Genomic DNA, 121,896 nt, shown 5'->3' on the forward strand with positions numbered 1-121,896 from the left:
ACTTAAACCTAACTAACCTAAGGACATCACACACATCCATGCCCGAGGCAGGATTCGAACCTGCGACCGTAGCGGTCGCGCGGTTCCAGACTGAAGCGTCTAGAACCGCTCGGCCACTCCGGCCGGCGCATTTCAATACACAAGCTACAAAGAGAAAAATCCGGTTATGTGCGAGTAGGACTCACGCACCAAGGGTCCCGTGCAAACTTCATTATGTATATGGATAGTTCATCCATTCCGGGAACAGAGAATCTCGACAAATTTTGCCTATTTTCGACTTCGATACTGGCAAGATATTTGTCCCTAGACTTCCAAGATTTTCGAGAATGTTTTAATTTCATGTTTGAAGTCGGATGAAAAATGATAAAAGAAATATTTTTAGTGATATGATCACATATTAACAATTTTGGCATTTTTACTTTATTTTTACTGTGAAACCTTGTTTCTTACCACATTTCATGATTCGAATGACTAATCTACGTTTGAAGTCACTGAGCTCTTCTGACCGAATCATTCTGCTGCTACTCTTTCGGTTCTGACAACAAAATACTCCCAGCCTTCTTTTATACTGATGGCTTCGCCTATCGAGAGATCTAGTGGTCAACTCTGTGTTTCAGATGTCCAGATACTTTTCATCAGACGGTGTATGATATACCAGGGTCGTTCAATAAGTAATGTAACACTTTTTTGGAGGCCAGTTTCGACTGGAAAAAAATCTGGAAATTGTCTGGCACATCCTTGAATATTTTCGCTTCAGCGTGTACAGTTTCATGAAGTCCCAACAGGTGGCGACGCTATACGAAACTCTGTAGAGGAGGTCAGTTCCAAGCAGCGAGCTGTCATTAAGTTTATTTTGACGGAAAACCCGAGCACTGCAGGTATTCGTAGGTGTGTGCAGAATGTGTACGGAGACCTGGCAGTGAACAAAAGCATGCTGAGCCGTTGAGTGAGATGTTTGTCATCATCGCAACAAAGCCGCGCAAACCATCTCCCGCGTGAAGGCCGGGCGCACGCAGCTGTAATACGAGGGCTGTTCGGAAAGTAAGGAACGATAGGTTGCGAAATGGAAACCACAGTGAAAATCAAAACTGTTTTATTTGCAACAGTTAGGTACAGCTTCCAGCTATTTATCTCCATAGTCGCCGATCCGACTTAGACGTTTGTCGTAGTGTTGTACCAACTTTCCAATACCCTCATTATAGAAGGCGGCCGCCAGTGCTTTCCGCCAGTTCTCTACGCTGGCCTACAGCTCGTTGTCTGTGCCAAAATGTCTTTATAGCCAGCGGTTCATGTGAGCAGAGACGAAACTCATAAGGAGACAATTACGGGCTGTATTGTGAGTAATCAAACATTTCCAATTTAAAACGATGCAGGAGCATCTTCATAGCCCCTGCAGAATGCGGCTGCGAATTGTTTTGAAGAAGAAACCACACGACAGTTATTTAATGCTGGCTGCATAGCTTCAGGCGAAATTTCTCACCAGGCCTCATACTTGGCGGGAGAAAATATTGTTCTAGATATCTTTATGTGCTCCCTGTGTGCTCAGAACTAAAAAGAACGACGTAACTCGATCGACGGGCATACTAGAGACAGTGCCCAACACATCTGTGCAAAACTTCATCGAATTTTCACTGTGGTTTCCATTTCGCGACCTATTGTTCCTTACTTTCCGAATAACCCTCATACTTACAAAGTTGTAACGCGCGAGCACTCCTACTCGAAGTAATCGACGGATCACAAACAAACATCTCGGTGAACAACTGGACGATTCTGTTGGTAGTGGTGCCACACTCATTGACCGGTTGAGGTACTCAACGGTGTGGCTGGTGGGTTCATCGTCGCCTAATAGAAGACCACAATAAGCAATGAAGGACCATTTGTCGCAATTTATTGCGCGTTACTAGGCTCATCGTGACAATTTTTTTGTCCAACATCGTCACAGGTGATGAAAAAATATGGGTTTATCACTTCGAACCAACAACTAAAGGACAATCCGCGGAATGGCAGCACACCAAGTCTTCTCCGAGGAAAACGTTCAAAGCCACACCCTCAGCCGGTAAAGTCATCGTGACTATCATCTGGGACTCTGAAGGGTTATTGTGTTTGATATCCTCAATCATGATGCAACGATCAACTTTGCAGTGTAGTGGGCTACCATCAGGTAACTGAAGAAACCACTTCAGCGTGTTCTTCGTCACACACATGCAAACGAAGTTCTCTTTCTCCAAGGTCTCAAACAAATTTGCACAAGCGAGAGGAGCTGACAAAACTTCATTACACTTTCCTTCCTCATTCACACAACAGTGGGGATCTCGAAACTTCCAACTTCCATCTGTTTGGCGCAATGAAGGATGTACCTCGCAGGAAGAAGTACATGCGTGACGGGGAGGTTATTGATGCAGCAAGACGTGGGCTCCAAGACGTGCTACCATGCGGGCATACAGGCCTTCCCAGAACGGATATTATGTTGAAAAATATGGATTTTTAGCCAAAAGAGTGGGGAATAATATGGTGTATTCGAATCCCGAAGAAAACCAACGCGTTTTCAGAAAAAAAATTGTGTTGCATTACTTATTGAAGGCCCCTCGTATATACGCTATCAGAGTTGGTGGTCTAGTGATAAAGTCCGAGCGTGATAACCGCAAGGTCGAGATATCGAATCTTTATTGGACACCGGAATTTTTGAGCTGGGCTTCACATCTCAATGATGTGAAGAGATGCCAAGAATTATAGGTGGGCCGGCCGCGGTGGTCTAGCGGTTCTAGGCGCTCAGTCCGGAACCGCGCGACTGCTACGGTCGCAGGTTCAAATCCTGCCTCGGGCATGGATGTGTGTGATGTCCTTAGGTTAGTTAGGCTTAAGTAGTTCTAAGTTCTAGGGGACTGATGACCACAGATGTTAAGTCCCATAGTGCTCAGAGCCAATTATAGGTGGTTCGGATTCCACATTAAACTGTAAGTTTTCTTTTCTCGGTAGGATTGTTGGGGTACGTTAAGGCCCCGAACATCGCGTAAGTTGAATGAAACATCATTGTAGCTTTCTCAAGTCGCATTCTGAACTTCTATACTACCAGGAATTCCCCTGTAAGGGGAGAAAAGACTCTCGATCTTCGGAGCCTGAGCCGGAGCAACGTAACTGGACAAAAGCAGAGACCATCAGAATGTAGACCGCAGGCATGAGGTTTAAGACTTGATGTATACTGTAGAGTTACAACCTTCTCAAGCGGCTACGAGGGGCCTATCCATGCCTCCTCCTGTTCTCTATTCCCTTTTCCTTTTTCTTCATTAGAATGATGAATTCTACCAGCGAAAGTTCTTGGCAGATGAAAATTGTGTACTGGACCAAGACTCGAAACCGAAAACTTCTGTTTCATATGCGATGCTCGTAGTGACTTTTTGTAGTTCACCTTATACACGCCAAATTTCGTCTCCGTCGGCGTTTACATTGGACATAAATATGTTCTTTTCTCGAAGTGTGTCCTTCGTGGCAGACAATTTCTTCTTGAAACAGTTAGATAAAAAACAAAAGGTAACAAGATTAACGTAATGGAGAAAAGGAGATTTATTTAATAGGGAAGAAATTTCCTGATTAGCTAATTTTAAGTATTCTACATCGCGTGCGTGCGATGTTCCATCTGGTCCTGAAGTCTTTGTGCGATGTGTTGCTCCTTTCTATGACAATGTGCCAGTGAATTAACGTAGCGGAGTGTGCGCTGATATGAAACTTCCTTGCAGATTAAAACTGTGTGCCGGACCGAGACTCGAACTCGGGAACTTTGCCTTTCGTTTTAATCTGCCAGGAACTTTCATATCAGCGCACATTCCGCTGTAGAGTGAAAATTTCATTCTAGAAACAACCACCAGGCTGTGGCTAAGCCATGTCTCTGCAATATCCTTTCTTCCAGGAGTGCTAGTTCTGCAAGGTTCGCAGGAGAGCTTCTGTGAAGTTTGGAGGGTAGGAGACGAGGTACTGGCGGAATTAAGGCTTTGATGACGGGGCGTGAGTCGTGCTTGGGTAGCTCAGTTGGTAGAGCACTTGCCCGCGAAAGGCAAAGTTCCTGAGTTCGAGTCTCGGTCCGGCACACAGTTTTAATCTGCCAGGAAGTTTCATATCAGCGCACACTCCGCTGTAGAGTGAAAATTTCATACTAGAAACAACCCCCAGGCTGTGGCTAAGCCATGTCTCCGCAATATCCTTTCTTCCAGAAGGGCTAGTTCTGCAAGGTTCGCAGGAGAGCTTCTGTGAAGTTCGGAAGGTAGGAGACGAGGTACTGGCAGAAGTAAAGCTGTGTGGACGGGGCGTGAGTCATGCTTGGGTAGCTCAGTTGGTAAAGCACTTGCCCGCGAAAGGCAAAGTTCCCGAGTTCGAGTCTCAGTCCGGCACACCGTTTTAATCTGCCAGGAAGTTTCAGTGAATTAACGTGTTTGTAAGCCTCTATTGGCTGTACGGCCTTCAGGTCAAGAGCCACAATAAACAAAACATACACCGCCCGAACAGGCCTTGAAGGCCCAACGGTACTGACCTGTCGCCATGTCATCATCGGCCCTCATGCGTCACCGGATGCGGATACGGAGGGACACGTGGTCAGCACACCGCTCTAACGGCAGTCATCAGTTTTCGTGACCGGTGCCGCTACTCCTCCACCAAGTAGCTCCTGAACTGGCCTCAGAAGGGCTGAGTACAACCCGCTTGCCAACAGCACTCGTCACACCCAGACGGTGACTCGTCCAAGCGCTAGCCAAACCCGACAGCGCTGACGGAAACTGGTGGTACCATTGCGGCAAAGCCGTTAATAGCCAAAAGTAAAAAAATAAAAATAAAAATAAGCCCCTTTAAGAACGAGGGTAAGGCTACACTCAAGAACTGTAGAAAATTTGTGGTCTGTCCCTGAGTAAGCTTTTCATCTTTCAGTGCTGGTTGGACAGATAAATTAAGACCTTTTTATTTCAGCGTTTGTGGTTGTGAGTATACAGAGCTCGAAATGACCGGTTATCTAAGCGTAGGTATTTTGTATAGCTGAAGGAAACATTCATCATCATATTTTATAATCCAGAATGAAATTTTCACTCTGCAGCGGAATGTGCGCTGATATGAAAGTTCCTGGCAAATTAAAACTGTTTGCTGGACCTTTGGCTTTCACGGGTAAGTGCTCCATCGACAAAGATACCGAAGCACGACCCACGACACGTCCTCAGAGCTTCACATCCACTCAGTCGATAGAGCACTGCCCAAGGAATGCAAAGGTCCCGAGCTCGAGTCTCGGTTGGGCACACAGTTCTAATCTGCTAGAAATTTTCATACGAACGCACACTCCGCTGCAGAGTGAAAATTTCACTCTGGCACACCCCCCGGGCTGTGGCTACGCTATCTCTCTGCAATATCCTTCTTCCAGGAGTGCAAGTCTTTCAAGTTTCGCAGGAGAGCTTCTGTGAAGTTTGGAAGGTAGGAGAAGAGGCACTGGCGCGTGTAAAGCTGTGCGGAAAGGTTGTGCGTTGTGCTGGGGTAGCTCAGTCGGTAGAGCACTAGTCTGCGAAAGATAAAGGTTCCGAGTTCGAGTCTCGGTCCGGCACTGTTTTAATCTGACAGAAAGCTACAGGATTTATAATGTTGGTGACGTCGACCTTATGCGGTGCAGTTCCTGTTTACGTAACCTAGCGGTTTCCCAGTTCAGTACTATATCTTCATATGATTCTTACTTAAAGATTTGTTAGGTACAGAAGCTACTGCGTGACACTGGTCGCAGTAAGAGCTTAGAGAAATTAATTCTGTGTCGTTTCAGGTACCTAAAATGTTTCGGAAATGGTAGTGTATCAAGCTATCTGGAAGTATGTTGATGGAGCTTCATTTTGTATGTTGGTGCAGATCACTGACCAGTCTTTCTCAGGGTATCTGATATGTATTGGGGGTTGGGGCAGGTTTTGAAGAGCATTTAATAGATCTCTCTCGTTGTCTTTTGCACCGATCGAGCTATCTAGGCGCCAATGACAGCTTCACATCCGCCAGTATTGCTCCAAATCTTTACAGAAACTCTCCGGCACTAGCACTCGTGAAAAGAAAGGATACTGCGGAGAAATGGCTTAGCCATAGCCTAGGGGTTGCGCCCAGAATAAGTCTTTTACTCTGCTTTTGAAACTTTCTGACGAATTAACACCATGAGTTGCTCCTCAATAGCTGTGTAGGTAATTGCGTTGCCAATGAAAGGAAAAGTTCGGATTTCAGTCCCGGTCGATCACCAGGTTCCAGAAGTTGCGCACACTCTACTCCAGACTGATGGATTCATTCTGGAAACTCGAATAATGTTTTGATGTAATAGCGGTCTTAAGATATACATTATACCATGAACTATTTTAATCTTCCGCGTATTTTATATTCTAGTATATGAAATAATAATAATAATAGAGAGAGTATAAAAGGTAGGAGAATAGTCTGGCTTGGACATGTCCTTCGGATAGTTAGTGGAAGAACGGTTAAAAAGGCTTTTGAATAAAGGTCAACTGGAAGATGGTCACGAAGGCCATGAAAGTGGTGGACAGATGATGTGGGAGAAGATAAAAAAATCTCCCAGTCAGAAGAAGGCAGAGTACCACGCTGAAAAAATCAAAACCAAGGAAACTTGTTAAAGAGGCTAAGAACCACGCAGGGTTGTAATGTCGCGGGAAGAAGAAGAGTAATAGGTAGCATAACAAGTACGAGGGGTGTTTAACAGAAAGGTATGAAACAACATTGTAGGTGTAGTTAAAGCTTTTATTCAAAAGTAATTACCAGAGACCTGAGCACAACTATCCCACTGTTCTGTTTCATGAGGGGAAGGATTTCCCGTTCCCAGAATTCCTGTGACTATGACAGGAGCCAGTCTTCCTCCTCTCCTTTTTTTGTGGGTCAAATACATGAAACTAGCAGGGAAACGTGTCCGGGCTGTAGGGAGGATGATGCCCTTGATGACTGCACGACGCAAAGCTTTACGCCTCGCCTGGGCCCGTCAACACCGACATTGGACAGTTGATGACTGGAAACATGTTGCCTGGTCGGATGAGTCTCGTTTCATATCGTATCGAGCGCATGGACGAGTACGGGTATGGAGACAACCTCATGAATTCATCTAGCCTCCATGTCAACAAGGGACTGTTCAAGCTAGTGGCGGCTCTTTAATGGTAGGAGGGTTGCAGTTGGAGTGATCCCTGATACGTCTGATACGACTCTGACAGGTGACACGTACGTAAGCATCCTGTCTAATCACCTGCATCCATTCATGTCCATTATGGACTGCGACGGACTTGGGCTATTCCAGCAAAACAGTGTGACATCACACACGTCCAGAATTGCTACAGAGTGGCTCCAGGAATATTCTGAGCATAAACACTGCCGCTGGCCACCAAACTCCCCAGACATAAACATTATTGAACATATCTGAGGTGCCTTGCAACGTGATGTTCAGAAGAGATTTCCCCCTTGAACTGTTACGGATTTATGGACAGCCCTGCAGGATTCCAGGTGTCAGTTCCCTCCAGCACTAACTCAGACATTAGTCGAGTTCATGCCACATCGTGTTGCGGTACTTCTGCGTGGTGTCGGTGGCCCTACACGATATTAGGCAGGTGTACCAGTTTCTTTGGCTCTGTTGTGTAGTATTTAAACGGTGGACCATAAAGTTCTTGCAGAAAATGAATGAAAAATAAAATAAATTCCAACTAATCGACCGAGGGAAGTGACAGAAGATTTTAAACAAGGACACGATCGATTCCCAAGTGTTCGTTTCGAATTTGTGATTGGTTGTTAATGACCTCGACGTGGACGGGACATCCAACCTCGATCTTTCTTCCTCTGTCCTTCAAATTTCACGGACTCAAGTTCGTCTAAATGTGAGAAATTGTAGCCATCTCTGTATCGATTTTTCTAGGTGCTGCGAAGGCTACTTTAACATCGTACGTATCACCTATTGTACCACACTGCTGTGACATCGAAGAAACATAATTTACAGTCACACATAACACGCACCTAGATTAACTAATTTAAGACAGTATCCACATTTTTATCATTAATAATAGGCAACGATCGTAGTAAAATCAGATGGAAGACTGAGATGAATGAGGATAATCATAATGAAAAAAGTAGCTTCCGAAATACTCGTTCTATCGATATTTTAGTATTGCTTGTTTGTCGGGAATTGTTAATGTATGGGATTATTGAAACAAATAGAGAATACTGAAAGAAGAGCAAAAGGTTTCGTCACAGATTTCTCTAGTAAGTTCGAATGCGTTACGGAGACTCCAGTTGCATCAACATTGCCGTGCTGCATTGTCCATTACTGAGTGGTTCAGTTCTGAAATTCTGAGGGCGAACATGCGTAAAAAAACCAATCAGCATGTTGCTTTCTTCTAGGTATATCTTAGGAAAAGAGCAGGAAGCTAAAATTAGAAAGCATATGAATTCCACACGGAGCCATACGAATAATATTTCTTTCTGGGCGCCATTACCAACTGGAATAAGAAAGGGGCAAATAATAATGCTTCCGCGTGGCGCAATCTTTCAATTGGGCGCCACTTCGATGACATGCGTGTCCCACACACTCCAGCGATCCTACCGGGAAAGAGAACCTATAGTTTAACTTGGAATCTGACTTACGTGGTGTTTCTGACAAATTCTGACATCATGGAGAGATCAAAACTGGACTTCAAACTCTCCTCGGTCCGACCGGTATTCTATTCCACAACCTTCCGGTTTCCATGGAGCGCGATACCACAGACTGACAGTTCATCACAAGACCAGAAGGCGCAAGAGTTACGCACAAAGCGCGGTCTAACACATGCTAAAGTGGCTTGCGGAGTATATTCACTATCTGATCTATACACCCGTATGTAATGCGGAAATGACAATTACATTTCACGAGAGGTGGACCTACCAGTATAACAGGAGGCGGGGAGTATCGTGTTGTCAATAGACAAGCTATAACAGCAGAATGTGGACTAGTCACTGGATGTCAGCTGAGTGACAAACCAATGAGGAACGGTTCAACCCTTCTAAACCTGTCCAAGCCGACTGTTGATGTTGTGACTGTCAAGTGTTAACGCGAAGGAACAGCCACTGCTAAAAAAGGACCAGGCACACCTCATGTGAGTCGGATAGGGGGTCTCAAACACTTCGGATGGTGGCTCTAAAAATCGCATGAAATCAGTGGAAAGAGTCATTCGTGAATTAGAAGGACTACCAGCAGTCTAGTTGGCACAGTAAGCGTGTGCAAGGAATTAAAAACAGTGGGGTGCAAAAGTCGAGCAGTTCCTCACAAACCACACATTTCTATAGCCAGTGCCAAGCTACGCTTGCGGTGGTGTGAAGAGTGAAGCCACCGGACGGTGGGTGATTGGAAATTTTATACTCTATGGCAATCCAATAGAAGGGTTCGGTTTTGGCGAATATCTGGATCTCATTTCGTGCCATCATATGTAGTGCTAACAGTGAAGTGCAGGGGTGGTGGTGCTACAGTAAATCGGCGTTTTTCGTGATTGGTGTGTGGTCTCCGAACTGCGCTTAAGAAAATGCTATATGGATACATTTTATCACTGTGTATCGCTTGCAGTGGAGGAGCAATTCGGAGACAATGTTTGTTTGTATCAGGAATACAATGTATACCGCCATAAAGTAGCATCTGTGAGGGAATGGTCCGTGGACAATAATATTCCTGACATGGACTGATCTGCCCAGAGTCCCGACCTGGACCCAAAGGAACACCTTCGGAATGAGTTATAACGTTGGTTCAAATGTTAAAATGTGTGTGAAATCTTAACTGCTAGGGTCATCAGTCCCTAAACTTACACACTACTTAACCTAAATTATCCTAAGGACAAACACACACACCTATGCCCGAGGGGGGACTCGAACCTCCACCGGGACCAGCCGCACAGTCCATGACTGCAGCGCCTTAGACCGCTCGGTTAATCTCACGCGGCATAACGTTGGTTCAATGGGAAATAAAGCTTTATTCTTGTAGCTCGTACTATCTCCCTTACGGTACACAACTACGCAGCCTGGTCCGAGATGCCTGCTTGGCAGTGTTTGCACCGCAAATGCAGCTTCCGGCCACCCTGCTCTCTCATTCTAGGTCATTTCCCGAATTTTTTACAACAGCTTTCAACGTTAACATTAACAAACGCTATATCACTGTGATTGTCTTCTCACGAACAGTGAATGCAGCTAATAAATGTATACAGTTCTATTTACAAAAAAGTATTTATTTACTTCAGTATCTCCATTGATACCAGCGCTAACAAATATTAACCAAACAAAAAAATCCTTGCCCCTCGACGCTCTAATATTTGTCGACAACTGCGTTTCGATATGTGTAACCGTTCATTAAATAAAACGAGTGCTGGCATGACGTGACTCACAAGTTGTATGTTATTCTCATCGGTGAAACACAGCCACTCTTCTCCAACCACTCTGCTGCTATTATACAGGGTGTCCCATTCATCTTGACCACCCTAAACAACTGCTTGTCCAGATGCAAATTACAAAATGTTTCAAGCAAATGTTCTTTATCCGTCAGGGGGACATCAAACAGCATGATTACCTTCGTTGTAGCTTTTTTTTATTTTTAAAAAGATATAAACAGCGGTATGACTTTTTTAAATGGCACCCTGTATTTTTTATTCGGTAATGTATTTCCTCTCCTAAAGACCTATTCAACAATGTATCGCAGTGTACCATTCACTGAAACACAACGTTATTAATTATATAAAACAACACTGAATTTGAGCCCGGAATCACAAACTCGTCCGCTCGCTGGAGTTGTCAGAAAACAAATGAAAACCAAGTAAAAACATAACACAAAATTGACTTTGACTTCTCCTCGGCCAATCCATCTCGCAGGATACCTTTGCTCCGGAACACGACGTGCATGCAAGGCATTATGTGCTGGACATCCATCGTGTTGACACCACATAAGCATTCTGGTTCTTAGCGGCACCTCATCCAGAAAACGAGGAAGAATTCGTCTGAGGAAGTTGGAAAACGCTGTGCCGTTTAGACTACCATTGATGAAAAAAAATGTTCAAATGTGTGTGAAATCTTATGGGACTTAACTGCTAAGGTCATCAGTCCCTAAGCTTACACACTACTTAACCTAAATTATCCCAAGGACAAACACATATACCCATGCCCGAGGGAGGACTCGAACCTCCGCCGGGACCAGCCGCACAGTCCATGACCGCAGCGCCATAGACCGCTCGGCTAATCCCACGTGGCTACCATTGATGAAATAAGGGCCAATATTGTACTATCAAGCATTCCACACGAGACGTTAACTCTCCATTGACGCTGATGTTCCACCTGTCTAAGCCATCGTGGGTTGTCGCTGCACCAATAATGCATGTGCCTTGTATTTACTTGTCCTTCGTTTGAGAAGGAACATCCATCGGTAAATAGAACATTGGAGAAGAAGTTAGGGTAGGCGAGGATTTGCTGCTGTCCCCACTGACAGAACTGTACACGATTCTGGAAATCATTCCCATGTAATTCTTAATGTAGGTGCACATGGTAAGGATGGAACCAGTGACGTGTAAGAATACGATGTACACTGGTTTTAGCAATGCCAATCTCGAGTTAAAGCTGTCGTGTGCCCACATGTGGATTCATAGCAACGGAAGCGAGAACAGTAACTTCGGCAGCTCGTCTGTGCTAGTGAGACGAGGATTGCCTTGTCGTGGGTTGAAACTTCCCGATTCCTGAAGCGTCGCAACAAGACGAGAAAACATCCGTAGGGAAGGTGATTTCTTGTTAGGATATCGCTCTCTGTGCAGTTCCGCTGCCTGCGTAGCGTTTCGCCTACCTTCAACAACAACAACAATAAAAAAACGTTATGTCGATGCAGTTTGTAGGACTCTACACAATATTATTTAAGAGGACTAAACTACTGTACTAAATGTAGCCACATATAAGAAAACAGTATTGCAATTACTGTTCTGCTAACTTACATTCCCCATAGATGAGAAGCGTTTCTACATTCTCTTCGTTGGTGTACATTCTACTCACACAACTCTTCAACTGACGATGGTTGACGGAATGACGGGTGTGCATTCTTTTTATGTTTACATTTGTCCTCTGCCAACGTCGGCACGCGGATGTATTCCATTACCCCCCGTACCTGCACTAAGCGCTGTGAGTGTCAACGACAATGTTGTGTTATGTAATTAATAACGTTGTGTTTCAGTGAATGGTACACTGCGATACATTTTTGAATAGGTCTTTAGGAGAGGAAATGTTGTTGTTGTTGTTGTTGTTGTTGTGGTCTTCAGTCCTAAGACTGGTTTGATGCAGCTCTCCATGCTACTCTATCCTGTGCAAGCTTCTTCATCTCCCAGTACCTACTGCAACCTACATCCTTCTGAATCTGCCTAGTGTATTCATCTCTTGGTCTCCCCCTATGGTTTTTACCCTCCACACTGCCCTCCAATACTAAATTTGTGATCCCTTGATGCCTCAGAACATGTCCTACCAACCGATCCATTCTTCTGGTCAAGTTGTGCCACAAACTTCTCTTCTCCCCGATCCTATTCAATACTTCCTCATTAGTTATGTGATATACCCATCTAATCTTCAGCATTCTTCTGTAGCACCACATTTCAAAAGCTTCTATTCTCTTCTTGTCCAAACTATTTACCGTCCATGTTTCACTTCCATACATGGCTACACTCCATACGAATACTTTCAGAAATAACTTCCTGGCACTTAAATCTATACTCGATGTTAACAAATTTCTCTTCTTCAGAAACGCTTTCCTTGCCATTGCCAGTCTACATTTTATATCCTCTCTACTTCGTCCATCATCAGTTATTTTGCTCCCCAAATAGCAAAACTCCTTTACTACTTTAAGTGTCTCATTTCCTAATCTAATACCCTCAGCATCACACGACTTAACTCGACTACATTCCATTATCCTCGTTTTGCTTTTGTTGATGTTCATTTTATATCCTCCCTTCAAGACACCATCCATTCCGTTCAACTGCTCTTCCAAGTCCTTTGCTGTCTCTGACAGAATTACAATGTCATCGGCAAACCTCAAAGTTTTTATTTCTTCTCCATGGATTTTAATACCTACTCCCAATTTTTCTTTTGTTTCCTTTACTGCTTGCTCAATATAGAGATTGAATAACATCGGGGAGAGGCTACAACCCTGTCTTACTCCCTTCCCAACCACTGCTTCCCTTTCATGTCCCTCAACTCTTATAACTGCCATCTGGTTTCTGTACAAGTTGTAAATAGCCTTTCGCTCCCTGTATTTTACCCCTGCCACCTTTAGAATTTGAAAGAGAGTATTCAAGTTAACATCGTCAAAAGCTTTCTCTAAGTCTACAAATGCTGGAAACGTAGGTTTGCCTTTCCTTAATCTTTCTTCTAAGATAAGTCGTAAGGTCAGTATTGCCTCACGTGTTCCAGTATTTCTACGGAATCCAAACTGATCTTCCCCGAGGTCGGCTTCTACTAGTTTTTCCATTCGTCTGTAAAGAATTCGTGTTAGTACTTTGCAGCTGTGGCTTATTAAACTGATTGTTCGGTAATTTTCACATCTGTCAACACCTGCTTTCTTTGGGATTGGAATTATTATATTCTTCTTGAAGTCTGAGGGTATTTCGCCTGTTTCATACATCTTGCTCACCAGATGGTAGAGTTTTGTCAGGACTGGCTCTCCCAAGGCCGTCAGTAGTTCCAATGGAATGTTGTCTACTCCGGGGGCCTTGTTTCGACTCAGGTCTTTCAGTGCTCTGTCAAACTCTTCACGCGGTATCGTATCTCCCATTTCATCTTCATCTACATCCTCTTCCATTTCCATAATATTGTCCTCAAGTGCATCACCCTTGTATAGACCCTCTATATACTCCTTCCACCTTTCTGCTTTCCCTTCTTTGCTTAGAACTGGGTTTCCATCTGAGCTCTTGATGTTCATACATGTGGTTCTCTTATCTCCAAAGGTCTCTTTAATTTTCCTGTAGGCAGTATCTATCTTACCCCTAGTGATATAAGCCTCTACATCCTTACATTTGTCCTCTAGCCATCCCTGCTTAGCCATTTTGCACTTCCTGTCGATCTCATTTTTGAGACGTTTGTATTCCTTTTTGCCTGCTTCATTTACTGCATTTTTATATTTTCCCCTTTCATCAATTAAATTCAATATTTCTTCTGTTACCCAAGGATTTCTACTAACCCTCTTCTTTTTACCTACTTGATCGTCTGCTGCCTTCACTACTTCATCCCTCAGAGCTACCCATTCTTCTTCTACTGTATTTCTTTCCCCCATTCCTTTCAATTGTTCCCTTATGCTCTCCCTGAAACTCTGTACAACCTCTGGTTCTTTCAGTTTATCCAGGTCCCATCTCCTTAAATTCCCACCTTTTTGCAGTTTCTTCAGTTTTAATCTACAGGTCATAACCAATAGATTGTGGTCAGAGTCCACATCTGCCCCTGGAAATGTCTTACAATTTAAAACCTGGTTCCTAAATCTCTGTCTTACCATTATATAATCTATCTGATACCTTTTAGTATCTCCAGGGTTCTTCCACGTATACAACCTTCTTTCATGATTCTTAAACCAAGTGTTAGCTATGATTAAGTTGTGCTCTGTGCAAAATTCTGTCAGGCGGCTTCCTCTTTCATTTCTTAGCCCCAATCCATATTCACCTACTACGTTTCCTTCTCTCCCTTTTCCTACACTCGAATTCCAGTCACCCATGACTATTAAATTTTCGTCTCCCTTCACAATCTGAATAATTTCTTTTATTTCATCATACATTTCTTCAATTTCTTCGTCATCTGCAGAGCTAGTTGGCATATAAACTTGTACTACTGTAGTAGGTGTGGGCTTCGTATCTATCTTGGCCACAATAATGCGTTCACTATGCTGTTTGTAGTAGCTTACCCGCATTCCTATTTTCCTATTCATTATTAAACCTACTCCTGCATTACCCCTATTTGACTTTGTGTTTATAACCCTGTAGTCACCTGACCAGAAGTCTTGTTCCTCCTGCCACCGAACTTCACTAATTCCCACTATATCTAACTTTAACCTATCCATTTCCTTTTTCATATTTTCTAACCTACCTGCCCGATTAAGGGATCTGACATTCCACGCTCCGATCCGTAGAACGCCAGTTTTCTTTCTCCTGATAACGACATCCTCTTGAGTAGTCCCCGCCCGGAGATCCGAATGGGGGACTATTTTACCTCCGGAATATTTTACCCAAGAGGACGCCATCATCATTTAATCATACAGTAAAGCTGCATGCCCTCGGGAAAAATTACGGCCGTAATTTCCCCTTGCTTTCAGCCGTTCGCAGTACCAGCACAGCAAGGCCGTTTTGGTTGTTGTTACAAGGCCAGATCAGTCAATCATCCAGACTGTTGCCCTTGCAACTACTGAAAAGGCTGCTGCCCCTCTTCAGGAACCACACGTTTGTCTGGCCTCTCAACAGATACCCCTCCGTTGTGGTTGGACCTACGGTACGGCTATCTGTATCGCTGAGGCACGCAAGCCTCCCCACCAACGGCAAGGTCCATGGTTCATGGGGGGGGGGAGAGGAAATAAATTACCCAATAAAAAATATAGTGTGCTATTTAAAAAAGTCATACCGATGTTCATATCTTTGTAAAAGAAAAGCTACAACGAAGGCAATCACGCTGACTAATGTCCCCCTGACAGCTAAAGAACATTTGCTTGAAACATTTTGTAATTTGCGTCTGGACAAACAGTTATTTAGGGTGGTCGAGATAGATTGGACACCATATATATACACACACCGGGATTTATATATATATATATATATATATATATATATATATATATATATATATATATATATAGAGAGAGAGAGAGAGAGAGAGAGAGAGAGAGAGAGAGAGAGTGGGGGGGGGGGGCAGGGAGATAGGTGGGGAGCAGGAGTTGTATACTATTCTCGTCGGTGAAAAACTGATCACTCTTATCGTGATATTAATTTGCTTGGCACGGTGGATACTGGGGCGTTGTAAGGAAGGCGTGAACAACCGAGACTTTAACGTGCGCAAGCGAGAGACAGATCTCGCTGGGGGCGATAACAGATAGCCGGCCACTTTATCGCGGGGTGTCGCCGGAGCGGAACGCGCAATTAAGCTGAAAGGGCCTTCTGGAAACTCGAGCGCTGCGCTACACGCCAGAACAAGTTGTACTCGTACTTGTTACTCGCGGTAACAATTACATGCGAACGTGGCCGACGCACGCGATGGCGTGACGGAAACACTGTGTGGTTCCGGGGCACGCGAGACGCGGCCGTGTCACAGTGAGGGCGCAATTTCTGTTCCGTGCCGTGCAAAGGACCTCCCACCACGGCCGTGACGACAGCCTCCGTCCCGCCGTCTGCCGAGGCCTGTCTCCCCGATGACCCAGTCGCATTCGTTCCGAATGTATTCGCTAACTTCCCAGGGCCGTCGCAGGAAATCCTGTCAAATCACAACGAGTCTCCGGCTGCTTGTTACTGTCGCTCTGAGTCATACAAACACATTATAGCGGAAGTATTGCTCAGAAATCGTGCGCAGTTGAAAGAAAAATTTTCTTATTAGATTTTCAGAAGCAACAGCCAGGTACATAGCAAAAGTTCGGTTCTGAAGCAGATCACCCTTTGTTACTATCTTAACCCCGACACCCCTTCCGCACCACCAACTCCCCAATCATTCAGCTACTGTGACGCCTCACATTGCTGCCTACTGTCACGTCCACGATCTGCGAAAATGTAATATCCTTTTTCTATGGCCAGTCAGTATTCTTCACTCGTTGAGATACGTGAAAGCAAGGCGACATAACCCTATCTGTTAGTTCAGTCAATATTTGATCATTATGGCCGGTATTTGCACTAATTTGAGTCAGACTCTTTCGTTAATAAGTTTAGATTCAAATTATTATCATCGGTTTTCTACGTCGTTTGGCGGTTGCCGCCAAAGATGCTCATTAACGGTTACTAGACCACCGATTTGCATTTCAAAATGAATTGATATCTTTTATTTGCGTATCACAATCATGTACACCTACTTAATTCCTTCAAAACACACAGGATTCATTTAACACAGCACCATGTTTTGTCTGTTGAAAACTTTTCCCTTTTATATCAATGTGTAATAAACTATTAGATATTCTGTTCGAAATCGTAGGACACTATAGATTTTCCTAACACATCTTTACTGTATGGGTAAAATGTTCCGGAGGTAAAATACTCCCCCATTCGGATCTCCGGGCGCGGACTACTCAGGAGGACGACGTCATCAGGAGAAAGAAAACAGGCGTTCTACGGATCGGAGCGTGGAATGTCAGATCGCTTAATCGGACAGGTAGGTTAAAAAACATGAAAAGGGAAATGAATAGGTAAAAGTTAGATACAGTGGGAATTAGTGAATTTCGGTGGCAGGAGGAACAAGCCTTTCGTCAGGTGAATACAGGGTTATAAATACAAAATCAAATGTGGGTAATGCAGGACTAGGTTTAATAATGAATAACAAAAATAGGAGCTCTGATAAGCCACTACGAACAGCATAGTGAACGCATTATTGTAGCCAAGATAGACACGAAGCCCACGCGCACCACAGTAGTACAAGTTTATATGCCAATTAGCTCCACAGATGATGAAGAGATTGAAGAAATGTTTGATGTGATAAAAGAAATTATTCAGATAATTAAGAGAGATGAACATATAACAGTTATGGGAGACTGGAATTCGACAGTAGGAAAAAGAAGAGAAGGAAAAGTAGTAGGCGTATATGGAATGTGGATAAGGAATGAAAAAAGAAGCCGCCTGGTAGAATTTTGCACAGAGCAAAACTTAATCATAGCTAACACTTGGTTTAAGAATCATGAAAGAAGGTTGTATACGCGGAAGAGGCCTGGAGACACTGGAAGGTTTCAGAGAGATTATATCATGGCAAGACCGAGATTTAGGAACCAAGTTTCAAACTGTAAGACATTTCCAGGGGCAGATGTACACTCTGACCACAATTTGTTGGTTACGAACTGTAGACTAAAACTGAAGAAACTGCAAAAAGGTGGGAATTTAAGGAGATGGGACCTAGATGAACTGAAAGAACCAGAGGTTATAAAGACTTTCAGAGAGATCATTAGGGAACATTGACAAGAACGGGGGAAAGAAATACAGTAGAAAAAGAAAGGGTAGCTTTGAGAGATGAAATATTGAAGGTAGCAGAGAGATCCTCTGATGTAAAAAGACAAGGGCTTGCAGAAATCCTTGGGTAACAGAAGAGATATTGAATTTAATCGATGAAAGGAATAAATATAAAAATTCAATAAATGAACAAGTGGAAGAGAACACAAACGTAAAAAAAAAAAATTAGGTTGAGAGGAAGTGCAAAATGGCTAAGCAGGAAAAGCTAGATGGCAGGATGTAGAAGTATATATCACTAGGGGTAAAATAGATTCTAATTACAGGAAGTTAAAGAGACCTTTGAAGAAAAGAGAAACAATTTTATGAATAGCAAGAGCTCAGATGGAAAACCAGTTCTAAGCAAAGAAGGGAAAGCAGAAATATGGAAGGAGTATATAGAGGGTCTACACAAGGGCGAGTTCTTGAAGGCAATATTATGAAAAAGAAAGAGATCGTATATGAATATGAAATGGGAGATATGATATTGCGTGAAGAATTTGACAGAGCACTGAAAGACCTAAGTCGAATCAGGGCCCAAGGAGTAGACAACATTCCATTATAACTACTGATAGCCTTGGGAGAGCCAGCTCTGACAAAACTCTACCATGAGACAGGCGAAATATCCTCAGACTTCAAGAAGAATATAATAATTCCAATCCCAAAGAAAGCAGGTGTTGACAGGTTAAAAAATTATCGAACTATCAGTTTAATAAGTCACAGCTGCAAAATACTAACACGAATTCTTTACAGACGAATGGGAAAACTGATAGAAGCAACCACGGGGAAGATCAGTCTGGATTCCGCAGAAATGTTGGAACATTCGAGGCAATACTGACCCAACGACTTTTTTCAGAAGAGAGATTAAGGTTCGGCAAACCTACGTTTCTAGCATTTGTAGACTTGGAGAAAGCTTTTGACATTGTTGACTGGAATACTCCCTTTCAAATTCTGGAGGTGGCAGGGGTCAAATACAGGAACCTAAAGGTTATTTACAATTTGTACACAAACCAGATGGCAGTTATAAGAGTCGAGGGAAATGAAAGGGAAACAGTGGTTGGCAAGGGAGTGAGACGGGGTTCTAGCCTCTCCCCGATGTTATTCAATCTGTATATTGAGCAAGGAGTGACGGAAACAAAAGAAAAATTCGGAGTAGGTATTAAAATTCAAGGAGAAGAAATAAAAATTTTGAGGTTCACCGATGACATTGTAATTCTGTCAGAGACAGCAAAGGACTTAGAAGAGCAGTTGAACGGAATGGACAACGTCTTGGAAGCGGGATACAGGATGAACCTAAACAAAACGAGAATAATGGAATGCAGCCGATTCAAATCAGGTGATGCTGAGCGATTTCGGTTAGTAAATGAGACACTTGTTGTAGTAAACTAGTTTTGCTATTTTGGGTGCAAAATAATTGATGATATTTGAAGTAGAGGGGATGTAAAGTGTTGACTGGCAATGGCAAGAAAAGCGTTTATGATGAAGAGAAATTTATTAACATCTAGTGTAGATTTAAATGTCAGGAAGTCGTTTCTGAAAGTATTTGTATGGGTGTAGCCATATATGGAAGTGAAACATGGACGATAAATAGTTTAGACAAAAAGAGAATAGATGCATTCGAAATATGGTGCTACAGAAGAATGCTGAAGATTAGATGGGTACATAACGTAAGTAATAAGGAGGTACTGAATAGAATTAGGGAGAAGAGGACTTTGTGGCACAACTTGACTAGAAGAACGGGCAAGTTGGTAGGACACGTTCTGAGTCATCAAGGGATCACTAATTTAGTACTGGAGGGCAGCGTGGAGGGTATCAATCGTAGAGGGAGACCAAGAGATGAATACACTAAGCAGATTCAGAGGCATGTAGGTTGCAGTAGTTACTCGGAGATGAAGAAGCTTCCACATGTTAGAAAGAATGGAGAGGAGCATCAAACCTGTCTCTGAACTGAAGACGACAACAACAAGACAACGGTTTTTACTAACGCAGTTTCTTTTATATGATTCTCTACTATGAATAGTCTCACTTAATCCCGATAATAAATGTCCAAACAGGGTCTATAATCGAAAGTCAAGTTGCGGAGCGATATTTGAATACACTCCTGGAAATTGAAATAAGAACACCGTGAATTCATTGTCCCAGGAAGGGGAAACTTTATTGACACATTCCTGGGGTCAGATACATCACATGATCACACTGACAGAACCACAGGCACATAGACACAGGCAACAGAGCATGCACAATGTCGGCACTAGTACAGTGTATATCCACCTTTCGCAGCAATGCAGGCTGCTATTCTCCCATGGAGACGATCGTAGAGATGCTGGATGTAGTCCTGTGGAACGGCTTGCCATGCCATTTCCACCTGGCGCCTCAGTTGGACCAGCGTTCGTGCTGGACGTGCAGACCGCGTGAGACGACGCTTCATCCAGTCCCAAACATGCTCAATGGGGGACAGATCCGGAGATCTTGCTGGCCAGGGTAGCTGACTTACACCTTCTAGAGCACGTTGGGTGGCACGGGATACATGCGGACGTGCATTGTCCTGTTGGAACAGCAAGTTCCCTTGCCGGTCTAGGAATGGTAGAACGATGGGTTCGATGACGGTTTGGATGTACCGTGCACTATTCAGTGTCCCCTCGACGATCACCAGTGGTGTACGGCCAGTGTAGGAGATCGCTCCCCACACCATGATGCCGGGTGTTGGCCCTGTGTGCCTCGGTCGTATGCAGTCCTGATTGTGGGGCTCACCTGCACGGCGCCAAACACGCATACGACCATCATTGGCACCAAGGCAGAAGCGGCTCTCATAGCTGAAGACGACACGTCTCCATTCGTCCCTCCATTCACGCCTGTCGCGACACCACTGGAGGCGGGCTGCACGATGTTGGGGCGTGAGCAGAAGACGGCCTAACGGTGTGCGGGACCGTAGCCCAGCTTCATGGAGACGGTTGCGAATGGTCCTCGCCGATACCCCAGGAGCAACAGTGTCCCTAATTTGCTGGGAAGTGGCGGTGTGGTCCCCTACGGCACTGCGTAGGATCCTACGGTCTTGGCGTGCATCCGTGCGTCGCTGCGGTCCGGTCCCAGGTCGACGGGCACGTGCACCTTCCGCCGACCACTGGCGACAACATCGATGTACTGTGGAGACCTCACGCCCCACGTGTTGAGCAATTCGGCGGTACGTCCACCCGGCCTCCCGCATGCCCACTATACGCCCTCGCTCAAAGTCCGTCAACTGCACATACGGTTCACGTCCACGCTGTCGCGGCATGCTACCAGTGTTAAAGACTGCGATGGAGCTCCGTATGCCACGGCAAACTGGCTGACACTGACGGCGGCGGTGCACAAATGCTGCGCAGCTAGCGCCATTCGACGGCCAACACCGCAGTTCCTGGTGTGTCCGCTGTGCCGTGCGTGTGATCATTGCTTGTACAGCCCTCTCGCAGTGTCCGGAGCAAGTATGGTGGGTCTGACACACCGGTGTCAATGTGTTCTTTTTTCCATTTCCAGGAGTGTAGTAGCTTTGGCACAACTGAAGTTCTTAAATTGGAATTAATGATACCGATCTTTTACCGATTGAGATGGTCGCTGGATGTTAGCGTTATCCCAGTTCTAGCAGTTTTCACACTTTCGACAATAAATCAAACGAACAGAAATTTTAATTAGCCCAGCTTCCAATGAAATTAACTATTTCACGCTGTGGCACATGAACTTAGAGACGTGAATACTCAGAACTCAAACGCTAAAAGCTCGGGCACTAAAATCTCTAACACAAAGACTCCCAGATACTTAAGACTCCCAAAAGAAAGACGTAAACAATACGTAAGTTGGGTTTATATAGTAGTTGTGAAAAAAGGGACGTTTCTTAAATTCTTTGAAGAAAGTCCTTTGCTACTTTGCATATAACACTCCATTCCATGAATCTCATTATTCTTCTATTTAACTTTCTGTGCTTTAGAACGGTAATTCGTGATTTTATATGAAATGTAGCCATTTGAATAAATTTTAGTTTAATAAAAGATCAGGTATGTAACGAGGGGTTAAAATACACTGCCTGACAAAAAAAAAGTGAAGCATCCAGAAGACATGGTCAGATATCATTATAACTTCGTACCTGAACACATCGTCGGCGAGTACGTACAACAGCCACCAGAGTGCACTATTCGTGTTTAGTACCTGATACCCGAGAAAAAGTAATGAACTTCCTGAAGCATTCTATATCAACTCCCACCATTGGTCTGAGACTAGCAGCAACCAGGCTATGGGATAACTAGCCCACGTCTAGGCCACGGTTAACACAACAAAAACAGCTGCGTTTGCAGTGGTGTCTTGACGGGGAATTTCGTCCTGCTGATGAAAGGTGTCGCGTTGTGTTCAGCGATGAACTGCCATTCTGCACTAACCCGGATGATAGTCACAGGCGAGTACGCAGCATCTGGGAAAGATGTTCCACTGACCCAACATTTTGGAGAGGCACAGTGGTGTTATTCCCTATGTCGTGGTGAGAGGAGTCATTGGGTCATGGCTGGTGTGGATTGAGGGAAACTTGTCGGCGCAACGGTACATCATAGACATCCTGCATGCTCACGTGTTACCTCTAAGGCGATAGTACTGTGTGCTATTTTTCAACAGGACAATGCTCGTCCACACACAACACGTGTCTGTATGAAGTGTCTTCATGCTGTTGAGATACTTCAGTGGTCAGCAGAACTCCTACATCCGATCCCTATAGAGCATGTGTGGGACCTGCTCAGACGTCCAGCACCAGTATGCAGGATGTCATTGACCAGCTTTCTCAGGAGAGAATATGACACCCTTTCCAACCGAATCACTGCACGCTCCCTGGTCATATGGGGCGCAAAGTCATACTGGCAAGTGGGCCCGTACTGTCAAGTTCTTTGTAAATTTGACTCTGTTTTGTAATCACTGAAATAACATCAAATTTTTCGGCACTGAAGTAATCACGATCGTCTGAAAGGAAGTGTGATGGGGCAATGTCTTTTTGCAAAATGAAGTCTCCACAGTCTTGCTGTAATTGTGGAATTGCTGCAACATGCTTAATACAGAAAGACAGCAATAATTACGACAGCTATTGAAGAGGAGCATTGCCCATATAATTCCCCCTGCTCTCACTTACGATGTTGAGGTTTCAGTCAGTGAATCTGAATATTATTTGTAAAAACGTTTTAGCTCCGACCTCTAGTTACGAAAATACAAATAAAACTTATCTACCTGTTTGTCTGGTCCGGCCAAATGAGGGGATGTCTGCTCCGCATCTTTGGAATGTTGTCCCCTCCCCCCACCCCCCCCCCCCCACCCCCTATAACTCAGTGGTCAGCGTCATGACGGATTGCCGTCCTAGGGGTCCGGGTTCAATTCCCGGCTGGGTCGGGGATGTTCTCCGCTCAGGGACTGGGTGTTGTACTGTCTTCATCATCATTTCATCCCCATCCGGCGCGCAGATCGCCCAATGTGGCGTCGAATGTAATAAGACCTGCACCAAGGCGGCCGGACCTGCCCCGTAGGGGGCGCCTCCCGGCCAAAGACACCAAACGCTCATTTCATTTCATCTTTGGAATGCAAGTGCGAGAAGCTCGAGAAAAAGTTCAGCTGTGGCAACCTATTTTTCCTGCCGCTAGCCTGAGAAGTGGAAAAATTCCAGAATATGTTTGGTAACTCTGTGGTCGTGAACTTACTTCTGGAGTCGCTGAAAATGACCTTGCTGCAGAAACTATAACTTATTTTTCTAGTACCTGAGCCGTTGGTATTTGCAATGTAGGAGAATTGAATGTTGTTCTTATTTGTAGCTTAGTTGTAATGTGTTAGAGTCGTAAATTGGAGACAATGTTGGCTGCCAGTTTCAGTTTCGTTGGGAACATGATTTTTACCTCTTCTGTGGCAGTGCTACAAGCAGCCAGATTGACCATGGGTTAAGTATTCTTAAGAAAAATCCTATATAAATAGTTTTTTCGCTACCTTGATTCAGTACCCTGTAGATCTACATCTGAGATAATTTTCAGTTTTTTTGTAATACATAGTTTATTGATGAAATTGAAGAATAATAAATTTCACAGGGTTTCGTCATGTGTCTGCCACATTTCCATACTTTTATGGTAGTCCTGTAACGCTACTTGCATTTGGCACAGGACTGCAGGTGATACAGATCGATTAGAGATCAACTACAAACAATTTCTTACCAATTCATGAAATTTTGCGTGTGCTCATTTAAAGGTTACGTTATGTTTTATTAAAACATATTTTCATCGTAACGTTATCATGATAAAGTATAACTCATTTGTTCTACTACAGTGCACGTCTTATACCGTTTATTCGTTATTTAACTGAACACAACAGACAAACACAAGACAGAAGTTAATCACCAACAATACATTCTCCAACATGGTCTGAAGCAGTCCACCGCTGTTCAGATGGTTTTTCGATTCCGTGCCTGTAGAAACCACTAATTTCTTTTTAAGAAGTTAACACAAAGCAAACACATCTTGTCACTAGTAAAGATATAGCCGTAGGTATGCTCAATCAGGCAGCTGACGATGTTCAATCGGGAGTGTTTACATGGCCACCCATTGATTTTTGGTACTTTTAATTAGCGTGCTGCATCCCTAAACTAGACTACTTGATCGGAAGTAGGACGATTAAAATCCCCCTCTGGGAGTATTAATTTAGGCTTATTGTGGTTTATCTACATAGCCTCAGCAAATACTGGTTTGTGTAGTTGATTAGTTCTATCTTAGTATGCCGGAGGTCTCGTTTCCTATTCGTGTCTGGGGCAAATATTTTAACAAGCACCAAAAGACCTCTTTCACTTCTGGCAATACCAAATAAATAAGCTACCCTCTGCTGATAAACAGAATACATGTTAAACTTGATGTGACCGTACTATCGGCCGGGGAAGAAGTCAGTTTAGGTTAGACTATAACAGATGCAGATGTTGGGTCAAACGAAAACTCTGTTCGTCACCCACAAAATTTTAATTTTTGTGTTATTGTTGAAAAATAAGAAATAAAAATTCAAAATGTGACTGGAAACTACAGGTCGACAGATTCTTTTGGTGCTACAGAATTCTCCGTTGATGTTTTTCTTTTCTACACGTCCAGATATTTTCAAGATTAGCGGCCTTAGTTTTAGCGAAATTACTGAGAAACAGGATAAAGAAAAACTTATTTGGATCTTAGCACAACTACGAGGACAACTTTTAGACCTAACTTGGTCCGAATATAGGCATAGAGTCATGTTAATACTGACAAAAAAATGCTTATAGTTTTATCACATCCTTCCCTAAAGACATTCATAATAAGCAGCTTAGCGACCCATCAAACGTCCGTCTTCTCGACCTGGTGTAATCAAGATGACAGAAACTTGAAGCTCTAGTTAATGCCGATAGTTTGCTTCCCATCATATAATTCACGGAATTCTATGTGATGTAAGACCTGTTTCGTTCTAAAGAATCAGATATGTCTGACTGGTGAGCCCAAACCGAGACATCTCAAGACGTACCGACGTACTATTCACTCAAAATACGATAACAGGGATGTTGAAAACAATGTATCACTCGTGAAGAGCTTAAAATATTGAGAGACAAATGAAACTGCTTAGCAGTCTGAAACTCCATTTACGAGATCCGAATCGTGTCGTACAAAACAGCGCACATCATTAAAAATATTATTAGTACTGGGTGTCATACTGGTAGATAACCATTTCCCTTTCATCTGTTACGCCAGAAGAAAACTGAGCATTTTGTTAAACTTTTCGTAGTCTAAATTCGTATTTTGTTCACTTTTAATATTGGTCCAGTTGCTTTCTCTGTTTTTGTTTTCTATAAAGTTGCTAGTGACACATGTGATGTGGCAGTATGTTGGTAGCACTGTCTCCTCGCCCTTTTTGCTGTGAAAAAGACAGTAAAGCTTTGAGGTTCAGCATAACGACATGGCGAGGGTTCCCGCGAATTCTGCACCTACCTGCGCGTCGTCAGGTCTGAGACAAGCTGTTCCCCTGTCGGCGTCCAGTACTGTTCCCATGTCGACCGCCGAAATTTAATCAATGCATCCCCAAGAAGACTCGCTGCATCAGCCGGTTCGATAAATCACAAGCAGTTCGCAAGTGTTTTCTTTACTTACTATTGTGTTCCAGCATAAAGTTCGGGTAATTTACAGCCATAACTTCAGCAACAATAGGCGATCTTAGAGAGACTCTTACAAACAGATCTAGACCTTAATACATTCCTGATATAAGTTGCACTGATCAGAAATCATTTTGCATCTGGTGTGTAATATATCAATTCCTCTGTATTTTTGGTTGTGGAATCAAAAAGTATCCTTACAATTGTTGGATCACATAAACGTTCGAGAGATATTTAAAATTATGGATAACTTTTTTACATTTTCAGTCGAATGTGTTATTTTATTTTTTCATATAGTCAGAAGAGAAATGACAATAAATTTCCATCAGTGCATTTGGCTCATTCAGTGGATAAGAAGGAAATATATGAAAGCATGGTCCTGCTACTGAAGGCCATCAAATATTAGTATCATGAGAGGATGATCTGCTGGGATTTAAGAGCTGTTGCAATTCTTACACGTTTATAGGATGATTTAACAAAATTCTATTATTTACTGTGTTTTTCGGTCACAGGAGACATAAAAAATACTACATTCTCAAGAATGGTCTATGAGCAAATGTATATTGCAGGAAAGAAAAATATTATGAACAAGCAGTAGTTATGCCAAGTAAAGTCATCACACATCAACTTCATATTAAGTTACAAAAACGCTTGCTATACAAATTGTGGATTTCAATCATTTGAAAGAAGTTTTTGTCGAGATCTGTGTGGTCAATTTGATAGATGGGCCACAAAGCAGAAAATTCTTGAACGATGTGATTTTTGACTCACAAGGGCCGAGTTACATGCTCGAACTTCTTTTGAAGACAATGTTCATGGATTGTTTGGCAACAGAAATATGTTCCTTTGTAGTCTGAATTGTCAGTCGACTACAAAGAAATAGGGTTTAATTTACCAATGAAAATCTTTTTCCCCCAATAGCAACGAACAGGATGAACGTCTCCTTCAAGACGTTCTTATCAAGGAACATCGCTATGAAGGAAGCTGGACCCATTCAGTTATGAGCAATTACTGTTGGCTTTTGCTCAGAGAGACTCATGAGACATACTAGAAAAGAAAAGAATCCTCTTCCGATTTTTCCAAATTAGTCAGCGTACCAAAAGAAGCATTTAGATTTGTTCCTTGATGCCTTTAATGCTTCCTCCTCTAATTTCTCTTTGAACAGATTGGCAAACGACTGAGAGTGGGGACTGCGCTTAGATACTGGAAATTTGAAATTTGTGGTAAGATCTTACGGGACGAAACTGCTTAGGTCATCGGTCCCTAAGCTTACACACTACTTAATCTAATTTAAACTAACTTACGCTAAGGACAACATACACACCCATGCCCGAGGGAGGACTCGAACCTCCGACGGGAGGAGCCACGCGAACCGTGACAGGACTCCTGAGACCGCGCGGCTACTCCGCGCGGCGCTTAGCTACTCCCTTTGTACATAACAACAGCCATCAAGTGAGATGTACGTCCATGAATGGGTCCATCAGAGTATAGTCAAACGTCTCTGCAATCAGTTCCAATGATTCTTTCGGTGGCACCTTGTTGAAGAGGGAGAGCACGTCAAAATTAACCACTGTATCAGGCTTTGACACTCGTATGTAGACCCTTAATTCCACTGATGAAGGATGCAGTGAATGCTCTTCACAAAATTTGAGCTCAGCAGCCTCTCCAAGTACACACCTAGCTGGAAAGTTGCCGTCCCAAGAATTACGTCTACAGTAACTACAGGCAGAAGACGTACCAGAATGTCAATAGGCTGAACAAGCTTCGACAGAGGAAAGGAAGGATACTCGGTTTGCTCACCTTCTGCTGAGATATCGCGGTGTAGAAATAACACCGATTTTCACCAGGGTCAAACATCACATGAACGCCTGAGCGGCGAACTATACCAAACGTTGAGCAAGCATGGCATTCATGAAGGAAAAGATTCGAGATACGAGCCACAGACTAAATTCATTTGCCTAGGAATCTTAATGCCTACATCTGCAAATGACAACTTCGCTGGCAGATCACCAGGCGAGATGGCGCAGTGGTTAGCACACTGAACTGGCATTCGGGAGAACGACGGTTCAAACCCGCGTCCGGCCATTATGATCGCTTCAGGCAAATACCGGGATGGTTCCTTTGAAAGGGCACGGCCGAATTCCTTCCCCATCCTTTTCCAATCCGATGGGACCGATGACCTCGCTGCCTGGTCCCCTCGCCCCATATCAACATACCATCTGGCAGATCAAAACTGAGAGTGGATAGACAGCACCTCCTGGTCTCTAGTAAAACGCACACGGGAAGGATGACACAGCAACGCCAATCTGCTAAGTTTGATAATATGTACAAGAAGTCGCAGCAGGCAGTTAACTTACACACTGTGGTTAATTTAAGAGACAAACATTTTCATAAGCTCCCCCTCAAGATACCCGGCACGGGTCACAACTTTGCACGAACACAGAGAAACGTGCTTATTTCGGTCTTTGTCAATGCAACGAAGCAAGTTGGCAAAACGATTCCACCGTTGTGTCTGGCGAAGTCCGTAGTGAATCCTGCAGAGCAATTGCCAAGACAGAACCACCGTACTGAACATCCCGGGGGCGAGAGATTGGCACCGAAGAAAGCCCGAGGAGACAGAGGGTGTTGTCGACAGACAATGAAAGCTCCACACTCGTTATGCAGCGAACAGATTATAATGAAAACATTCTCCAGCTCCTTGATAACCTGGAACGTGACGCGAGGTCTGGAGTGGATAGGAATACCAGTGCTTTATTGTGGGCTACAGGCATGCTAGAAATATTCATGAAAGAATTGTGGTCAAGAACTCCGGTACCACCAAGGCTGTATGGACTACCTAAGGCAGTGGCCTTAATGAACAGAGCCACATCTCAACAGCACATCAACTGAAATTTCTTTTGAGAGACAATTTTTTAAACTTTTGCCGTGTAAGAGGGTACGTTGTTATTAACGTAATTATGGTAATCCCAAGCTGTCCGTCCCTAAAAACCCCAATATGATTGAGACAGGTTCTATAAGGTGAGCGCTCCCAAATTTCCCATCCACTTTTGTGTACTTGTTTCGTCTATTTCCTTTCTTTCATCCTCTCTGTATCTCCAAACCAACGCAACGGACGCTTTATGAAAACTCGACACTACATTTTCTTTCACTTCAAAACGCACACCAAAATTAACTTAAAAAACTTTACCCGAAGTGTTATATTATAGTCAAACTGTACATTATTGAATAAAACTTTGAGTAACGATATAATTCATTACTCAAATTAAATTGTGAGGTATCCATGACAATGACTGAAAAAGACTAATTGAACAATGGCCTTGCAGTTTCTTGGAAAATTTGGATAAGTAAAATTTGAATGTTGTTGTTATTGTTGTAAATTGTAGACACTATTGCAGGTTCTCATCAATAAGACGACTTCTCAGTTTACTCTTTACAAGGTTCATCCTTGAAAATGATTGTTCGCTCAATATGCAGATCCGAATAAGGAAAGAAAGCAAAGCTAGTTTCGTCAGCTGGATACTATTCCAAAGGTTACAAATATTGTATCTCTCTTCTCCATGTCTAAATTCACCTTTGTTTCTCTCCAATATTTCTATGTCAGTACAAAGACGTTCGGATTCTGAGTTCCAGAAATTTTTGATTTTTAAATCCAGCAATTGCATTTCAGAGTTACCATTGTCAGTATGAAAGGGAGAAAATTTAATTTCTTTACCGTAGCTTCAAGAGGTTTTTTTTTAAAAGAAAGAACAACGTCGCCTTGTTGTTTCTGAATTTCTCAAATCTGTAGAGAAAACCTTCCCTTTCATTTGAAACAGCAAATGTCATGATCAGAATGATTTTCTTATGTTTCCAGAGGCTTCTAAAGTGAATAAATGTTTCTCTTTCAAAATCTTGAGGAAAAAGTGGCAATTTTAACATTGCAAAAAAATAAATGGTTCAAATGGCTCTGAGCACTATGCGACTTAACTTCTGAGGTCATCAGTCGCCTAGAACTTAGAACTACTTAAACCTAAGGACATCACACACATCCATACCCGAGGCAGGATTCGTACCTGCGACCGTAGCGGTCGCTCGGTTCCAGACTGTAGCGCCTAGAACCGCACGGCCACTCCGGCCGGCTAACATTGCAAAAAGTCTGTTTCCTTTCCACTTTAGTTTACGAATAAACTGGTTTGGATAAGACTTAACGTCTACCATGAAATAAAATTTTTGGATCCACTTATCGTTCTTAAGTTCTGGATAGTGGAAAACCTTCTCAAGCAAAAAAGCTTTAATTTCTCTTGATGAGGAAGCGAATCGTTTCAAGATGTTTGCTCTTGATAACCAATATGCCGCGGATGATACCCGTGCTCACTCTCCATTACAACCAAAAATTCTGTAAACAAGCGGGATTTAAAATCTGTAGCATTGTACGTGTACGCCCGCACGTGGTATTTTGTGTAAGAGCCACACTCAGCGGCCCAAAGACCCGCATGTGGCCCGCGAGCCGCGGTTTCGAACACTGACCTAATGTGCGCAAAGTTGGTGCAACAACATTGTCAACTACGTTGGGGCGGCAACATGACAACCGCATAAGCACTTGAAGAGAGTGCTGAGCCCATACGTGTGGGAGAGCATTCACCACGCCCAAAACTCTCTGGACTCTATGAGATGTCTTGAGTGTGTATTCATCTCAGAGTCGAATACATTGGTTAGTTATGATGTGGTCTCCCAGTTTTCCAAGGATCCACGCATTGGAGCTGATTATAGAGAAGCTTGACGATTTCCTTATACGGTGGTGATTGTTACGAATAGTCAGAAGAAGTAAACATGGGCAGTCTCCTCTCTCCGTTCGTGTGAATACTTTGTTTTTTTAACCCCATGGTAGAAAGAGTGTCATTGCGCTTTTACAACACCTAAACTATATCATTCGAACACAACGTTCACCATGCAGCAGGAAAAGGATGGTCAGCTACCACCCGTGAATGCGCTGGTCAAACGGAGAGCACAGAACAAGATTGTGCAGTCTTTAGTACACTGGACTCCGATTCAGGAAGACAACGGTTCAAATACCTGTCTGGTAATCGTGATTTAGGTTTTCCGTTATTTGTTCAAATCGTTTAAGAGTTCACGAAATTAACCGAAAATGTCAATTTTCAATTTATTTTTTATTTATTAGTGGAACTCATGGACAATAAATTCACATAATTTCAATGATAAAAGCGCATCCGAAGTGCCTGAAAAATAGTTGAATACTTGACGCGACCTTCGTGCTAAGCCCACTCTTTTAAGCAGCGCTTCAATATCTACACGCTCAGAGCGATAACACACCCTACATTCCAAAGGAAAGGGTTCCAAATAGTATCCTCGATGTTTTGAAGCCCACTTACTGGTTTCTGTCCAAAAAGTGTGTTCATGGCAAAATCCAATACCCAAATGAGTCTCAAAATTCACTGATACGGAAACGATGCCCAACAACCAGTTTGGTCTGCTAAAGTTGTCAGAATTACAAGATAAGTGGTGTAAAAGGTATAACAGATGTTAGAGGTAAAGTTAGTGAACCGCTTATACATGTTGACTTTGACACTATTTATGTATCAGAGCAGAATTAAACAATGTGACAATTCAGAGGCTTCCTTTACCAGAATATAGACTAGCCGGCTGTTTTTCAGGGAGTTCTTTGCTGAGCGGGGGAGTGGCCAAGTACGTAAAAACAGTATTCAATTTGAGTCCGTAGACGTATAAAAGAACTGCACTGAACAGGTATTTGACTTTTGTGCGGTGGCAGTTGAATATCCTGAACTAAACTTTTAATTATAGTTATTTATTTATAGGTCCACTAACTCTGCCTTCAGAGCATTTCTGCTCAAGCTAGAGAGGCTTCTTGGTTTCCTTTATGGGAAGTACCAAAAATTAGTTGTAAGTGGATTTTAATTTTATATGTGATTGTGCAAAAAAACAGTATGCAGGAAGACCTCCTACATTCATATGATCTGGTCCAGGCTATATTTTTTCCAACCAGGGTGCAGGTAAACTGTAGTACAACCACAGACAATATTTTTATTCATCCTTCATTACTAGAAGGGCATTCTGTGAGTAAAAATACCACAAATTTTAACACTAAAAGGCATTTGTACTAAAACAAATGTTGTATACAATTACAAACCATGCAGAAAAGCTAATCCAATGGCAATAAAGAGTTTTTAAACCTCGTTTAGGAACAAGAGTGGCAGGATGTTTGTAGCTCTGGTTAACATAGATGACAAATATAATGCTTTCCTTAATACATTTCTCATGTTCTTTGAAAGCTGCTTTCCGTTAGAACATTCAAAACAGGGTACTAGCAGTGAAAGACAGCCTGGATGGCTGACTAGAGGAACAAGGATATCATGTAGAACAAAGTGGGAATTATATTAAAGTGTTAGAAGTTGTCACAATCGAGTTACAGTAGTCCATGAGAAACAGTACTGTAAGATGCTTAAAAATGTTATTAGGAAGGCAGGAAAATTATGGTACGCAAATAAAATAGGTAATTCACAGGATAAAACTGGAACCATATGCTCAGTTGTGAAGGAAGTGTCTGGTCAGCAGCATAAAGTGGAGGGTATAAAGTCAGTACGTAGTGAAAACGTTTCAGTTACTGATAAATCAGACATATGCACAGTATTTAACAATCACATTTGAACATAGCTGGTGAATTAAATTAAAATATAGTTTTTGCAGTGAATTATATAACTCTCTTGAAAAATAGCTTTCCCAGACTGATATCTGAAATACTCCTCCGTGATACTGAGAAGGGGAAGATTAAGTCAATAATTAAATCACTGAAGACTAAGGCTCTTATGGATATGGTGGAGTATACAGTAGGATACTAAAGTACTTTGCTGCAAATGTTAGCCCTGTGCTTAGCTACATTTGAAATTTTTCCTTTAGAAACGATCAGTTTCCTGATCGATTAAAGTACTCAGTAGTAAAGCCGATTTGTAAATAGGAGAAATGGATAATGTAGACTATTTCAGACCTATTTCTATGCCATCAGTGTTTGCTCAAGTTATCGAAAAGACTATGTATGTAAGGGTAATTGATCATTTCATTTCACATAATTTGCTGTCGAATGAACGGTTTGGTTTTAGAGGTAGTTTAAAAATTGAAAATGCTACGTTCTCCTTTCTCTGTGAACTACTGGATGGATTAAACTAAAGGTTTCGAACGCTAGGCATCTTTTTTTTTATTTAACTAAGGCGGCTGATAGTGTTGATTACAAAATATTGCTCCAGAAGTTGGTCTACTGTAGAATACAGAATTGGTTCACCTCTTACTTTAAGACAGCAAAAGGTCATTCTGCACAGTTTTCAGAATGGCTATGATGTCGGGTCCGAGTAGTTAACGGTTAAATGGAAGGGGGGGGGGGGGGCAGGGAGGAGTGCCCCAGGGATCAGTGCTTGGTTCACTTCCGTTCCTTATTTATATAAACACGAGGGTTGGAACTTGAATAGTGGAAACTATGTATTTACAGCTCGTACAAAATAGATACGTGTTTCAAAGTTTTACTGACCTTCAAAGTAGTCACAAGCATTGTGTATAACCCGTTTCCAACGATGTGGAAGTCGTGGGATACTCTTAGCAGTACTAGTTGTGTTGACAGTTTGAGCGGCGCGTTCTATTGCCCGACGAATTTGTATCAGTTCTGGAGCGAATTTCGCGAAGTGTTTCCTTCAGTTTAGTAGGTGGTATATCAGTCAAACAAATCAGCAACAGCTTGCACTGTACGTGCATGAGCATTGTCCTGCAAAACGATGGTCAGGTCCTGCAGGAAGTGTCATCACTTCCGTCTCTAAGCTGAACGTAGATTGTGTTCCAAAAATGAACAGCATAGAGACAGAAGTGATGACACTTCCTGCAGGACCTGACCATCAATTTGCAGGACAATGCTCAAACACGTACAGTGCAAGCTGTTGCTGATTTGTTTGACTGATGGGGCTGCTAAGTGCTATACCACTTATTGCACTCCCCTCACTTAATCCCTCGTGAGTTCAACTCGATTTATAAACTGAAGGTAACACTTCACGGCATTCGCTTCAAAACTGCTACAAAGTCGTCGGGCAATAGACCGCGCCGCTCGAACTGTCAACACAACTAGTACTGCTAAGAATATCCTACGACTTCCACATCGTTGGCAACGGAGTATACATAACAATGCTGGTGACAGCTTTGAAGGTCAGTAAAACTTTGAAACACGTATCTATTTCGTACGAGCTGTTAATAAATAGTTGCCACAATTTAAGTTCCAGCCCTCGTGTGTCCCCTAGTATTACAGGTGATTCCAAAATATTCCTGTCTGGTAATGGCACTAGCTTGGTAGTAAAGGATTTTGAGTGCAACATTGGCAGTGTTTCAAAATGTGCAGTTCAAGACATAAGTTCATGGCTTGTAGAAAATAAACACTCGTGCAAACCCCTTCTTCAGTACCTTGTTCTGAGACTTAATGCCCCCATTTTTACTATTAATACAATATCTGAAGTAAGTGATAGTTGACATGAAAAGTAGTCTACTTTGCTTATTTTCAATCACTTATGACGTATGGTATTATGTTTCTGGTAGATCTTCCCTTTCTCAAAGGGTATTTTTGGCTGGGTTCGGTGTTAAGTTCCCGAACCTCTTGTCGTCTCCTGTTGTTGAGTCGTGGTATTCCGGTATTGGCCTCTCTATATACATGTTCTTTAATGTCGTTTCTTGTCAACAATATCAGCTTATTCCCAAGAATTAGCGGCTTTCACTCAGTTAATACTAGGGAGAAATCCAGTCTGCAGTTGGATCGCGCCTACTTGACTCTTGTGCAGAAAGCGTGCAGTATTCTGCTGCATCCATTTCAATAAACTACCTCAAGAACTCAAAAATTTTTCCAGTAATCCAAGCGCTTTCAAATCTAACCTGAAGAGTTTCCTCATGGGTGACTCCTTCATTTCTGTCGAGGAGTTCCTTGAAAAATTTAGCTAATTCCAGCATTACATTTGTTATTGCGCTTATATAAACTTGTAGCTGGTTTTTTTTACGATTCATAAACATTTCGTTTTATCAATTATTACTCGTACTTATCTGGTATAATTTCATGCACTGACACATTCCATGGCCTTGAAGATTTGCTCCTCAGTTTTGTGTCATGGAACAAGACGTGTAACATAAATAAAATAAAATAAACGTATATTGCCGTTGACGTATTTAATTATGGGAACGTAGGGATGACGACATATTGAGCTTTAAGATAGGAAATTGCGCTCAAAATATCTTGAGAAAAATAGATTTACTGCACCTTTCTGCAGCTGAAAAGTCAACTGAAGACCTGGTAAAGGCAGAAAACAAGAAACCAAAAGAGAATTCTTGACGGGAAAGAGGACCCCGAGTACAAATCTGCCGTCTTTTGAAAGTGTGGCACAAGAAAAAAACATTAGGTTGAACTTTAAATTGCATTTACTGAAAATTATATTCTTTAAAGTTTATGTACCTTTTTTTCAGGGTTAATGGGTGCTAGAATTATGGTATTTTGTATACTTATTTCTATAAAATCAATAAATGATGTCTCAAGAGTAAATTTTGAAATTCTGAATGTAAGCTGATAAATGGGGCAAAGTGACTGGAATTTTGCATGAATTTTATGTTATGCTTACAGAATTAAAGTTGAAAAAATATTAAAATTCTCCTATTCTAAATATTATAAAAAGAGTCCTGAGAGAAGATTAATATGCAAAGATATTGAACAGATAAAATTTTGTAGAAATTTTTTGAATATGATCTGAGAAAAAGCTACACATATTATTTTTTTAAATAAAATTTTTAAGGTCCTTGCAAAAGTAAATATACGTAATCCAAGGAAGTTACAGTAAACTTGTTAATTTCATGTAAAGCATGGGACAAAATGTCACTGTCTTATCTTCAAAATTGTGGATTTGGTGCATTTTTAAATAGTGTGTGTTTTTCATGTACGTCCCCACTTCAGGCAAATTTCGGGTCGTTTTTTTTGACTGGGGACGGGCGATTTCTTTCCCCATCCTTCCCTAATAGAGTTTGTATTTGGTCCTTAACAGTGAAGCCTGCACGAGACCTGACGGCTTGAAACGAAAGCAGAATACTCGAGAGATTCCAGGTGGTGCGGATAGCCAAGGGTGTCACTCGCGCGAGCGGACTACATACGTAGCGAGAAGGTAAAGTGTACAAGTTAAACACAGCCTCCATCCGACGATCAGCATCACGTAGCACGTGATGAAGATGACGAGTCACGACAACGAAATACCGTGCAGGGAAAACGTCAAAATCAGGCAGAACCGTGACAACTCAAGAATGTCAGTATGAATTAGTTTTTGTCCGTGTGACTATTGGACGATAGAGCTTTAATGCGGTATTCTGTGAACTAATTCGTGCGGTTCTAGGCTCTACAGTCTGGAGCCGCGAGACCGCTACGGTCGCAGGTTCGAATCCTGCCTCGGGCATGGATGTGTGTGATGTGCCTAGGTTAGTTAGGTTTAAGTAGTTGTAAGTTTTAGGGGCCTGATGATCTCCGAAGTTGAGTCCCATAGTGCTCAGAGCCATCTGAACCATTTGTGAACTAATTTCAGAAAAAGCAATTTGTTACACGGTTTTCTATTTTCTTATTTTCTTATCTTAATTTTCGGACCCCATACCATCAACGAGTAACTGAACGCACGGGCACAAGCACTATATAAATGGGGCGACGGAGGGAAGGAGGAGAGGGGGGAGGGGGGGAGGGGGGGGGAGGACGACAACTTAATAGATCACAAGGGAGTCTCAACAGGAGAGCCCCTGAAAAAAGACGAACAAACTAGGGCATAAAACCGTTTTTTTCTGAATGCCTCAAACTATACATTTCCATGGTACTTAAAACTCTTATAACGTGCCAACTTAAACCTGGATTATTAAGTATTTTGTGATTACCAAGTCTAAGAAAGTTGAATAATAGTAACATTTAAATTTATCGACAGTGTGCGTGTGATTATTATTCATAACGCCCTAAATACTCACGTAACTATTTCAAATTTAATAGTTTTTCAAACTAAATAAAATCTTCGTTCCTGCAAAATTTCTGTTCAGTCTGCTGAGTGGAACCGTAACAGGCGAAGACCTCTACGTTTTAAGACAGTGAAAAGAATCCGCAAAAAAAAAAAAATGTATTTCGTAGTTTAAAATACAGACCTATGCTTTTAAAACCTAGAACAGGTTGGAAATTTATTACTTTACAAGAATACCCTCGATACATTCTTATTGTGTAGTGTCCTTTTACTGCGTAAAACGGGAAAAGCCACGACGGGTAAATCGCTAATTTCTTATAAACCTTCTTGTCGGGAAGAATCAAGGAAAAATAAAATGCGTAGAACTTAATGGACTATATGCTACACTTAGATCCGTTTGAATAACACAGATAAATTCCTCTAGACTAGGTGTTCTAGTGCACTGTAGTGGTAAAACTGAGTACACTGGAATACATTTTGTAATAAATATTTACTTACGATCATTGCTTCGCCTTTTAAAAAAAGACAATACTGATGAATTACCTTGAATTCTCTTCGTAATATTTCCTCTTGGCATATCCACTGACTATAACTTTAATATTATACGAAATTAAAGACTAAACACCATCCTAACAAGCCTCGGAGGCCCAAAGGTTACCGACCGACCGCCGCGTCTTCCTTTGTATTGTGATGAACCAGTTGCTCGGCCACGATTAACCAGACGTTTTCAATTGGTGAGAGATCTGGAGAATGTGTTAGTCAGGGTTGCAGTCGAACATTTTCTGTATCCAGAAAGGCCCGTAAAGGACCGGCGACATGCGGTCGTGCATTATCCTGCTGAAATGTAGGGTTTCGCAGGGATCGAATGAAGAGTAGAGCCACGGGTCGTAACACGTCTGAAATGCAACGTCCATTCTTCAAAGTGACGTCAATGCGAACAAGAGCTTTGGTGAGAGATCTGAAGAATGTGTTGGCCAGGGCAGCAGTCGAACATTTTCTATATCCAGAAAGGCCCGTACAGGACCGGCGACATGCGGTCGTGCATTATCCTGCTGAAATGTAGGGTTTCGCAGGGATCGAATGAAGGGTAGAGCCACGGGTCGTAACACGTCTGAAATGTAACGTCCATTCTTCAAAGTGACGTCAATGCGAACAAGAGCTGACCGAGACGTGTAACCAATGGCAACCATATCATCACGCTGGGTGATACACCAGTATGGCGATGACGAATACACGCTTCCAATGTGCATTCATCGCGATGTCGCCAAACACGGATGCGACTATCATGATGCTGTAAATAGAACCTGGATTCATCCGAAAAATGACGTTTTGCCATTCGTGCACCCAGGTTCGTCGTTGAGTACACCATCGCAGGTGCTTCTCTCTGTGATGGAGCGTCAGGGGTAACCGCAGCCATGGTCTCGTAACCGATAGTCCATGCTGCTGCAAACGTCTTCGAACTGTTCGTGCAGATGGTTGTTGTCTTGCAAACGTCACCATCCGTTGCCTCAGGGATCGAGACGTGGCTGCACGATACGTTACAGCCATGCGGATAAGATGCCTGTCATCTCGACTGCTAGTGATACGAGGCCGTTGGGATCGAGAACGGCCTTCCGTATTACCCTCCTGAACCCACCGATTCCATATTCTGCTAACAGTCATTGGATCTCGACCAACGCGAGCAGCAATGTCGAGACACGATAAACCGCACTCGCCATAGACCTTTATCAAAGTCGAAAACGTGATAGTACGCATTTCTCCTCCTTACACGAGGCATCACAACAACGTTTCACCAGGCAACGCCGGTCAACTGCTGTTTGTGTATGAGAAATCGGTTGGAAACTTTCCTCATGTCAGCACGTTGTAGGTGTCGCCACCGGCGCCAACCTTGTGTGAATGCTCTGAAAAGCTAATCATTTGCATATCACGGCACCTTCTTTCTGTCGGTAAAATTTCGCGTCTGTAGCACGTCATCTTCGTGGTGTAGCAGTTTTAATGGCCAGTAGTGTACATTCATCTCACTGAGAGACAAGATAGTCAATGCCTTCATGGAAAAATGTTTTTGGTTGCGTACGTAACCTTTATTGTACCCAGCTCTTCGTTCGAAGCTAAGCGACGGCCACGAACGTCTCTCTTCAGGGCTCCAAAAATATGGAAATCTCATGGGGAGAGATCAGAACTGAACGGATTATGGGTAAGGGCTTTCGAGTGAAACTACTGAAGAGTACTCAAAACAATCTTTACATCATATGGGCGGGCATTATCCTGCCACAGAATCATGCCGTCCGCCAACGTTCTTGGGCGATTGGGCGTTTGGACTTGTTTGGACTTGATGGCGTGCTTCAAGTTTTGCAAGTGTTCACGCACCCTTGTGCTTTAACTGTGGTGTTGTGTTCCAGAAAGTCAATGAGCAGTGGGCCCCTATAGTCAAAGAAAAAGGTTATCACGGCTTTCCCGGACATGGCGTGCCTATTGTTTCGACTACGCTGCAAAAGTTTCGCTGGTGTGCCCTTACACATCCTCCACATAATCTCTCTCTCTACCCATGCGATTTCTGTATTTTTCGAGCCATGAAGAAAGACATTCGTGATCGTCGATTTGCTTCGGACGAAGAGGTGCATATCTGGGTACAATCATGCTTCCACAGACAACCGTAAACATTTTTCCATGAAGGCACTGAGTGTCTTGTATCATAGGGGATAAACGTAGTAAAGTTATGGCAATTACTGTTGAAAATATGAATAGCTAACTTACTTTTTCGCATGTGTCACATGCTCATTTCGCTGCCCGTTATAGAAATCAGTTGCTTGCAACAATTTTTAAACAGACATATTCCATTTTTCTCTAGCAGTTATTTAAACACCACCAATCTTTGGTGCTACACTGGCCTTATGGTAGCTACGTTTCGCCTGTACATTCCGTAAATCGAAAATCTGGGGCTCAGAGGGGCTACAATCGATTGTGGTGCCAGTACAGCGATTAATGCAATTGGGGTGGCCTTCAACAAGGTACGCTGACGAATCGTTCATAAACTAATTGTCTTCCGAATGCAAGCTTTCGTGCCTAGCGGCTATACAGCTGTTACGCGTGCTTCGCCGGGTCATGGATAATAATTAACCAGACGTTCCTGGTACAGGCGTATTTGAGCTGATACATCCCACACCGTTCTGTTGCCGGTCGACTATCTGAAAAGCTGTGAATCATTCCCCTTCGCAGGGCCTCACGACCTATCAGTGTAAAATAAATGATGACGTCTAAGAATCGTTAGTATTTTTCAGGTATCCGCCTCTCTTCTGAAAGTTTACAACTGGCTCCCATGCGTGTATCACGCTTTAGTACTAGCAGTTACTGAGTCCAACACAAAGATGTGAGCAGGGACAACTTTGTCGATAACACTCTTAGGACAACCAATACACAACAGTATACGGCTTTTATTAGCTATTGTAGGACACTCATATTCAACAAGTAATACCTAAAATCACATGGCTCCTATCAACAGGCGGCTTAGATACATATACAGGGTGTCCAAAAAGAAAAAGGAAACGCCGAAAAGCTCTAGGACCAGGTTTCTTACACCAGACCTAGAAAAAAGTGCCTGGTAAACATATACTCTAAAATGCATACCTTAAAGGCTGTGAGCGCTTGTTCATCTTCGGTAGAGAGAAAAACATTTATTCTACTAAACTAGTGTTCATAGCTCTTAAGGTATGAATTTTAGAGACCATGTTTACTAGACTTTTTCTTGTTCTGGTCCATACTACCTCCCTCCAAAATATGAAAACCAAAGTTCTTGCAGTAGAGGAGATCTGTTTCATAGTATCGAAGATGAACACGTGCTCATAGTTCCCAAGGTATGCATTTTAGAGCCTATATTTACTATTTGTTTTTTTATTGTTTTTATGTAACGGACCTGTCCCTAAAGCCTGGAGTTTTCTTTTGCGAAGGGAGTGGCGGGAGGGAAGGACATCCTGTAGAACCACTACACACTGCTTGCAATATAATCTACTGAAAGTTATGCACTTTTTCTGCAAACAGCTGAGATCTATTAATTGTTTATTTTAATTGATATTTTTTGAGCTCCTTCTACATTCCACCACTCAAATTCATTTCTTACCCAGCGAGGTGGCGACGGTTCAAACCCGCGTCCGTCCATCTTGATTTAGTGTTTCCATGATTTCCCTAAATCACTTTAGGCAAATGCCTGGATGGTTCCATCGAAAGAGCACGGCCGACTTCCTCCCCCATTCTTCCCTAATCCGAGCTTATGCTTCGTCTCTAATGACCTCGTTTTCGGTGGGACATTAAACACTAATCTCCTACTCCTCCATCTCATCTTGCACCCGTTTTTTCTCGGACCTGGTAGTCTTGTGGTAGAGGGAGTGCATTCAGCCCGAGAGTTCGCGGGTTCGAATCTCGTTCGAAGTATGGATATTTCAATCTTGTTTTTAATGTAGCATCCACTTCTCAACGGTGTGAGGACTCGTGAGAAAGGTCACATGGTTCGGATTCCACGTTAAACAGCAGGCCACCCTTCCCCAGTTGGATAACTGGGATATCTAGGGACACACAAGTCGTCGAACTAGCGTCCAGTTGAAAGACTTGCACCAGGCCGTTGAGCCACACAAATTTATTATTTGTCGTTTGTTGTCGTGGGTTGCAGATCCACGGCTTCATACGTATGTACGAGGTGACCATTTAGCGTTATAAATAACAAACAATATTTCTGACAGTCTTGCTTTATTATTGTTCTGTCCGTAAGCAACAAGATATCGATACACTGAGCGACTGACGTACACTATGTGATCAAAAGTATCTGGGCATCTGGCTCAGAATGACTTACAAGTTCGTGGCGCCCTCCATCGGTAATGCCGGAATTCAATATAGTGTTGGTTCACCCTTAGGGTTGATGACAGCTTCCACTCTCGCAGGCATACGTTCAATCAGGTGCTGGAAGGATTCTTGGGGAATGGCAGCCCATTCTTCACGGAGTGCTGCAGTGAGGAGAGGTATCGATGTCGGTCGCTGAGGCCTGGCACGAATTCAGCGTTCCAAAACATCCCAAAAGTGTTGTGTAGGATTCAGAATAGGACTCTGTGCAGGTCATTCTATTACAGGGATGTTGTTGTTGTGTAACCACTCCACCACAGACCGTGCATTATGAACAGGTGCTCGGTCGTGTTGAAAGAGGCAATCGCCATCCCGGAATCGCTCTTCAACAATGGGAACCAAGAAGGTGCTTCAAACATCAATGTAGGCCTGTGCTGCGATAGTGACAAACAAAACAACAAGGGGTGCAAGCCCCCTCCATGATAAACGCGACCACACCATAACACCAACGCTTCCGAATTTTACGGTTGGCAGTACATACACTGACAGATGACGTTCACCAGGCATTCGTCATACCCACACACTGCCATCGGGTCGCCTCATTGTCTACAGTGATTTGTCACTCTACACAACGTTTTTCTGATGTTCAGTCGTGTAATGTGTACGCTCCTTACACCAAGCGAGGCGTCGTTTGTCATTTACCGGCGTGATGTGTAGCTTATGAGCAGCCGCTCGACCATGAAATCCAAGTTTTCTCACCTCCCGCCTAACTGTCATAGCACTTGCAGTGGATAATATTGCAGTTTGGAATTCCTGTGTGATGGTCTGGATAGATTTATACCTATTACACATTACGACCCTCTTCACCTGTCAGCAGTGTCTGTCAGTCAACAGACGGAGGTCGGCCTGTACACTTTTGTGCTGTATGTATCCCTTCACGTTTCCACCTCACTGTCACATCGGAAACAGTGGACTTAGGGATGTTTAGGAGCCTGGAAATCTCGCGTACAGACGTATGACATAAGTGACACACAGTCACCTGACCACGTTCGAAGTCCCTGAGTTCCTCGGAGCGCTCCATTCTGCTCTCTCACTATGTCTAATCACTACTGAAGTCGCTGATATGGTGTACCTGGCAGTAGGTGTCAGGACAATGCACCTAACATGAAAAATGTATGTTTTGGGGGGGGTGTCCGGATACTTTTGATCACATAGGGTATCTTCCTGCTTCAACGAGAACTGCCATCTTCACCCTAAAAAAAACGAATTCAGCACCATGTTGGATACACACCACATATGTCGTCTGCTAAAGGATCAGTAACGGTTTAAAACAATTATCGCTTGACCATACATTTTGCCAACACACACAGTACGAGTTTTTAATTGCGTGGAACTAGGGAACGCAGCACACACACACAGACACACACACACGATGTGTAACTGAGCTAGGAGTTTGTAATTGGATTGCGAGTGCAACCAAATTTAGAAGGTATGATCAGAAGATCACATGACTCGAAGCACCACCATCTTCGATCTTTAGAGTACAAAAGGAGGTTTGACAGCCATAACTGATCAGTCTTCTGTGGTAGTGCAAAGTTTAATCATGACGTCCGCTAACATGCTAAACTTCCCTCAGCTATTAGGGAGGAAGACTTAAGTAACCGACAAACCCTTGGATTTGTGGTTATTACTGGAGTACCTGGACAATCTTGTTACTGATATTGTTAACATAAATTGCGCTGAAAATGTTACATTCCTTAGCAAAAAGAATTTAAATGTGTTTACATCCGTTACAACAGCGTTTTGCGATAACTGTATGATGGTTAATTCTTTGATCAAGTGGACTGTCGGAAGCAATAGAGAAGAGACAATTTATAATTTAAAGAAGAAAATGTATGGTTCATTTAAGTTATCAACACAGGAAATTCTCCAAGTTCATCTCTGCAAAACAGGAGATCAAAAAGAAGCTACCATTTCTCCTACAGGGGAACGATAATGTGGCAACAATAGGAATGTTGGGATAAAAATCGGCAAGGCAGCACTGAAAACCGCTTCGAAGAAATATAAAAATTCTGTAGCTATACTATAAAAAGTGGAACTGACTGATGCTAAAATGGGTTATTAATGGAAGAGCTGCATGGGATTTTGTAGCAGCTTAGTGTAGATGACTATTATGTTGTGGATCTGGATATAACGCAAGATATCGCTGCAGGTTTTAACAAAATGGTTATGTGAAACTACCTAATATCAAACCATGACATCTGTGAGCCAGAGAAGTAGAAATATGACTGTAAACCACAATAAGACAGTTGGGATTGGCTGTTTACCGTGGATCAGCTCCATTTGTAGAGTGAAGATACATAAAAAAAATATGTATTTCAAATCATGAGCCCAGGAGTGAACAAAGCTATCGGTAACCTCCTTATCGATTTTATAAAGTGCTCTGATATGCATCTACTAGTAACTTTTACATCTCCTTGGGTAAAAAACTTCATATTACTACACTTGAGGATGCAGTTTACAACCACAAAATTGACTGTGTGTTTTTGACTTTTGCAAGATGTATAAGTGTATTAAATGCCAACAAACAGTATTTACAACATGCACGGCTGCACTCTGTGCCAGTCGCTTCTGTGTGGTGTCAACTAATGAGTAACTCACAGAACAGTTGCTGTGTGGTGTTTATCAGTGTTCTATCGTTTGTCTGCTGGGGCAGTAAGAATACCCGAAAACTGACTGGCTTACAAGTAAACCTTGCAGATAATCAAGACTAAAAAATATTATGAACTATACTAACTGACAAACCCGGCGTTCCAAAGGTTTTCGTTTTGCCATTTTTATATTAAAAACGAAATCCTAATTGCATTACTGCATTAGACTCGGTGTGAGATAATCCCAGACAGTTACCGTAGACTGGGTGCAGCTGCTTCGTATGTCTGCAACGCGATTCCGTTGACGTCTCCATGGCAACGCCTCTTCATTGCTGTGCGGACGACTATTGTGTTCACATACAGTCGTTTGCACTTCGCAATTGAAAACTGTGACAACCGTTGCCAGATGCCAGGGATTACCTTAAGTTGATTCGACTGTGGGAGTGCCTTACTAGTAAAGAATAAATATACACACATCAAAAATATTTTTGCATCACCTCGGTTCCGAGAGTTCCGAACACTGTACAGAAAATTGGAATACACATCAACATAAACATCATTTACGCCCTTTTTATAGCTCATGAAAACCACACATTGCGTGTTGTACCACCATACAGCGAGTCCTTCAGAGGTGGTGGTCCAGACTGATGTACACACCGGTACCTCTAATACCAAGTAGCACGTCGACTTGCATTGATGCATGCCTGTATTCGTCGTCGCATACTATCCACAAGTTCATCGAGGCATTGTTGGTCCAGATTGTCCCACTTCTCAACGGCGATTCAGCATTGATCCCTCAGAGTGGTTGCTGAGTCACGTCGTCCATAAACATCCCTTTTCAATCTATCCGAGGCATGTTCGATAGGGTTCATGTCTGGAGAACATGCTGGACACTCCAGTCGAGAGATGTCGTTATCCTGATGAAAATCATACACAAGAAGTGCACGATGGGGGCGCGAATTGTCAACCATGAAGACGAATGCCTCGCCAATATGCTGCCAATATGGTTGCACTATCGGTCGGAGGATGGCATTCACGTATCGTACAGCCGTTACGGCGCCTTCCATGACCACCAGCGGCGTACGTCGGCCCCTCATAATGCCACCCCAAAACATCAGGGAACCTCAACCATTCTGCACTCGCTGGACGGTGTGTCTAAGGCGTTCAGCCTGACCGGGTTGCCGCCAAACACGTCTCTGACGGTTGTCTGGTTGAAGGCCTATGCAACATTCATCGGTGAAGAGAACTTGATGCCAATCCTGAGCGGACCATTCGATATGTTGTTGGGCCCATGCGTACCGGGCTGCATGGCATCATGGTTGCAAAGATGGACCTCGCCATGGACGTCGGGACTGAAGTTGCGCATCATGCAACCTACTGTGCACAGTTTGAGTCGTAACATGAGGTCCTGTGGTTGCACCAAAAGCGTCATTCAACATGATGGCCTTGCTGTCAGGGTTCCTCCGAGCCATAATCCGAAGGTAGCGTTCATCCACAGCAGTAGCAGCCCTTGGGCGGCCTGAGCGAGGCATGTCATCGACAGTTCCTGTCTCTCTGTATCTCCTCCATATCCGAACAACATCGCTTTGGATCACTCCGAGACACCTGGACACCTCCGTTATTGAGACCCCTTCCTGGCACAAAGTAACAATGCGGGCGTGATCGAACCGTGGTACTGACCGTCTAGGCGTGGTTGAACTACAGACAAAAACTCCTGTCTCTAAGCTGGTCGCCGGTTGTGCTCCAAAAATGAACAGCATAGAGACAGAAGTGATGACACTTTCTCCAGGCCCTGGCCATCATTTTGCCGGACAATGCTCAAGCACGTACAGTGCCCGCTGTTACTGATTTGTCTGACTGATGGGACTGCTAAGTGCTGTACTATCTACTGCACTTCCCTGACTTAAGCCCTCATGTGGTCAACTCGATTTCTGAACCGAAGGAAACACTTCACGGCATTCGCTTCAGAGCTGCTACAAATTCGTCGGGCAATAGACCGCGCCGCTCGAACTGTCAACACAACTGGCACTGCGAAGAGTATCCTACGACTTCCACATCGCTAGCAACGGGTTATACACAATGCTGGTCAATACTTTGAAGGTCAGTAAAACTTTGAAACACGTATCTATTTTGTATGCGCTGTAAATAAATAGTTGCTGCTATTAAAGTACCAACCCTCTAACATACATCCACTTTATATATTTATGGATGGACTGAACAATCTACATGTTTTTATTGATATTGTTGAAATCTTAAGCACGTGAGTCAGGTTAAGTGCGGGGATGCCGACAAGTTATGCTGGGAGGAAGGGGACAGTAAAAACCCGTGACTTCCTCCCCACGTTTTCCTCTCCTCGCCCTGCTCCCCGACCAGAACTGAAACGAAGATCCGCGGCTGAATAACATTGTGCGGATATAGGCAGGGATAGAAACGTAGCGATATGAAAGCATTGAACCAAAGTGTGATTAGCAACCAAGGGTAAGTGAATCACGAAGTGACTTATACTGAGTGGTTATAATTAAAATGCAGCCTCTCGCAGAAGTCCTTTGTGGGCAGTGATTACAGTATGGCAGCGAAACTTGTTAGATATTCTGATATGTCAACGAGAAACCGACTTACGATGGAGAAACATTAGTTCCAATTTTGACCACCTGGTGGGAATCTGGCGCTGTACAACATTCCATCGACGTCTCCGATGCTCATATTGAACAAATTGTGTAAGTGGCAGTTAACAACAATGTCAACATTATGGCTTTATCACTTGTTTGATCTTTTCTACCCACGCCCCCTTCCTAATCGATTATATATGGAAACATTTCTTGCATTAACGGCACCAAACTTGCAACTGGTGGCCAAAATTGGAACTAATTTCTCCAAGCACAAATCGCTTCTGCCTTAACGCATTAGAATATCTACCAATTTTCGCTGTCATACGATAATTACAGCTCACAGTGGAATTCTGTAACTGCACTTTAATTATAAGCACGCGGTACTTACCCGCTTTGGGAGACTTTCGAAGGCAGACGACGCGCGTCGGCTGCAGGGACGCGCCAGCCGAAGAGGCGGTAGACGACGCTCCGACGTCTGCCTGGGACGCGGACTGTGCGGGGGCGGCGTCGTCAACCGCGGGCGTGGCAGCGGCGACGGCGGCGGCGGCGGCGGCGTGCTCCAGCCAGCCGCGGGGCGTGGCGGCCAGGAAGGCAGCCGCGGCGGCGGGCCCGTCGCTGTCGTCGGCGTCGCTGTGCTCGGGGCTGAGCAGCGACACCATGGTGACGACGTCGACGCTGCCCCTGGCACCGCCGCGGCGCCCGCCCCCCGCCTTCTTGGCGTCCGTGGCCGCCTCCCGCGCCGCCGGCTCCGCCGCAGACGGCGGGGCGAGCTGCGAGCGCTTTTCGGCGTCGCCGACGCCGTCGGCCACCTCGTCGGAGGAGTCTTCGTCTCCGCGGGGGCGCGCCAGCCGCAGCTTGGCCGTGCGGAGGCGGCGGCGCGCGGGGGCGGACTTGACGCTGCGCTCGAAGCGGACGCGAGCCGTGCCCTGGGCCATCTCTTCCGCCGTCTGCCAACACCGGAAACAGATCCTCAACCGTGACCCACACTCGAGTTTAGGAAGCAAACGCCACTCCCCAATATACCAGTAAGAAATCACCCTCGCTGTAACAACTACACTGCCTCACAAAAAAACTGAAGGACCCAGAATAGATGGTCTAGTGCTGACGTACATTAGGTAGTCCTTATTTGAATGTAATTTCCTTAAGTTTAGAGCTTTGCTTCTCCCACCCCCACCTTTAATACCAACGGACAAAAAAAACTGTGAAAAATTCCATCGCAAGCTGATAAATTCTAGACGACCATCAAACGCCTTCAAGTTGGAGCATAGCATCCGCAGCACCCATTTCCCTTAAAAGTCATTGCTTTCTTCTTGATCTCCACTGCATACGTGTCTTTCGCGAGGGTAATGACACAGTCAGGCAAACCCATTAATTGTTTAAAATCATTGTGACTGAAAATTCATTCGAGGAATTCAAGAAACAACACGAAAATGTAAACATCAAATTTATTTTTGAAGATATATACATTTTCAGTCTGACAAACGTTTTCTTTACAATTATCATTTTAGACATTCATTTCTATAGAATCAGAAGATAATGTGACTTAATGAGGACTGGACATTATTTATTCATAACGAAAGAGTTGGTAGTAGCTGAGTACTTTTTACAGTCTGTAAAACACATACATTGTTCCTCAGTTGCGTCTTTTAGGAGATTGTTACTGTAATGTTGAATGAGTCTGACACCTCTTTCTGCAACGTCATTCAGAATAACCATATGCTCAACTTCTTGAATTACACTCTTGTAATAGGAGTCGTCTTTCCATATTTCAAGGGTCTTTGTGGAAAAAATGAGTACTGATAGAAAATCTTGTGAAGAATGTTTTCGTAACAGGTGTTACAAAAGATGGAAAGTCAATATTCCTAAAACAAGAGAGGTCATCTCTGTGCAAAATGTACCGTTTCACTTGATTTTTTTTTTCTTGCTCTTCTTCATCTTTTCCTAATCCCAAGATAACTTGAGCCACATTTGCCTCGACCTTTTTTCGGATATTGTCATCAAACAAAACTAAAGCCCCAGTTTCTGGAGGTATGTACTAATGGTATTTGAAAACTATTTGTAGCAGCCTTACTGATTACTCGATCAAGATCATTATAATTTATCAGTTCACTCACGAATAGAAAATCATGGTAACGTGCCTTTTTGCTCCTGCTGACGAAAATCAGTCCCGCATGTACATCTGTACGAGAAAATTACATATTCTTGTTAATGAGTTCTCCATACCAGACAAGTGGAGTTGATCTTGAACCATGTATAACTTGAATGCGTATATGGGCTTTGCCATCCATCCAGAATCAGTTACAGCTCCTGCGATGAGAAACGATACCCCACTGTTTGGAATGCCGCCAAAAAATGTCATCGTTAACTCCAGTAGTTCTCAGTAATCATCTTGCGGTTGTTTCTGCGTAGAAATTTGGTTTTCATGAAACTCAAGAATAACAACTCGTACATCATCAGGTACTTCATTGCCGCCAACCAAGTACTGTTTGTGCAGAGTTTCGACCCATTTACTCTAAATGTCTTGAAGAGTTCCTTGTCTTGGAAAGTTCCAGAAACAGTCCCTTTCAGTTATTCGTAACACGTCCTCAACACTAATTCAAAAATTTGATGACGGCTGCAGAAGATAAATAATAGGCAGAGGCCACTTTTACCCCCACCTGGCTAGTACAGGTGTCTATACTTATACAATTAATGTTTTACTATTAATTGAATTATGATATTTATTACATATTACAATATTAGGATTACAATTTTGAAAGAGGGTTATCTCTAATAATACGGCTTTATTTAATAACAGTAACAATGGCAAATTTCGTAATGAAGTTCACACAGCAAGAATTCCAAACTTCATGGTCGATTAGAATCGTCTTGTAGTTGTCTGTTTGAGCTGAAATTTTGCCCATACCGTCTTTTTTATTAATTCGAACAAAACACGGAGGTGGGAGCCATTTCTAGAAAGATAAAAATAAGGGCTACCCTAATGTACATGTACGCACCTTCGGCGGGTATGCATATGTTTATAGTTGCAGTTCCCTGTGACTGGTTAAACAGCCACCAGAGTGCTTCCGATGTTGTTTTCTTTTAGGTCCTTTGTTGTACCCTGGTAACAACACTAATGTTGTTACCAGGCTACAACAAAGGACCTAAAAGAAAACAACATCAGAAGTTTGGCGGAGTCAACTGGATGCTTCCGACACAGGAAGATGGGTTCACGCCTTTCGTCCAGACGTCAAAGAAAGACTGAAACAGAAAATATTGGAACTGTCACAGGGACTAATACATTTTCTCGCCGGTCTTGACCCCTACACGGCGTATTTGCATCGAACACTTAGAGGATGAACATCGAAGTGTTCCTGTGGCGTCCTTATGGGGACACGCGAGCACATCATATATGAGTGCCAAGACGTCTAGCAGGTTGTCTCTGACGAAAAGCAACTAATAACTAGAAACTATATCTTAGAAATCGTTCAATACTTGCAAAAACTGACGATCTTTAAGAAGCTGGTTGATAAAGTATCGAAACATGCATATACGGAATATGTTCAAAATGATGGGGGATTCAATGTTTAGACAAGTCTCACACCTCAGATACATCTGAGATGTGTTGGAGGCTAAAATGAATTGCCAAAAATATGTGTTAGCCGGTGTAAAACAGAACATTTGCCGGGACTTACGAACATTGAATTTGGCCAGAGAAGCAGATGAATGTCGTCTCTCCTGTCTGTTGGAAAATAGACATGGAGGATGCCTGGGATGGATTATGGTTCACGGTTTCCTTCCTGCTCGTCCGATACTTTATACTCAAGATTGTAGTCAAAGCTCAACCAGCGCATCCCGAACATGACTAAATTACCCATAGAGACAACCACGTTATGTACAACTTTTTCACTGCTGGTAGTGTAGTTTGTTTGTTGTTTTGCTTGAAAAGCAGTTAATTTTGTAAAGTAGTGTGTAGTTCAAGAAGAGCGTGTAGGGGACTATAAAGTAAAATTAGACTGGCAGTGGTTGTAGATACTAGAGGACTGCTCCTCATGGCAGAGACGGGCAACTTCCCAGATTAGCTGGGGAAGCTGAGTTGTCAATTAGGTATCAGTATCACAAATGTTTCACGTCACTGTAAAGATAAACACTTTCAAAATTGCTATAAATTAGTAATGTATAGTCAGTAGTGCCCGTTTAAAATGTATTAGATAAAGACCTACTGATACACAAACAAATGAAAAAAAAAAATGTTACCAGGCCCGGTAGGGCATACAAGGGGCGTTAACAATACATGTTGAATGATCACTGTGAAGGGCATGGAGGTGTTGCATACTTGTGTGACAGCGTTACCAGCACCTGACACAGTACGTTATGGTCACATTGTGAGTCTCCAAATGAGAAGCTGGTTGAAACGTGCGATATCCATATGTTGGGGGGATTCGGTTGTATAGTAGGCTCACGTTGGAATGCATGGGAACCTAATGGCAATCTTAATGATTTCGGAGGTTCCAGTCGACCATATCTGACCAGCACAAGTGAATATCGGTGTACTGTGCACCAAGCATATCGTAACACCTTTACATCTGTGCACGCCATCCAAGAACAAGTATCGGACTCGCTGCAACACTCTGTACTAACTGCTGACGTCCGCCGCTGTGGATTATATTACTTTAATAATTATAGCAATCATCTACTTTGTTATACATTTTTACTTAAACTAATACGCGTTTTGGGCTTTCACTTGTCTTCAATTAGGGTAATACATATTTGAGTCTTCAGTCAGTATATAGTTACAAACATCGACAGCCTACTGAATCCTGCAGCTGCCCTATACTAAATAACAAATGCAAAGTTTTGCATTTATGGGTGTGTCCCAAACACTTTTTACTGTTATTTTGCATGAAACGAACCCAATATCAGCCATATTGCCAACTGACATCTTTTTTTACATCCGAAAAATACGTGTGGTCAAACATAATATTTTGATTAAGCAAAATATGACCTCTGACCCTAACAGAACCTGTAAGCGAAACATAATCCTTGACCATATGTATTTTGTGGCTGTAAACAAATATGTTGGTCCAGAATGAGATTTTCACTCTGCAGAGGAGTGTGCGCTGATATGAAACTTCCTGGCAGATTAAAACTGTGTGCTCGAAATCGGGACCTTTGCTTTTCGCGAGCAAGTGCTCTATCAACTGAGCTACCCAAGCACGACTCACGCCCCGTCCTCACAGCTTTACTTCTGCCAGTACCTCGTCTCCTACCTTTCAAACTTTACAGAAGCTCTCCTGCGAACCTTGCAGAACTAGCACTCCTGAAAGAAAGGATATTGCGGAGACATGGCTTAGCCACAGCCTGGGAGATGTTTCCAGAATGAGATTTTCACTCTGCAGCGGAGTGTGCGCTGATATGAAACTTCCTGGCAGATTAAAACTGTGTACCAGACCGAGACTCAAAACCGGGACCTTTGCTTTTCGCGAGCAAGTTCTCTACCAACTGAGCTACCCAAGCACGACTCACGCCCCGTCCTCACAGCTTTACTTCTGCCAGTACCTCGTCTCCTACCTTTCAAACTTTACAGAAGCTCTCCTGCGAACCTTGCAGAACTAGCACTCCTGAAAGAAAGGATATTGCGGAGACATGGCTTAGCCACAGCCTGGGAGATGTTTCCAGAATGAGATTTTCACTCTGCAGCGGAGTGTGCGCTGATATGAAACTTCCTGGCAGATTAAAACTGTGTACCAGACCGAGACTCAAAACCGGGACCTTTGCTTTTCGCGAGCAAGTTCTCTACCAACTGAGCTACCCAAGCACGACTCACGCCCCGTCCTCACAGCTTTCCTTCTGGCAGTACCTCGTCTCCTACCTTTCAAACTTTACAGAAGCTGTCCTGCGAACCTTGTAGAACTAGCACTCCTGAAAGAAAGGATATTGCGGAGACATGGCTTAGCCACAGCCTAGGCGATGTTTCCAGAATGAGATTTTCAGTCTGCAGAGTAGTGTGCGCTGATGTGAAACTTCCTGGCAGGTGGGCTAGTTTTGAAAGTCTCGCAGAAGAGCTTCTGTGAAGTGTGGAAGGTAGGAGGCGAGGTACTGACATAATTGAAGCTGTGATGAGAAGTCGTGAACTGTGCTTGGGTAGCTCAGTTGGTAAAACACTTGTCCCCGAAAGGTAAAGGTCCCGAGTTCGAGTCTCGGTCCGGCACACAGTTTTAATCTGCAAGGAAGTTTCAAATATGCCAGTCGGCAGCCACTTTCTGCAAAACAGAAGTAAAAAATTGTTTGGACCACATCCATAAACGCAAAAATCTGACAGACAACAAACAGAGTAGTACACCTAAACAGCAGTACATCGTAAATATGCCACTCACTAAGTGTAGTAGCTGAACAAAATTGTTAATTTGTAGGGCAACTGCAGCATCCAATTTCCTGTCGATGTTACAACTATGTACAAACTGAAAATTCAAATATGGTTCCAATGGCTCTAAGAACTATGGGACTTAACATCTGAGGTCATCAGTCCCCTAGACTTAGAACTACCTAAACCTAACTAACCTAAGGACATCACACACATCCATGCCCGAGGCAGGGTTCGAACCTGCGACCGTAGCAGCTGCACGGTTCCTGACTGAAGTGCCTAGAGCCTCTCGGCCACATCGGCCGGCATTCAAACATGTATTACGCTAACTGAAGATGGGTGAAAGCCCGAAATGCGTATTACCTTAAGCAGAACTACATAACAAAGTGGCTGGTTGTTGTATTTATTAAAGTAAGATTCTGCATCATCCCACACCATTCGTCGGAGACTGCTAACAGCCGGATTAGGGAATTACCGTACCATGAGTATGCTGCTGCTGATATCACAACACAAGCGGCTGCGTACGGAGCGATGTTGTGACCTGGATGCAAGGACTGCTGATGAATGCCGTAGCATTGTGTTCAGTGATGAATCGTGGATCTGAACTGTCCCAGATGATCATTGTCGGCTAGTATGTCGGCCACCTAGTGACAAGTACGTTCTTCCAGTGTTTTGGAGAGACACAGTGCAGTTACTCCAGACGTCACAATGTGGGGATCCATAGGATGTGCCTATACGTCGCGAAAGGCAGTGATGAGGGAAGTCTAAGGGTACAACGTTATGTCAGGAGCATGCTGCTTCCTCATGTATTACGTCTCTTGTGACAGTATCGTCGTGCTACTTTTCAACGGGATAATACTCGTCCACACACAAACACGTTTCTTTATGAACTGTCTGCGTGATGTTGCGGCACTTCCATGGGAAGAAAGATCAATAAATCTGTCCCCAACACAACATGTGTGGGACCAGCTCGGACTTCAACTCTATCCCAGTGCTAGTAACCACTACATCAACCACCACTTAACAACAATTTTGGACCTGTTTGCCTCAGGTTGGGGTACCAAGGCTTTATGGCCCCGTTCCGAACCGAATCACTGTCTGCATGCAGGATACAGGTGTGCAACGTCATTCTCCTAAGCTGGCTCATACGACCAAATTATTTGTAAATATAACTAGATTTTGTAATCACTGCAATAACATCACATACCAGCTGAATCCGTGAAATTTCATTTCTTTTCCTCCTCCCCTTCCGGATGCTTTAGTTATTTTGTGAGGCACTGCATCATGTCTTACACTGCTGATCACTAAAGTTGCAACACAATGAAAGACAGCAAATATTTTCAACCATGGTGCGTGTATGCGTCAAATGGTCTCATTTCAGTTCGCATATACCCTGTTGTTCCCAGAAATACTAATATTATCAGGTAAGCCTATAAAACATCATTTTCTTAAAGAGGTGGGCAAGGTGTAAAGGAGAAATTTTCTACTGGTGAGAGAGTTATCAGAGCAGAAGCTGTATTCGACCTAGATTTTGTTCATGAGCAGGCAAACAAAAAAATTACTTTCAGGGGTAATCGTGATGTGTACATCTGTGCAAATAGCCAGGGAATTCCACAGCGAATTTTCACTCTGCAGTGCGCCGATATGAAGCATCTTGGCAAATTAAAACTGTGTGCCGGAACAGAAGTCCAACCTGGGACCTTTGGCTTTTGCCAGTAAATGCTCTACCGACTGAGCTACGCAAGCATGACTCATTGCGCCTCCTCAGAGCCGTTGTTCCACCAATAACTGATCTCCTACCTTCCAAACTTCACAGAAGCTCTCCTTCATGACTTGCAGGACTAGCACTCCTACAACAAAGGATATTGCGGAGACATGGCCTAGCCACAGACTGGAGGATGTTCCAAGAACAAATTTTCTCTCTGCAGCAGAGTGTGAACTGATATGAAACTCCCTGGCAAATGAAAAAAGTTGGCTAAGCCCTCTCTTCGCAATATCATTTCTTACAGGAGTGCTACTCTTGCAAGTTACGCAGGAAAACTTCTGTGAAATTGGGAAGTTGGGAGATGAGGTATTGGTAGAAGTAAAGCTGTGAGAACGGGTCGTGTTAGTAGAGTGCTTGCCCGCGAAGCAAAGGTCCTAGGTTCGAGTCCTGGTCTGACACACAGTATTAATCTGCATGGAAATTTCAACGAGGGGATTATATATGAACGTCAGAACATTTTCTTGTGTTTTGTTTCTGTTCTGTTCTCACTTGCGAACTTGATCATTTTATTGCGTTTACTTGAGTAACTATAAATTGTGATGTGTAATTTACACACAGAACCGTTTCGCGTTTTATTCACAAGGCATCATCAATGCTTTTAAATTATACTTGTGGGGGTCGATGTTGTTTCACGTCCAAACCTCAGAGTGCCCAATACGTAACCCCTGGATGCTGCTTAGAAAGCAACACAATTAGTTGCCAGACTATCTTTCTAGATCTGCTGGTAATACAAGATGTACATAACAGACTTAGAAGGAATGACACAACATTACGTCAGGAGCCATTTTCAGGGCCAAACAAATAGAAAACTTGGGCCAAGCATTAAAATAGTAAACTGAACATTGAAGGTATTAAATATAACAAAATTCTAAATTCTGCACAAACATTGATTGAGGACAATATCGACGAAGTTGTCATACGGGCAACTCATACAGATAATGAAGATCATCTACGCTCTAGAGGAAAAATACTAGGATATGAAATCACTGGCGCTGCCATGCCAATTTTGTAGCCACATACGTCCAGAATAAAACAGAGAACGCTCACCTGCTACCCACTGTCATAGACTACAACATCCACTCAGCGGCTATTAAAATTGGGAAAGTGATCATATGTAATATCTACAAATACAACTTATCCCTGACCAACGTATGTTCTTCAAACATTCCGACATCCTGTAGTCTTTGTAGGAGACTTTAAGAGTTACCACACACAGTAGTAATTTAAAATGACTGATACCAGTGGTGAAGCCTTAGTAAACTGGGCATAAGAAAGCAACATCCGTCTTATTTTCGATATTAAAGATCGCGTTTTTTTCAGGTCAGCAGATTGGAAACAAAAGCACTATGCAGATTTATGTTTTGTCACAGCTTATGAAAAGCATCGCTTGGTCAGCGCAACTCGGAATACTCTGTCATGTATCCCTTATAGTCGACACCGTCCGGCTCTAGTAGAAATCGGCACAAATATCTCACTGAGAACCTCAATTCCTCAACCTAGGTGGAACCTACAAAAATCTAATTGGAGTGCTTTCTCTCAAGACCTTGACAAATGCCTGAGCTGGATTCCTTCATCTGTTGTCAGCTATAAGAAGTTTCAATACAGCAAAAAAAAAAAAAGCTATATTCAGATGATATCGAAAATACGAGTAATACATTCCAGACTGAGATGACAAGTGTGAGGTACGTTACAATGATTTTCAAAGCAGCGATGACAGAGGAAAACCATACGAATTGATACACAGTCTTGATACTGCATGACAAAACAAGTGAGCGGAAACTTCTCAGACGATACATTTCAAAAGATCCAGTAGAAAAGCATGTTCCCTGCTTCAAAAATTAGAAGGAGAACATAGCCTCACAGCTCCTAACAAAATAGCTTCGCACATTGTCAAAACATCTCAAGTAGAAATTACCGAGAGACCACAACACTTATTAAATGAGAACTCAAGAAACTAAATGCAACAGCAGGATTAGACACTAAATATACCTGCAGCATCACCCCTGAAGAGATTTCAGCAACAGTAAAGAACACAAAAGCTGGTGAAGTTCCTAGCTTTAATGACATGAAAATATGGTAAGCAGAATTCTTCAACTCACGACTAAAGACAGAAAACATGCTCCAAGAACTTAAATGTGTCAACATAATTGTTCTCCTAAAGCCAGCTAAACATGGAGATCTTACGCGAAGTTATGGTCCCATTTCACTGCTTCGTGCGGTATATAAATTTTTGGAACGAATACTGCTAAATAGTATTGGTTAAACAATACTCACAGCTATCCGTGTAGAAGAAGCCGGATTTTGCCCCAATTGAAGCTGTGCAGACCACGTCCTGGCTCTCGCATCACATTCTGAAGCGGGTTTTCAAGAGACGTTGAAAATATCTGTGGCTTTTTATTGATCTGCTATACTGCATGGAGAAAAGGCCTACTACCTCAGCGAGCGAGGTGGCGCAGTAGTTAGCACATTCGACTTGCATTCCGGAGGACGACGGTTGAATCCCACGTCCGGCCATCTTGATTTGGGTTTTCCGTGATTTCCCTAAATCGCTCCAGGCAAATGCCGGGATGGTTCTTTTGAAAGGCCGACTCCCTTCCCCATTCTTCCCTAATCCAATGAGACCGATGATCTCGCTGTTTGGTCTCCTTCCCCAGACAACCCTACTACCTCTATAAACTTATGAAGATAACCTCAGGCGAAAATGTTACAGAGCTTATTGGCAAGATGACTGGTTACAGAAAGATCCGGATCATCGTGGGAAACAAAAATCAGTAGTCAGAAATTTCTCCAGAATGGCTTACCACAAGGTTCGGTATTAGCATCATTGCTCATTAGCCTTTACATTGTCGGCATGCCAGAAACACATTGTGAAAAATTTGGCTATGCTGATTTTGGGCCATGGCTATAAAGCAAACTTGTTTTGATACTATGGAAGAAATTCTGATATCTGATTTTTATGCACTGGCTGAATACTTTCGAAGATGGGGCTAAGACAGAAGTGATTTGCTTAATTAGAAACAATGCAATAGAGCTCTGGAAGTCTGTGTTGATGACACATGCCGTAACCACAATAAGGAGACAACAGACTTGGGTGTCGCGATAGAAAGAAACCTCTCTTTTAAATCCCGCTTCAAGAAAACTTCATTCTGCGGACAGGAAATAAATAATCTCGTTCAAAACTTTGTGGAGTCACATGGAGATCATCAGCGACAACTCTGCGGACTTCTGCATTGTGCTTGGTGCACTCGGCGGCGGAGTACCGTGCACCGGAACAGCTGAAAAGCACTCATGTTAACAAACTTGATGTTCAACTTAATAATACCATGCTCATAATTTCGGGAACAATTAGGTCTACTCCCACCATCTGGCTGCCTGCCGTGAGGCACATACTATCCCCAAATCCGTGAAGGTAAGAAGCCTTGGCCAGGGAATACAACAAGATGCTAGTAAACACTGGATTACCGCAGCATTCTGACATCCCTGAAATCAGAAGCAACAGACATCGTTCGAGACATCTCCCTCTTGCATTTCCATACAGTCTCACTAAGATTAACTTAACCAATTTCTGTAAGAGAAAATGGCTCCAAAATACACCAGTAACATGATCGTTGTATTACTGAGAGAGTTCCTGGCTTTGCTCAGCCCCATAAGATGTCGTCAACTCTCAACAGACTGAGAATGCGACATTAAAGATGTGGAGATTCACTTCTGAAATGGAGAATGCTGTCCTCACCAGCATGTGACTGTGGTGAGCCGAAGCAGACTATCCAAAACATGAGGAAAGAATGCAGCGCCGGACCATGTAGACCGGGTTTCGAAGAATTCCTGTTGGCAACCTCAGATTCCATCAAATATATATGGTGTAACTGTTATAAATGCTATTGTTGGCTGAGGCCGGTGTATTGAACAGCATTAAATCAGTATTTACATTATTTTCAAACAAATAATTATAGCTGCTATAAGATGTATGTTTTTAGGTTGGGTACTATTTACAAAAACGCGTGGAAAGATCAAGCTATTAATGATTATTTTACCCTGAGCAGTAGGTCAGGTTTTGAAATGTGGATGCTTGGACACATAACGGTTAGTCTATACTGTCCACTTTGTGGTGCAATTACGACCATTCAGAAAACATTACGTAGTAAAGTTTGTGACGTGTTTGTAGGAAGACTGTTCTACGCAGAGAAAGAACAAACAACACACTGATGTGTGTACATATTAATGTACCACATACCGAAGTATCTGCACTTATACCCTTTACACCCCGTATAGAAGGACTACATGTTTGTGATTAATTATTAAATGTTTACAAATAACGTTATGCAATTCAAAATTGAAATGCACTTAGATGCCACACATCAAATAATTAAATATTATATTTGCGAATATGTACGAGGGTCAGTTTATAAAATCGACTGCATAATTTCGTCGGGCTGATTGGGCTGGAAACAGATGAATTGTTTACTGATTTGTGGGACTGTCTGAATTTACAATTATCACTCTTCTGTGGCTCTTACATATCTGTAATCATTCATCTGTGTCTACTGTAAGGACTAATCGAAGAACTTCAGAACATGCATGAAGATATAAACTTTTGTGTTTATTGATAACGCATACGAACGAAATTTTAGTTGTTGTGCGCGGAACTAAAATACACTGACCGGTGCGAAAAACGCAACACCAAATAAATAATGTGTAATCATTGTGTAATTATCTATTTAATCAAGCGCGTCAACCAATTTTTTGAGAAGGAATATGTTATTGGCATTGCTTTGCGAGTAAACTATGAAATGCTGTTAGTTTATTGCACTAGCCTCCACTTTTGTTTCTCACGCAACTGGAAAACACATCACTGAACGTGAGGCGAATAATATTTTCCCGCTCTTGTAGCGCTTATTGTTGTATCCTCAGTTGTTCTCCTTTCAATCACACGTGTTTGTATGGTCTTTCTGTGATTGTCAAAATCAGGTTTCTGCAGTAAACACGCCGTTAAGCCCTGAACAAGCTGCAAAAGCTGTTGCTTTGGTGGAAGCTGTCTGCAGCATGCATTACGTTGCCGAAGTATGACGACTACTCATTTCACGATTTCCAGAACCGTACGGAGGTACAGGGAAACTGGAGGATTTGCAAGGAGACCAGGAACAGGCCCGAGAAGAGGAAAATCGAAGAGAGATGACCACTTCTTACCACTTCAGCCTCTCTGCAGCCCTAACATCATCGCCGGCCGAAGTGGCCGTGCGGTTCTAGGCGCTGCAGTCTGGAACCGCGAGGCCGCTACGGTCGCAGGTTCGAATCCTGCCTTGGGCATGGATGTGTGTGATGTCCTTAGGTTAGTTAGGTTTAAGTAGTTCTAGGTTCTAGGGGACTAATGACCTCAGAAGTTGAGTCCCATAGTGCTCAGAGCCATTTGAACCATTTGAGCCTAATATCATCGCTATTGAAGCATGAAAACGAGTCCCCAGGTTCAAGGGGTCAATGTCAGTGAGAGACCCGTTCGAAGAAGACTGTAAGAAGCTAATCTTCAATTCAGAATACCTGTTACAGGTCTGGAACTCGCCAGAGAGCACTGCGTAACTCGACTACGTTCCACAAGGCAACATCTTGGCTGGACAGTACAACAATGGGATCAAGTGTTGTTCACCGATCAGTCGCGATTTGATGTCCGATCACCTGACAGAGGAGAGAGGGTCTGGAAGAGGCCAGGGGAAAGGTATTCACGTTGGACATTCTCATACAGGACGCCTTTTCAGGATGGTTTTCTAATGGTGCGAGTAGGAATCAATATAGCTGCAAGGACGGATTTTTCTTCGCGGAGCATGGTAGCCTTACCGCACATCGGTATGTGGAGGAAATCTTTCTGGAGCATGTTGTGGTTTTTGCTTCATATATTGGTGATAAATGAAAATGTCGTGTGACTAGGGCTTCCGTCGGGTAGACCGTTCGCCGGGTGCAAGTCTTTCGATCTGAAGCCACTTCGGCGACTTGCGAGTCGATGGGGATGAAATGATGATGATTAGGACAACACAACACCCAGTCCCTGAGCGGAGAAAATCTCCGACCCAACCGGGAATCGAACTCAGGCCCTTAGGATTGACATTCTTCCGCGCTGACCACTCAGCTACGGGGGCGGACATTTATTGGTGATGATTTTACACTAATGAACGACAATGCTCGCCAACATGTTGCGAGAATTGTGCAAGAGTTCTTGGATTAAACAGGGATTCATGCTATGTGTTGGCCTGCTCCAAGCTCTGATTTTAATTCTATTGAGGACTTTTGGGATCGACTGGAGAGAAGAGCCCGTCAGCATTATCCAGAGACCCTACAGGACCTATGGAACACCCTCCTGGTAGGATGGGATATGATTCATCAACAGGACACTACCGCATTAATGTAGAGCGTGCCTGCAAGTTTGTATGCCGTCTTTGGTGCAAGAGGTGGCAATACACGCTTTTGAGAATGCGAACAGAGGTCTCCGATATCGTCTGCGAGGTCTGTGAAGTAAAGTGTGAAGGGTATAACAACAAAACAGTTAATATGAATGTATGCTTTCCCGGCGTATACAGCTGGCGAAGAGTTCTCGGGCTTCCAGCCGGGTGGCGATGTCTTCAAACTGCGACGTTTCGACGAGTGACATACTCATCATCTTCTGGCGAAGTGCCGAGACTTTGCTGCTGCTGCTGCTCACATCTGTTACTTTCCCCTCTTTGGGGAAGTGTGTGTGGGGGAGTTTGTAGCCTTTCGGCTTTTACTCCCCTGTGAACGTGTGTGTGTGATTTTTCTATAGTTTTTTGGTGTCTGTGACTTGTTATGTTTGTTGTGAGTGAGTCTAGTACTTGCCTGAGGTAGGCGAAAAGATTGGTGTTATATGGGAAGGAACTGGATTAGGGATTGGGTATTGGGATTTTCTCTTCGACTTAATCGTCGAAGATCGTCATAGGGCGCTTATGCTTATCGCGGGACATGTCGTACCGACCTAGGGAGTGGATGAGCGCGTTTCCGGATCTGGGAGAACCCTCATAGAAGGCCCTGGCCAGATCCTGGAAACGCTCTCTCAGGAGTGGGATTTCGGCTGCGGCGTGCAAGTCGTCTGTGGGGAATCCAAGAGGTAGGTGCAGTGCCCTTCTGAGGGCGCGGTTCTGCAGCCTCTGGAGTTTGTCCAGGTGCTGCTTTGCCGCGTATCCCCAGACGGGGCACGCATACTCCATTACTGGCCGGATCAGGGCCTGGTAAACATTTACTGCTACTGGGCAGGGAAGGTAGCTGTTTGTGTTCAGGATAGGGTATAGGATGGACATTCTGGCGCAGACCTTCCTGTGGACCTCGTCTATGTGGGGTTTCCACGTAAGACGAGAGTCCAAGGTTACGCCAAGGCACTTGGCGGTTCTGCGCCAGGGGAGTTGGATTCCATTTAGGTGAAGGTGGAGGGGGGGACGTTGAGGAGGTTCGCGCCTTCCGAGCCTGCGGGTAATCAGCATTGCGCCGAGACTTTGCGGATGCCGGTCCCTTTATACCTGCGGTGTGCCCCCCACCACGTGGCCGCGAGAGGCCACCGCCGAAGACGAAAGAGCTGCTGGGCTCAGCTAAAGACCCACTCAAACTAAACACACCTGGTATATACAGCATTGCCTGCGAATGTGGTGTGCAGTACATTGGTCAAACGCAGCGCTGCATCTCTAAAAGGTGCGAGGAACACATCAGGCATGTTCGACTTGGACAAATAGAGAAATCTGCTATAGCTGAACATAGCATCAAAGAAAACCACACCTTTGATTTCGAAAACACCAGGGTGCTGTGCCGAGCCGGGAGCTATTGGGATAGCGCCATTAAAGAATCAATAGAAATACGGGTCCACGAGAATCTTGTGAACAGGGACGAAGGCTATCAACTGAGCGCGGCCTGGAATCCAGCATTAGCCGCAGTACGCTAGGAACGCAACAAGAACCGTCCAGCTCACGAGACGCGATCAGAATGCTCTGACGGAGACACGAACGGCGCACCCGCTTCCCCCTCCACCCCGCCCACCGGCTCCGCTGGACCAAGCCTCCCGCGTCCAGGTGGTGGGGGGCACACCGCAGGTATAAAGGGACCGGCATCCACAAAGTCTCGGCACTTCGCCAGAAGATGATGAGTATGTCACTCGTCGAAACGTCGCAGTTTGAAGACATCGCCACCCGGCTGGAAGCCCGAGAACTCTTCGCCAACAAAACAGTTGCATCTCAGGCTTAATTTGTTAAATTTGTTTGTAATCGTCTCTCTTTTTTCATTCTTGGACGCTTAGATGAGATCGCACCACAACATTCCATCATAAAATAGTGGATTAGTGTCATAAAAGTGTCATAAATTTAAAACAAATTTCTGTTTCCGTAAGAAATTGAAGTGTTGCCTTTTTCTTGGCAGTCAGTGTCGATGTTAAAAATTGTAGGTCATTTGGGGTGAACACTGTGTGAAATTTAGTACACAGAGCTGAGCTCGATACACTTGCTTTAACTCGCCAGCGAGTCCTGTGACGTCATCTTCGAACTCGCCGCCCCGTGTGCCCTTGACTCGACTCGCGAGTCCCCGCTACAGTCCACTCGTCACCACAGTCTGTTGTAGGCTACAGGTGGACTCGCATCGCTCAGGGAGAGCGAGTACACGAGTTTGCAAGCATAGCCGCGGACTCGCGGCATTTCCGCTACAAACGCAACCGTTTTGAAAGAAATTTTCGCCATTAAACCGTAGATTACTCTCCATTTATTTCGCAGGATCATGATTTCGGCTTTATAGCCATTCTCGAGTGCAAGTTGAAATCTCACAAAAGGTGCGATCTGCTTAAATGACGGAAGCAACGATTGGGCATAACGATTGATGCATACCATGTAACAACTGATCGGTTAGCGGTGGGTATTGTCGTGTTTACAAACACATTTATATACATAAAACTTTTTCGAAGACAGCCGCAAATTTATTTAAATATTTAATATCTGTTCAGAGAATGTCTAACAATTACGTTGGCATATACACGCTTTAGTCGTTACCGGATCTGTAAAGATATACCAGAAAATGTGACGTGAGGATGAAGTGGAATCTCTAAATGGTGGTTACTCGTTGAAATAAGTTACAGAAATGAATGATGAGCTCACAACTCGCTATTAGCCAATAAATACAAGTTGCCATGACCAAATGAATGTAGAAATAGCATGCTTTCTTGCGACAGTGACGTTGGTCTGTGCCCAGTTTTCGTTTGGTTTGATGCAACATATGTTTTTGTTCAGTGTGGAGGTGGAATAAACAAGAATACAACCATTTTGTTCGCATGGAACCAAAATTGTATGTTTTTCGTGTGAAGCATGGACTACAGCGTGAAACTTTTCCAGATATCACTCCTTGTCTAACGGAGCATATTTGCAATTGCGTACTTTGCACCAATTAATTTTCGTCTTTCACACTCCACAGTGTCACTAAACACGGCTTCGTTAAAGGCCATCTGATCTTCACAATCGGTCATTTCGCTTTGTGAGTGCATCAAGATCGTGTACTGATCTTTTGTACTAACAGTACGTCACGACTATTCTTACATCCCTGTATGCTTCAGTAAGAGCGAAAGAATCTGCAAGAATGAAGCGATCGCAGAGCCACAGTTCTCGCCATACTCGCGAGACAACAGGGGGAACGAAGGAAGGATGTTTGCAAAAATGTAATAGCGGCGTCTTTGTAATAATTTATTCGCTTTCGGTTCTCGCCCAGCTAGCCATTTCAGTAGTGGAAAGACGATACGAGAGTGTGTTTGAGGCGACTTTTCGTGTCAGTAACGACGATACGAACGCAAGATCAATATGACATCAAGTCCCCAAGCGAAGAAAATCTCCGACATATCGGAAATCGAACCCGGACCCCGTCGGTTAGCAATCTACTGCGCTGACCAAGCAGCTGCCGTGGCAGACAGTAACAGCCGATGTAATAAAGGCTTATATCAGCTATTACTAAAAGTGAAAGTAGAGAGAAGGAAAACAAAATCCACTTTCGAACAGAATTCAACCAACGTCCTTGATCGTGCTTGCTCGTGCCCTTACACACTAAGCTATTGCGCTTTTCAGAGACTGTTGACAGTTTAATAGATCGTAAGGATATTCATCTCGTCCGTCTGCCGAGGATGTCTTGAACAAAGGCCCACCAGCATTAATGGTTTTAGGGCGGAGTACAGAAACCCCGTCATCACTCATTCCATACGACAGTCCCCATCTGAGTCCCCACGCTCTCCCCCTCGCCAGAGTTACTTTGCTAGCTTCGAATTCCAGTTCTATGAGACTTAAGATGTGAAGTTTTCACAAAGTTGGTAGTTTCTTTTTTGTTCGTAATACTACAGAAATTGCTGCCAAATTACACATTTATCCACATTGTCAGTGACATATACGAGCCTAATCCCAAAAGTAAGGCCTATTTTTTATAAGCACATAGACCTGGTTATTTCTACAATGATTTACATCATTTCGGGCGCGGGAAGCGAGAACGCTACCGCACGACCTACAGCTTCAACATTTAGCTATTTTTCGACATAATTACCATTTCTGTCGATGGATTTTTGTATGCCCATGTCATGCAACCTCGCCGCCATGCTGTTCAGAACGTTATGAACCTCTTCTTTCACCTCGTCGTCGGAGCTGAATAACTTTCCGGCCAAATGTTCTTTTAACCAGTCCAGAAAGTTCTCCTATTCGGCTGCAAGGCGATGAAAAATGCGCGGGAAGCATCAACTCGTTGCCGCATGTGGTCTTCAGTTAGCATGCGTGGCACCCATATTGCGCAAAATTGTGAGAGCGGTGCTTCGGGAAACCTCAGAAAGCAACGTGCAGAGGTCATCCAGGGTGATCTGCCGATCTTCACGAATGCTTTGCTCAACCTTCAACACTGTCTCCTAGGAAATTGATGGTCTCCCGCTCCTTTCTTCGTTGTGAATTTTGGTCCGACCAGCCGCAAACTCTCTACACCACTTAGGAACATTTTTGACATCCATGGACGACTCACCATACACTTCCGTCAATTGGCGGTGGATTTCAATCGGCGCAGTGCCCTTTGCGTTCAAAAACTGAATAACTGCGTGCAATTCGCACTTGGCGGTAACATCGAACGGAAGCTCCATTCTCAACGGCTGCCAAGCCAAGACAGCGCCTGAGCGCGGCGTGCGCATGTTTACACACAGCGCGTGAAGCACTCTTCATAACAGTGTGACCAACTGCCACACAAATAGAGTTCTGTACTTATAAAAAAATAGGAGACATTAATTTTGGGATTACCCTCGTATACTGTGTGCATTTCGTTGCTTTTTCTTTCGGGTAAACAGTTCAATTCATTTCAGCAGCACGTTCCTCTTGCCGTAATTCGTATACTATCGAGTTGCTCAACTTCAAAATTTCCCTTGCACTTCCGTCTGCACAGTCACTGCTTTCTGCTCCTCATTGCCAATAAATGCAATTTTGCAACAGCACGCTTGAACTGACAAGTAACAACGCACACTACTTTAACTAGAGTATGTCTGTACCTAATCACGCGATAAAGTTGATTCCCGCCAAGTGTCGGTTGTGTAGTTCGCTTTCCGGGCAATACGCTTAAGGTAGCTGACACCCAATCCTACCCAGTCACATTAACGTAACCACCTACCAAAAACCGAATAACCGCCCTTTACAGCACGGACAGCTGCGAGGCAGTAGTTAAGAGGGTACGTTGAGCCCACTTGGAATGTTTGTATTGCATAACCTTTTTTTACGAATTAATTACATTATATAAACTTTTTTATAAGATAAAATAATCTTAGAAGATGTTTTACCTTATAAAAAGTTGATATAATATAATATAGTTCATTTAATTAACTCCCAAAAAGGTTACGTAATAGAAAGATGCCAAGTGCGCTCAACGCACCTACTTACTCCTCGAGACGTGCAGGAAGAGAGCCAGTGAGGTTGTGGAGGGTTCCGACAGGGATGGGGAGCCACGCCGACTCCAGTGCTGTGGCCAGCTGTACTAGGTTTTCCGCCTGAGGATCCATGGCGCCAACAGCCCACTCAAGGTTGTCCCAAGATCATCGATTGGGTTTAAATCGGCCGAGTCTGGAGGCCAGGCGAGTATGGTACACTCATCCTGGTGCCCTTCGAACCACGCACATACCCTGCAAGCTATGTGGCACGTTGCATTTTGCTACTGAGGAAAAAGAAACAGCATGTAGGTGTGGACATGGTCCCCAAGGGTTGATACATACATGTGTTGTTCCATTGCGCCTTCCAGAATGACGAAATCACACACGGAATGCCACGAAAACATCCCCCACACCATAACGTTCCGTCTGCGAGCCTAGACCCTTCCGGCAACTGTCGCAGGGTGTTTGCTTTAAAACGTTCCTCACCGAGCATGCCAATGGCCATCTGATATCCGAAGAGGCCACTTGTCGTTACTGAGTGGGTGTCCAATTGCCGTATTAACGTGCAAATTCCAACCTTCTTTGCCGATGAACAGCAGTCAGCATGAGTGCATGTTCCAGGCGTCTGCCGTAGAGGCCCATATGCAGCAACGTTCCCTGAAAGGTCGTTGAGGAGACGGTAGCCCCTCGGTTCTTCTGGGCGGTGTTGCTCAACAGCTGCACGTCTTCTCGCCCGCACACATCTCTACAGCCGTAGTTCACCCTTGTCATCTATGGCCCCTGATGCATTATAGCTGCTGCGTTGGATTGGGTTGGGTTGTTTGAGGGAAGAGACCAAACAGCGAGGTCATCGCTCTCATCGGATTAGGGAAGGACGGGGAAGGAAGTCGGCCGTGCCCTTTCAAAGGAACCATGCCAGCATTTGCCCGGAGCGATTTAGGGAAATCACAGAAAACCTAAATCAGGATGGCCGGAGACGGGATTGAACCGTCGCCCTCCCGACTGCGAGTCCAGTGCGCTAACCACTGCGCCAAGCCGCTCGGTGCATTATAGTTGCCTCACCGCCGATAAAGGATAGCGCCATTTTGTCATGCACGGTACTCTTTAACAATGGCGGCACGCTTACAGTTTACAAACTTAGCCGTTTCGGAAATGCTTTCACCCTTGGCCCGGAAGCCAATCACCGTGCCCTTTTGGACGTCAGCTAAATCGCTCCCCTTCCGCATTCCGACAACGACTGCACTGTTTTCCGCGCCCCCCGTACAACTCAGGGGATGCCTTCCACTGCCAGTGCTTCGGCCTGCCGTCTGTGAGTGATTATTGCCCGTTTCGAACATACATGTGACTACATGTGACTACATTAATCTCACTGGACCGTGTTCAGTCATTGAGCTGCCTCTTCCGCCAATAAGTATAACTGGGTTCTTGCAATTAATTACTTCCATCATCATTTGCCGAAAGTGACCTTAGCAAATAGTAATAATAACAAAATTTCTTCAAATGGCACAGCACTAGACATGTTCCTAAAGCCGAGCGCTATGACATTTTCTGCAGGGTGATTTGCTACATCGAGACAAACTGCCGGAAACGATCCTCCGATGCGTACTTGTTTTCTCTATATCTTATAGTTTCCACACAGTTGTCTCCTGAAACCCCAGAGGTACTTATGAAGAACCATGTATTTTATGTTATCCTCGTACATAGTACTTTACGTGCAACGTACGGTCTGTTTGAAGATGTAGATAAAGGATTAAAAGAAAAAACATATAAGCACTAAAAAATAAATGTGATTATAAATTTGTTGCGGAATTCAGAGGAACTTGCAGATGACCAGCGTCTGTAGCAAAAATTTGTTCTGAACATAAATAAATGTAATGCAGTTCATATAAGTAGAGGCAAAGATCCGATATTGCTTGACTTTGTAATTAGCGGTCAGTAATTGGAATGAGTCATAACCTTCAAATATTGAGGAATTTCTCTCTGGAGAAATTTAAAGACGGGATTCTGAATAATCGCGAGGATGTGCAAATAATGCATGAAAGAGAACGCTTACAACACCAACTCTTGAGAATTGGCCCTCATTCTGGGATTCTTACCAAGATTAATTAAAGTAACAGATAGGAAAGGTTTAAAGAATAGCTTCGTGACAACTTTGTTCGGTCATTGTGTTAAGTCTCTCAAATGCTGAACACACTGCCGTGGCAGGCGTTACAGGAGAGACGAAGCAAATCGCGGAGAGTCTTACTTGTAAAAATCCGAGAGCTCACATTCCAATGTTATCCAAGAAACGTATTATTTCCTTCAAGTTATGTCCCACGTTAAGACCACGACTAAAATGAGGGAAATTCGAGCCTACGCCTAGGGTTACGGACGTCTTTCTTCTTGCATCCCACCCTTGAATGGACTAGGAAGGGGAAATTGAATCTGGCGCAGCGCCTATCCTCCGCCACACACCGGATATTGGCTTGCAGCGAATGATGTATGTTACACAAGTCGTGATTGGTTCCACGTACCTACGCTATCTTCCGAAAGCTACACTGCTTGACAATTGCTAAGGAATAGACACATTGCTTGACAGGAATAATCACAGGCAATGGTGGACGCTTGAAGGTTGAGGTAAAAGATGTTTGACAGCGGACCTAGTAAGATGAGATGATCATTTGCAACTATTATCCGAAAGACCCCATCTGGGGACATTCGTCCACCTACTGCAAATCTTTCGATTCGACGACACTTCGTCGACTTGCACTTCGATGAAGGTGAAATGAAGTGATCAGTATAACACAAAGATCCATCCCCCCAGCGAAGAAAATCTCTAACCAATTCAAGAATCTAACTTGGGACCTCGTGGTTTAGAGGCAGTAATTCTAACGACTAGACCAGGAATTGTGGATGGTGGCCATCGTATCATCATCATCAGGCATGTGGCCTGCCATTATGGGGTAAGCCAGATGACGATGTCAGACATTCTCCACGGTAACAACCACTATCCGTGTCATCTACAACGTGAGGACGGCTTGTTCCCTCCACGGAGAGGGTTTTATCATTGGTTCGTCACAAAGGCCATTCTATTACGTACCGTACGTACTGTGTTTAATGTCGTCCACCACTACCTGTAATTATTCCTGTCCAATATTGTCTCTTCACAACTTTCAAGCACTGTAGCTTTCGGAAGATAGCGTAGGTACCTGAAACCAATCACGACTTTTGTAATAGTACATCATACGCTACAAGGCAATATGCGGTGTGTGGCGGAGGATAGATACTGCGCCAGATTCATATTCTCCCTCCCATTCCAGTCAAAGATGATACACTGGAGGGAAGACGCTCGTATCCCTCCGTGTAGACTTGAACTTCCCTCGTTTTAGAGTCGTCGTCTTAACATGGGGTGTAACTCGAAAGAAGTAATACGTGTCTTGCGTCATGTTGGAACATGAGCTCTCGGAACTTTTTAAGTAAGGCTCTCCGCAGTGCGTGTCGTCTCTCTTGTAACACCTGCATTGCTGTGTGTAGAACATTTGAGAGACTCTCTCACAATGACCAAACAAATTTGTGACAAAGCTATTCTTTAAATTTTTCGTATCTGTTCCTTTAATTCAACTTGGTAAGGATCCCAGACTGAGGGACAGTTCTCAAGAATTGGTGTAGTAAGCGCTCTCTTTCACGCGATAATTACACATCCTCATTATTATTCAGATTTCCCTCGTTAAATTTCCTTAGAGAGAAACTCCCCGATATTTGAAGGTTATGACTCATTCCAATTACTGGCCGCTAAACCCAAAGTCTTCACACGTACCTCTGGGGTTTCAGAAGACGACTGTGTGAAAACTATGAGACACAGAGAAAAAAAGAGTACGTATCAGAGGATACGGCATCTCTCCATGTTTGTAACTCACATTGCATGTGCTCAATATGCACACCTTTGGTGACGAGGCAAACATTAATACGTATGAAACTAACTGCACTCGCAGATATGAAATGCCAGGGAGGGCGTGACAGCAACCCGTTTCGGAATTCTGTAGAATGAGTTGCTTATCAGCAGGCGCGAACCAATTCGATCTAATTAGATGCGAGAATACGGAGCACATTATTTGTCTTCACGACACGCCTGTCCCATAGTGGTTCGCTCTACAATTTCGTCACGGCACGGCACGAATCGAAACTTGGGGAGATCGTGTAGCCACTGATAAACACTATCGTTTCAAAATTATTATATGGAGTGTGTACTCCCTTCGACTTTCTCTGGCGACGATTTCAATAATATGTCTGAATGTCTATAGAGGAATGGCAACCCATTTTTCTTCAAGAGCTGAAATTAAAGAAGGTAGTGATGTTGGAAGCTGTGGTCCACGGTGAAGTCGACCCTCTAAGTCATCCCAAAGGCGCATCATTGGGTTCAGATCGGGACGCTGAAAAGGCCAGTCAATTTCAGAAATGTTAATGTGCATAAATCATTGCCTCACAGTTGCTGCTTTATGATAAGGTGTACTGTCATGCTGATACAAACAGTTAACGCCTCCGAAATGGTCCTCTACAGTACGCAGCACACAATGGTGCAAAATGCGTTCATGTTCTTCTGTATTTGGCATTCTTTTAAGCTGACCACACCCTAATCGCGATAAACACCCCTATACCGTAACCCCACCTCCTTCAAACTTCATTGTTGGCACTATACATAATAGTAAGTAACATTCTTCCTGCATTCTCCAAACCCAAAGCTTGCAGCGGACTGCGTGTTTCATCAGTCTGTATCACTTCTTTCTAGTCGTCCACTGTCCAGTGCGTCGCTCTTTACACAACCTCAAGATTTGCTTACCATTGACCACCGTGTGCGTTATGAGGAGCTGCACGACCACTGTAGTCCGTTCCTTTTAACTACTTATCAACAGTCATTGTGGTAGCTGGTCTGCTGGTATCATTTTAGAACTCTGGAGTGATTCTTTCTGCAGATTTCACGCGATTTTTATAACCACTCCAGCAACACTCGATTGTCCTTTTCCATCAGTACATGTTCACAAACACATCCCCAATAGTCGCCTGGGCAGCTTTAGAAGGGTTGAACGGTTCGTTATGGACTTTTTACTCAGTTGACATCCAATGATTAGTCCACGTTCATAGTCACAGAGTCTATCCTGACCGATCCATTATTCTATTACTGCTTCTCTACTGGGAATACAATATTGCCCGCCTCCTTCTACAATGGTGGGTCCGCTGCTCGTGACGTCTAGTGATCAATTTCGCATTACCTACATACACTCCAAAACAAAAGAACGGCTTACCACGAAGGACTTATGCAAATTGGTTATAAACTGATACTCACACAGGAATCGACGGAAAACTCAAAAGTGTAAAAATTGGCCGCCGATGGATGAATGTGTGACACCGCAGAACAGTTTCACCACGCAGCTAACAGGGACATCAAACAGGGAACATATCGATAGCATGGAATAAAATCTTTGAGAATTTCATTCCGTGTACTCAGTTGGAGAGTAAGTACGCCTCGCAGACAGGCGCGTGAACAATATACACAGACACCAGCATTTCAGAGAGGACGTGAAGCTGGGCTCAAAGAAGCCGGTCGGAGTATTCGGTGAATCGCTCAACATTTGAACAGGAGTGATGCCACAGATCGAAGATGTTGGCAGGAGTGGGTGAACCGTGGCCAAACACAGAGTTAAGAAGAAAGCAGTCGGCTTAGAGGGACGACAGAACGAGAAGACCGACCAATCGCAAGAGAGGCACTCAGAGCCCGGATTCATCGTTATCACCGATCTGACGTACAACAGATGCTTCAGTGAGGACAAGGATCATTAATAGGCGGCTCACAGGAAGCGGAGTGAGCTCACGGTGCCTTTGCGCCAAGTACCTTTGACCTCCATACACCAACTAGTCCGTTTGCAGTGGTGTCGGTCACATTCTTCCTTGAATCTCATTGGTTGGAGTAGAGTTGTCTTCAGTGATGAGTCCCGCTTCCAACTGAGCCCGATGACCAGAAAAGACCTGTCTGGAGACGCCCCTGACAGCAGTGGGATACCAGCCTGAGTATTAGTGAACATACGGCCCAACAACCAGGAGTGCCGGTCTAGGGTGTCCATTTATTTCATAGCATGATCCCTTTGGTTGTCATCAGTGGCACCCTTACAGTACAGCGCTACGTCGACGCTATTCACAGCCCTGTTTTGTGGCCCTTCATGACTAGCCATCCTGGGCTTATATTTCAGCAAGATACTGCCTGCAAGCTCAATGGAGAGAGTTTCTACTGCTTGTCTTTGTCCTTGTCAGACCTTACAATGACCAGAAAGGTCGTCGGATGTGTCCTCAACTGAGAACGTTTGGCGCATTATGAACAGGGCCCTCCAACCAAATAATGATTTTGACGATCCAACAAACTAATTGGGCAGACTTTGGACAATATCCCTCAGGAGGAGATCCAACAACTCTATCAATCAATGCCAAGCCGAATAACAACTTGCAGAAGGGCTAGAGGTGGACCAATTTGTGAAGCTCTGTCTCTTGAATAAATCAGTCGATTTTCCTGGCACTGTAGTCATATGTTTCTCTGTGCGTGTACATTACAAACTACCGATTTTTGTCCCATTCGCATAATTCCTTTGTGGTGCATCGCTTTCTTTGTCTTAGAGTGTACTTTTTTCTGGATAAGATCTGTTAAATAAAAGTCAACGTCTAAGCAACATTGAATATGATAAGAACTTGCCTTGGAGCTGACATCGACGCTGCTGCCGTGGTGGGGCGGCCTCCTGACAAGTATGCCCCTCGGCTGCGGCGGTGGGGGCGGTTGAGCCGTGTAGGTTGGCGCTGGCGGCTGGGCAGGCGGGGGCCGAGGCTGCAGCTGCGCTCTGTTGGAGGGGGCGGACAGCGAGCGCGCCAGGGCCTGCTTGGGTGGCGGCCGCTGCTGTGGGGGCGGCGTCGGCACCGGCAGTGGCTTTTGAGAGGCCTGTGCCTGCGGCTTGGGCTGCCCCTGTGTCTGCAGCTGTGGCTTGGGCTTAGGCGGCGGCGGCTGCAGCTGGGGCTGCGGCTGCTGCTGAGGCGGAGCCTGTGGCGTCTTGGGCGGCGTGCAGGGCGGCGCGTCGGCGTCTCCAGCGGCGTCGGCGTCGAGGACGCGCGCCTGGTGGCCGGTGCTGCGGAAGCTGGCGCGACGAGCCGCTGCGGTGGTCGGGCGACCACACAGGCCCAGGCTGCGCGCTGCGATCTCCTTCTGGCGTGCGTCCAGCACCTGCGTTCCGTTCGAGAGCGTGACACGGTTTTAAAGGAGGTTTAAGGGAGACCTGGAAGTAAAAAGTTTCAGCTACACAACTACAAGGAGCGTTCAATAAGTAATGCAACACATTTTTTTCTTCTCGGCCAATTTCACTTTAAAAAATACAGAATTTGTTGTGGGACGTCGTGGAATATTCCCGGTTCAGTCCGTAAGTTCGTTAAGTTCCAGTAGTTGGCGGCGCTTTACATAGCCTTCAAAATGGCGTCTCTAACAAAGGCTCGTTACAAGAAGAGAGCTGTCAGCGTGTTCCTTTCAGCGGAAGACCCAAGCAACGGATATTCATAAGCGCTTGCTGAACATCTACAGACTTCTGGCAGGAAACAAAAGCACGTTGAGTTGTTGTGCGAGTCGTCTGCCATCATCGCAACAATGTCGCGCATACCTGTCCGATTTCCCTAGTGCCAGCCAGCCGCACACAGCTCTGACTCCTGCAATTTTGGATGATGATGATGTTTGGTTTGTGGGGCGCTCAACTGCGCGGTTATCAGCGCCCGTACAAATTCCCAACCTTTGCTCAGTCCAAACTCGCCACTTTCAGGAATGATGATGAAATGTTGAGGACAACACAAACACCCAGTCATCTCGCGGCAGGTCAGAATCCCTGCCCCCGCCGGGAATCGAACCCGGGACCGCGTGCTCGGGAAGCGAGAACGCGACCACGAGACCACGAGCTGCGGACTGCAGTTTTGGAAGGCGCAGACGCTCTCATTCGAGGTGATCCACGGATCACGATCAAACACTTCGCTGCTCAACTGGACCTGTCTGTTGATAGTGCTGTCACATTCGTCCACCAGTTGGTGTACTCAAAGAAGTGTGCCTGTTTGGTTCCTCGCAGCCTAACGGAAGACCGTAATGAGGAACTAAAGATCATTTGTGCGGAATTGCTCTCGCGTTATGAGGCTGATCGTGACAATTGTTTGCTGAAAATTGTCACAGGCGCTGAAACATGGCTTCATCAATTCTAACTGAAACAAAACTACAATCCAAGAAAAAGCGTAAAACAACATCCTCAGCCGATGAAGTCATGGCGACGGTCTTCTGGGACCCTGGAGGGGTTCTTCTGTTTTACGTCCTTCCTCCTGGTGCAGCCATCACCTCTGCGGTCTACTGTGCTACCCTCAAGAAATCGAACAAACTTCAGCGTGTTCGTCGCCACAACAATGCAAAAGAACTTGTCCTTCTCCATGACAACACAAGCCTCTCGCAACTCTGCGCGCCCGAGAGGGAGCTCGCAAAACTTCATTGGATTGTCCTTCCTCATCCACTCAACAGGTCGGCTCTCGCACCTTCCGACTTCCATCTATTTGGGCCAATAAAGGATGCTCTCCGTAGGAAGCAGTATGTGCAGTACGTGGATAATGGAGAGGTTACTGATACAGACGACATTGGCTCTGACGTCGACCGGTAGACTAGTACTTCAAATGGCTCTAAACACTAATGGGACTTAACATCTGAAGTCATCAGTCCCCTAGACTTAGAACTACTTAAACCTAACTAACCTAAGAACATCACAAACATCCACGCCCGAGGCAGGATTCGAACTTGCGACCGTACCAACAGCGCGGTTCCAGACTGAAGCGCCTAGAACCGCTCGGCCACAGCGGCCGGCAGACTGGTACTATGTGGGCGTATAGGCCCTCCCAGCAAGGTGCATAAGGCCGTGGCACTGAACGGAAACTGTGTCGAAGAACGGGGTTTTGTACCCAAAACAGTGGGGAATAATATCATGTATTGGAGTCCTAAATAAAATCAACCTGCTTTCAGAAAAAACTGTTGCATTACTTGTTGAACGCACCTCGTATAAAAAACTGGCATACCTTGTTTACTGTTACTCTGTTGTGTGATACGGTACCATATCTTGCGGTAACTTCATTTTCATTGCAAGAGCACATGAAGAAAATTGATTCACCTTAAAAGCTATTGAAGACACATGTTGACAACATTTCGTGTGGACAGTTCTCTGTTTTCGATTGCTACCAACTTAAGCGATCTTTTATCAGTAGTAGCTCTTTCGAAGCGTTGCGAAATGTTGTTGTGTCGTGTCAAGAAATTGAAAAACGAGTGTTTAACTCTATCAATACCAACGCATTTTTCATAACGCGCCTTACTAAGGTGTGCGGGGGACGGGGGTACTTTATGCCCATCCGCAAAAAGTTTTAAAAAAATTGTTTATTCTTCTTGACATTAACAACAAGAGTTTTAAATAGGTACTAATATGTAACCACGACTCATGTCCTGAAAACATCTTTTAGCAGACTTTTAGCAATATCAACGCATTTTCAATAACGTGTACTGCCAAGCTGGGGTACTTTAAGAGCAAAGAGATACTGATGTTTTAAGCGAGCTCCTGCACCTGAAAATATTAAACATCGCATTCATTGTGGAAAGAGACATTTACTATTAAGACTTGCGTTTCACTTAAGTTTAAGTGAAGGTAATAAATATTTGTGGTATCAGGTCGAAGAATTGATTACAAACAATTTTTTTTCAAAATTTTAAAATATAAATTAACTGACTAGATTACAGTATTTTCAAAAGGTGTGGATCAAGAGCCATCTCCCCCCCCCCCCCCCCCCGCCTGCTCCCCTCATCACCTTGGTATTGCGATGGTTAAACGCGAACGTCTCTGTAGCCGATTTCTCGAGTCGCCGTTACTTCCGTGTGTTGTTTTGCCATAGCCGCTGAATGATATGAGGCAAGCGCATCCGTGGTTTGCCAGTACTGACCGATAAACAAATAAATATTCCCTTTCTCACGACCCATCTATAAGTGTAGGCTATGTCATTCTTTCTCCACTCCCCGTATTCCCTCTAGCCACACCATATTCTTTCCGAAGAAGTACCAACAGAAAAAAATACCATGTCGACAATGGTATCGATTCTTATACAAAGACTCTTCGGCAACTGATGGTCAGAGTATTTGAACTGTCGATACGAGAGGCATTCAATGAGTAATGCAGTATTTTTTTTCCCTGAAAGTATAAGTGTAGGCTATGTCATTCTTTCTCCACTCCCCGTATTCCCTCTAGCCACACCATATACTTTCCGAAGAAGTACCAACAGAAAAAAATACCATGTCGACAATGGTATCGATTCTTATACAAAGACTCTTCGGCAACTGATGGTCAGAGTATTTGAACTGTCGATACGAGAGGCATTCAATGAGTAATGCAGTATTTTTTTTTCCTGAAAGTAGGTTAGTTTTATTCAGGATTCTAATGCACCATGTTATTTCCCAATCCTTTGGCTACAGAACAGTATTTAGATATTTGGACAACATGGTTATGGAGTAACAGCGATCAGTATAAATTAACTTAGTATTAAGAAAACAGTCTTAAGACTGACAGCCTTCTGCCACACCTTGGGATACGTGACGTCACCAGCAGTCGTTCACATGTTCGCCCTGAAGATGGCCCCTGCGATGGGCTGAAACAGGTGGGCACTAATTAAATAAAAAACGTGATTAAGACTGTTTTCTTAATACTAAGAACAGTATTTTCCAATACACTCTCTGATTAATGTGACGGCCTTACGCCACCTTACTGGAAGGACCTGCATTCCCGCATGGTACCCCTCTACTGGTCGACCTCAGAGACAACGTCTTGCTGCATCATTAATCCACCTACTGCTTCTCGAGGGCTGCAACCTTCAATGGACCAAACGGGTGGAAGTCTTCTGTTAGGCAGGGCCGAACCCAGTAGGCACACATCTTGAGGTACCCTAACTGGTAGATTAGTATGTGAGCATTGCCAACAGAGACGTCCACTTGAGCAGCGAGACCTTTGATTGTGATCCGTCGATCGCCCCGAATGAGAGTGTCTACACCTTCCAAAACTGCAAAAGTCAGAGCTGTGTGCGGCCGGCCGGCACACGGGAGATCCGACAGGTAAGAGCGAGATTGTTGCGATGATGACAGTCGCCTCGTGCAACGATTCACAGCGCTTTTGTTCACTGTCAGGTCACCGTAGATGCCTACAAGTACCTATGAATATCAGCAATGCTCTGATTTTACACCAAAATAAACACAATGACAGATCTCTTCTTGGAACGCACATCCATTATACACGTCGTGTTGGATGCTACGTGTGGCACTGCCACCTATCGGAAATTCATGAAACTGTATTATAGTATTTGAGAGTGTAGCATCGTGTTTTAGTACCTGAATAGTGTAATTTCGCTTAGTCTCCTTCCGCCGCCGAGCAGTGTCAGCAGTGCGCAAGTAGCAGCATTACTGCATTTACTAGGCAATCTTGTATTTTAATAACCGTTTAAATTTTGTCGATTTGTTTGCGCTCTCTGTAGATTAGTTCAGACGTTCTTAGCAAAACAGTTTTTAGCATGGATAGGGACTGCAACTGCTGTGTTCGGATGCAGGCTGAGATGGCATCCCTTCGCTCCCAGCTTCAGGCAGTGTTGGCTTCGGTCACACAGCTTGAGGCTGTTGCCAATGGGCATCACTGTGGGGGTCGGGATGGGGGTTTGTCGGGGACGGCCAGCTCGTCCCACGCATCCCCTGATCGGACTACGACTGTGGTTGCCCGGGATACTGCCCGCATTGAGGCTGATCCCTCACCTGTGGTAGAGTGGGAGGTCGTTTCAGGGTGTGGCAGGGGGCGGAAGACATTCCGGAGGGCTGAACGGAAAGCCTCTCCAGTTTGTCTGACGAACCGGTTTCAGGCTCTGTCTCAGGCTGATACTGATCTTCGGCCTGACATGGCTGCTTGTCCTGTTCCAGAGGTTGCCCCTCAGTCTGCAAGATCCGGGCAGTTGCAGAGGGTGGGCTTACTGGTAGTTGGGAGCTCCAACGTCAGGCGCGTAATGGGGCCCCTTAGGGAAATGGCAGCAAGAGAGGGGAAGAAAACCAATGTGCACTCCGTGTGCATACCGGGGGGAGTCATTCCAGATGTGGAAAGGGTCCTTCCGGATGCCATGAAGGGTACAGGGTGCACCCATCTGCAGGTGGTCGCTCATGTCGGCACCAATGATGTGTGTCGCTATGGATCGGAGGAAATCCTCTCTGGCTTCCGGCGGCTATCTGATTTGGTGAAGACTGCCAGTCTCGCTAGCGGGGTGAAAGCATAGCTCACCATCTGCAGCATCGTCGACAGGACTGACTGCGGACCTTTGGTACAGAGCCGAGTGGAGGGTCTGAATCAGAGGCTGAGACGGTTCTGCGACCGTGTGGGCTGCAGATTCCTCGACTTGCGCCATAGGGTGGTGGGGTTTCGGGTTCCGCTGGATAGGTCAGGAGTCCACTACACGCAACAAGCGGCTACACGGGTAGCAGGGGTTGTGTGGCGTGGGCTGGGCGGTTTTTTAGGTTAGATGGCCTTGGGCAAGTACAGAAAGGGCAACAGCCTCAACGGGTGCGGGGCAAAGTCAGGACATGCGGGGAACAAGCAGCAATCGGTATTCTAATTGTCAACTGTCGAAGCTGCGTTGGTAAAGTACCGGAACTTCAAGCGCTGATAGAAAGCACCGAAGCTGAAATCGTTATAGGTACAGAAAGCTGGCTTAAGCCAGAGATAAATTCTGCCGAAATTTTTACAAAGGTACAGACGGTGTTTAGAAAGGATAGATTGCATGCAACCGGTGGTGGAGTGTTCATCGCTGTTAGTAGTAGTTTATCCTGTAGTGAAGTAGAAGTGGATAGTTCCTGTGAATTATTATGGGTGGAGGTCACACTAAACAACCGAACTAGGTTAATAATTGGCTCCTTTTACCGACCTCCCGACTCAGCAGCATTAGTGGCAGAACAACTGAGAGAAAATTTGGAATACATTTCACATAAATTTTCTCAGCATGTTATAGTCTTAGGTGGAGATTTCAATTTACCAGATATAGACTGGGACACTCAGATGTTTAGGACGGGTGGTAGGGACAGAGCATCGAGTGACATTATACTGAGTGCACTATCCGAAAATTACCTCGAGCAATTAAACAGAGAACCGACTCGTGGAGATAACATATTGGACCTACTGATAACAAACAGACCCGAACTTTTCGAATCTGTATGTACAGAGCAGGGAATCAGTGATCATAAGGCCGTTGCAGCATCCCTGAATATGGAAGTTAATAGGAATATAAAAAAAGGGAGGAAGGTTTATCTGTTTAGCAAGAGTAATAGAAGGCAGATTTCAGACTACCTAACAGATCAAAACGAAAATTTCTGTTCCGACACTGACAATGTTGAGTGTTTATGGAAAAAGTTCAAGGCAATCGTAAAATGCGTTTTAGACAGGTACGTGCCGAGTAAAACTGTGAGGGACGGGAAAAACCCACCGTGGTACAACAACAAAGTTAGGAAACTACTGCGAAAGCAAAGAGAGCTCCACTCCAAGTTTAAACGCAGCCAAAACCTCTCAGACAAACAGAAGCTAAACGATATCAAAGTTAGCGTAAGGAGGGCTATGCGTGAAGCGTTCATTGAATTCGAAAGTAAAATTCTATGTACCGACTTGACAGAAAATCCTAGGAAGTTCTGGTCTTACGTTAAATCAGTAAGTGGCTCGAAACAGCATATCCAGACACTACGGGATGATGATGGCATTGAAACAGAGGATGACTCGCGTAAAGCTGAAATACTAAACACCTTTTTCCAAAGCTGTTTCACAGAGGAAGACCGCACTGCAGTTCCTTCTCTAAATCCTCGCACAAACGAAAAAATGGCTGACATCGAAATAAGTGTCCAAGGAATAGAAAAGCAACTGGAATCACTCAATAGAGGAAAGTCCACTGGACCTGACGGGATACCAATTCGATTCTACACAGAGTACGCGAAAGAACTTGCCCCCCTTCTAACAGCCGTGTACCGCAAGTCTCTAGAGGAACGGAGGGTTCCAAATGATTGGAAAAGAGCAGAGATAGTCCCAGTCTTCAAGAAGGGTCGTCGAGCAGATGCGCAAAACTATAGACCTATATCTCTTACGTCGATCTCTTGTAGAATTTTAGAACATGTTTTTTGCTCGCGTATCATGTCATTTCTGGAAACCCAGAATCTACTATGTAGGAATCAACATGGATTCCGGAAACAGCGATCGTGTGAGACCCAACTCGCCTTATTTGTTCATGAGACCCAGAAAATATTAGATACAGGCTCCCAGGTAGATGCTATTTTTCTTGACTTCCGGAAGGCGTTCGATACAGTTCCGCACTGTCGCCTGATAAACAAAGTAAGAGCCTACGGAATATCAGACCAGCTGTGTGGCTGGATTGAAGAGTTTTTAGCAAACAGAACACAGCATGTTGTTATCAATGGAGAGACGTCTACAGACGTTAAAGTAACCTCTGGCGTGCCACAGGGGAGTGTTATGGGACCATTGCTTCTCACAATATATATAAATGACTTAGTAGATAGTGTCGGAAGTTCCATGCGGCTTTTCGCGGATGATGCTGTAGTATACAGAGAAGTTGCTGCATTAGAAAATTGTAGCGAAATACAGGAAGATCTGCAGCGGATAGGCACTTGGTGCAGGGAGTGGCAACTGACCCTTAACATAGACAAATGTAATGTATTGCGAATACATAGAAAGAAGGATCCTTTATTGTATGATTATATGATAGCGGAACAAACACTGGTAGCAGTTACTTCTGTAAAATATCTGGGAGTATGCGTACGGAACGATTTGAAGTGGAATGATCATATAAAACTAATTGTTGGTAAGGCGGGTACCAGGTTGAGATTCATTGGGAGAGTGCTTAGAAAATGTAGTCCATCAACAAAGGAGGTGGCTTACAAAACACTCGTTCGACCTATACTTGAGTATTGCTCATCAGTGTGGGATCCGTACCAGGTCGGGTTGACGGAGGAGATAGAGAAGATCCAAAGAAGAGCGGCGCGTTTCGTCACTGGGTTATTTGGTAACCGTGATAGCGTTACGGAGATGTTTAATAAACTCAAGTGGCAGACTCTGCAAGAGAGGCGCTCTGCATCGCGGTGTAGCTTGCTCGCCAGGTTTCGAGAGGGTGCGTTTCTGGATGAGGTATCGAATATATTGCTTCCCCCTACTTATACTTCCCGAGGAGATCACGAATGTAAAATTAGAGAGATTAGAGCGCGCACGGAGGCTTTCAGACAGTCGTTCTTCCCGCGAACCATACGCGACTGGAACAGGAAAGGGAGGTAATGACAGTGGCACGTAAAGTGCCCTCCGCCACACACCGTTGGGTGGCTTGCGGAGTATCAATGTAGATGTAGATGTAGATGTAGACTGAAGCGGGAATATTTCACGATCTCCCACAGTAAATTCCGTGGGCGTGTGGTCAGCACACCGCTCTCCCGGTCGTTTTAAGCAAAACTGTCCAAGAAAAAAAAGTGTTGCATTACTTATTGAATAAATCTCGTAATTATCGCGTGATACACGTTTATAACAGTGATAATTGACGAAGTATACGGAAGAAACAGGCGATCAATAAGGTATCCAGGACGATTTTAAAAAATTTCTATAATATAAGAGAGCCCTGGAAATACAGGAGAGTTGGTCACCTTACGTTTGCACACATCTTTTTACGACCTGTTCCCACGTCGCTCTATAATAGCTACTAGGTGTTCAAACAGGAACGCCACTTAATGAAAGCACTCCGTCTTCAGGCCACAAGTGGCCCATCGGGACCATCCGACCGCCGTGTCAGCCTCAGCTGAGTATGCGGATAGGAGGGGCGTGTGGTCAGCACACCGCTCTCCCGGTCGGTTATGATGGATTTCTTTGACCGGAGCCGCTACTATTCGGTCGAATAGCTCCTCAATTGGCATCACGAGGCTGAGTGCACCCCGAAAAATGGCAACAGCGCATGGCGGCCCGGATGGTCACCTATCCAAGTGCCGGCCACGCCCGACAGCGCATAACTGCGGTGCTCTGACGGGAACCGGTGTATCCACTGCGGCAAGGCCGTTGCCTCATTTAATGAGAAAATGATTGATTTATAAAATCTGAAACATTTCTTTCTCGTCTCCACGACGCTTAGGTGGCGTTGCGCGAACTCTCATTCTCGGACGCGGATGAATTCCTCTGTATCCTATCCTTAAGTCCTCTGTGAATAAATTGGCAGCTATGGGCGATAAACGGCTGCATGTCAACACACGACGACCGATTCGTGGATTACTTCTTGGATTGGACAACAAGGAGTTTAGTTTTGCAACCAATGTGCTCCTGCAAGTACTTTGATAACACCTATTTTGTCTGGTTCCATGAAAGCGATACTCTTAACCGGTCTTTGAACAACTTCAAGTGTCTTCATCCCAAGCATTAAATTTATCATGGAAGTTAAAAATTACGGGAAGCTTACATTTTTGTACGTAATGATTTACAAAAAAACCACACTGGTACTCTGGGACATAGTGTTAAAAGAAAACTGAGGCATACGGATCGATATTTCCAGGCAAAGAGTTTCCATCCACCACACCTACGCAGCGAAGTCTTAGGACTCGGGTACACACAGCGTACGCTGTTCCGACGCAGATTGTCTTACACTGGTACCTGCACACTCGGCGTCTGTGTTTAAGGAAAATATATACTCCAAGAAGAAGACTTGTCGAGCTACGGATCCTGGACCACTCCTGGAGATGCATGAAGAGGAGAATAGGTCTGTGGGCTTTATTCCTTATGCCAGGGGCATATCCTTGAAGATTTGAAGAATTTTAAGGACTTGACACTGACAAGGGGACCATCAGATCACAGATTTTGATTATCTTTATGTATGTTGTAGAGGGACCTGTCCTGAGTACCAGGGTAGTGGCTTTTCAGTGTTGAAATCTAATGCATGCCTGCTATACCTGTAGCTTTAGACTTGTTTCGGCGTAGCGCAAGTGCTAAAGTTAAAGGGTACCATTCTGCCGTTACGTGTTCACACCCCGCCTAGAACTTATCATCTCATCATACAGAATATATGACATGCAAAATTAATCAAAACTACGGAAGTCATTTTCCGCCGTAATAATTTCATTAATAACGATCATTACAGAAAACGTTTTTCTAATGTGTACTCCGTTTGTTAAAGAATAGGTTACAGAATCACCTTATTCACTATCGCTTGCATCACTTATTGAGCTCGAACAGAATTCCGGGTGATATTTCTCGTATAACCAACTGTAACACAAATTCATGGAGCACCATGCACGTTTTATGGAAGCTATTGCATTGTAGGCACACGGATTCTTCAGAATAGATACCGAAAAAAAATCGTTTAAATTCAAAAAGTTCGTTGCGAACCACGTGTATTTGATCATTCCTGTGAATGCAAGTTCACTAAACAGGTACACTCTCTGTAAAAACTGTACATAAAGAACTTTCGTGAACCTCCCTGATTTCGTGCTGGTCGAAATTACATTTTTTAGTTTGTTAGTCAATTAGTCAACTCTTTTTTGAACAGTCCGACCAAATCTTCCAGATGGTTCTTGCATGCATAAGAAAAAGTAAGGGAATATCTTCCCTGACACCGCTGTAGCTTACTGTGCTGTGAAGCAGTGCGTAATTTTGTTCAAATATTTTTCCCGCGCAGGCAAAGTCTCCGAGCTTGTTCCACAACGAATCCATTGTGCGTCAGTTGGTACTGACAGCCAGTTTAATCAGAATTAATTACACAATCGAAGTCAAAATTAAGGACGAGTGCTTTAGTTTGTAACTGGAATCTTTCTGCAGTTGCTAATACTTCGTCCATCGTTGCGAACTCCTTGGAGTTGTACACATATTTTGAATTATGACTACCAACCACAAACGGAGTACACTTATAAAGAATGTGTGCTGTATTGATTGACTTAATAATGAAGTTACTACGACGGAAATGACAATTTTTTAAATAATTTTACATGATATATATTTGCCGGCGGCTGTGGCCGAGCGGCTCTAGGCGCTTCAGTCTGGAGCCGCGCTGCTGCTGCGGGCGCAAGGTTCGAATCCTGCCTCGGGCATGGATGTGTGTGATGTCCTTAGGTTAGTTAGGTTTAAATAGTTCTAAGTCTACGGTACTGATGAGCTCAGGTGTTACGTCCCATAGTGCTTAGAGTCATTTCAACCATTTTTGATATATATTATTTAATGATACTCTGTACGGTGAAATTAAAAAAAGAGAAGTATACGGACAAGGTTTGAACCCATACCGCCGTAGCAACAGTGAATCTTGCGCTACGCTCGCTCGATCGAAACATTATTAGCGTTACGAATATAGGATATACTCACAAAAATTCAAAATCAATTTCCTTGGAAACATGGACGGCCGTCGCGTGAAAAGCCTACAGCGTGATACTCAGGACGGGTCCCTCTACGACATACCTACAGCTTATCGGGATCAGTGATTACCAGGTCTAATGGTCACTTTGTGCGAGTGTGTTCCGTCCACCTGTCAAGATTAGGGCAATACTCGACACTATCAAGGATGATCTGCGACTCAAATCCGTTCCACTGAGGAAAGACTTACATCGGACGGTCGATTCGTACAGTTCAGTACAGTTGCGTGGAACATCACCGTCACATCTGGCTACAACAAACTGAAAAATCGGCGGTAGTGGAACATTGTTTAAACGAAGGAAACGGGATGAAATTTGACGAGACCCTGATAGCTGCCGGTACGTCCGCGTTTTGGGGCATTGTTTATAAGGAAGCAATTCAAATTATACTGGGTGTTTCCATAAGAGCGTGCAAAAATGTAACAGGACATACAGAATGCTCCACTGAACAATTTGAGGTAGGGATCCTGGGGTCGGAGAAACCACCTAAAGGAGATATGGAAGTAAACTCGTCCTGCTTTGTCTAGCATTACTGTTTTCCAGCTTATTTACAACTGACATGCTTACAAGTTTAGTCGTACTGTGTTGTTTATTTACATGTGCACTCTTCATTTCTTGCAAGGAAACAAGGAGGATGAGCCTGATTACTAGGAAGTCCCCAGTGGATACGGAGATGGAATTAGTTGCCAGGATTGTAGCCGCTGGCGATGTGATTCGAGAGACACGAGGGATATTTGTCAAGGTCCGTCAGAGTCGTGTTCGCCGATGTCATGCTTGCACTGAAGTAAAAATGGCACGTTCATTGTGTCTAGGGTGGTATTTCCAGTTAACTGTAACTATTGTAACGAAGTACACAGTAATGTGATTTTATTCCTATTATCTCCTTAAGCTGGCTTGTACGACCCGAGGTTCCGTGCCTCAAATTGTTCAGTGGAGCATCCTCTATCTTTTGCTAAAGTTTTGCAACCTCTTACGGAAACACCCTGTACTGGCAGACTTATTGGTTAATAGAGACGCGTATTTCTCTCATAGAAGGACGTGGAATCCTGTATCAACTCCCATCAAAACACAACATTCTTTGGGACGGCCGATCCGAGTTTTTGAGGATAATCTTTGAGTGCGATACATCGTTGCCGCTGCGGGCGGTACTACAAGAACAGTCAGCGGTACTACAAGACCACCTGTGGTGGGCAGCGAATGCGCCGCGAACGGTACAGGGGCGTATATGTGCCGGAGGTTTCCAGCACTGGCACCGCGCCGGAGATCATCGCCATCAGTGTCTCGTGTGTGTGCTTCGTTTTGTGTTTCGCGTTCTTTCGCAGTTACAACTCCACTGTTCACATGTGCCGTCGTCGTCCTCCGTGTTCTGTGCGCCGTGTCAACAAGTGTTAGTGTTTTTATCGTCCAGCGTGAACGGCTTCATGTTTATTGTTTTTTGTCTCTACTTTTTTTGCCCGCCATTTTCATTGTATTGTCTATGTCGCCTCTTTGTCATATGATTGTACCACTTAAGGCTGAAGAGTGGCGTACTATGCTGCTGACAGCCCGCCTGTATGAGGTGCTAAAATTACAATAAAGAAAAAGAAAAAAAAACAGCACTGGCATCAGTTTTCGGCGGTACTCAGCAACAGCAGCGTCTCTCCTGAAGATGGCAACAGGTGGTTCGCCGATACATCAAGAGGTGTTGATTTTAGGATCCGGCAGCATACCCGGGGAGACTAAGAGCACTTATTACAGGAAAACCTACGGAGTCACGACTGGGGGCATATCTGTATCAAAATATTCTAGCTTGGAAAACCTTTGAGATTACTGAGTGGTACGGAGCGAAAATTTAGACTGAGCGGTAAGCGTCTAGGCCGCGAAAATATTTAACAAACTGAACAGTCTCTTTATTGAGTCAAAGAACAAAGAAGGCAACATCTCATTACCAAATTTACCATTTCATAACAGGAAGAATATTTCAAATTTACTCTGACTGGGCCCTTGGACAACTAAAACAGACAGAAGATAGAATGTAAAAGATACACAACATAAAATCTTAAGGCCATCCAGAATCGGCCACAAACAACCTAGCTAATGAAATTCTAAGGATTCCTTCTAACAACTGAGTAACAAGACCTTAACTAACGAAACCTTTAAGTTTTAGTTTTAGATAATTTTACAAAACCTTTAAAACAAGGAACCTTAAAAATCTCAGCAACAAGTAAACTTATTTTAATTAGATCAAGATAATTAAAAAACTTAACAAAACTCAGCAACAAATAAAATTTAAGACTTGTGATCTTAAATGTAGATAACGAACTCTTTAAGAACATTTAAATAACCCTGACCTACTGTAAAACTTTAGTTTCATTAATTTGACTTAGGAACTTTACAGTGAACTCAATAACTCTGATGCTGCAACACAGCAGACAAATGATTTATAGCAAACAGCTTACATACTTATGATAGTGCACAACTTACAGTTCGTGGTAAGATCAGTGTTCAAGTTAGACGTTAAGCAGAGAGCAAATGGACATCAAAAACTGATCATTAAAACCACAATAAAACGTACAAAAGGTATTCAAAGTGAATCCTTAGGAGAATAACACACAGGGAAAGTGGCTCGGGTGAACAGCTCCTTTTCAAGGGAACAGCTCATCCATCGAACACACACTACGCTCGCCTTTCCAGATAACGCCCTACCAAAAGATGCGTCCAGCAGTTTGGGTCAACAGTTTCCGCAAACGACCCTCTCATATGCAGTCACCATACTGCAGAGTGTATGAAGTCACACCCCGTCCCAAAATAACCATCTACGGCCGACGTCCAAGAAATGAGTCAACTCTACCAAGGTACCATCGCGTCCGTAATTCACAAGTGATGGCGGGCACGAGGATACACAGGCTGCCCATAGCTGACAAGGGAAACTCACCATCACGACCACTACATTTAGTGATGAGAGGGCCCAGTGGACAGCCCATCAAAAACTGAACGCACATCAAGCGCCGGCCGCTGTGGCGCTTCAGTCCGGAACCGAGCTGCTGCTACGGCCGCAGGTTCGAATCCTGCCCATAGTGTTGAGAACCATTTTGAAATGAGCGTATGGCATCGCTGGCCGGGAGGCCCCATTCGGGGAAGCTCGGCAGCTAATTCTTTCGACGCCACATTGGGCGACTTGCGCGCCGGTGAGGAGGATGAAATGATGATGAGGACAACACGACACCTAGACTCCAACCTGGCCGGGAATCGAACCCGGACCCACTTGCATGGGAGGAAAGCACGTTACCACCCAGCTAAGCAGGCGGACACACCTCATATTGATGTCCACTGACACAGGAGCTGGACAAAAATATGGAAACACCACATACACAACACATTGTCATTTCTAATACTGTGTAGGAAATCTGTTGGCATTCATAATAGCTTCCATTTGCCTCGAAATGGATAAATACAGGACCTGGATGGATTTGAAGGGAATCTTACACCTTTCTTCCTTCAAAATAGTGGCAAGTTCAGGAAACGATGACACAGATAAATAGCGATAATATGCATCTCTCTCCAAAGTGGACCACAAAGGCTCAATAATATTGAGATCTGGTGACTGTGGTGGCCAGGGGTGATGCAAGATTCATGCACAGAAAACCAGTCCTGGACTGTGCGAGATGTGTGAACAGGGGGTCTGTCTTCTTGGAACACAGTATCACCAGTAGGAACAAAGAGTACCATGATATGGACCTGATCAGCCAAATGGTCACATAATTCTTGGCAGTAATGCGGCCTTGCAGGCTAACGACAGATACCACGGCATAACACGATGTAGCTGCCCAAATCGTCACCGAAACTCCGCATCCTTTTACTCTTGGGACGTAAACTCGGCCAGTAGTTGAAAACAGTGTGAAACAAGATTCATCACATCAAATAACGTTCTTCCATTGCACCACGGTCTAAGTTTTATGGCTTCGGCAGCACGTTTCCCTGTTACGACCACTTGCGTCACTGATGAGTTGTTTTGGAATTCCAGCTCCCCATGCAATTCCCCTGCTTCTGGAATCCCCTTCGTGTTGTTTTGGTGCTGACAGAGTTCGCAATTGCGACGTTCAGTTCTGCAGTATAATTTGTACCGGTCGTCTTCTTGTTTTTCGACACAATCCCATTTAATGAGCGCCCGTCACGATCACTCAACACACACTACTGTCAGCCTTGTGACTTAGCGGACGATACTTTTCCATTTTCCCTGTTGCGGTAAATCTTCGATACGGTATCTCTTGAAACACCAGGCACTTTGGCCATTTTGGTTACGGAAGCACTCAGAGACTTTTTTTAAATAATCTTTATTGCTCCTCTTATCATTTTGTAGAGCGAAGTTTTATCTCCGCAGCGAAACTTCTGCAGCGCACTCGAAACAACTTTGGCAATTTGTGGACGAGGTTTTGTTGACAGGTTGTTTCGACTACATTTCAGACGTTTCGCTGGGAAGTCCTTATGCATTCTCATTACTGTCTCGATTTCTTCCCATGCGAATTCCACGTTTTTCGAGCTCCGAAGAAAGACATCTGTGGCCGTCGATTTGCTTCGGATGAAGAGTTGCACTCCTGGAACAATCATGGTTCCGTAGAATAATGAAACCAGGGCTACAGAACCTTTTCCCCAACTAGTGAAGTATGTCATACCATCTGAATTCTGGCCAGATTTGGCACTGTCTTCTTTTATAAAGTATATAATCCAGTCCTGTAGACGTTTACGAACGTTTCTAACTATCGAGCTTAGATTCTGTCGTAGATATTTTTTGTTTCTGTATCGATATGTTCACTTTATGCAAAGATGCACTCTGAAGATTAGTTTACACACATTCAAAAGGAAATGCTGTTTACATAAAATTGTATTCCAAATAAAACTTAACTCGCCATTTATATTTTTATATTTCAAAAGTAAATCCTGTTTACACAAAACCGTATTCCAAATAAAACTTATGTTACCATTTATATTTTTATATTTCTTACATCGACATGTAATCGATGATGCAACGTAACAGGAAGTATCCAGTTTTTATATTTGCAAATGTTTTAATTATTGTTATCAGTGGTTATTACTAAAAAGTTTGCACATGAATGCCGTAAAATGGGGTTACTTCAAACACTTCTGAAATTCCTCAGCATCCAGTTTTTTCAGTTTTACAAAAATATTTATTTAATGAATTTCAAAGTACAGGTCACATTACAGTGAAACCCTGCTGCCAAAGTGTTGATGTTTCAGGTTGCCCCATATATAAATATATAAAGGGTGAAGCGAAATTCGAGCACTCGGGCTTCACTGCGCGACTCCTCACATGCCAGCGATAAAAAAAAAAGGTCTGATTTCGTCCGGCAAGTGCATCCAGCAGAAGAAGGACGTTAAAGAGTGGCAATGTGGCAACACTGCAACCACATACATGGTAATTACCTTTGGCAGCAGAAGATGGTCGTGCTGCACAGTTGGTGCAGAGGATAGAGTTTTGGGTTAGCATGCAGGGTGGTTGTAGGTTCGATCCTGGATTGGGGCGCTTTTTTTATTTCCTAATTTCATTCTGACATTTCATCCTGTAATATATGCAGTTTCTTAGGTCACACGTAACTATGAACGTGACAAATACGCGGTTGGAATAAATGACCTGTCATAGGACATAATATCAACTTCGAGATGCTAAAGATGATAGCGTAGTACAATACGACAACATCTACTTGTCATTTATACTGCATGTAGTATGAGCTCTCAGATGTCGCACATTAACAACCATTGACAATAACAATGTCCATATTAATGACCGCATGACTTTCACAACAAAAAACGTTGGATGTCCAACATTGCGCAACCCGCCGGATCACACAGCTCTGGACCCTTCGCAGCAAAGCTGCGTCCACAGTAACAAGAGAAGCATGAACACGCGCTACCAATTCTTCCACATTGGTCGGCTTAGTAGAGTACACGTGCTCCTTCAGGTGTCCCTACAGAAAGAAATCCAGAGGATTTAGATCAGGAGAACGGGGTGGTCATACAACTGGACCTCCACGTCCGAGCCATTTTCCTGGAAATGTTCTGTCCAAGTACTGTTGCACATTAATTCCAGAGTGTTGAGTGCACCAACATGTTGGTGGAACATCTTCCAGCGCATCAGGCAGCCAGTTTGAGGGGAATGCATGATACCTTCATGCTATCGATCAGTGAGGTAACATGTAGGGGCCCAAACATCTGTCACCCAATATTCTGGCCCAGACATTGATACCAAAGCGAACTTGATATCCACGATCGCGGGTGGCGTGCAGGTTAACCTCACACCAATAGTGGGCATTGTGCATATGGAAGACACCCTCACGAGTGAATGCTGCTTCATCTGACCATATTACGGTATTCACCAAATCATCGTTGGCTTCCTGTTGTTGTTGGAACCATTCACAGAATTGTATCCGCTGATGGTGATCTGTGGGATGCAGGTGTTGCGTGAAAGCATAATGATAGGGGTGCGGCCCATGCTCGTGAAGCACGTTAAAGACTGTGCTTTGTGAGACATGCACCTGTCTTGATACGCTATTTGTGCTTCACTGAGGTTCTTGGTGTATGACCTCCAGAATAGCTTCCTCAGTGGCTGGAGTACGGCAAGTCCATGGACAACCTCTGTCACACGATGGTGGAAGAAGATAATCTGACTCCCAAAGGTGGATCTGCAGACGACGAAACACATTTTTATCAGGATGGCGTCGATAAGGATATCTAGCAGGATATTCATGAGCGGCAACACCAGCCCGGTTATCAGATGGACCAAGGACCAGAAGCATATCCACATATTCATCGTTTGTGTATGTCATACGTTTGCCACACGGGTTTAGATGTTTACATTGAGAAAGTTCGATACTTGCACTCATGTACATTGGAGTCTCTCACGGGCACGTTTCTCCGCACGCAACTAGTCCCTGTCTGATGGACAGAGCACACAGTATAAACACACCATCAGTCCTGTGCCAGTTCACGTAATGCGCATTACTCCTCCGACAGATATTTTTCTGCATTATTCATACCAACATCGCTAATTGTGAAATGTTACACTGGGTCCCTGCCGGTAATAGACGTGATGTTTCCACAATCCCATCTATAGATTAATAATAATAATGTAATAATAATAACGCATTGAGATACGTACTAAACAGCATGCAGTTACCAGATTCAGCGTTGAAACGCATGGGACCATGGTGATAACACATAAAATAGTAACAGAGTTTGGAGCCGTTGTGGACTTTCTCATATATATGATGCTTTTGTTGCCTTTCTCACGAATTTCATACCATACCTGATAGCATCAATGCTCTGTATTTGAGCGTCAGAGTGTTCCAAATTCTAGCTTTTTTTGTTTTGTTTTGTTTCTTCATCATATTTAAGACACATCAAGATTAAATCATTTGGCTTTACCTGACTGGTAAATATTTTCAATTTTTGCAGTTGCATGTGTTGCACACTGGTGAAACTTGTTTTCATTGTTATACTGCCAGTAGTGTTCTTAATTTCCGTGTTCATGGGAAGTACCAGTAACGTCTATGTCACTGCTAGAGTCATGCACAGAATAATCATCGGTATGACTGTTGATGTCACTGCCAGTATGTATACCTGTGGTTTTTTCTAGTCCCTCATTTTGTTAGTCTCTTGACCTGATGCATTTGTTGCTCCCCAGGAGGGTTATTCAGTCTCCTGTTCTTCTATTTACCAGTCCTGAAACCAGAAGGCTAGAATATTTTCATGTCATTGTGCTGTAGTTCCTGAACATCCTCCACCCTAACACTTATCCTGTTATTATAGCAAGGCGCTTCTTCCTGGGCTGTGTTTTTGAACACTTACTGACTGAATGTTTTGCACTAGTCTGTCACGTCTCAGATCTCTTAAACTCCTCCAAACACTCTTTTAAACTGCCGGGCCAAGATTCCTTATGTGCAGTCTCTTCATTTCCTTTTGACAGGTTTTTCAGAACCTTATCTTTATTCAAAGACATGACCCCCACAGTCTCAAACCCTGCAATCAGGTTTTGCTTAGATGTGCTATATTTTTTAATTCAATCAAACACTTATTCAACAGACGAGCGAAACAATCTTTTGGAATGATTCCTGTGTGCTTCGTCTTGTATTCATCAAGAAACTTCCACCAAGACCTCTTGGCACTCAGTGATAGTTGTTAAATAAAGGTGGCTGCTAAGATTGTCACCAATGAGTACTTTGGGAGACTATAAAACCTCTTGAAGTATGGCAATACAACACTGCGAAACCAGTCCTCAGAAACATTCCCATTGAAAATAGTTCAAATGGCTCTGAGCACTATGGGACTTAACTTCTGAGGTCATCAGTCCCCTAGAACTTAGAACTACTTACACCTAGCTAACCTAAGGACATCACACACATTTCATGGCTGTGCGAGTTAGCTTGCTGCGCCAAGTGTTGGCGCATGCGCAGTGCGCATTCCGCGTGACCTTGAGTGTGCGAGTGAGAGCGCTGTGGAGTGTGTGAGAGAGAGCGCAACACGGGCCCTAGATTTACTAGGCCCGTGTTGTTGGAAAATCAAACTTATCAGCGGAAGTGACGTCGCGATAAGGCGCGCTGGCGCTGTGTCGCTCAGGCAGCAGCATGCTCAGTCGACTCGAGGCAGCCGCACCGAACACACAGCCATGCCGTACCGCCGCAGAAGATATAGGAGGAGCAGACTTCTAGTGTACAAGACAGTTGATACCTTTGGTTTTGTTCCAAATCTCGTTGCGGTCTCGCGGTTCCAGACTGTAGCGCCTAGAACTGCTCGGCCACTCCAGCCGGCCAATCCCATTGAATCACCCACGCTTAGATCTGTTGTATCGGCACCTGCAGAGACCCCTTCAGTCCATTAGCCATACAGGTATTCAGTTTTTTAACAAATATAGATTGGTAAAAGAACTCCAGAGGCTGACCACTAAACATTAACGATACACTAGATTATGAGTGATCAATTATTCGGTCTGGATGTTCACTTTCCCTACGAGAAATTACTTTTTCCTTTGCGAATCATCAGTCAAGTTTGTTTCATCATAATTTACAGTCTCCTCTTGAGCCGCCCCATCCAGTTATTCTTTCCAATTCTTCAAAATATTCTACCTATCATTTCCGCAGTGAGAGCTGCTCTTGCTCGAGTTATATTCTGACACAAACGCTCTGACAGAACTGATCGATATCTATCAAGGAATCCTCTGACCCTGACTTTTTTTTGTAAAACGCTTCTTTACAATGCCTCTTCGATCTAAAAACCTTTTCACAATGAGGCGAATATCTAGCTGAGTCAACGGAGCCCCCTACTAACTTGTCAGCATAACTGCCTCTGCAAGACATTTTTCATCCTCAGGCGTCAATACAGTTGGTCCGTCAACATTTTTCATATGTTTGCCACGTAATTTTCTGCTGAGAGCTCCTGCAGAGATTTCATACTTCTGTGCTGCCTCATTCAATTAAATAACACCACTCTGTATTTCCTTCGAAGCCTCCTGCAAGGTTTCTTCTGAATAAATTCTGTATTCCCGAGCACCAGGGGTAGTTTTTCATAATTTTGGCATCTTGGACTAAAACAAAATAAATAAAATAAACATATTCCATCTATCTACCTATATAATTACAGTATGTAATGGTGTTTACATTTCAACCTGGGGTAACCTGAAATGCATAGGAATCCTTGAAACACCCATTTCCAGTTACCGCTTGTCTGTCATTAAAATTTGCAATGAAAAACTTATCATAAAGATGGAGAGCTCATGGAAGTTCAACGCTATAGCCATTTTGATAATAAGTGAGTTTAGGCACCTACACAGTTTCATTAATTTTACTTTTCTGTATTTCGTTCAACAGGAAATGTTTACAGAGGTGTATATTTGGGTGAAGAAATTTCCCTGTGATTAAAATTGCTTAACAAGTACATATTGTACGGGATGTTGGAAGAGTCTCTCGGCAGTGTCGTATGATTGTTAGCCGTGCATGCCGTATGATTGTTCGTCTGCCTGGGTTTTTCAACGAAACAATAAACGCACAACGATACTGCAGTGATACTTGGTACCCATTCATAGAACTTGAGTTAAGTGAAATACTGAACGGTTATTTTCAACAAGATGGTGCAACCGCGCATACAGCTCGTGTTTCAATGTCGCTGCTTGCTGATGTTTTTGGTGATTGCATAATTTCACAGTGTCTTAGGCCTCCACAATCACCTGACCTAACACCACCTGACTTTTTCTTCTGGAGTGTAGCGAAAGCAACTGTCTACAAAAACCGTCCAAAATCCGTCGATGAATTGAAAACTGCAATATCCACTTTCACTGCTTCTGTTACAGAAGAAATGTTACAGCTTGTGTTTGTAAACATGATTAGACGAATTGTGTATTCAACAACAGGGGGACACTTTCAACATTTAAAGTGAAAATTTGTAAGTAAAAATGCATATTCAATAAATTAATAACTTCTATTTCACTGAGTTTCATTTCTGTATATTCACTGCGGCATACGGCACGCGCGGCTATCATGCGGCATTGCGAAGAGACTTTTGGGAACACCCCGTGGTATTTTACAACGAATTTATTGCAGAAATTACATACAAAGCTTCCTTCAACTATCTGAACACACAACAAATGAAATGAACGACAAACCAGTGTTGCCAATCATGTACAAGCAACGTATGACGTAAGCATTTCAAGTAGCCCTTCCATTTCAAGTTACACCATTTTGCGGTACAAGTCCTCAAAAACCGTTCAATAAACTAAATTTGATAAATAATCTAAAAACGGAAAACACACTAACATATTGTTGACTCATCGAAAGTTCTCGAAGCTCCGAAAGAAGACAGCTTATCATATATTATTGTCGCAGATGTTTTTGATGTCGATAGAGTTAATGCAAGTAAAGCTCTTTGCAATGTGTGTGGCAGATGGACAATGAAAAGAGTTCTTTATTTCATGTGTCGAGGTTTCCATGTGGAAATGTGAAACAACGTGTGAACTTTTATGTGGAATGATAAATAAATCACATTTTCTGAAATAATAACTATTAACTCTATGCCGTGTCATTTATCAGTATAGACTTCAAATATGATATTATGCAACATTTCAACGCCTCTGGTTACTGACGCAATCTTTAAAAGCTAAGTAAATTTCTTACAGTTGTTTGATGTCACCTTTCTTGCACTTGAATATTCAGTACATTGCTTGCTAAAGAATGAATGTTTTTATGCTAATGTCAACGATAACTACGAACACAAATTTCTTATTGCAAAGGAAAAGGAGGGGCGTCTTAACGCAACCGCAAACATTTTTCCATGGAGGCATTTACCATCTTGTCTCACAGTGAGACAAATGCATTAACAATTATGGCAATTACTTTTGAAATAATAAACAGTTTACTTACTTTTTACTGTTCCGCACCTGAATCAGTATAGGATCACTTTGATGACCTTCTGTCTTCTTGTCTGCTTCACCGTTAAAAAACCTTTTTGTCAGGAACGGGTGGGCTTTCTGACTGATCAAAAATATTTTTATAGGTTTTAGTGTCACGATACAATTTCATAATTTCAGTCTGTTGTATTAGCAGCCAAGAAATCAAGGAAAAAGGTGTGATTTTTTATCATTTCATTGTAACGAAAGTCTATGTCGATTCATATGTCTTAGAAAAATCCGTACTGTGTCCAGCCATGCAAGTATTCGTACAGAGGTGGCAAAGATCATCCGTGCATCGTTGGCCGACAGTGGAGTTTGAGGGAGCCATATATCACTGTGGCCGAAGTGGCCGCTAGAAGAGCAGGCGTCGGCCGCGAGTTCTCTGTTTTAATTGTTAAGGAATAACGGTGGCACCCTACGTTTGTCTGAATCAATGGTTCAACTGTGGTATTGAATGGGGTATCAGTCAGTCACTGTTGAGGGCGGAGGAGATAGCGAGCTTGGCTCGGTGAGACGATATACACTCCTGGAAATTGAAATAAGAACACCGTGAATTCATTGTCCCAGGAAGGGGAAACTTTATTGACACATTCCTGGGGTCAGATACATCACATGATCACACTGACAGAACCACAGGCACATAGACACAGGCAACAGAGCATGCACAATGTCGGCACTAGTACAGTGTATATCCACCTTTCGCAGCAATGCAGGCTGCTATTCTCCCATGGAGACGATCGTAGAGATGCTGGATGTAGTCCTGTGGAACGGCTTGCCATGCCATTTCCACCTGGCGCCTCAGTTGGACCAGCGTTCGTGCTGGACGTGCAGACCGCGTGAGACGACGCTTCATCCAGTCTCAAACATGCTCAATGGGGGACAGATCCGGAGATCTTGCTGGCCAGGGTAGTTGACTTACACCTTCTAGAGCACGTTGGGTGGCACGGGATACATGCGGACGTGCATTGTCCTGTTGGAACAGCAAGTTCCCTTGCCGGTCTAGGAATGGTAGAACGATGGGTTCGATGACGGTTTGGATGTACCGTGCACTATTCAGTGTCCCCTCGACGATCACCAGTGGTGTACGGCCACTGTAGGAGATCGCTCCCCACACCATGATGCCGGGTGTTGGCCCTGTGTGCCTCGGTCGTATGCAGTCCTGATTGTGGCGCTCACTTGCACGGCGCCAAACACGCATACGACCATCATTGGCACCAAGGCAGAAGCGACTCTCATCGCTGAAGACGACACGTCTCCATTCGTCCCTCCATTCACGCCTGTCGCGACACCACTGGAGGCGGGCTGCACGATGTTGGGGCGTGAGCGGAAGACGGCCTAACGGTGTGCGGGACCGTAGCCCAGCTTCATGGAGACGGTTGCGAATGGTCCTCGCCGATACCCCAGGAGCAACAGTGTCCCTAATTTGCTGGGAAGTGGCGGTGCGGTCCCCTACGGCACTGCGTAGGATCCTACGGTCTTGGCGTGCATCCGTGCGTCGCTGCGGTCCGGTCCCAGGTCGACGGGCACGTGCACCTTCCGCCGACCACTGGCGACAACATCGATGTACTGTGGAGACCTCACGCCCCACGTGTTGAGCAATTCGGCGGTACGTCCACCCGGCCTCCCGCATGCCCACTATACGCCCTCGCTCAAAGTCCGTCAACTGCACATACGGTTCACGTCCACGCTGTCGCGGCATGCTACCGGTGTTAAAGACTGCGATGGAGCTCCGTATGCCACGGCAAACTGGCTGACACTGACGGCGGCGGTGCACAAATGCTGCGCAGCTAGCGCCATTCGACGGCCAACACCGCGGTTCCTGGTGTGTCCGCTGTGCCGTGCGTGTGATCATTGCTTGTACAGCCCTCTCGCAGTGTCCGGAGCAAGTATGGTGGGTCTGACACACCGGTGTCAATGTGTTCTTTTTTCCATTTCCAGGAGTGTATTTGTAACTGCACGTGAGCTAGGACACGTTTACAAGTGTTGCGATCGATACCTACCTGGCGCAAAATTGTATCGATTATTTCGTTAGTGTGGAATTTCCCGCGATTTTATTGCAAATTATAGGAAGCTGTTCTTTGACTGATGTGAGCTGTGTTTAAAATGCAAGGTTTGAAAAGTGCAGCAACTGGTCTAGAGCATGATGAGTGCAATTATCCTCTGAATTTTGTCAGAGTCACGCTCCTCGCATTGTGAGTGACATTTGACGAAAGGTCAAGTGATTTTAAGTTGGGACGGGCTTAATCAAGAGTGGCTTGTGCGCTGTGTCAGTATTTGATAGTAAAATTCGTGAGTCGTGAAAATACGACGATACTAAAGTTTTGGATTCTGTAATTTTGACTGAAGCGGTCCGAGTTGTGTTGCCTATGATACGAGGGTAATCCCAAAAGTAAGGTCTCCTATTTTTTTATGAGTACATATACCTGTTTATTTCTTCAATGGTTTACATCAGTTTACAGCTTGAACATTTAGCTATTTTTCGACGTAATCACCATTTCTGTCGATGCATTTTTGTAGACGCTGTGGCAGTTTTTGTGTGTCCATGTCATACCAGCTCGCCGCCATGCTGTTCAGAAAGTTATGAAGCTCTTCTTTCACCTCGTCGTCGGAGCTGAATCGCTTTCCGGCCAAATGTAAAGTGCTATGCCTTGGTTTCGTCACCCGTGACAACTGAGTCCAGAAAGTTGTTCTGTTCGGCTGTAAGGTGGTGAAGAAATTCGCGGGAAGCATCAACTCGTTTCCGCATGTGGTCCTCAGTCAGCATGCGTGGCACCCATCTTGCGGACACCTTCCGGTAGTTCGATGTTTCCGTTAAAATTCTGTGAGCGGTGCTTCGGGAAACCTCAGAAAGCGACGTGCAGAGATCATCCAGGGTGACACGCCCATCTTCACGCATGCTTTGCTCAACCTTCAACACTGTCTCCTCAGAAATTGACGGTCTCCCGCTCCTTTGTTCGTCGTGAATTTCGGTCCGACCAGCTGCAAACGCTCTACACCACTAAACATTTTTGACATCCACGCGCGACTCACCATACATTTCCGTCAATTGGCGATGGATTTCAATCGGTGCAGTGCCCTTTGCGTTCAAAAACCGAATAACTGCGGGCAATTTGCATATGGCAGTAACATCCAACGGGAGCTCCATTCTCAACGGCTGCCAAGCCAAGACTAAGCGCCTCACTAGTTAGCGCACACGCCAGTGGATTTGGGTTTCCAGTTGTGTAGGGGATGTTTATAAACCCATACTCTAAGTGTAAGGTGGACACATCATTTTGATTTTTGCGAGTTATCAATGTGGACGTCAGGGAGAGAGAAAGTTATGTCACTCTTAAGTAATCTTTGGTCTTGTTGTGGCACAGTCCATGCCTCTGCGTAGTCTGATTCATTCTTAGTCGAAGTGTGGTAGGTTATGGTAGGTATTCGGTAGTTTTGTGTTGACTTGTGATTGTATCTGTTAGATGAAGAAAGATTTATTGTAAAGGACAGCAAGGATGAATATGCTGTATGTACTGATTGCAGCACTGCGCAGTTGGTTTATCGGAATGATTATTGTCAGCTAGTTAACTTTGTTCACTTGCTCAGAGCTGAGAGAAAGACCACCCAATTCCTTCAGTTACGCATTAACGTATCAACTGATAAAGCTGTTTACTTTCTATAGAAATTCCCTCTTAACATTGTACCCTTTTAAAATCAATGTTCACTTTGTTAAGCACGGCATTATCGTTGTCTTAGGACATCATTTCAGAGGAATAGTTACTCTCCCCATCTCGCTGTTTAAAGAAGGTTTATCATTACACATTACCACATTGCACCATATGATATGCAACAGTTTGAGTAATGTTTGGACATTTTATTTCAAAATAGAAATCTAGCTTAGCCGTTGCCTGCTTGCTTTTTGCTGTTGTGCTTCCGAGAAATCTGCAAGAATGTTGTTAAGACGCGAGGTAAGTGAAAATTTTGATTAGGGCCAGATAATTATTTTACTTCAGTTGTGTATTAAATATAAAGACAAGTTGTATTCAGACCAGTTACAGTTCAATTCAAATCAAGTTCTATTTAGTCAAAGGTTAGCAAATGAGGTTAAGTTGGATGGCAGTTTGTGGCTACATGGTTTTGGTAATACGTAGACTTTTTATAGAGTGGGGGTAAATCTGGGTTAAATTTCCTACAGAAAGACGTAGCGAGAAACTTGCATAATGTAGCTGAGTTTCAGCCGTGACAGTATTTTATTGGAATGCAGAATCGTGCTGCGTTTGGCTGGTTGATCCGGAGGAGGGGACTAAACAGCGAGGTCATCGGCCCCATCGGAATAGGGAGGGATGGGAAAGAAAGTCGGCCGTGTCCTTTCCATCTCGGTATTTAACTGAAGTGATTTAGGGAAATCATGTTAAATCTGAACCAGGATGGCCAGACCGGGCTTGAACCGTCGTCCTCTCGAATGCGAGTCCAGTGTGCTAACCACTGCGTCACCTCGCTCGGTCGTGCTGCAGGCTAGTAACGTTGTTTTGTATGTGGAGTAGTTGCTCATCTAACATTATTCTCGAAACTTTCTTGACCGGTGAATCCAGTACAGGAAAACACGGATCGCGGATGAATTATTATAAACAGCGTACTTGCCCATACGTATTGTTACTGATATAATCATTGAGACCACACTGTCCGAGTTGAACCTTTTTAAAGCGGAAATTTCCACTGCTACCATTATTTCCGTAGTAAAAGTGATGAGTGACTTTAGATTTAGGATTTGCTAGTGGGTAGCGAGCGGCCAACATTCGAAGAGGCTTGTATTTTGAAAATTTGAAACTTAAGTTGAGATATAAAGTGGTAGTGGCACCTAAGATTTATTTCGAGTTTTTTTGTTTTTTTTATGTCGCCTAGCGTGGGGTTGTTAGTGTTTTGGCAGTCGTTCAGTCACAATCGATGTTTGATCATTGTAGAGCACTTACATTTGAAAAGGAAATAAACTACACTTTCATTATTTACAAACGAATTTTAGTCTCCGAGTTATCATTTACCCATGATAATCTATCAATAACTGATTTCGGAAAGGGAAGAATTTAAAAGGAAAGAAAAATTATAGTCCTGACGTTTAGCAAGTAGCGTAAGCATGCTCAAGTCAGCTAATAGATCTAGTCAAAGGAATTGAGAAAAGAGGAAAATTTTCAAAGACAAGTGCCTTATGACTTAAAACATTCAAACAATTTCATACGAGGTTGTCATTGAAATATTAAGATTAATTCAATATTACAGTTGGTCATAAAATTTTCTAGAAGGTTTACCAAAGGGATTAACTGATATGTATCTACAGATTATATTAAATATTTATGAGTAGTGGTACAAATAACCAAAAGATGGTGCCTAATGAAGTTTATTTATGTAATCTTAGTAGTAGTTTGTACCTCTGAAATTGGACGTCAGAATATATTACGAAAATACTTTGATTCTGGAACTTTCAACACTTTAAGGAGTTGTAAGTAACTGATGGTATATAAATATTAAAGTCTTAACTGTCATGGTACTGAAGGTCGTATTTTAATGTGAAAAAAGATTTTTAGCTATTTAGTGGAATACTGCCACGCGTATCCATACGATACATACATTGTGTGAATTCTTCACAAAATGAAAATAGAGATACTCAAGAGTTTGAATAATTTAAATGATATAACTTGATATCAATTACTATGTTATTTACAGCTGAATAGTAATTCAAAATATATTCAAATATCAATGACGAGTGTTATAGGCAACCTGACGCTTCTTTATTAGTGAACTGGCTTCTGCACTAGCTCCATTAATGCTGACTTTTTTTCTGGTGAATAAGCTTAAAGTAAATAAGTTCCATTTAACTGAAGATGTGATATAGCGCTGGGTGGTAGGATTACCATTTCGACCAATCCTCCGATTACGTACTGTCCACGTCGTTGCTCGTACAATGTTTCTAGGAATATGTGTTCTTCTGAGCGATTGGATAAAATTCTAAAGCGTCTCTCTACGAGTAATTATCAATTTTATTTAATTTACATTTTTTTTCAGTTTTCTCGTGCAATGGTACAGGTTGGTGACTGAACGTCTTAATAGGGTTACTCACGTGGACACTCGTAGGCTGCTATTCCGGTACAGTGGAATGTGTCACATACTGAGGTCTAAAGTCCCTTAGTGGTGTAAGAAATGTAAGATTCTAAGTCAATGCAGTCGAAAGATATGGTCGTTTACGTCACATATTTTGATACCCGCAAACTCGCTCGTTGAGTTCTTCACGTAGCATCATGAAATTTGACAAGAAGAAAAGTCTCGCGGTACAAGCAAAGCAAAAATTCCGAAAATTGTTAATTTGTAATAATATCACAGGAAAACATAGTTCCTTCGTCATTTGTTACCCGACTTCAGACTTGAAATTAAAACATTCTCGAAAGTCTTAGAATCCCTTCGACCAATATCTTGCTAGTATCAATGTCGTTAGCAGGCAAAAATCGTCGAGATTCTCGATTCCCAGAATTATGAATTGTCTACATACGTAATTAAGATTTTTAGGGAACCCTCAGTGTGCGAGTCCTAGGTGTCTCGTTTTCACTTGACGGTCCCTTATACATTCTTTGTATAAGGAAAGACTATGTAGTGAGTTTATGACTCAGAAATCGCATTTAAATGTTGGTTACTTTTGAGAAGATAATGTTAAGCCTCGGATAAGAAGGAGAAACCTATGCCAGTACGTCCCGTATCCGACAGTGGCAGGGTCATGGTCTATATGGAGTGGTGTGTGTCATCTGCGATATTGCTGTCGCATTGGTCGGGTTCCCACGACTGTCATGATAATACGGAATTTATGTGTTCAGGAGGATTAGACTCACCACCACTCAGGATTCAACAGCCACTAGCGACCAGCAAGAGGAGGTACACTGCTGGCCACCCAAAATGCAACACCCAGAAGGAAGCATCCAAATCACGTGAAATTTGCAGCACGCCTTTGCGGCGACGAGAGATGAACATGATTAGCATTTCAGCGCAGGCGCACATCACGGGCGCCAGTAATGCCACCTGCAAGAGGTGTATAAACGGGGAACAGACGGCCGTGTGAGCGTACTGGAATCGTTCTTTCGTGCAGCTGTTTTGCGTAAGCTGTTTCAGTACGCCTTGTAGAAGACAGCGATCGTGTTTCGAGCACATTTCGGAATTCCACCGAGGAAGAATAGTTCCCTGTAGGAATGCGGATTACACTTCAGAGAAATCGATGATCTCGTCGATCGGAACAAAGTAACTGTGATGCGGATCTGAGTCGCTGGAGGCAGGAAAGAACGATGGACCGACAGGACCAATTGTACCCACCTCGTTGCAGGAGATGACACAGCATATTGTGCGCGTGGCAGTGACGGATCGCTCTGCCACATCACGAACCATATCACAACAAATTCAGGCTGTTCCGCAACAAGCAGTGTCCGCGCGTACCATTCGACGTCGTTTGCAGCAGAACTGACTGTCCGCAACCGTTCATTACTGCGTTTATCACTGAGTCAACTCCACAGGTGTTTGTGCTGTCAATGGTGACAACCAAATGGACTGACACTATTTTTTTTCGACAAGTCCCGAATGTGCTTGCACCAGTGCGATGATGGGATTAGTGTTTGGAGATGGTTCAAATAGCTCTAAGCACTGGGAACCCTGAAACGTGACGGCTAACGGGGCTCTGGTGAAGCTACGATAGGCCTAGCAAGCCAGTAGTGGATAAATCAACTGCTTTTAAAAAGGGAACATGCCTCGGATCACGGAACGGATTTAAAGGAAACCGACCAAGCAATGGAAAAGGATTACGAGATGGTTTACGACTGGGCACCTTAAACGTAAGGACTCTAACTGGGAAGTTAGAAGAAATTGTAGAAATGATGGAAAGGAGGAAATTGGACATCTTGGGACTTGCTGAGACTAGGTGGAGAGGAGTTGGTGAAAAACCACTGAGTAAAGGATGTAAACTGTACTGGATAGGGAATGATAGGGGAAGAAATGGAGTGGCAATAGTGGTCAGAGAGGGTCTGCAGGAGGAGGTGGAAGGTATCAATGATCGAATGATAAAAGCCAGAGTACGAGTGAAAGGAAAAAGCATTGAAATCATCCAAGCATATGCCCCACAGGTGGGGTGTACAAAAAAGGAGAAGGAGGAATTTGAAGATGACATGCAAAAGCAGCTAAATGGAGGTAATCAGATTATAATAGGGGACTTCAATGCACATGTTGGCACAGACAGGAAAGGATTCGAGGAGATAATGGGACCAGAGGGCTGAGGGAACCGAAATAGAGAAGGAAAATTGTTGTTGGAATTCTGCAAGAGGAATGGGCTGGCGATCGCAAATTCCTGGTACAAGAAGGGAAGTAGCCACAAAATAACTTGGTACAGTGGAAACTGGTCCCAAACTTCAGTAGTAGACTATGTACTAGTGGATAGGCAGATGATGAGCAGCCTCACAGATGTTAAGGTCATTCCATCTGAGGCCTTAGACAGCGACCATCGGCTGTTGGTAGCCACCCTGAGAGAGAAAAAAGATAGGAGGGCAACAGATATACAGGAGAAAAGGTTGAAGACATGGATGCTGAAAGAGGATGAACGGAGGACCCAGTACCAGACACTGATCAGGAAGAAGCTGCCAAAGGAAGATCAGAGAACAGTGGAAGAAGAATGGGGAGATTTTAAGAGGGCTCTAGTTGAGGCAGCTGAGACTGTGTGCGGAAGAACTAGCATAAAGAGGAGAAGTAAGGAAACCCCATGGTGGAACAACATATGTAAAGAGGCAGTACTTCGAAAGAACAAAGCCTTCAGAGAATGGTTCCAGACCCGAACAGAGGAAGCTAGGGTAAAATATAAGGAAAGCAAGAAAGCGGCACAGACCATAGTAAGGGCGGAGAAGAAGAAGTGGATGGAAAAATGGACAAGAATGTTAGAAGAGGACAGTGAAGGGAACAAAAAAGTACTTTACACCATGGTAAGAAATAAGAGGAACGACAGAAGCGAGTGCCTGAGGATCATGGACAATAATGGAAGAGTTGTGGAGGAAATGCATGAGCTCAAAAAGATTTGGAAGGAGTACTTTGAAGATCTGTTGAATGCCGCCAAGCGGGTAACTAACAGCGATGGAGAGCCTAAGGCAGCAGACGATTATAATAGTGGGGAAATTGATGATCTAACTTGGAATGAAGTGGAAGAAGCCATAAAGAGGATGAAAGGGGGCAAGGCACTAGGTTGGGACGAAGTAACAGTGGATATGATACGAGCAGCAGGAGAAGTAGGAACCCAGTGGCTATACAGAGTGCTGAGGGTGGTGTGGAAGGAGAACAGAAGAGGATTGGAAAAAAGGAATTATAGTCCCGATCTTCAAGAAAGGGGATAAAAGGAGATGTGAGAACTACAGAGGAATCACCCTGCTATGCCACTGTGGAAAAATCTATGAAAAGATCCTGGAGAAGAGAATAAGAAGCAGTATTGAAAGTAGACTGCAAGAGGAGCAGTATGGTTTCAGACCGGGAAGATCAACAACGGACCTCATATTTGCGGTAAGGCACCTGCAGGAAAGGCACTATGAGTACGGGAAGGACCTAATCATGGCCTTTTTAGATATTGAGAAGGCGTATGACAGTATCTGTAGGGACAAGCTCTGGGATGTGCTGAACGCAAAAGGGATAGATGAAGAGATAACACGAAAAGTCAGAAAAATGTATGAGGGAAGTGAGAGTTGTGTGAAAGTGGGGAGGGAACGTACTGCATGGTTCAAGCTGGAAAATGGGCTGCGACAGGGAAGTGCACTTTCGCCTTTATTGTTTATTATTGTTATGGATGAAATCCTACAGCAAGTATCAGATGCAATTGGAGATCATAAAATGAAAGCAGTGCTTTTTGCCGATGACCTGATGTTATGGGGAAATTGCGAGAAGAAGGTGCAAGAGCAGTTAGATGTATGGGAGGCAACGGCAGCACAATATGGAATGCATTTCTCTGCAAAGGAAAGTGAAATAATTGTCACAACAAGGAAGAAGAATAGGCCAAATGTGGATATAACTTGTGGAGGGGAAAAACTACAAGTGGTAGAGAACTTCAAGTACCTGGGAAGCATGATTGAAAGTAAGGGGGGAAACGCAATGGAAATAAATGAAAGGTGCAGAAAAGCAGGGCAGTTCTACAAATGCATTAGGGGGCTTATTTGGAGCAAGGAGGTGCCACAGAAATCCAAGGGAATTATATACCGAACCTACTTTGTCCCCATATTGGCATACGGAAGTGAGACATGGGTAATGCACAAAAGCGACAAAAGTAGAATACAGGCTAGTGAAATGAAGTTCCAGAGGAGCAGGTTGAGTGTAACAAGACGAGACAGATTGCGAAATGTGTATGTGAGGGAAAGACTAAAGGAGGAACCAGTACAGGACAGGATAGAAAAATCAAGACTGCAGTGGTATGGACACATGAAGAGAATGGATGAGGGAAGAATTCCAAAGAGGATGTTTGATCTACAACTGGAGGGGAAGAGGCCCAGAGGAAGACCAAGAGATAGATGGGTGAAGCGAGTGAAGGAATGTGTGACGAGAAGAGGAGAGAACTGGACGAAGGTGGAAGAGGGGGAATGGTGGAAAGACAGAACACGATGGAGAGGCTTGTGTTCCCGACAGACCCAGCCAGTGGCTGGAAACTGTCCAAGATGATGATGATGATGACTGTGGGACGTAACATCTGAGGTCATCAGTCCCCTAGACTTAGAACTACTTAAACTTAACTAACCTAAGAACACATCCATGCCCGAGGCAGGATTCGAACCTGCGACCGTATCAGCAACGCGGTTCCGGACTGAAGCGCCTAGAACCGCTCGGCCACAGCGGCTGGCAGTGTTTTGAGATACAGTGGTGAGATACTGCCTAATTGTTTCGTTGTGCATCGGCATACTAATCCCGCACGCGTCCTTATGATTTGGGGTGGCACTGGATTCCATTCGTGCACCGTACTAATACGCATTACTCTCGTACACTAACCAGCCAGCATTACGTCTGTGAAATGTTGGAGCCAGTTGTCCTCCCATACCTTCGGAGCTTACCGACAGCCGCGTTGCAACAGGAAAGTACGTGACAACACGAGGCACGCAGTATCAAAACTTCGCACATCGGATTGTATTGCTGCCTTGGCCTCTCTGTTCTCCCGATCTGTGGCACATTGAAAAACGTATGGTCGATGATTGCAGAACGACTGGCCCGGGGTACACCACCCGCTGTTACACCAGTTAACTTTGGCAATATGTGGAAGTAGCATGGACTCCTATACCCCAACAACACATCCAGAGCCTCTCTGATTCAATGCCGAGCCGTGTAGTAGCGGTTATAGCCAGGAATGGCGGCAACATTCAATACCGATTTCACCAACTTCCTCACTTCACATGAGGCTGTATTTTAAATCACGCGATTTTTGTACAACGTTTTATCTCACAAATCAGTTTGCCTATGATTTCTCTGGTCGTTCTTGCTGCTTCATTTTGGATGGACAGCAGTGTATATTGTTCAATTGGTCGTGTGGGATCGTACAGCCACGTCGCATACCTCAAGTCAAGAAATGGATGATTTGCAGCCATACAGACAGTGTGATGAGGTCTGCATCAGCATGGACTGCTATCAAGGCGACCATGCCACTGCCGATGCGCAGTGACCAGTATTCGTCCAAAACGCTGGATGAGTTCATTCGTTTGTTGGGAAGGCGAGGCCGACAAGTGTTTTCCAACTTTCGGCTGGTCAGCGGTGACGGAATCGAGGCGCACGCCCTGCACTCTTTGTCAAACGATTGTACAGAACCCATTAGACAGAAAAATTTCATTTTTGCATTACTTATAGTTTTGTATGTCAGGTTTATGATGATGTGCCCATCATTTTGATACTGGTCGGAATTATGGTGATATTCGCGTGGAATTAAGACACTGCCCGAAATTCGGAAAAGTTGGCAACGAAAATTAGAGGTCGCTGTGATCTTGCGTTTGGTGCGTATTACATAATTTGTTGCTGCATATGAAATTTAGCTAATATATTGAATTTTTCTTCAGACTTTGGAAGAGGTATCTATCTGCCACCATTCTCTAGAAAAATGATCTGACGTAGCACAATCATTTACGATCGCGTCGCGCCAGCGATAATGCCAGAGCGAAATATCCGCAACATTCCTCATACTTCATAAACGGTTTGAGATATCGAAACGAGATTTTGGCAAATGATAGCATCCAGAGAAGAGAGTATTTTTCCATATGTTTATTATATAAGACTTCATTATCTACCGTGTTATTTCACTAACTACAGACTTTTTGGATGAAAGAATGTAATTTTTACAGGCCATCGAAAGCTGGTAAAACGAGAAATGCTATGGGTTTTGGAGCAATACAAGTGAAGACAGTGCACGTTTTTTTGTGCAGAGGATGTACTTTTTCATAATCTACTGATCTGACTTTTCCTTCGTTGCTCACTTACTAAACTTAATAAACCACTGTTTCCGAATTCCCTCGCAGTTATGTCTGCACAACATGTCAATGAGGTGAGACTGTAAACTCCGCTGTGTTTTGGCAAAAGAAGCAAATTTTAAGATGAAAACCAGAGAAATTTGTGGGTTTTATTCAAAATTCACCACTCATGACGCTTCTCTGATAGCTACAAGCGGTGAACAAGCCAGACGAAAGTAAATCGCTGCATTTTCGGCGGAATTCTTTTTAAATACTAACCAAAGCATACTTGACACTAGATCCTTTTGAGTGGTCACCATGCAAGTGCAGGTATGGAGGGGACCCGCTTAACATTTACAAAAAAAGTGAGCATAGGTTTCAGTTTAGAATGGCACATCCCCTCCAGCGCTCGGCATTTCCCTTTACGCCTGCACATAGCCCCCACCCCCCTCCACCTCCACTACTGCTCTCCTCACACTGCCATCTGCACATCTACAGGCCATGGCATTCTGCGCAGACTATACAGCTGCCCTTGATGAGGCGGCAAACACATGCATGCCAGCGGTGGTGCGACCAATGGCAGTGTTGGGTGCAGGAGTAGCACCACACTGTCTGCTCAGACGAGTCTCGGTTCTGTGTACCGCATCAGCATGAATGTACATGTGTGAGAAGTTTGTAAATATGCATCAACATGAACGTATACGTGTATGAAGTTTGTGAGGAGAAGAGTCATTGCCAGATTGCATTCGTCGTTACCATACGGGGCCAGCATTTAGCGTAATGATACAGCGTGCATTGGGAACTAAAGACGATGACTTATGGGTCATATAGCTGGCAATTTGGGTATCAGCCTTTGAACCTCTGATTTATTAATGTCAGTTGCTCTGCTCTAATTTCGAGATCTCCAAGACGTTATCTTTCACGAAGATAATGCAAGACGGTATGAAGTCAATGCCGACCAACTACGATACAGTGTTCGACTACAGCCCCGGTGTGGACGTTTACCAAATCTCCCGCTGAAGAAGTCTGGTTATGTGTTGCTGAGAGACTGGGCTATCCACAACTCGCTACCCACTACGGTGGATGAACTCTGGCATTGGTTTTAAGCAGTGTAGAATTACCTACCGGTATCTGTCATCCAAGTTCACTTCGACTCGATGTCCATCTGATTTTGAGGCGTTGATGCTGTCAGAGGTGGTAGCTCTGTGTACAGAATTTTGCACTATGCCTGCTTGTAAGTGACCTACAAATTTAACCATCATACAATATAGTAAGAACTATACTGTATGTGCAGAATAAGTAAAATTTCATTATTTTTAGTCATTCTTAGTGTTTGCAAATTTAATGGCCAGAGTGTAAATCAAAGTTTAGGAAGAACATACAATCTAAGAAAATGAAAAAAAGGGGGGGGGGGGGGGGAGCACCACGAAGACGTTAAGAAACATTAGTAGTGTGCTGCATGATACAGTCACGCCGTTTAAATATCTAGACGTAACACTGCAAAGCAATATGAAATGGAATGATCATGTAAGAATTGTAGTAGGAAGTGGAACGGTCGACTTAGGTCTATTTGGAGAATTTTAGGAAATTGTGGCTCATCTGTAAAGGTGACCGCGTATAGGACACTAGTGCGACCCACTGTTAGCATTGTTCGAGTTTTTGGGATCCGCACCAGGTCAGATTAAAGGAAGTCATCGAAGAAATTCAGATTTGTTACCAGTAGGTTCGAACAACACGGAAGTATTATAAAGATGCTTGGGAAACTCAAATGGGAATCACTGAAAGAAGTTGACATTCTTTTCGAGGAGCGCTATTGAGAAAATTTAGAGAACCGGCATTTGAGGCTGACTGTAGAACAACCGTACCGCCGCCAACGTACATGTCGCATAAGGACCATGATAATACGATTACAGAAATTAAGGCTCGTACTGAGGAATACAGACGGTCGTTTTTCCCTCATTCTATTTGCGAGCGAAACAGGAAAGCAAATGACTGGTAGTGGTACAGCATACCCTCCGCTACGCACACTGCGGCGTCTTGCGACGTATGTATGTAGATGTACACTACTGGTCATTAAAATTGCTACACCAAGAAGAAATGCAGATGATAAACGGGTATTCATTGGACAAATATATTATATTAGAACTGACTTGTGATTACTTTTAATTGGTGAGAGATCTGGAGAATGTGCTGGCCAGGGCAGCAGTCGAACATTTTCTGTATCCAGAAAGGCCCGTACAGGACCTGCAACATGCGATCGTGCATTAGCCTGCTGAAATGTAGGGTTTCGCAGGAATCGAATGAAGGGTAGAACCACGGGCCCTAACACATCTGAAATGTAACGTCCACTGTTCAAAGTGCCGTCAATGCGAACAAGAGGTGACCGAGACGTGTAATCAATGGCACCCCATACCATCACGCCGGGTGATACGCCAGTATGGCGATGACGAATACACGCTTCCAATGTGCGTTCACCGCGATGTCGCCAAACACGTATGCGACCATCATGATGCTGTAAACAGAACCTGGATTCATACGAAAAAATGACGTTTTGCCATTCGTGCACTCAGGTTCGTCGTTGAATACACCATCGCAGGCGCTCTTGTCTGTGATGCAGCGTCAGGGGTAACCGCAGCCATGGTCTCCGAGCTGATAGTCCGTGCTGCTGCAAACGTCGTCGAACTGTTCGTGCAGATGGTTGTTGTCTTGCAAACGTCCCCATCAGTTGACTCAGGGATCGAGACGTGGCTTCACGATTCGTTACAGACATGCGGAAAAGATGCCTGTCATCTCTACTGCTAATGATACGAGGGCTTTGGAATCCAGCACGGCGTTCCTTATTACCCACCTGAACCCGCCGATTCCATATTCTGCTAACAGTCATTGGATCTCGACCAACGCGAGCAGCAATGTGGCGATACGATAAACCGTAATCGCGATAGGCTACAATCCGACCTTCATCAAAGTCGGAAACGTGATGGTGCGCATTTCTCCTCCTTACACGAGGCATCACAACAACGTTTCACCAGGCAACGCCGGTCAACTGCTGTTTGTGTATGAGAAATCGGTTGGAAACTTTCCTCATGTCAGCACGTTATAGGTATCGCCACCGGCGACAACCTTGTGTGAATGCTCTGAAAAGCCAATATTTGCATATCACAGCATCTTCTTCCTGTCGGTTAAATTTCGCGTCTGTAGCACGTCATCTTCGTGGAGTAGCAATTTTAATCGCCAGTAGTGTATATGTAGATGTAGATTCATACAGGTGTTGACGGGAAATACAAGACTGTAAACTTTGGCGGCCGATGGATGAACTTGTGACGCAGCAGAGCAATTTCACAGCGCAGCTGGCAAGGATACTAATCAGGGGACGTGTCGACAGCAGGGCATAAACTCTTTGTGGATTTCATTTCGTGTACTCAGCCGGACAGTAACCATGCCTCGTAGACTGGCATGTGAACAATATATGCAGATATCAGCACTTGATAGAGGGCGTGTAGTAGGGCTCAAAGAGAGCAGTTGGAGTAATCGGCGAATCTCTCGACATATGAATAGGAGCGATGCCACTATTCGACGGTTTGGGCAGGAACAAATGAACCATGGCTGAACATAGCGTCAAAAAGGAAGTGGTCGACCTGGAGAGGACCGAGCATTCGTCAGAGGACACTCAGAGCCCCGATTTCATCATTATCATCGATCCGACGCGCAGCTGGTGAGTCAGTGACCAGAAGGACCATTAATAGGCAACTTAAAGATAGGGGCTGAGCTCACGGCGCCCCTTACGCCGACAAATGTTGACCTCCATACACCAACAAACACGTTTGCAGTGCTGTCGGGCACATTCGGCCTGGAATCTCATTGACTGAAGTAGACTTGTCTTCAGTGATGAGTCTCGCTTGGACCTGAGTCCCGATGACCAACGAATACGAGTCTGGAGAAGCTGTGGACAATGGTGTGGTACCAACTTGACTGTCACCCACCACATACATGGCCGGACAACCAGGAGTGATGGTCTGGCGTGTCATTTCATTTCATAGCAGGACCTCTTTGGTTGTCATGTGACGCCCCCTGCACCCTTACAGCACAGGGGCACATCGACGATATTCTACGCTCCGTTCTGTTGCCCTCCATGGCAAGCTATCATGGGCTTACATCATCATGATAATGCCCACCCCGACACGGGTAGGGTTTCTAAAGCTCGTCTTCGTGCTTGTCAAACTCTACCTAGGCCAGCAAGGTCGCCGGATCTCTCCCCAAGTGAGAACATTTGGAACATTAAGAGCAGTGCCCTACAACCAGCTGGAGGTTTTGACGCTTTAACGCGCCAACTGCTTGCATAATGGCCAGAGGTGGACCAACGCGTTAGTGACTTGCTCAATTTTTGAAGTTCTTTCTCTTGAATAAATCATCCAATTTTCATGAAATTCAGTTGATTGTCTGTACATGTACATTACATCCACTGATTTCCACCCCATTCGCATAATTCCATTTTTGTATTAGGTGACTGCTTAAAACATTTTGGTTTTCTTCGCAATATCATGCTTGCTTCCAATCTTTCTGCTATCATGCAGCATATGAGTGAGATAAACGATATTTGTGGATGTATTTGATGAGGGTAGGATATAAAATGGCCACATTTATGAAATCTGTAAAAAAGCCTCTGAACTCATGCAAAGTACCCAATACTTCAACAAAAAATTTATGTTACCACTGTATCTCAAACTCTATCTCAATCCCAAATTTACCTCTATAGTCAGTTTCAGTGCAGGTGCAGTGCAGATTTCAGCAATTCAGACCAAATTTTTTGAAGGATGCAGCGAAATATCCTTACAAAGATCTAAGGTGTTTCCCAAACAACATTGGTAGAAGGAATCGTATTGTTACTTAGAATGTAACCGATCGTCCTACTGCTTAGGGATGTGTACCGAGTATTGGATCAGAAAGGCAGTTTTGCAAAAAAAATTTGGAAATATCTTTTAAACTATTAACTGAGAGAAGTAGCTGAAAAAGTGGCTGACTGATGAATTGCAACTAGTCTGGAACGCCACGAGTACAAGAAGAAAAGTGTATACCATTGTACCTTACACTAGGAAACGTGCGTATACGAGTTCCTTCCAAGTGACTGATCCACCCACTGGTGGTACACAGACCTTATCCATATTATCTCCATAGATTCGGGGTAAGAAACAACGACAGATGCGTTTGTGGAGAAACGGAGAAACCTGAAAATATAGTGACAAAGTGCCTCGACCTAAGGCTCTCAGTTGATACATAGACAGACAGTTTAAGAGATCGTATTTTGTGTGGTGTTAAATGTGAGAGAGAAGGACAAGCTGTTCTGAACAGACTATTAGACACAAATTCCATGACAAAACTACTGATCCTGAACTTGAAATATGAAAAGTACATGAAACTTGGTAATGTCTAACAGCACCAATTCGCCGTAAACCCTGCATCAGAGGAGACAGTGCAAAGAAACGATGACTGACGTCAGCACTTATCACGGACAGCGTGACCTTCGCGGGATGTACCAGGAGTATCGACTCCTGATTTCATGATGTGGACCAGCAGTTATGGTCTGGTGCGAACTCCAGCAGAGAAATGGGAGACAGGGCGTCACGTCAGCAGGGTATGCTATACCAGAGGAAAAGACGAAAACCTCAGTCTCATGCAGTGGCATTCTACGTAGTAAGAACATGAAAATCAGTGCGAAGAATTGGCAGAATGGAAGAGGCTGTGTTTTCCATGTTCGACGTCGAGTGCCGGGGCTGCTGCAGCGGTTCGAATTCGAAGTTACGGACTGCGACTGGTGAACTTCATCTCAATAAATGCTTACAAAACAGTGACAGAAGTATGAACAATTAGTACCTTCGCATTATATACGGTCCAGTCACATTACTGTGACTACCGCCCATGTCCCACATCAGCGTGCAGTAACCACTCGCAAACAGCGGATGACATCAGTAGTGGTGGAGGGTATACAAAGCACGCCGGGAGAACGCGGGAAACAGTGCAGTCGTTGTCGTTATGCGGAAACGGAGCGATTTATCTAACGTCCGAAAGGACATCATCATTGGATTTTGAGCCAGGGGTGGAAGTATTTCCGAAATGACTAGGTCTGTTAACGGTTCCCGTGCCGCCGTTGTTAAAGTATACCATGCATACCCAAATGAAGCTATCCAAAACCGGCACCGAGGAAATTGTGGTGCACTACAGGGTCTAGATGACAGGCGTGAAAGGCGGCTGCCGTGACGTGTCGGGCGAAAAGACGCGCAACTGTTAAGCAACTGATCACCAAGATACCAAAGGGCTACCAACAGTATCTCCTCTACCGTTCAGCGAACATTTCCGCGTAAGGACCTCCGCAGCATGCGCTTGGTCCATAGACCAATGATAACTGCTGTTATTGGCGACAAAGGCTGGAATTTGCACGCCAATACCATAACTGGTCTTTCACTGAGTGGCGACAGATGGTCTTTTCAGATGACTAACGTAGTATGCCCCATTGGGCATGATGACAGTTAGCATGTACGGTGTGAAACGTCTCAAAGCAAACACCACCCATGCGTTATGATCTGGAGAAGATTTTCCTTGCATTCCCTGGTGATCTCGTCATTCTGGAAGGCACAGTGGATCAGCACAAGTGTGCATCTATCCTTCGAGACCATGTCCACCCCTACTTGTGGTTAGTTTCTTCCTCGGCACGATGGCATCTACCAGGAGGCCAATGCAACGTGTCACTCGGCTCCAGTGTATGTGCGTGGGTCGAAGAGAACCAGGATAAGTTTACCGTACTCCACCGGCTACCAATCTCCCCGGATATAAACCCAGTCGAGAATCTGTGGGGCCACTACGATTGGGCTGTTCGCGCCATGGATTCTCAACCGAGAAACGTAGCGCAGTTGGCCATGGCACTTGAGTCGGCATCCCTCCACATCCCTGTCGGTACCTCCAGAACCTTGTGTATCCTGTCTTTTGACAGGTGGTCACATTAATGTGACCGGACAGTGAAGTACTAATTTCCTTACTTTTCTACCATTAGGACTAACTTCGTTTCACTACTTTTCATTCCTTTGTAGCTAGGTCGTCAATTACTTTCTTCAATCTCATTATTTCCTTACCTCTAGCTTTCCTCTTTCTCAACACCGCTTGTTTCTTCTTTTTCTAGTTCAAAAATGGTTCAAATGGCTCTAAGCACTATGGGACCTAACATCTGAGTTCATCAGTCCCGAAACTAACCGAAGGACATCACACGCATCCATGCCCGACGCAGGATTCCATCCTGCGACCGTAGCAGCCGCGTGGTTCCGGACTGAAGCGCCTAGAACCGCTCGGTCACATCGGCAGGCTTTTTTTCTAGTTCCCTGCTATAATGTGGTGTTAGGTCATCAAGCTGTGTAGGTAACCATTTATAAAAGAAGTAAAATTTTTGGTGGATTTTAGCGGTGATGATAATAATCTGCATGTAGATCAACATGATTATTTTAGAATTCACACTTCACTGTATGGCAAAGGGTTCATGGAACAACTTTGACACTTTCTCGACCGATCCACTGTCGAATAGCACATACACTGAAGATCCAAAGAAACTGGTACACCTCCCTAATATCGTGTAGGGCCGTCGCAAACTCGCAGAAGTGGCGCAACACGATGTGGCATGGACTCGACTAATATCTGAAGGCTGGAGGCTATCCATAAATCCGAAAGAGTACGAATGAGTGGATATCTCTTCTGAAGAGCACGATTCAAGGCATCCCAGATATGCTCAATAATGTTCATGTCTGGGGAGTTTGGTGGCCAGAGGAAGTGTTTAAACTCAGAAGAGTGATCCTGGAGCCACTCCGTAGCAATTCTGGACGTGTGGGTTGTCGCGTTGTCCTGCTAGAATTGCCTCTGTCCTTCGAAATGTACAATGGACATAAATGGATGCAGGTGATCAGATAGGACGCTTACGTACGTGTCACCTATCAGAGTCGTATTTAGACATATCACGGGTACCATACCACTCCAAATGAACATGCCCGACACCATTACAGAGCCCCACCAGATTGAACAGTCCCCTGCTGATATGCAGGGTCTATCGATTCATGAGATGTCTCCACACCTGTACACGTCCATCGGCTCGATAAAATTTGAAACGAGACCCCTCCGACCAGATAACATGTTTCCATTGATAAACAGTCCAATGTCAGTGTTGACGGACCCTGGTGAGGCGTAAAGCTTTGTGTCGTGCAGTCATCAAAGGTACATGAGTGGGCCTCTTACTCCGAAAGCCCATATCGATGAAGCTTCGTTAAATGGTTTGCACGGTGACACTTGTTGATTGCCCAGCATTGAAATCTGCAGTAATTTGCGGAAGAGTTGCACGCCTATCACGGTGAACGATTCTCTTCAGTTGTCGTTGGTCCGGTTCCTGCAGGATATTTTGCCGGCCGCAGCGATGTCGCAGATTTGATGTTTTACCGGATTCCTGGTATTCACAGTACACTGGTGAAATGGTCGTAACGCAAAATCCCCACTTCTTCGCTACCTTGGAGATGCTGTGTCCCTTCACTCGTGCTCCGGCTATAACACCACACCTGCCTTTGTAGCAGCAGTAACCGATATAACAATTGCATCAGCCACTTGTCCTATAAAGGCGTTGCCGACAGCAGCGCCATATTCTGCCTGTTTACATATCTCTGTATTTGAATACGCACGCCTGTGCCAATTTCTTTGGCACTTCAGTGTATGAAAAGCGAAAACCTGTATCTATCGGTGCGAGTTGTGATTTCTCTTATTTTACCACAATGGTCGTTTCTCCCTATGTAGGTGGAGTCAAGAAATCTTTTGGCAGGAGATAGTTGGTGACTGAAATTTCGAGAAAACATTTCACTGCAGCGAGAAAGGTCTTTCCTTCTATGACTGCCAACTTAAGTCAGTTATTACATCCGTGCCAATTCCCTATTTCTCGATAAAACAAAACAAGCTGCCCTTCTTCGAAGTTTTTTGATTCCCCTCTACCTGGTAACATGCCGTGCTGCAATATTGCAGCAGTCTCTTTAGCAGATTTGTTAGGTCTCCTCAGTGTTCTGCCAATAAAACGCAGTCTTTAGTTCGACTTCACTGCAACGTTTTTTATACGGTGGCTCAAATTTAAGTATTCGTAATTGTAATTCCTAGGTATTACTTATATAGACATCTATCAAATTTGTGAGATTTATCGCGTATTGGAAATATAACAGATTTTTTTTTTTTTTTTTGTTAGTGATGTGTAGGACCTCGTTCTTTTCATTGTTTAGGATCAATCTCAGTTTACGCACATATCTCGTGTAAAACATTTCGCAATTCCTTTTGGTCTATTGAGGACTTTAATAGATGTTAAACAATAGCATCATCTGCAAAGAATCTAAGAGGACTGTCCTCATTGTCAGGACCTATAACTTTTCTTTGGGGAACCGCAAATATCACTTCTGTTTCACTCGATAAGTTTCCGTCTTCCGTCTTTCTTGTAGGAAACCACGAATCCAGTGATACTACTGACACGATGCTGTGTATAGAATATGATTAGAGCTGCTTGTGAGGGACAGTGTCAAAAAAGTTCTGGAAATCTAGAAATATGGATTCAACTTGTACTCACCTATCTAAAGTGCTCATTTATTCATGTGAATAAAAAGCCAGCTGCGTTTGACAGGAACAATATTTTGTAAATTTGTGCTGGCTATGTGTCAATAGTTTCTTTGAGACAGGCCATAATTCTGGAACAGTGAATATGTTCTAAAATCGTACTACAAATCGGTGTCAATGATTTGGGTAAAACACAGGCTGTGGCTGCTTCTAACACGCAAGTAATATGCAAAAATATCAACTGATAAATAAAAACTGATGAACCTGTAGTTTGGTCCCTTTGTCTCCAAACCAACCAACCTAATAAATAGATAAAAATCTGAACATAAGTATTCGTAAATCTGAGTAGTAACAAATACCGACCTGTTTCTCAGCGACGCTGGTGAGCCGTGCACTGACTTCAGCGAGGAACTTGTCAGGAACGACAGCCGTTAAGCAGGGAATCTGCTCGCTTGCTGAGATGGCCACACTGTGAACTGCAGCGTCGTCTTTCTCGTCCTTTGCAGAATTCTGGTCCTGTGCTACAGTAGCAGTCGCCCCGACATCGAGCTTCTGTGTTGCACCTGCCTCATACACGTCATCTCTGGACCCACCAGACGGCGAGTCTGCCGGCAGCTCCTGCGAAGCCTGTGCTGATAGTTGTGTGCCACACTCGACAGTCGCCTTTGTGTCTGTGTCGCTGTCGACAGACGAGCGATTGGAAAAGTCGGACGGGTCTCGCACGTCGAAGCTGGTCAGGTCCACAGACAGATTTACGGAGGCCGGACGTGTCGGCAGTTCGTTGGCCGGGCTGTACCTGTCCGTGAGTGGGTGATCTTCCGGAGACTCGGCAGCTACACTGGGATCTGCCGGTCTCTCAGGGAGTGGGCAGTTCCTGGGAGTCACTGGACTGCTACAGGTCGAAGACGACAGGAAATCTAAGGCGTCGCCGAATACGCTGCCAGCGATCGGCGAGAAGAGCGGAGAACTCCTCGCGTCCGCGACCAGTGGCAAGTCCGCCGGCCGCGCGGGCTTCCGCGAGACGGTCTGGGGACTACTCCTGCCGGAGGAGCACGACTCCAGGTCGGACGCGATCTTGTGGACGCTCCGGGGGGTCCTCGGGACCAGTGGGCTGCAGCTGAAAGGGCTCTGGTTGTCAGGCGTGCGCGGACTGTTTCTTCCCGAAGAGGGCAGCCTCTTGAACTGCAGGCAGGGGCTGCCGCCACCCAGCGGCGACTGGCACTCGGGCGTCCTGCGGCCGACGGCGACCTCTCTGTCGACGAGAGCCAGCTGCAGCTCGCTCAGTCTGGCATTCCGCGAGTTGCGAGCCTGCACCAGCGGGCTGCTGCCGCCCAACGGAGACGGGCACTCGGGCGTGAGGTTGCCCTTGCGCTGCGCCCTGAACAAGCCGCCGCCCTTCTCGGCGGCAACGGCCGGCGAGAACTGCGGGATGCAGCCGGTCTTCGCGGCGCCTTCGCCGGCGAGGATCCGCGCCTGCGGCGACGGGGACGGGCTTTCGTTGCGCGCCGTGGCGGGGCTGTCGGCGCGCTGCTGCCTGGCGACGAAGCTGGCGCTCCGTGCGACCAGCATGGGGCTGCGGGCCTGTGGAGCGGGCGACGGCGACTGAGCGCCCGGGCTGCACGGCGTCTCCGACCGCGACTGCTGCTGCGCCTGCGGCGGCTGGTGCGCCAGGAAGATGTCCAGGTTGGGGCGGCGCACTTCCCGCTCGCGCCACGCGCGCCGCAGACGCTCGGCCAGCTGCTGCCGCGAGAAGAGCAGCGAGTCGTGCAGCTGCAGCTGCGGCAGCGGCGCGTGCGCCCAGGCCACGCGCACGGCGGGCGGCGCGTGCGGCTGGTGCGGGGGCGGGATGGCGCTCGCCTTCACACTGAGGGCCGCCGCCACCCCCGCCGCCTCCTCGGACCGCTGGTGCCGCAGCAACTGAGGGCGGCGGCCCGCGGTGCAGCCCTGCAACGACAGCTGCCGCGACGGACCCGCGCGACGCCGCTTCTCCATGTCTCACGCCGCACTCTGTCTCTGCAACAAAAAAACCAGTATAAACAGAAGTGCCGCAGTGACCTGTTACTGGTCCACTACTTTTCTTACAGGGTCACAATTATTGAACTATATGAAATAAAATCGTCATAACTTCCGAACAGTTTGCACTAGGACGCTCAAACTGCATGGTTAGCCGCGGGGCATGATGGGAATTTAGTACGCACATTGTTGTTTGGTTTGTTGTCGAAGCCCACTTTTATCTGGATGGGTTCGTCAAAAATTAGCGTATTTGGGGGACTGAGAATCCGCATTTCGCGATCGAGATGTATCTTCACCCGCAACAGGTGACTGTGTTGTGCAATGTCCAGTCACAGAATAATTGTTGCGATATTCCTTGATGGCATGGTGACCACCGAATGGTACGTGAAGGTTTTGGGAGATGATTTCAGCCCCATTATTCAAAGTGACCCCGGTTTCGACAAAACGTGGTTCATGCAAGATGGACCTCGACCCCATCGAAGCAAGAGAGTGTTTGATGTCCTGTAGGAGCGCTT

General features: G+C 44.4%; 1 protein-coding gene across 1 annotated transcript; it reads right to left on the bottom strand.

Annotated features, from left to right (window-relative positions):
* Positions 1-30,602: 30,602 nt before the first annotated feature.
* LOC124795850 (serine/arginine repetitive matrix protein 1-like) lies at positions 30,603-121,360 on the bottom strand. The gene is made up of 5 exons (XM_047259931.1): positions 121,166-121,360; positions 119,732-121,108; positions 74,105-74,623; positions 47,777-48,335; positions 30,603-30,676 (listed from the first exon to the last, which is right to left on the bottom strand). Exons 1-5 carry the CDS (start codon positions 121,358-121,360, stop codon positions 30,603-30,605), a joined length of 2,724 nt encoding a protein of 907 aa, XP_047115887.1.
* Between the last annotated feature and the right edge of the window lie 536 nt (positions 121,361-121,896).

This window comes from Schistocerca piceifrons, chromosome 4, assembly GCF_021461385.2.
Source record: "Schistocerca piceifrons isolate TAMUIC-IGC-003096 chromosome 4, iqSchPice1.1, whole genome shotgun sequence".
NCBI classification, from domain to species: Eukaryota; Metazoa; Arthropoda; class Insecta; order Orthoptera; family Acrididae; genus Schistocerca; species Schistocerca piceifrons.

Bases quoted from the DNA above. Each gene is read 5' to 3' on its own strand.
- LOC124795850 (XM_047259931.1), bottom strand. From the start codon at position 121,360: ATGGAGAAGCGGCGTCGCGCGGGTCCGTCGCGGCAGCTGTCGTTGCAG. The intron at 121,109-121,165 runs GCGCACGCGCCG...TTCTCGCGGCAG, and splicing joins CCGCCGTGCGCGTGGCCTGG to CAGCTGGCCGAGCGTCTGCG. The intron at 74,624-119,731 runs GTCGGTATTTGT...AACGGAACGCAG, and splicing joins CCAGCGTCGCTGAGAAACAG to GTGCTGGACGCACGCCAGAA.